General features: G+C 43.7%; 7 protein-coding genes across 17 annotated transcripts; 4 read left to right on the plus strand and 3 right to left on the minus strand.

Annotated features, from left to right (window-relative positions):
• The first annotated feature begins 40581 nt into the window (after positions 1–40581).
• LOC147249462 (regulator of G protein signaling 1-like) lies at positions 40582–52161 on the plus strand. Of its 6 annotated transcripts, none has more exons than XM_086225171.1 (5): positions 40582–40955; positions 44103–44164; positions 46341–46507; positions 48243–48274; positions 50843–52161. In XM_086225171.1, exons 1-5 carry the CDS (start codon positions 40951–40953, stop codon positions 50859–50861), a joined length of 285 nt encoding a protein of 94 aa, XP_086081297.1. In that variant the 5' UTR covers positions 40582–40950; the 3' UTR covers positions 50862–52161. The 6 variants fall into 6 exon arrangements, with proteins under 6 accessions (XP_086081297.1, XP_086081294.1, XP_086081299.1 ...); XM_086225168.1 differs by lacking the exon at positions 50843–52161 and adding an exon at positions 48625–49225; XM_086225173.1 differs by lacking the exon at positions 48243–48274.
• Positions 52162–59475: 7314 nt separating this feature from the next.
• Positions 59476–62956, plus strand: LOC147249463 (regulator of G protein signaling 21-like). 2 transcript variants are annotated; one of them, XM_086223785.1, is made up of 5 exons: positions 59476–59652; positions 59815–59869; positions 59965–60052; positions 60157–60323; positions 61278–62956. In XM_086223785.1, the coding sequence occupies exons 1-5, from the start codon at positions 59576–59578 to the stop codon at positions 61461–61463; spliced, it is 573 nt and encodes a 190-aa protein (XP_086079911.1). In that variant the 5' UTR covers positions 59476–59575; the 3' UTR covers positions 61464–62956. The 2 variants fall into 2 exon arrangements, with proteins under 2 accessions (XP_086079911.1, XP_086079910.1); XM_086223784.1 differs by having other exon boundaries at positions 59486–59652; positions 59815–59910; positions 59997–60052; positions 61278–62874.
• A 2285-nt stretch (positions 62957–65241) lies between these two features.
• Positions 65242–68975, plus strand: LOC147249464 (regulator of G protein signaling 21-like). 2 transcript variants are annotated; one of them, XM_086223611.1, is made up of 5 exons: positions 65242–65828; positions 66176–66235; positions 66529–66590; positions 66747–66913; positions 67649–68975. In XM_086223611.1, the coding sequence occupies exons 1-5, from the start codon at positions 65752–65754 to the stop codon at positions 67835–67837; spliced, it is 555 nt and encodes a 184-aa protein (XP_086079737.1). In that variant the 5' UTR covers positions 65242–65751; the 3' UTR covers positions 67838–68975. The 2 variants fall into 2 exon arrangements, with proteins under 2 accessions (XP_086079737.1, XP_086079736.1); XM_086223610.1 differs by having other exon boundaries at positions 65254–65828; positions 66526–66590; positions 67649–68973.
• Positions 68976–77905: 8930 nt separating this feature from the next.
• LOC147249465 (regulator of G protein signaling 2-like) lies at positions 77906–80784 on the plus strand. Its single transcript, XM_086223609.1, has 5 exons — positions 77906–78414; positions 78532–78621; positions 79254–79315; positions 79525–79691; positions 79938–80784. The coding sequence occupies exons 1-5, from the start codon at positions 78356–78358 to the stop codon at positions 80130–80132; spliced, it is 573 nt and encodes a 190-aa protein (XP_086079735.1). The 5' UTR covers positions 77906–78355; the 3' UTR covers positions 80133–80784.
• A 5297-nt stretch (positions 80785–86081) lies between these two features.
• uchl5 (ubiquitin carboxyl-terminal hydrolase L5) lies at positions 86082–92541 on the minus strand. 2 transcript variants are annotated; one of them, XM_086224467.1, is made up of 11 exons: positions 92349–92541; positions 91806–91869; positions 91621–91726; positions 90931–91056; positions 90088–90149; positions 89628–89758; positions 89083–89146; positions 88739–88841; positions 87890–88003; positions 87553–87651; positions 86082–87173 (listed from the first exon to the last, which is right to left on the minus strand). In XM_086224467.1, the coding sequence occupies exons 1-11, from the start codon at positions 92422–92424 to the stop codon at positions 87129–87131; spliced, it is 990 nt and encodes a 329-aa protein (XP_086080593.1). In that variant the 5' UTR covers positions 92425–92541; the 3' UTR covers positions 86082–87128. The 2 variants fall into 2 exon arrangements, with proteins under 2 accessions (XP_086080593.1, XP_086080594.1); XM_086224468.1 differs by lacking the exon at positions 92349–92541 and adding an exon at positions 91955–92195 and having other exon boundaries at positions 86083–87173.
• Positions 92542–92825: 284 nt separating this feature from the next.
• Positions 92826–96871, minus strand: glrx2 (glutaredoxin 2). 3 transcript variants are annotated; one of them, XM_086224470.1, is made up of 4 exons: positions 96749–96871; positions 95556–95622; positions 94785–94961; positions 92826–93765 (listed from the first exon to the last, which is right to left on the minus strand). In XM_086224470.1, the coding sequence occupies exons 2-4, from the start codon at positions 95619–95621 to the stop codon at positions 93607–93609; spliced, it is 402 nt and encodes a 133-aa protein (XP_086080596.1). In that variant the 5' UTR covers position 95622; positions 96749–96871; the 3' UTR covers positions 92826–93606. The 3 variants fall into 3 exon arrangements, with proteins under 3 accessions (XP_086080596.1, XP_086080595.1, XP_086080597.1); XM_086224469.1 differs by lacking the exon at positions 96749–96871 and adding an exon at positions 96540–96741; XM_086224471.1 differs by lacking the exon at positions 96749–96871 and adding an exon at positions 96473–96534.
• A 28991-nt stretch (positions 96872–125862) lies between these two features.
• On the minus strand, positions 125863–137779 carry b3galt2 (UDP-Gal:betaGlcNAc beta 1,3-galactosyltransferase, polypeptide 2). Its single transcript, XM_086224294.1, has 3 exons — positions 137622–137779; positions 137022–137490; positions 125863–128260 (listed from the first exon to the last, which is right to left on the minus strand). Exon 3 carries the CDS (start codon positions 127908–127910, stop codon positions 126585–126587), a length of 1326 nt encoding a protein of 441 aa, XP_086080420.1. The 5' UTR covers positions 127911–128260; positions 137022–137490; positions 137622–137779; the 3' UTR covers positions 125863–126584.
• Between the last annotated feature and the right edge of the window lie 4530 nt (positions 137780–142309).

The following is a 142309-nucleotide window of genomic DNA, read 5'->3' on the forward strand; positions in this document are numbered from 1 at the left end:
TGATGAGGCCCTCTCACTTCCTGATGTCATCCAGCCTCCCAATTGCTTTCATTTAACTTTCAGGATTGTTTTTTATGCATCAGTTCATTGCCCTCTTCAGTGGCAGAGCCATGACATGACAGCTGGTTGGTTGGGGGTGTGTGTGTGTGTGTGTGTGTGTGTGTGTGTGTGTGGGTGGGTGGGTGGGTGGTGGTGGTGGTGGTGGGGTGCATCATCAAACATCAAAACACAAACGTAAACTGTTCAGTCTTTTTTTCTTCACCCCACTGAAATGAAGTAAATGAACTGAATAACTTCGCTTTTCGTGAGTAAAAATACATACAAATATCCGTTAAAATTATAGTTGACAAACGTGCAGTCATCATAGAGCTTCTTGGCTGCCGCCCGCCGTATGTGTGCGAGTGCCTCCATCCTCATTATCCGCCTCCGTGTCTGCAGAGTTGTGAGCTGTAACCCCGACATCTTTGACTCACCCGTGAACTCCTCCACTGGTGTCAACTCCTCCACCACAGCAGGACCAGTCTGGGAGACAAGGACCACACACTTGTGACAGACTTCCTCCCCGCGCTCTGCCTCCATCTGGTTCGTACACTGACCGTGAGGACCGGGTGGCGCTCTTGCGCCACACTGCTCCATCCATCAGTCTGGAGGAGGAGGCGGGTGTGTCTGTCTGTCTGTCTGTCTGTCTGTGGGGGGGGTGTATTTTGGTTCCCTTCCCACTGTCTTTCTCCTTTGTCTGTTTCATCATCACACATGTAGCATGATAATGAACCAGGGGGCCTCCCGCCTTGAGAAGGGCAACAGTTAACACGGTCACAGGCTCGTGGCATTCGTTGACCCTCCGGCGGGGTAATGAAGTGTTGGGCGCCAGGGTGAAGGGTGCAACCGTCTGCTCTCGCTGTGACACTTGAACCGTTGCCCTGACTGTGTTGGGCTTGAACAGGTTGCAGGGTGATGACACATGGTCCTGCTCTCTGCTTTACCCTCAGCCTATCTCTAGCAAAATGTGCCACGGATCGATTTAATGATGTAATGCATTCGATACCCTTAAATTATCAGTTTACACCCGACAGTGTGACCACCTTTAGCCGTCATGGTCGACAGTTTTCCATCAGTTTATTTTGACGCACATTCTGAAATGTCACAATGGAAATGGTTCCTGTGGTAGGCAAAATTTTAAAAATGCTTTTATGTCTGCTGGGCCAAAAAGGTTGATGCTGAAAAACCTCTTAAACGAGCTGCGATGTAGCAAATCTGTTCCTCGAGTGAATGTGTTGGGCTGTTTTCTTGTCGTCTCTAGCCACAGACGGCAGCGACGTGTCAGCACCAGCTGGCCGCGGTCTGACTGTAGACCTCTCTCCACTGCTCCCTGATCAACGGCTCTGCTTCTTCTCCGACTCTGTTGTTACACCCGCGCATATCATTGCACACACATTTTTTTTATTGCAATTTATTGACAGCTTGCTTAAATTCCACTTAACAATTAAATGGAAACACAATTGCAGGAAACAGTGTGTTCATACTCTGGCCTGTTCTCTCGGAGGAGGAGGAGGAGGAGGATGATGATGATGATGATGATGATGATGATGATGATTGGACCGGCACCAGTCCAGCTGTGAAAAGCACAGCCAATCATTTGATGTGATCAGCACGCCACTTTCTCCTGTGTGTTGTCATGTCACTACTTCTTCCCTGACTGCATTTACGGGTGGGCACTCGTTCCTCGGTACTAAGACATCTTGTTTTAACTCTCTATTGCTTCAGTACACGCCTTAGCATGCTCCTTCGCTGCGTTGTGTCCAGACGCGCGTACGCTGGAGACTCAGCTGGAGTAGATTTCCTCCTTACTTACACAGTGACGCAGGGAAATATACTTACCATGAGTTTTGGGCTGCTACGTACTCCTGAAAATAACATCTGTTTGGTTTGAAAGTGCATGATAGGAGTGTTCGAACTGGAATTTTTAAAGATAACCCTAAATTATTAGTCCTGCAGTCTTTGCTTTAAGTAGCATCCTGTGGATTGCTTTGGTTATTCATAATCCACTGATGTCTTTCCATAGAAGTTTAGAATTTCCGATTAATACCAGTTGTTAATGTTACTCTGTCAACCCCTCGAGAGCTGGGTCTGAACACATTAATGACCATAACTGAACATTTTCATTTCTGTGCTGGACCTGTTTTCCAGGCTTGCCTGAGCAAAGACCTGTATAATTTTTCAAAATCAGTTAAACCATTTGGCAAAAAATGGAGTCGTTTATCAGAAAGAGGTGCAGATTTTTCCGAATACGGTTGAAAATGCTGCCGTCTGTGTACAACCATCTAGCAACCAGAATCCTATTTCCACATCACCCATCACTGTACAATGAAATTAGAATTTACAAGTTCTCTAAAACATTTCCTTCTGCTAGTTACAAATTAAAGTGTCTGCAATGACAAATCATGACAGCATAAACTAATGCAATGCAGCAGTTTGTCAGTGACATTCTGCTCCCGTAGATATGTTGACAAATAATCTAGATTAAAAGCTTGGCGTTATTGAAAAAGCGCATTGATGCGTAAACGCAAACCCTGTTAAAAGGGGAGGATTTTCCAAGTCAATGGATAGAGCCGCAAATTGACCAGAAGCGGAAGAAGAGGTTGATTGATTATTTCATTTAATCTGGCTGTAACACCTCCACTCTATACCAATCCCCCCTTTCTCCCAAGCCCACGGTCTTTACACTTTTGGATAGCTTTTATCATTACTATAAAAACACATCCACTCCCTCTTCATATCTGTGGCAAACAATTTCCATCTCGGCAGCTTTGGTCCCTCTAATAGGCAATAGAGTTGCACTAAACTCCTCAAGCTTCTCTATTCTGCTCCGAAGAGTCCATCCATTAAGCTTGCACCTCATTGCTCCCAGCATCTGACCCAGAAACCAGGGGAAAATCAGGGAGGGCCTCAGTAAATCCAGCTCTATTCATTCATACCTCGCGCTGGGCTTTGGCGTGTTGGCACCAGTTATTGGCTTTTAGGCAATGTGCCTGCAATTCTTTGTGTTATTGATGAGATTTAAATTATACCCAGGGACAATGTTTTATGCTTTAGTGCATCAGAAAAGTCAGCCGGCTGTGAGCGATGCTGAACCACTTTAAAGAGACCACACATGACATCATTCAACAAAAGTCAGAGTATTGAGCTCGTCTAACTAAGCTTTGATTTCCCATCCATTTTTTTAGCCAGCGGGTCAGGTTGCAGGACTGCAAAAATAAGAGCTCAGCGAATACTTGCTAACAGAGTTCAGCAGCTTTTGGAGGCGTACTTTATCCAGCCTTTGAAGAAAATACACCCCGGTGATGCTGGAGCTCGGTCGCCTCCCGTGGGGGGGGGGCAGCGTTTAATGTCACTTGGACGCTGATATGAAACTGTCATATTGCAACATTGGAACAATAAGAGAGACTTTGAAAACCGAGTCCAGGGCCAAGCATGTGGATATTTTACTCTGTAGAGACTGTTTTAATAAAGTGCTGCAAATGGTTCCTTCTACAAATTGTGTTTATTTTGGGAAAAGTAAATTGGCTCAATTAATTTTTTATGGCCCCACTGCAGCGAAGAGGCAGGCAGTAGAATGATTAAAAGTTTCCCCCTGCGATAGAAGACAAGCAAGGGGGAGATGACCACCTCCTTATCCGACACGCTGCGTATGGTTGCAGAAGGAACGTCAAAGCACTAGCCGCTGGATCCTGGGGACATCAACGCCGCGGTCTCCAGAGCTGGGCCACGTCCATGCTGCTCCCGCACTTTTAGGACCAGCAGGAGCTGCTATGGGGCTACCAGGGGGCTACCAGCAGTCTGCATCTCCTGTCATGAAACCATTTGATGTGATGCAACACACCAAAACAATAGAATCAGTACTGCAAACAATGGAGCACAATACGACTGAAGGAGGATTTTCTGAGTCTACATTTAGTGTCAAGAATAAAACCTGATGTACAAAATCCTGTAAAGAGAGGAGACCCAGAGTTTTAATGAGGAATCTCATTTGTAGTTTAATGGGATGCAGCAAACAATAATCTGGACATTAAAAACAGTTTGTTGTCACCTTGACAACTGTTTCACATCAAGTGAGTTGTGCTTTCGGTGACAGAATCTGACCATGCAGAGGAATATATTTGTCTCCCACAGTGACATCATGGCGGCTCTGGCTGTATGTCTGAAGATGAGTGACTCTGTATTTAGCTGCCTTTTGCCACATTTTGCAGCAACTTCTCTCGTCTTCCGTGGTGAACTTACTCCACGCTCAAGGCTTATTAACAATTAGAGGTGTCATGTCAAATATTTACTTCCTGCCAACTTTGGAAGAGATGAAACGAAGAAACACGAGAGGGTGGAGGCAGCGGCGGCGGGCGTCAGGTCACTCACAGAGAGCTGTGCAGGAAGGAGAAAACAGGGAAAAAGCAACAACTTTTTATGCAAGAAGGGAAGTATGCAGGTTAAATTGAGCTGTATCGATACAAGAAGTGCTTCGTTGATTTATCCATGATTGACATCCAACTGTTGATCACTACGGGCCACCTGAAAGTATCTAAAGCTTTGGACATAAAACGACATTCTCAATCCTGAGAGATTAGGAGGACACACTAATAGACTGGCAGACATTTGATGATGACTGGAAAACGGGAAAACACCTGATACAACACGTCCATGCCAAATATCAGGGGTGGAGGGGTAGACGCGGGCAGGACGGACTCTCCAGACCTGCTGAGGGAGTCGGAGGTGAGTGAATCAAACACCTGTAGGCTAGGTAGGCTAACGCTAGGTGCAACAGATATAGTCCATCCATGTAGAATCCGAACTAATTATTTTATTTTATATTTTACTGATTGTTATCCTGATAGATAGTAGATATACAGTATGTCGGTAGAGACAGTCTAGACCAATGACGTCCAGTCCTCCGGGATCTAGCCTAAACACTGCTCAACTCTGCATGAAAAATCCATCATGTATCATGTTTGGTTCGCTATGATTCTTGATGGAGAAGTCTGTTGACACACACTTGCTGATGTCAGTCTTTGCCGCTCACGTGCCTGCACAGATTTATGTGACAGTTGTGAATCTTGTTTAAACTCCTGGATGAAACTTGTGTAGTGAATCTTCAGCAGTAGCGGTTCAATTTGGCACATATCTGTGAATCTTTACATCCAAATGACCCTGATGACCCAGCACATCGGCAAGTGTAGGCGAAACCCAACACATAACCTGATCTACAAGCGTAGAATTACTCAATTAATCTGCAGCTCTGAAACCTTGAGTGGAGTCATGAGAGGTGCTTTAATTCTCGACACGGAACCAAAGGCGACATATTTTCATACTGCTGTTTGATCGCCTCCTTTCAGGTCTGAAGTCCTTTTCTAAAATTCTTCTTCACTCTTTTTGACTTGTATGCAGACTTGGAGATATAATAATGACCATGTGGAAGAGATATCATGGCCTGGTGGGACGAATGGACTTGTTTGCAGAACTCAACACAGTACAGTATTTGCGTTGTGTTGTCAACATTGTCCAGCGTGTGGTGGGTTTGACACTTCATTCTCCAGAGGTTAACAACAGCGAAGGAGAGCCGTATTGGATGGCAGCTTAGAAGGCATGCAATCTGGAATGGTATTTAAAAGATAATGGTGAGGCAAAAACCAATTAGCTCCGTGCTCTGTAGCTGTCCACCGCTCACAGCTGTTGTCAATGCAATTACAGGGTCAGTCCCGCTGTCAGGTATGAGCCTATATCTTCACATCATACAAGCTAATTTTGCTTCTAAGCTAATTACGGAGATGATTGCTGCTGAGGAGTGGATGGTGTTTCCTCCAGGCTCTGTGTTTGATTGCTGTTTTCTTTCTGATTCTCACTCTTGAGTGATAAACACCACTGCATCCTTCTGTCCAGGTTTAAGAATCCAGATTCAAACTTGATCTAATTCACAGAGGAGAACAGAAATCAGGATTAAAACTCACAAACTTATGTTGAGGGCATTTGAGGCTGTTAGTTAGATGACACATGAATGTGCTTATTAGCTCAATTTACTACAATTCTAAAAATTTCCATACCACAGCTTTCTACTTGCCTTTGAGAGGACTTATCATCTGATTCTGAAAAACTCCAAATTCGGTTCATTTACAAGCGTAATGAAATTCTTGCTTTGAAAATAGTGCTTTTCTGTCTACATCTGAAATGTCCTTCCCTGAGCAGCACGAAAGTGAGGGGCGCTGCATTAAGTTTATAGAATTTTCATACATTTTCAAAGTTGTATTGATCTCTAAAGCTGGGGGTTTATTCTTGTCCCTCTTCCTCGTACTGGTTTCCAGTGTCTAGTCACAGAGGCCGTCGATGGCGTGTGCTTCCTCTTAGAGTTCCCCAGCACACTGATGAGAAGCATGTTTGGAAGCATTGGCATGTTTGGTTTCAAGCTATTAAGGAGCATGGTAGTATTTTGGGAAATTTGTGTATCATCGTTATTTGTGCCCGACAAGCAGTTCGATACCCTCCTCTGCTCTCTGGTGTATTACAGAGCTGCTAGTTAGCTTAGCTTCCATTTTCCTCTAACCGATGCAGTCAGGTGCAGGTGAAGCCCTGTCAGCTGATTGAAGGAAGCGCCACTCAATTTACATGTCTGAGTTTCATCCAACATGTCCGATTTTTTTACGTAAGGCTGCTTGGACAGCTGTTGGTGGTAGTTTGCACCAAAATCCACTTGTCCAAAGTGTCACTCAAATAAACTGCCGATGAGCAATTACCTCCATCAAGTGTCACCACTTTGACATGCCTTTGAGGATGACAGGAATTTTCTTTTCTCCTTTTTTCTATTTTATACTTTTAATTCCAATATTTTCTTGGAGACAACACCAAAGGCTTGAGTGAGCCAGAGAGATTTCTCTTGATAGGATGATGAAACGGTTGCTTGCTGCTCTAATATCTTATAATATAATGCAGCACCAATCATGCAACGTGTCACTGAATAGAAATACGTCGTTTCTCAACACCAGAATTTAATTTTGGAAAGACATAAATTGTGTTTCTTTTCTGGAACACTTTTCGAGGATTAATGTTGATAACCGACTATTTTTCATGTAAAATTCTGGCCCTGAATGACTTCAGCTGTTCATCTTCAGTATGATTCAGCCGAGCGTTTCCATGGCCACCCGATGGTATTTATAAGTGCTAAGGAAGATAGACAGATCAAAAAGTGAACTTGGATGTGTCATGAATACTTCCTGACCTATCTGTGTGCATTTCTTTATTTCATTTCTCGTCTTGCCTTTGACAACTTCATCAACAATCATTCAGACTCATGCAAGTTCCACCTGCCCTGGAGGAACCACAGCCTTCCCCAATCAGCGGATTACGTCATGTGTAGTTCCTCAGCTGTTTCTCATCCTGGTCAGTCTGCGTGTGTTTATACCGGACCAGTTCAAATCTGATTGAATTTGCTTTCACCTCTGACTGTCCTTGTGTCTGGTTTAAGCGCAGCGTCGCCGCCCGCTTTTTGCTTGTATTTGGGTCGAACCTCCGTACCGAGCGGTTAACATTTCCCGTTTCACAATTTGATCCATTTGGTTGGTTAAGTTTTGGAAAGGCTCGAGGAACCACGTGAGTAAATAATTCATCCTTTACTAGACGGCTAACTGGATGTAGCTTAGTGTCACAGCACGTTTCACGATCAGAATCCATTTAATTTGGTCTGATAACATTTGTAGTCTGAAGGGGAGTCCAATTGATTCATTTATCTACATCTGTTAGTGGAGCGCTAACCAGAAGTAGCCAGCACTTTCGGCTGAAGTAAACACCAATCAATACCCGTGACAAGTCCCTCGCTTCATTATTTTATCAGAAATGTAGATACCACTCTGACGTGCTCCATGGGGTGCTTCAGTCCCTGCTGAACAGTCTGTCTTCCCCAGCAGGACACTTAATTGAAGGCATCTCAAGAGGAACTCTAAAATACAGTTTGACAATTTAACTGCTCTTAAAGTGTCTCCTTTGTCAGTGTGATTGCGGGTGAAAGTATTGTTACCACCAGGTCGTTGTAAAGGATACAATAGTAGGTGAAACGCTTCTGAGCTCAAACATCTCACCGCATCGCTAATGCATTCCTTCCCTGTGTGTACAGACGCAAATATATTCACCTCTGACTCTGAACAATCTCACTGCAATCAGTCTCATAGCAAGACACCAAGCTGTCTTGAGAAAGGTTTCATTTGTATCATTTCACTGGTATTTTTATGGCTCGATCTTATTACAGCTGTCTTTACAGCTCATCTGCCTCCACGCACATCACACTCAAGAGCTGTGTGTATGAATACAATCAGCGATACAAGGAAAAGAGAGAAGTTTGTTCAGTGGACTAGTAATTACAATTTAAATGACTTTGTTTGTAATAGACACGGAAACATGTGCTGCGTGATGTGACTGGCAGTATATATGACCTCACACCTGTTCGTCTCAACCTCTTCCTTCCTCACACAAACACCAGACCCCTCCTGTTGTAGCTGCCATTTAACAAGTCAAACTAAAAACCTCTCAGCTATATCTTGTCCTTTTTGTGTGTGTGTGTGTGTGTGTGTGTGCATATCTTTCCACATTTTTACATGTATTTCACATCATCCCTCACAGATGTGCACACACCCACACGTCAGGACCATCTGGCCATTAGCAGTAGCAGGACTCTGTCCATAATTTCACCTGTCAAAGCGTGATCCTACTGTGAGAAGCTGTACACAGCAGAGTGCAATGGCTACTGGGAGTTTGGAGTCGGCTCTGATAAATGGCCAAGGCTGGCAGTGGATCAGCAGACTCCAGGGCTGTCTGACTTATCACTCCACCAGCAGACACTATCACAGCCACTGGGTTTGTCTACAGGCTCCTACGGTCCTCTTCTCACTCTCTCATGCTGTATTTCTTCCACGTCAGCCTGTTTCTCTTTCTATCACTTGTAATTTGAAAGTGAAGCGGCGTATGCTTTATCTGCCCGGTTCTTCAGAAGTCGACAATACTGTGTATGAGATGTCAACTTTTTTAAAAAGGTACCCAGGGGAGAATTACTGAACATTCCTTTTTACCCCAGCCTTCCAATCTCCTGCTTCGCGTTTATGCAGTTACACATATATCACATACAACCTGAACCGAGCCTGACAGAACCCACTCCTATCAAAAGTTTTTGATGGATTTGGCTCCATTTTCTAATGAGGAACTTTGGCTTTGATCAAAACTGCATTTTTGACATTTTATTTTATTTGGTTGATTAGAAAACCTCTTTGACTGCTATTTGTCTCTGCATATTTACATTTTTTTTCCAGAAAACCACAAAGCTAGGGATTGACTTAACACCGATTCTGATTGGTGTTTACATTAGCCAGTACTGAAGAGCGTGCATAACGCTTTCAAGCAGGCACAATGGAGACATACGCTGGCTGAACCGGCTCCTTGCACTGAGCCCTCTGCTAACACATGTGCATAAATAATTCAATCATGAATCTCTTCTAGGCATTCCAAATGTTATCAGACCAAATAAATGAAATTCTGATGGTGAAACAAAACATTTAGTAATTTATCCACCGTTTTAAAGACACTTACTTTCACAATTAATGTGGAAAGTAGAAAAAGTCTTTTGGGGAGCAGCAGTGCAGTTATGTGATTCATGGAGGGAAAGCAACAATTAGCACAGGGACAAAGGATTAAAACTGTGAAAGTACATTTTTCATTTCATGGGACCTGAAGGCTGTATATTTTACATCTGACAATACAATATATATGTTCCCAGCCACATTTGCGGTCCATTTTGATGTATTCCTCTCTAATAGATTGTGTGGGAATTCATTCAGCCTTGTGTCATTTTGTTTTCACATGAATTAATCCTCTTTACATCATTTGCCAAAGCAGGTCCTCACAAGATAAACCATTATATGTATTTATTTATTTTTGGGAACAAGAATGATTCATGGTTTGGGGAAATGCTGTAAATCCCTACCATGGGTTAGATGAAAAGATTTATCCGACCTTCATGTTTTTATGGTGAATGTGAAGCAATCAGCAGCTGGAGGAACAGCAAGAAGCCAGAAAGTTGCTGTGCCTGCCAAGAAATAGTCCGCTACAAAACCACAATGTGTCATTTTCATACTTTGTGTTTTTTGAACAGATGAAACAAAGCAGACATGTCAATTTGCAAGTTGGTTGGCTGGAACACAAACACGCTTTGTGTGGTGGTTTCTCATAACTCTTGGCAAGGAAAAGAATAAGAATACTTCCCAGTATGACAATCTATTCTCTTAATTTAAGATTAAGCTGCGTGCTCTCGACAAAAGACTTGCTCTTCTCTCAGAGGTTGGGTGCAGAGGCAGGGCAGAACGGAACGTCATCAAAGCTGTGCAAGGGTTCCAAGAAAAAGATAGCTACATACTGTATTAAGTTACCATAAGCATTTGCCACACGCCTCAACTGATACGCAATCTTTTGGGCTGCTATTGTTGTTTAGTAAAACCGCAGCATCACACTTGAGTTCCTAAAGAAGGAGGCAAACATCTCAGAAAACAAGACAGCAAAGAAACACTGTAGAACAAAAGGAACGAGAGGCTAAAGGGAGCCAACAGATTTACAGGGAGGTTTTTTTTTTTTCAGTTGCTAGTTAACTGGGGGGAGATGCGCGTTGGCTTGACAGAGCAGAAAGTGTTTTTAGGAGGCCAAAAAAGTTAGCATGGTTTACGTTTCTTTTAAACCAACAGTTTGAGAAAAATTGTTCCCTTTGACCTCATTGGAAGATGTTAGGTTTCCTCTCCATCCTAATCAGTTCAGCAACCATCCATCCATCCATTCATTGTCTTCCGCTTATTCCTACACATTAAGGGTCGCGGGGGGGCTGGAGCCTATCCCAGCATCAACGGGCGAGAGGCGGGGTTCACCCTGGACAGGTCGCCAGTCCATCGCAGGGCCAACATAGAGAGACGAACAACCACTCACACTCACATTCAATTTAGAGAATCAATCAGCCTAGTCTCCAATTGCATGTCTTTGGACGGTTGGAGGAAGCTGGAGTACCAGAGAGAACCCACGCAGGCACAGGGAGAACATGGAGACTCCACACAGAAAGATACCGTGCCTGAGCTGGGACTCGAACCCGGAACCTTCTTGCTGTGAGGCCACAGTGCTGACCACTGCACCACCGTGCAGCCTCCCCCCCCCCCCCCCCCCCCAACCCTTAACAGGAATAAGCGGTCGAAAATGGATGGATGGAAAATTACCTTACAATAATCCAAAATCAAATGTAAAAATCGCATTGCCTTTCGTGCTTTTTCCATTCAAATATCAGCAGGACAAAATTTGTTCTTCTTTGAATCTCCTGCCGGTCCCTGAATGTAAAACAATGTAATGGAGTTACATGGAAAACACTATTGTGTCTTTACTCAGATTCGCTCTTGTTCACTGTGTGCCAGAGATTTCTTCTTATGCTTCAGGTGATGATAAATACAATGAGACCAGGCCAGGACTGCTAATGTCCTCAGCATAACTGAATATCATGAGAAGAAAGCCTCTTCCCAACAGTTAAATCATTTTCATGTGAGTAGTTTTTAAAGTTACACCTGCTTGGAAGCCACTCAGCAGCTACTAACTGTAGCTTCAGAGGGTTAGTTATGAGTCTGTTTTACAAATGTATGTGTATATATTTTTAAAACCACTGTTTGTCTTGCATTGAGTGTGTCAATGCCAGAAACATTTAGTGCTAAATGGAAGGCAGATGTTTCATCTTTGTTGTGGATTGCTTTAATAACAGACTATGTACAGCAACGTACGTCACACCCTACAAACTTATTTGTGATGAAATCGGATTTTTGCGATGAGAAATACAAGACGCTCTCAATCTCACCTGTGCTAAGAGCCTCTTTGTGCTGCCAACAATGTCTGCACCTCCCTGAGTTTTGTCTATTCTCCGTGTGTGTTCCCTCCCCTGCCTTCTCTCTCTTGTAGTCTCCCTTTTTGTCATTCTCAGTCTGCATCATCTGTTGCTCATGTGAATTTATCATCATAATACTTGTCGGGCTCCTCTTATGTACACACAGGAACAAGATGGCAGGCTTCTTTTCCATGATGGCTATTTGGAATATGTGCAAGATGCTTTGTTGTTGTTGCTGCTGCTGCTGTAAAGGACAAACTAAGAAGCAAAGGAGACACAATCCTTCACAGGGTAAAAGAGTCTCCGACTTTTCGTGCTGTAGGCCACATTACACAGACGATGAAGCCAAACGAGCATAAACAAAGAGGAGCACTGAATATGAGCTTTGAAGTTGCTCTTGAAATGTGTGGCTTGTCTGCTGAATTTAATCTTTTAGCCTGTTGTGATCAGCGGGGTGTCACAACTCTCAGGTCACTTGAAAAAAACAGTGAATATCTGGGGCGAATGCAGACTTCATTGGGACTGGAACAGAACCCTAAATGTCCCAGATTAGACCCCAAGGTGCTGCTGTCAGCAGGCCATTGCCGTAGTTCTATCAGCGTATATTGATAGGGCAGATATTTGAGAGTGGAGTTTGGGCCGGTCACTTATTAGTCAGGGACTCAGTGGGTAGCTGACCTGACGGTAGTGATTCCTGCCCCCCCGAGAGAAGCCCCCCACACATGCACTTCTGACAGCAGCCACTCTTATTTTCAAGCTGTGTTCTGGACGTAGAAATATGTTGTTTGTTCAGAGCAGATTATTTGGATCTGTCTGTTTAATCATTTCAAATATCAGAAGACATGAAACGTGTGTTCATCATCCTGCAAATCCAGGATCATGCGAGCCAGCTTAGGACCCAGTGGTCCCCCCCAGTAACTTCAACAGACTCCCTTCCTCTGGTCCTGCTTCCACACAGGTTGAAGTATTGCAGTGGTGAAGTCTGAGTAAAAACAGCAACATTTACACACTCTTGGTGTTTTGTTTTTTTTAAACCTTTTGGGAAAAGAAGCCTTGTTTGAATAAACTCTGACGGAGTGAGTCTTACGAGTCCTAACAGAAATCCGCAGGCTCTGTTCTTCTCTGGCCAGTGTGCAACATGACCAACTCTAGCTGGCCGGGGAGATCAATGACAGGAATTCTTCAAGACTCCTCCTCATGTTTTGCTGTGTACGGTATGTTCAAGATGACTCGCTTGGTGAGCTCCTTAATGTCCCCAGCTTGAGTTACGCTTTCATCCTCCAGGGCAAATGCGGGGCAAATGCATTTAATTTGGCTTATTTTATATCATATTATATTTTATATTCCACGAGTCATTTAAAATTCACCTGATAATGAAATGGAAACATGACCAATGGCAAATGTTGCTTCTTCCTGCTTCCTCTGCACAGTTCCAACTCCTCCTTGACTTGGTGTGTCTGATTTAACCAGTCCCACTGCTGCATCCCCTGATGCTGGAGGCTCTTTGGTCCTGCTGCTCTCACTTCCTTCATCTTCTCAGTACCTGGAAGTGCAGGGAGGCCCCAGACTGGAGCCATACCGCCGAGCATCACTACAATGCTCTCTTTTGTCAGCCTGATTAAAATAAGAATGTGTATTTACACCGTGTTTTTAAGAGTAAAATTGCATCAGGAAATATCCCAAAAAGCTTGTGTACAACCCTGAAAAATCTTCTAAGTTTTAAAATAACTTGGTGTCTCAACTGGAACAGCAAATCAATGGATGCAGGCACAGAGCAGCCTGCTGCTCGGTTCAAGTGTTGGGGTGAACTTTGACCTCTCCATGCTGTGACTCCTCCGTACAGTGTGTTAAACCCAGCAGTAAGCAGCGCTGCACAGCATCGTGGTTGGTTGTAGAACCTCAGCTTGTCTGGGAAAAAAGGAATCACAGCAGAGCGAACGAGTCAATAATATCATTTATGAGTCACGGTACTGGCATGCGTTTTGAAACTACATATTAGCAGTGTTGACCACCTTTCATATCTCCTTGAGTTGATTTGTATAATTCACTAAAGCCACCTGATTCCTGATCAGAACTTTGCAGTTACTACTACAAGCAGAAATTAGAAACCAAACGTGTTTAAACTTTTCGCGAGTCAAACTCAGTGCATTCTACCGCTCAGATGCAACCTACATTTTATATCGTTCTGCGTTTTTAATTCATTCCAGATTGTGTGACAACTCTTTTGTTTTCCTGAGCAAATTAGCATCATCATCAGCAAGCCATCTGTACCACCTACTACCTCTCAGGGTCATTGAGAGAAAGAGGCTCAGCTGTACTCCCAAAGGCAGTCAGAACACCCAGAAAGGTCACCGGTTGACTAGAAATGAATATTTATCGCCGTCCCCCCCCGTGGAGTACCTCTGACCCTGGAAACAGGAACACAGGTAGAACAGTAAAAGGCCACCCTAGTTAGAAACCCACAGCTCTCTGTAAACCACGTTGCCCATCAGTAAGCCATTACCTCGTCGATTTTGAGGCATTCTAGTCATTAACATTAACGAATGATCCTTTGTAGAGAAAATGAGCTTCTTCTCCCAGCTTGTAGCGGTGGTTCCGTGTGCAACCAGGTCAGGAATGGCAGGAAATCTTCTGGTTCGCTCAGTTCACACTCAAACAAGCCGAGGACGCTGTTCATCCAGCTGAGATGGAGCTCAGAGATCCTGGCGAGAGTGGCTGGTCTCCACCATGGTCGCCCCCTCAGTCACAGCAAGGACACAACAAAGGCATGTTGAGTGATGGCTGGCAGGGGAGGAGACACTGAGCAACACGAGTACGTCTCTGATAAATGCAGGAAGAATCATTGTTGCTGTGCTATTCCCAAAGTAGAAGGACTCTTAGGCTACCGCTTCTTTTACAGAGTCACATTTTAACAAGAGTCTTCTTTTGCCAAGAATATGGACTGTTCATGTTAAAGAAATACTTGACAAATTGCCCAGAGGATTTTTGACATACTTCTCCTTATTTTATAATATTATTCTGGCTTAATTCTAATTGTACTTCCAGTACTCACTGATAAGTCACTGATAAGTGAGTTCAAACCAAACAAACAGGATTTCACTCTCCCATGTGCTTAAGCGTTTGTTTATGGGCAGTTTTGCTGTTGTTAGCCTTCACTCCTCATTAGCTCGAAGCTAAATATACGTGGCTGGCTCTTTCTGCATTCTTAAGCAGAGAATTAATGCAGGAGTATTTCTGAGCACCTGAAAGGCAAACTACTCTTGTTGGGGTGAGTATCACTTGAAAAACCAAAACTATGTTTCATGCTCAACTTAATTAAGATGTCTTGGTGCATATTTGTGTCCAGCCACACTGTTTTGGTGACTTTACAATAAATGGGAAACTTTGTCTGGAAAGTTAAAGCCAGTTAGCTTCACTTGCCAACTGTAGCAACGACTCCCTAATATTCTCTCGTTCAACGCAGAGATGAGAGTCTGGAGTCTGAGGCTGTCTGATGTTGATAGCAAATCTTAAATCCTTTAAGGACATGAAAAGATTAAAAACCAAAGCACTGTGACCAACGGTCCTCATGAGTGAGACAAGGAGGTCAAAGTGGATCTGCTCAGAAGCGGAGGCTAGTCAAGGCCAGAACAGTTCTGATAGCGGCACCTGTGCGCTGATGGATGTGGCCATCAAAGCAGCAAAGAGCGTCAGGTCAGGGCGCTGAAGATTAAAGACAATCATACAGAGAAATCCTCGTTTGAACCAACTATTGCAGAAAACTGCATGGACCCTGAGTCTCTGATTTTTGGTTTCTCCCTTTTCTTGGACGAGTCTGTGGTTTGTGCGTTGAAAACATCCCTGTCACTCCTGCAGCTACATCAGCGTCAAGCCATGTGAAACTTTGGTGTAGTAAGCGAGTTGCACGTATGCACAGCCCGCAATACTGAGAGGATTTATTCGGTTGCATTCTTGATGTTGGCGTATCAGAGGGGAATAGTTGTGTAGCCCCTGATGCTGCTTGTTTTCTGCTGCTGATGTGGAGAGTTTCATTCAGCCTGCAGCTGCGGGGGACTCAGGAGAGGCTCTGATGGTCTTGTGGCTGCAGCCTTGGACGCTATGGTTGAAGGGTGGCATCATAATACACTACATGGACTCGAGTGTGAGCTAGACACCTCTGGCTAACCTGAAACCTCCAGGAGTTTCCTCCAGGGAGGAAAATGACCAGACAGTTGATGATGAATGCAGTGGTGAAAACTACCTGTGATGACTTCAATGGCTGATGCTATTTAGCAGATGCATTTGTGACCACGGGGCGTTGACGCTTGGATTTAAAAGAAAAAGATTGTTGCTAAGTAACCTCAAATTCAGTGCTTACTCAAAACCAATGCATTTTTTCTCAACCCTAACCAGACCTGCACTTGGCAGTGACACGGGATGATTTCATTACATGGAAAAATGCTCATGTGTCATATAATGGTGGGAATAAATGACTTATGTGGTTGTCTGGGTTGGAGGATCTCCTACTAGTATGTTCACATATTTAAAAAAAAAAATGCACTTCTAGATTAATCAAGGACCAATCGTGCTTCTGGTTGTTAACGGACATGCTCCAAAAACTACTACATCACCCAGCATTCATTTCAAAAACCTCAGTTCAGGCAGTTCAAGACTGATGAGTTGCAACTGGTGCAAATAACTGATTCTGTTTATCCACTTTGTTGTGAAATAATCTTCATTTGCTTCATTAATTCTTCACCTGACCTCCAATCAGATTGATAGCTCTCTCCCTCTTTTTTTTAAAGTGATGATATCTTTTAGACATGAAGGTCACATTTCCAAAACAACCCATTTTATAAATAGTTTATTTGATGTATTCCAGTGTGTCATCTGCAGTGCCTTCAGGCCACTGAATTCTCCTCACTTCTGTGCCCTTACGTATTTTTCATTATTTCACAGCTGTAGCATCAAAGGTAGTTTTTCAATGTCTGCAAAGCTTTTAATGCTGAGGAAACAATCCATTCTCTCACAGCAATGGCCCCTTCACTGTGCATTACATCTGACCCTTCTCTGCTGGACGGCTCTCCCACTGTTATTTTCAGAGTTGAAGTGCAGACTTAGCAGGCTCTTGGTGGAGTAAAAAAGGGGTTGTTGGACTTGACATCTCGGTCATAAAAGAAACTACTTCCCCTGGCAGTGAGCAGAATTAGATTTACAAAGAAAAAAAAAAGCAGCCCAGCATTGGATTAACTTGCTTTAATAGCATCAGGAGCAATTTGTTTGTTCTATTAAGAAAAGTAATAAGAGGAGGAAAGGAAAAGAAACGTAAAGCCGCTATTTAACCCTGCTCTGAGAGAAGGGCCTCTCCTGCTGGTCTCATTCATACACATACTCAGATACGTCAGTCAAGCCCGAGGCCGGATAGCTTCATTTCCATAAAGGTGAATTCACGTAGTCCCTCTTACTTTCATTACATTTTAAGGAAATGCTACTTCGACATGGGTTCGTGGGACAGTGGTTCTGGTGCTGGTGCCAGCCGTAGACCCGAGGTGGGGCATTTACGGGCTGTCCGTCCGCACGTCCACCTCGTTCTTCTTAACACGGCACGTCTGGAACAGCTGGAGGGACTTTTTTCCTGAATGTGTCTCAAGTGTCCACCGGGACTGTGGGATCCTGCGTAAAACGTGAATCGTGATTTTCAGGACTGTGACCTCACCCGAGGCAACAGAGCACAAGTCAACTGCTCGACCTAAACCTGCCATAAACGCACCTCACAAATATTGTTTAGCTATGTTAATGATGTGATTTGAAGTAAATTACTGCTATTTTATTGGGCAAGTTTCATTTTGCCATTGATGAAGTGTTTATTTCGGTTTTGATAGAGGCTGGCTTTACTAATCTCCTCGTGGCTGTTGGCCCATGAAGACGAGGATGATGAGTGTTTCTGGAGGGAGTTTTTGATCTACGTGCTGAGGCTCACCCTTCATCACTTGCTCATATTGTTGTAGAGACATTTCAGGTGGTTACAGAGTCTTTATGTGTTACCTTGCAGTGCTGCAGTGATTCTAAAGAACGGCACGAGAGTTACGACCGCTGCTCTTTTTTTTTCCTTTCCTATTTTTTTTTTTTGCTTAACTTTTTCAAGCAGGCTGTTTTGAATCGTTCCTGCCTGTTTTTTTTTCAAACTGTGGTTCGGGGTTACTACGGCAACAGGAACTGGCCGCAGCATCGCGAGCGTGGAAGAGAAATGAGAGAATTTCAGTTGAGTGTGAATGCACGAATGTCAACTAATTCCCTCTTTGACCTGACGTGACGCAGTTGTGATTGATGCAGCAGTTAGAATCTAGACGTGTGGATAATAATAGAGATTATGTTGATTAAAACCTCTTTATTTTCTTTTTCTCTTCAGTTAATCATGCAGGTTGAAGGTCCTCTGGGATGAACTGAAAACTTTTGATGTCAAAGGTCAAGTACCCGCTCATAGGCAGACATTGGCAGTGCTTACAACCCTGATACAGGATTTCTAGTTTCAGTAAAGACATCTCCAAACAGCCGGTTGTGCTCCGAGGTTTCTTCCTGTTCAAAGGGAGTTTGTTCTCGTCACTCTTGCCAAGTACACGCTCATGGGGGAACGTCTTGAGTCTCAGTAAATTTAGAAAACCTGCCCAATATGTTAAGTGCCCTGAGATAACTTCTCTTCTGATTTGGTGTTATTTAAATAAAAGGAATATTCAATGTATTCACAAAGACGTGGCAAATCCATTTCTCTAAATTCAGCTAAAACACAACGTTGCAGCAGGGTGAACACGCAGATCCTCAAGTGAAAGCATAATTACACCAAATAATGCACAATCATGCCAAGCTTTTCTCTGCCTCACACTCTCTCCCTCGCCCTTTAAAACCATCCCAAACCAGTTTTGTATGAATGTGTAATTATTTTTGCTTCACAGAGGGAAAAAAAACCCCAACAAAACAATTGGCATGCCTGCAATTTGCTTCCTCGTTGGAGGCAGTGTATGTCTGAAAGCAGGGTATGTTTCAGCAGCCAGCATTGTCGCCAAACATCCACAAAACATTGGCTCTTAGATTGTTTCTTCTCCCCTGACATCTGCGGGTCTCCAGTGCTTCAGTAACCAAGTCTATTTAGACACAATGTCAGTGCAAGATAACAAAATCAGCTCTTTGCTCGACATACGGTGGATGTGTGTTCTGCTATGAAATAATTAGTCTTTATTGAGCTTGGTCGACTGCGGCGTTTAATATTGTTCCTCCAGATTGTGGATAGAGAAAATACAATGTTAACTTGGAGTGTACGATGCGTCTCTGTGTGAGAGAGTAAATGTGCATTTTAGCCGATGACTAGGTGTGTATTTTACTATTGTGTTGCCTCGAGCGCCTCAACACACGCTGTCAAAACATCAGTTCACAGCAATTTTCGATAAAGTGCGCATCAAAGCTTTACTGATGAGATATGGGCACATGTCAGGAGAAAATCTCTGACAGCAGTGTCTTATCCAGACAGGATCTGCCTGAGCCTCCTGAAAAGATGTAACAGAGAAAAAAAGGAGCGCAGAACCAATATGAATCCAATTTAATCAAATTCAGTCCTATCACTGAAAGTGCAGATTCTCATCAATGTCCTAATGCAGACAATATAATAAAGTCAGTGATAACAAACGCAGGAGATCTCCTCACCAGTGTGGGGAATATAAAAGACATGTTCAGCAGTGATGCAGCGGTTGATTAGATCTGCCGGGTTGATTCAAGGCCACATCTCTCAGTCCAGGACCTGGGTAGGAATATAAACCTCTACAGGTGCTCGGTGTGCTGCGCCCTCCTGTCTTTACAGCAAGTCAACTTGAATTTTGCCAACTAAACAACTACAATTAGCAAAAAACGGTGGTCATCCTGAGCCAGGAGTGAAACGTCTGCACCTCTGCAGCGCTTTTACCGATTTACTGTATGTATTTGTATTTTGAGCCTCTTCGTTGGTCACCATGTTGACCACAGACCTTTCACAATTTTAATTTAGAAGATTGTAATTTCTTCTGAGAGGAAAAGGAATGTCCACCATTTTGTATGACGTCCTCACTGCAGGGGTTCACAAATGATTCTCTCATGTTGCTGGACACTGGTAGGATCATCCCCAAAAAATGTCTCAAAAGTATCATATGAATGGTTAATGATGTTGAGCGCCATCTGTCTTCTAGATCCTGTAATTATCAGGGACCCAGGGTCGTCCGTGTGAACTAAAGTAGTCTCAGTCTGGACTGTTAATTTGATCTTGGTATTCAGTTCTACTCTGTCTGTGTTTGCTTCCACTCATTCTGTTTGTCTGTTTTAGTTAGTTCCAGTTTTATTTTGAAATCTCCAGTGTCTTTCCTGTCTTTGTGAAGTTAATCAGTCCTCGTCAGCCACAGCTCTGTTCTTCGGGTTTCTCATCCACTCCCAGTCCTCGTGTTCTCCCACCAGTTTGTTCTTGATTGATTCGTTCCGTCTACGTTCGTTCGTTCCTCTGTCAGTCCTTGTGTCCTGTGATGTTTTCTTCCTGTTCACTATTGTTCTTTCTGCCTATTGTTTACCTGTCAGGTTGTAAGTTTAGACATTTTTTTTATTGTAATAAGTGAATCATCAAGTTCTGTAGTTCCTGCCCTCCTCACCTGCGCTCAGGTTCTGCCACCTTCACTGCATGGGACAAAAGCTAAATTAGGAAATAAAAGCTAGACTTTGAACAGCAGTGTGAGCAGTGATTTGCTGGTGTGTGTGTGTGTGTATGTGTGTGTGGGAGAGGGTTGTGGAGCTGATACACCATCTAGCACACATAGATACAAGCCATGCATGCACCGTGCTCTGCTGGATTAGCTTGTCTTCAAATAACAGATAATCACATGTCGAATGCCGATTCCACAGATGACATTCAACACATTCCAGGCATAATTGTCATGTTCCTTAATAATATGTTTTTAAAATGTGCATGCATGAGCACTGGTATAAAACCATTTCCACAAACGCATTGTGACACGTGCAGCCCATCTGGCACTGATGTCAGAGGTTTGTTCTGGAGCAGGTCACTGCAGATGATCTCTTGCCACAAGTTAAAAACGGGCAAATATTCCTAAAAACTCCATGGGATCAGTTTTTGTCAGACACTACTGCGAAATTGGATGTTTGAAAATGTGTTTTTACACCTTGAAAGGGGAGAGTTGGTTCAGTCCCGTCAGAGAGATCAGAATCCGAGCCGAGATGTTAGTGGGCCTGTAACCTTCCTCTGGTCCCTGGCTGACATTGAATCCTGATGGAGTTGATACATCCCTGCATATTATATGCTAAAATTGTATGGTAAAATGCTATTTTTCAATATGAAAATCCATCTTTTTCTCATCCTGTAAAACATTTAAAAGCATCTAGTTTATGACTCATCTGGGAGGAAATAAGCTCTCCATCCATCATATAATACCTCAATAGTTTTTGTGGGCTGCTGCAGCAAGAAGGGTAATATCACACAATGTGTGTTTAGCTGGCAAGACATTTCCATAGAACTCAGTCATGGTATTATTTATTCATTTCTCCCCGCTCCTCGTCATTATTATACATTTAGTTCAATAAATGCTTCCATAATTGCTAGACTTAAATGCACAAAGGAGCTATAGTGTTTCCTGGGGGGAAAAGAGGAACGGGAACAAAAATATTTTTCTATGAATATGGAAAATCATGCAGCAAAGCACCTTAACGCCCATGTATTCTATAGGATGTCTAAACATATAAATGCTTTTATTATGACTGCTCTATGACGATAATAAATGTCTAGACATTCACAAGTTGTGATGACAACATCATTTACAGTTTCCACGGTTCAGGGACGAAAGAATAAAAGCAAATATAAAGTTAGGTAAACCAGATTTAACTGTCGATCTTCCCTGAGGCAGACCGAGGTACTGACTTCCTTACTTGATGCCTTATATGCCGGCTGGCATGTAGGGCAGCAACAAAGGATCTCCACTCCTGTCTGTTCTGGCCCAGAGTCTTGATGGAACCCCAGGTATGATGCAGGGTCTTCAGTTCTCCCTCTGCAGTCCTCCGCCAGGTGTTCTTGGGTCGGCCTCTCTTGCGCTTGCCTTCTGGTGTCCAGTGAAGAGCAGTTTGGGTGATGTTGCCCTGCTCTCTGCGGATTACATGTCCAGTCCACTTCCACTGCCTTCTCATAAGGATGTTTGCCATGTTGTCTTGTTTGCACACACTAAGAAGGTGTCCAGGAGTAAAACCTCCATGATTATTAGCTCATGAAGCTGCTTCAGGTTAGTGTACTTACAGAAGAGTTTGGCGTGGTGAGACAGGAAATGGTCAGGGAGCCTCATTCCAGTTCCACTAACCCAACAAATATAGAGCAGGTGGACCGGTTCCAAATGTAAGAAACTTATACAACAAGTTTTAAACAATATAGTTCCTCTTTTGTCACATGATCGTATCCTGTTGTAATGTACTGTACATTTGACATTTGTGCATATTACTAAAGGTTACGCTAAATTATTCAAGCGTAATCCTTGGAATATCCAAGTCATCCTCCGTAAAGGTGGTGAGGTATCAGACACTGAAGACCTCCACGACTAGTACACGTCACTGTTGCCACAAAGAGAGAGGCTGCTGCTCTCCTGCAGAGTCACCAGTAAACATGCAAACTGTAACTTGTCATTACAATTAAACACATTAGAGTGTTTCACTCATGAGTTCCTGGCAATAGTGTGAAAATATCAGCAGGTGTAAATAGCAGACGCGTGTGCAATACTGATAAACCGACTTTGAAGAACCCTACATGTTGAGGGCCTATAAGAAGGATGCAGTTCTACTCATTATTTCAGGTTTTTGGATGTGAATGTTCTCATGATAAGTTGCCAAACATTCCCACATGAAGCTGAAGGATCCTGCTGAGGTAATACGATGATTTACAGCTGAGTATTGACACGGGTAGAAACGGATTTAAGAATCCATATAGAGCCTAAGAAAGACAGGATATCATCTGCCCTCCCCAGTGAGCCAAACATATTGAGTGTGTTTTTTTCCGCCTGTTGGCAGTCACTGTAATATAAAGCTCTAATACAAAATACAGCCAAAGGAGCAGCAGCAGGGAGTTTATGCATCACATGCAGTGGGATGATAGTTGATGGTTATCATTTTGAGAAGAACATATACAAAGAGTTACTGCTCAGTATGTGCTGGCCCACCACCACCACCGGAGTCATAATCAGAGGGGGGTTGTGTCAAGAAAAGAAGCATCCTGCATACAACAGCTTAGCGGAGACAATAGACAGCAGTGGATATTTTTTTTGGGGGGGGAGTGGTGTCAATATAACTTCAGATTACCAGCTGGTCGCCACTCAGACTTGAGGCAACTCTTCCAAATCCAAGCTAACGCCACCCTGCTTCCTCCATTCTGTCGGCTCACAGTTTGGGTGGAAAATAAATCGGCCTAAATCAAGCTAGCAGACATCCAAAACACAAGGAGGTCGTGGTGGTGGTGGTGTTCTCCCATCACAAAGAATGTAATATTGACTGTATTTTAACAAAATCAACCAAGTGTGATGACTGAGAAGTAAAGCTGCGTTATTCCAGTCAAACAGCAGACGGAGCGCATGGATAGCACCCAAAGATGATAAATTATAAGTATTTCTCTACGTAAATAAATGCTTTTCAGCCACATAGCCTCAATAAAGGTCTATCACAACACTCCAGATACATTATGAATTGAAGAGTCACTACATGATTCAATAAAAAGTCATTATAGTTCTGCTAATCTACTTTCTGATTTTCTTAGATTGTGATACAAAGCAAAAGGCATTTATATTCTCTTTCATGACTCTCGGAGCTGAACTATTCATTAATACCATCCTAATGTTCAGTTCGGAGATGTAGCCCACTGTTAAGATATCACAGTTCAGTTGAGCACATGATGACCTTTTACTTCTAAGCAGATTAAATTCCCAGCCGTCCCCCAGAAATTACATTTATATTCTATTAAATTATTTTCCCAATTACTTTGTGGAAGTAAACATTGCAGGATTATCTCCAGAGAAAGAAAGTTTTTGAAAGAATAAACTTCTACGTGACACTCTGACACATGCTGGTGTGTGTGTGTGTGTGTGTGTGTGTGTGTGTGTGTGTGTGTGTGTGTGTGTGTGTGTGTAGGGGGGTAGCGCTTTAGTTTTGCAAACCCCCTCCTTCATCCTGCTAGTCTGGCTCCCATTTTTCTTCAGAGTGGTCACATTTTCTCAAAGGTTTATTTGCTATCCCCGAAGTAAAAGTGTCCTTTTTTCAGCAGATTTATTTGTTAAAAACACTAAGTGTTTCTTCTGCTATCTTGAAGTGAGATTCTTTATTAAACTCCCAGGAAGTAGTTGACCATCTTAACTTATTCCTGAAGGCTCCTAAGTGGAGCAGTCAGTCCAGCAGCCTGCAATTCATTCCTGATTGATCCTCTCCAGGTCTGCTTTGACCCCCCCAAGCCTTTTCCTTCCCTGTGGGTGCTTGTCTGGTGACATTGTCAGCTCCACCGCCACTTTCACTTCTTCACGGCATGAGTGATGGAGGTCTGGTTGGTGGTTAGCAGTTCGTGTTACAGATCCTCTCAGGCCAGCTGATCCTCGTATATGAACATTCTTGCTAAGATATGTGTTTAAAAGGTCACGGTTCGTGAGGCTCGGTTAGTGCAGCAGCCTGCTCCTTCAACTAAATATACATTATTCCAAATCAATATTCTTTTATCAACTCTGTCTCGGGAGGTTGTAGTGCTGTGCCCCTGGGCAGAGCAGCGTCTAGAGAGAGGGAAGGTCAGGCTGGTTGATGGCCCAACACCGGTACAGGGTTACAACTCTAACACACACACTCACACTCTCTGAAACACACTGACTTATGTGTTTCTGACAACTGCAGTTTCAAATTGTCCACAAACTTTAAAAGTGTTCACGACTCACGCCGTGATCTTTGCTGGGAATCCAGCCGTGCTTCAACCGCAGCCAACTTAATGCAAGCATGTTATGTGAGGTTCTCATGATTGTTATAAGCTGGCAGCACAGACATGCCAACACACCAAGTGACCTCAGTGCCACAGCACTCTGATAGTTAATAACTCCGTATATGCCGAGCTGGAGAGAAGACTGCAACACAGCTGCATTGTTATTTTTCACTACAAATCAACAGTCTGAATTAGAAATAGATTTTGCTGGAGAGATATACGTGTGTTCCAGTGCTGTTATGGAACAGGCAGTTTAGAGCAGTAATCTTTAACCTGGCTCTCCTCCCACCAGAACCCATCACTGCTCTCATACACCGCCGATAACACACCCTATTAACCAGAATGACCCAGAACCCTGATGGTGGGCTGCTTATTCTTCTCTCTGTTTCTTATGCGGTGTGATGTAAACTTGGCAACAAAAAAACAAAAAACAAAACCCTGTTATTAAAACATCTCCCGGGGACATAATTTACAATAGGCCGCTGAGCATGGAGAAAGGCCAGCGCATTTAGAATCCATTTTTCTGCCCAAATGCTGAAAAAGCAACTGCAGGTCCCTGGTAATTGCTGAAACAACCTATGAACCTTTTTAATTTTCATACATCCTCCAGGGATAAAATGATTGCCCTAAGTACAGTGTCAGGTTATTTATGTGTGAAGTCGTTCAGCGTTGACATGCAGGCAAACCTGTGTTGTCCACGGCTCCTGATGAGTGCTGCTGCCATGCAAACGCCGGCCCCCGGGAGCCGGCCGGACGGGCCAGAATGCAGGAAGTGTCATGGATGAAATATGATTTGAATGCTTATGCTGGAATGGGAAATATCACATTAGAGGCGTACTGTATATGTCTCCATGCCCTACAGATACAGGGCTTCATTACGCACCAGCTTTGATGTATCTCTGAGAATTCCAATGTTTAGCGTCGTGGTCTCTCCGGTCGCGGTGACGTGTGCATTAATATCGCGCCGCCTCGATGTTCTTCGCCTCTGAGCTCAGCATGCAGAATGAATAACTGGCCTCATTTGTCTGTTCACCTGATTTTCGGGTCAGCAGGAAAACAGCGATTAAATTGTGTTTTATGTGATTTTGTAACAATTTGAAAGTCAGGAAATCAATGGCTTCTTTTATGTTGGCTGTCAGAGTGGAGCCGTAGCTGGAGCGTCGCCCTGTAGTTAAGAGAGTGGTGTCATTAAAAGGTAGTGACAAAGATTAGTATTATGGCTATCATCTCATGTATTTTGTGGAGCGTGAGAGGCCCAATCAGTGCAGCTTAAGGAGGCTTACGCTCAATCACGACTTCCTTACTGATGAGAAGATGAACATGCAGTTGACACAATAGCCTTTTAAATGCTTTAGAAGTCGCTCTTGTTCAGCATACTGAGCAGCTCCAGAACAAAGAGCAGTATTCATCCATTTAGCCCCTCAGTGAGTCAGGACCTGTGCTGCCGTTCCCCACTGACATCCAAATCAAAGACGTTCTGGCTTCCACCTTCTGGAACATGGCGAGAGCTCATTTATGCCACTGCTTCATACTGAAGATTTCCTGGATGGATTATGATCGGTGGATAAGTTTGTGCACCTGAGGTCAGTAGCACTGATTCAGGTGTGCTCGTTTGCCCCAGTGGTCACTCTGACAACAAGCTGACATGCTTCCAACTGTACAGCCAAGATGCTGACATATAAATATGGATGGGCACGATTTATCGTATTAGCATTAATAATATTGGGATTTCAACATTAGATCTCAGTTTATTGTTGGGTATCACCCCCCCCCCAAAAAAAAAAAAACTTTCCTTGTTGATCTGTGTCTCTTCTTTTGCTCTCTTTTCTTTTTCCCTCTGAATTCAGAGGTCAGGACTGGGAGTGAAGTCACTCCTGTGTTTAGAGGAGGAAAAGCACAAGAAAGGAGTCGTTCTTGTGTCAGCCCTCCACTGTAGCAGTTGAAAAAGAGACGGCACAGTCTTTTCAGCTCACGTCTCACAGCAACATGTCGACGTATGGAAGATAAACAGTTGTGTGAGTAGAACTGAATTAATTTAGTACAGTTAAAACATAAAAGTGCTAAAAACAGTGGATAATCAAAGTCTTCACACTATTGATGCGCAGAGCAGCCGTTTTGAATTTTGTGATCTCGCAGTTTGACGGACAACTCTCCGATTTCCAGTAAGGAATACGACCTTAAGAAGGTTCCAGTTGAAATTTCCAGCTGGGAACTTTGGAATTCTGACTTCCGAGCTCAACTGGAACGCACCCTTACACCCCTACTGGTCAAGGCAGATGGCCGCCCACATCCAGCCAAGATCTTCTCCAACATTTCTGTCTCTTGCAGTTTTCTGTCGCCGAGTCACAGAGTTCTTGCTGACGAGGACTCGTTGGGTCTCTTAAAACTAAACCACTCTGTAACGTATGACGGGAGTACCTGCTGGGATTTGGTGCCTTACGTACAAACACAACTGGTCTGACTCGCTGCACAACATAGAAAGCGCAGTGTCAGGATGAATAGCTTGTAATATCTGCCCAAGCACACCAGCTTTAATCCAGCATTTTCATGCATGTCATCAAGTTCTTGAATTGCAGTCAGATGGAACCCCAGCAGAGCAGGATCAGGAGCTAATCCTGGTCCAGCACGCACAAGGCTGATGGGGAAACCTGAAGCCTCCCTTGCACAAACAGTGAGGAGTGAGTAGATGCTGACGCAGGAGACATCTTTGTCCTCAGCTGAAACAAAATGAAAAATATTTGTACATTCATACGTCGTGGAATTGATTATAATGATCTCTGCAAATACCCCTTCCCACATCATGGTGTTTGTGTTCCTCAGTCTTCGTACACGTGTTGCCTTTCCTATATACTGTATGTCCTATTGGGTTTTTTTTTCTATCAAATCAGACATAAAAATATATGTTGAAAACTGTATAAAAGCTTCATGATACGGTAACATAACAATTACCGTTTCTTATTTGACAAGCGCTGACAGCAAGATCTTTTTTTTGGTTTTGTTTCCCACCGACAAACGCAGCAACAGTAATTGGTATTCACCCTAACGTGACCTCCCCGTGCCGTGTTGGTAAATATGATTAAGATAAACACCACTTTCTATACGGTGTTCATTATTTTCCTCCCTGCGGTAGCTCGTGTGATTTGCTGCACACAGACTGAGCGCTGCCGTATAGAAAAAAACAAAACGGTACAAGCATATTTGGGAACATTTGGGATATTTTCTTTAATGAAGACAGCAGGGCGAGCAGTGGCAAGCTTATAGCCAGCCTATCCGAGGGAGTTCAGCAATCATTCTCTTATCAGGGGGTGATCTAGCCACTGTGACCAGATTACATGGGGGGGGGGAGAGGCCCAAGAGGCTCACTTTATAATTACTTTGCTGATTGGAAAAATAAGAGCCCTCTAACAAGCTCTGTCAATCAAGCATGCACTGTTTTCCACAATGATTACGTGGAGAGAAATGTTGAAGCATTTCTGTGTTATTATGAAAATTGCAGATCTGGTTGAATGCAGAAAGGTTGGCCAATGCACCAATTTCACAAACAAAACAATGGGAGTACATAAAGCTCGCCTATTCATAAACATGAGATTCAGCTTCACCGGCCCATCAACCAGCACACGTGTCAGGAAGGGTCCATGTAATTGGGTTCCGCTGCTTATGTGTGCATATGCATGTGCGTTAATGTGGTGGAGCATGAATTAGAATTGGTGGTTTGTTGTTTTTTTGGGGGGTGGGGATGGGAGGGGGTGGGGTTGTGTCCACCAGTCTAAACTGAAAGTGTTTGTTTATTTGTGTTTCCCCTGTTGAGCTGTGCTCTCCTGCTAATCCTTGTCTGAGGACTTACTCCAGTTTGGTGTTTAGGGTGAGACTCAAACTCGATAGCAAAGCTTGGCAGGAAGGAATGAAGCCTTTTGCTCTCCTGCTGGCGTGTCATTGACGCTTGCCATTAGGCGCCATGTGTCACATTCTTCAACTGGCACATGCAGCTTTGAGAAAAGGCAATAAACAATACAGTGCAAATAAGGGTGACTCTGCAGGATGGCAGTCCGGGAGCATAAACTGGCGCTGGAGGTGTAAGAGACTTGAGCTGCATCTGCAATTCCCTGACTTTGATGGAAGCCTTAAATAGCTTCTGTACCGCATCCACCAAACCATCCACAGCTTGGCAACAATTTGTCAAACCAAACTGGTATTTATTCTAATAGCAAGGTGCAAGCTAGCTGACTGGCCATGCTGTATTTACCAGAACACAACTGGGTATTATGATAATGTGTATTTAGCACAGAAAATTACTGGCCTGCTCATGTCCCTCTTTTCTGTTTTGTTTTTTTCCCTTCATTAAATGACCCATCAATCCAACCAACAAAGCAAACCCTCATGCTCTAACACAAAGATGCGCTCTTCTTCTTCCTCTGGTGTGTGCAGTTTGGCTATAAATAGCAGCACAAGGATGTCGAAACCCTGAAAATGAGGGTCTTCAGGAGCAGGCCTGACAGAATCTGCTGTCTTCAACAGTTGGGGGAGCTTTGAGAGCAACAGAGAGCCTTTGCAAAATTCATACTGTTTGGAGTTTGACTCTGGCAAATAAACAAATCAGGAGATGACAAAACAAGCTGTTGTGATAGAAAAATGTCAAGTAATTTAGCCCCGCTGAGGGAGCGCAAGACTGTGAAGAATCATCGTCTGAGGGAACTGCTGCTGCTGGATAGTCTGGACCAAAGGAGAGAAACTTGTGTTCCTGAATTATTCAAGGACAGCTCTCAATTACTGTATGAGGGAGAACCAACAGAAGTCATTCAGTGCAGAAAGAGATACAGATATCTCTTCTGTGATTGTTGCCATGGTTACCTATTCAAGCCAGCGACAGAGGCTCGTGTTTGTTGATTGTGGGTTTTGCTTTTCATGTCTGGATGTGATGCGTGCAGGTGGCCAACATCTGGAACTGGTGTTAGGTTGCATGATGAGACTGAACATTAGTGAAGCAGAAGTAAAGCTACACAATGTGTTGACAGAGTGTGTGTGTGTGTGTGTGTGTGTGTGTGTGTGTGTTATCAGATTTGTGATGGCTGCAATGGTTAATGGAATCAAAAAGTACCGCAGTCACTACTGATCCCTCTTGAGAAGAATGAAGCTCCTGAAATAAGTTGTCAATGAAAACAAAACCATAAATCCAACGATATCGTCATACATCAGCGGTTACTTGGAATCCATGCAGGTGACTGAAACATGTCCCCCATTCAGAAGGACAAATCCAGTCTTTGAATTACAAATGTAACTCATGAATTCAGAAAAAAACAGGCTGTTTCTCTCAATAAGATGTATTTCTTGTTAATTCAGAAAATTTGACAGTTTTTCTTCCTAAATAACCAAAATGTCTCATTGATTGAGGAAAACGGGTTGATATATGGCGGCACGGTGGTGCAGTGGTCAGCACTGTCACCTCACAGCAAGAAGGTTCTGGTTCGAGCCCCGGCTCAGGCAGGGGGTCTTTCTGTGTGAGTCTCCATGTTCTCCCTGTTTCTGCTGGGTTCTCTCTGGTACTCCAGCTTCCTCCCACAGTCCAAAGACATCAAGAGGGGACCAGGTTAATCCAGACTCTAAATTGACCGTAGGCGTGGCTGGAAGAGCCAATGGTTGTCTGTCTGTAAGTGCTGGCCCTGGGATGAACTAGTGACTCATCCAGGGTGAACCCTGCCTCTCGTCTGAAGGCTGCTGGGATAGGCTCCACCCCCCACCACCCTTTACAGGATAAGAGGTAGAAGATGGATGACGGATGGATTGAAACATTTTTCTGGGCAGGTGAATAATTCTATACACTTCCATACATCAAGGCGGGCAGTACAGGATAAGAATCTTTCATTAACGCTCTTGTTGGCAACAGCGCTGTAAAAAAAATTTTTAAATAAAAGGATTCCTCATGAGCACCTGAGTGTAGTTTTAATGATTCCAGCTCAATGAATTTAAATGGCTTTTAGCTGTTTTGGGCCTGATTGAGTTCCCAAAGGTGGAATATTTATGCAACTCTTACGACCTCCATCTCCTTAAAAAAAAGTCAACACCAGATTTGCAGGAATGGATACTTTGGTGCGAATGGTGAAATGTCCATCCCTGTTTCTCCTCTTACACTGACCGCCATGTTAACATTGTGCAATGCTAGGACTACATGGCCGCACCTGTAGGATATCAAGTGACTCACAACAACCATTAGCAGTCGTCGTGTAGCTCAATAATGTGCTTTTTGGACTCTAAACCAACACAAGTGATTTACAATAACCTCAACATAAAACTATTTAAATGTATTGTTGGCCTGCATGATAGCGTTGCCTATTGTAAGCCTCTAAAGTCCAAAGTAAACTCCTCATTTGTTTGACAGGGTTTGGATATACATCAATGTATTTTTAATGAGCCGGTCTAGACTTCAACACAGTTAACGTTCTGAGCTGCTCATTATTCTGCGTGACCTCCATTATGTGGGAGGACTTCACTTTATTATAATGAATGCAAAATTAAATTGATTTTTATTTATTTATAAAATTCTTTTCTTTCTTTATGAGCATATGGGTTGAATCAGACAGTCAACATTTGAGTGTTTAATAAGGGCCCGTTGGTGAAAACGCAACATTTCCTCTGGCAACAGGAAGTTTATCACAAAGCAATTATGTGTGCTGCTACTTTAGAGGAGTTAAACAATAAAAAATCAACAATACAATCCCAGACTTTAATAAAAGGGGGTGGGAGGTGCTTGCGCTCCTCTTGTTTATTACATTCAACCTTTTCACTCAAACTCAATTAAGGAACAAACGAGATGAAACTAAAATCCTTTTGCTATAGAAAAGCTGAAAAGAAATGATTGATGAGTTTGCTGAACAAAACCCTTGTGGTCAAATCTTACTATTCAATTTAGGCAACAAGGCAAAAACGTCCTCCATGGCTGTTCATCCACTCAGAGGGATTTTCATGGTTTTCCAGCAGTCGGTGACTAAGTAAGAGCCCTGCCTCGTCCTCTCACCTGCACGCAGCTAATTTTCTCTTCGTGCACTCAAGGAAGTCATACGAGGGGAAAGTTGTCAGATACTAAGTAGCATGAAATTGTTAATGATAAAAGCGCCAGCAGAAAATTGCGACGGGATTCACTGGAGCCTGCGAGATGCTTTCTGACAGATCAGACAGTCATCAGGAGACTGACCGCGACGCGCAGGCGCCAGTCTGTAACCTGGCAGGGAGGAATTCAATGATGTTGGCCATTTCTTACCAAAAAACAAAGTCTGAAGCAACTTCATTTGCATCTTTTAAAGACGTATTTACCCAAAGGACGGGAGGTCGTGTCATAAATCTGGGCTTTCTATGCAGAACTTATTGCTTCCGAGGCTGCCGTCACGTTGTTGTGTTAGCATCAAAACTCTTATTGCCCGATGCTGATGTCTGCGTTTCCCCCTGTAGTCTGAACAAGCTTATGTTCGGAAACTTGTCTTTCAGTAAGTGTTTCGCTAGTTGTGTGTTCTTTATAGAGCACCAGAAGTTTTCTCCCGATGTATCGAGACTTTTGAGTGGGCGTGCATATTTTACAAAAAATAAAAACCACAACAAAACTCCAGACTTTTTCAAGTGTTTAATTTTTTTTATGTTGTTGTTGTTGTTATTTTGTTTGTTTGTTTGTTTTGATCAGAAACCAGACTTCTCTCTGGTATTTCGAGATTGTTCTCGAGTCACATTCCTAAGGACACACCAGACTTTTTCCACTGTTCAAGATTGTTATCGAGTCTGGATTCCTGACAGAAAAGACCATGAACAGGACGTCTCAAGTTTAACTTCCCAAGACCTTTTCATTATTGTAACCATGACAACGAAACTCTCGACCAAGCTGATGATTTTTTTTTTCTCTTCCTGGCTCCAGGCTGTCCTAACCCTTACTGAGTCTTGTCAAAGCTAAACTTTCCCACACTTCAACCGCTGTGTTTGCATCTATTTTTTTGGAGACGGATCTGTATCTCACACCAGGGGACGAAGTTCCAGACCAGCGAGGGATGAAGTCTACAGCTTCATATTTCAATGTGACCATGCGGATGCCAGTGCACAGGCCCTCAGAGCAGGCATCCATGTCTGTTGGCAATAATCATGTGTTGTGTCATGATACAAAGATGGTGGTAAATTTCCTGTTAAAGCTTCCAAAGAGAACCTGTTAACTTTTACAGGTCTTCACTTTCTGGTGGTGCAAAACCTCCGTAAGGACCTGAGCTCTCTATGCTCCTGTGTTACTGGGCCCAACTCGGCACAGTCAGCGTTTTCTCCACCACATCGATCAAACCGACGCGGATGATGAATTAGACAACTGGACGTGATCATTAGCCTACCTACACATGTATAACTAATATTTACGTCCAGCCATGTTAGATAAACTACTGTCTAATTACAGTATTCCACAGCCCATAGATACTCGCTGTGTCCATTAAAATAGAGTAATTAGTTGTAATTTGCATCATTAAAGGCAAAACAATAGCATAATTGCTTATGAATACTTAATCAGAGAGTAATTACCTAGGCTTGATCCGCGTCTTCAGGCTGGAAAGATGCAAGAAAATGGAAAAAGGGTGGATCTTTGTTGTCTGACTGAAGAATAAGGGCCTGCCCCCTTTTCCTCCACCGCTTTTCCTCAAACAAACCCTGAAATTTAATTGCTGCTGGACCATTTTTTTTCTGTCTTTCTTTTCTTGTGGAAAAAAAAAAGGAAAGTGCACAACAAAGTTGTCTGCAGAGTGCCGTTCTTCTTTGTTGGGTGTGGAAAGTAGAGATCATTAGCGGGTGGGAAGACATAATGAGGAGAGCACTGGAGAAAAGTATAGCATCGTGTGTGGGATGTGTGTATGTGTATATTTGTGTGTGTGTGCGCGCACTTTGAGAGAGTGTAATTTTGGTCCCATTAAAACTCAATGTATTTACAAGCGATAAGCCTATATCCAGTAATCCTGCCATCATCATTGTGATGTGTGTGTGAGTGAGGACTCTGGCTCCTTTACTGACCAAACAAACCAACTCTGAGGGTTTTGCCAGTAAGACTGTAAACCTTGGCTCCTGCCCCTAATTCTTGACAGCGTGTTTTCCTTGATGATATCAGTGATTTAGGAACCTGCAGGGATCTCTTAGGCTACGTGAGCCTCAGAACTTCACCAACGTGGTCGCCCTTATTTTCTATACTCTGTTATGGACCTAATTGTTTTTTTACATTCAGTTTCTATTTTCCTTCTCCTCCCCGCTCACAGCCTCTCTGCTGACACGCATCCACACACGTCACAGGTCCAGTCTTTAGCCACTTGTTTTCCAAAGATCCCAATTGCTTTCCCTCAGACCACCATTCCAACTCGGAGGAACGCCCACCAGCATGGAGTCAGCATGGGCATTTGAACCAGTGACCCCATGCTGGTTGGCAACAGAGTGGAGCGCTACACCACCCAGGAGCCCTGAGTTTAGTTTGCTGGACAATAAGAGAAGCAGGTTAAATCACACGTGACAAAAATGTCAAAGATGAGGCAGTAAAGTCCCGTTTCTCCTCTTAATGTTGTTAATCCAGAAGTTTCTCTGAAAATGAGATCCTCGAATTAGGACTGGTTTTCAGTCACCATCCTCATAAAGTAGAAAAAAATACTCCTCACCATAAACACTTCACTGTGCATTCGCTTATTTAGTTACACCTTCTTCACACTCACACACACACACACACACACACACCTCAGGTCCACACATCTGTACAAAAAAGACTTCACTCACTTTGATATTCAGCTCTTCATGATGTAAGTTGAAGAATTAAGGCATGAATACACAGACACAGATATGTACCCACCATCTATCACTCTCTCTCTCTCTCTCACACACACACACACACACCTCCTCCTCCTTTCCTTTTACATACACACGCATATTTCACCTCCCCCCATCCCACCCCAGATGGTCGGTCTGCAAAACAGAGCTGAGAAACTCAGGCCACAGAGCACAAGTGCAAGCTGAGCTTTTATCATGAGGAAAGGCAGCCCACAGCCCCTGCAAATGATGCTGTGCTCCAGAAAAGAAGGGAGACAGGGGGAAGGAAAGGAAGAAAGGAGGGGGAAAGGAGAGAAGGAAGGAAGAGAGTACGACAGAGAGAAAGAGATGGAGAGAGAGAGAGAGCGAAGACACAGAGACACAGCTCCCCACAGTGGAGTTGTATTGTACAGTCAACAGAATGCCAGACATTTTTTTTAAGCATCAACAGCAGCTTTATTTACAACACGGAGGGTTTCACAGAAGCAGCCGCCGTGTCTGATGGTCCACTGAGGTATGACGTGGGTTTTTATTACATTACAATTCCAAGAAAAACAACACGAGACGGATGCAGGCACGGGTCTACTCAAACTGAAACATGACATTATTTTTTTCTTCTCAGAAATATTTGTGTCTTGATTTTTTTTTTAAATTAAATATATATCCAGATGCAATGCCATGTGTATGGGGGTGGTATATTCGCAAACTGCAATTCAGCAGTGACTAGGGCACGCCCTGTGAGCGCTCCGTCAAGGCAAATGTAATTAGAGGATAGGGATGACACAGCCAAACAGAGGTGAGCGAGGCTAATCAAGTGTGGTCGTCACTCTTCATCACTAATCAGAGGGTCAGCGAGAGAGACTGAGCGATGGAGAGGTTAAACTGATTACAAATTCAAATCCCAGAGCACAAATGTTCGATTCAAGTTAATTACAATTACACTGCTCATTATAACCTCCTCAAACAAGGGGGTGGGATTGCTTCTGTTGTTTGTTCTTGTGTCCGCTGGCAGGATCCAGCATGAATGTCCTGGACAAAACATTTAGCCTCCAGACGAAACACTGGCCTGTCTCTAGTTTGCTAGTTCGAACTCCTCATTAGCCCGAGGAAGAGGGAGGTTCAGGAGAGTCATCCCAGATTACTTCTGAAGGATTTGGAAAAACAAAAAAATATATCGTAATTAATTTTGCAAAAATGTTAATTTGCCTCGATGAAAAAAAAAAATCAGTATCGAGATATCCATGATGTTGTCTTTGTGTGTGTGTGTGTGTGTGTGTGTGTGTGTGTGTGTGTGTGTGTGTTTTGTGCAACACTGCATATTTTGTAGGGATATTTCCTTACTTTTGTTTCCTTTGGACTACTTAACTTTAGCAAATCCACAGTGAGGAAGTGGAAAACGGAACATGAGACGGACAACAGCTTCCAGACGGAACTTGACTGAAGGATTTGCTCCCTTGTTTTCAGCTTTTGAATCAGATGAGAGGTGCGTCAACGATCGGTTATTATTTCTTGCTAATTCAATCCCAATCAAAACTTCAAAAGCCTGAATCGTCCCACTCTTACAGTTGCTGAAGGCGGCTTTGCAATATTTCCTATTGATCCGGGAGCAAACGAATATCCACACACTTCTCAGTATGCATAAAACTTAATTGTGAAAATTTTTAATTTTAACTTTTCACTGGGTCCATGTTTGTTGCATGTAATAGATTTAAATCAATATCCAGCCATCAAGTCCCTTTATTCAGTATTTTCAGTGAGCAGGCGCTTGCTGCTCTCATGTTCCTGCTACACGTGGAAGTTTGTTCTTAATCCCATGGAGGGGCGCAGCAAAGTCAGGCAAGTGCATGGAGATTAGTCAATCATCTGCTAAGTATGCATGAGCTGCATTGGCATTATTCAAATAAGAAGTACCCATGGTGCAGGAAGTTAGCTCGGTTCTAGGAATCTCTGTGCCGATTAAGATTCTAAATGGCTGTTTCGTGATTGCTAGCAGTGGATTCTGGTTTTCTGTGTGCTTGAGAGGAAGTGGACTCATCGGTGTCAATTTATCAGATGTAATTAACATTCCAACCATCAACCTCCCATACAGAGCACATCCTCACGCAGGCCTGCGACTGTTGGGAAAGTCCCCGGCGCTTAACCTGCACTGGGGTCGCGAACACCTTGAGAGTCCTCCGGGTCACACGTGAGCCGTTGACCCAGCAGCCGTCAGGTGAGAGTGTGGACGTGGCAGCATGTTATTAAGCTGCCCGGGAGGCTCTCAGGACTGCGCTAAAGTGGCTGATAAGTGGAATCGGGGACCACCTCCTCTGTTTAACGGTGTGGCGTCTTTCAAACCATCAGTCCGCTCTCAAGGTCACATGATACAGACGCTATTGAGGGGACAAAAAGAATCAATTGCGGAGTTTATGAAAAGACAAATTATGAACTAAAATATTCAAATGCAATCTGTCCTGTATTTGCAGTGTAGTACTAATATCTGGTGAGGATTTGGAGTCCCCATGGAGCATTTTTGGAGTAATTTTGAAGTATATGGCAAAACCAGTTATTTTAGCACCATGTAGAATACAGGAAGCAATAAATTTGATTTTGAATCTCAATATAGTTCAAGAACAAACATTTGAACTTGCTCCGCCTCCCTGTCCTGCATCCGAACCTTCTAACACAAGTCAGAGAACAAGCAGGCGTTCTCTGAGGAGGTACCGAGTCCAGGATGGGTTTCATGGCGTTTCTTGAAGGAAAGTTGTCATCATCGCTGTCTGTGGGTCCCCACGGCCTTCACCAGCCAAGCTACCGACATCCTCCAACGATAAATTTTGTAAAGTAATATCTGAAGCTGAATTATCAAGGTCTCATTAGCAAAGGTGAATTAGAAACCAGAGGTAGACTAGACAGATGTTTTCCCCAAACTCAACTCTTACACAACTGTCCTGTTGTACAGTACATTTCTCATATTAAGCAGTGTAAAGGGGAGTGTCCTTGAGTGCACACACACACACACACACACACACACACACACACACGCAAGGCACATGAATTACAAATTACAAAAGTCCTTGACTACACCTGAAATGTGCAATGCATTGCTAATGTCTGACAGACTTTTTGTTTGTTAAATATATGAGCATTGATTCCTTCATCGAACCCGAAACATAAAATGTCAAATTCATGCACGTGCTGTGGTTATGAACATGAACAATTAGCAACACGTAGATTCAGCTAATGTCAGGGTTATGTGAGCAGGAAATACCCAGTGAATATTCATCAGTTTATTAGAGTTCTCTCACTCCACACGGTTAGCAGCAATTCCACCCGAGTTATTTCAACTATTGGCACGTTACATTGCAAGCTTCCAGCTATCAGTATTACTGTCAAACGATAGAGGGTGCTATTGTGCAACTGAGTATCGCAAATCCAAAAACAAGCAAACAAGAAGCTCCAGAAGCCAGAAGAAGCTGCAGATAGATGAATGCAGTGTTTCTCCAGGGGGCGCTGTGGCGCCCGGCAGAGGAATGACTGGTTTGGAGGGGCTTTGTTCTTCCTTCTTAGAGGCTTTGTTCTTTGTTTTGCCATTCTGTTTTGCTTTGTTTTTTCCTCTTTTTTTCAAAATCATAGCACAAAAGATTCTGGGGTTACTTAGAAATTATTAAAAATGCACAAAAACACGGGGGTGGGGGGGGGGGGGTCATGTATGTAAGTTTAAGTTGAACCTGGAACCGTATTAGCACCATTGCTGGTGCGTAGGTGCAACATCGGTCACCGTCATGTGGTACGAAAGACTAACAGCCAGACAGAACCGGGAGGAATCAACCGCTCTGATCTCTCCCTGCAAACGTCTGGTCATAAATATGAAGCAAGTCCGATCGTATCAGAAGCTCAAGTGTGATCATCCCTGTGGGTGATTGAATCCATAAACCCCTCACGATCGGCCACGAGGAAGTTCCTTCCAACCCTCCAGTGTCCGCCGGCTGCAGTAGATAAAACCTTTGTTTCAGTCATCAAAAATCTATCTCTTGTTTTGGGGAAAAATTAGTAGAATCCTGGACGTTGAGGAAAGATAAGTAACTGTGTTGAGAGGACAAAAGAAGTCTGTTTTCCCTCAGTGTGACGACAGTGCAGCTGAGTTTCATGAGTACCACCAAGCCCGTGTCTGACAGGCCTGTTTTGTGAACATCATACGCTCAGCATCTCCAGCCGAGTCATTACAGATGCAAATCCCAGTCACAGCGGTGTTTTATGACACCTGTTCTTGTTTTCCGGGCAGCCCCAGCAAGTGTCCCGTTGAGAACTTGCAAATCAAGACGTAAAACGAGAGATGGGCGGACAGGTAGGCCCCCTCAGCTGTCAGCGCTGTCCCCCGTCTCCCTGCCCCCCCCCCCCCCCCCCCCCACGATCACAGCTTCGCCATTTGTGCTCCCATCAGTCATTTTCATCGCCCCATCTCTCTCCCCTCCTCTCTGTACGTTAGATGAGGACATTGTAGCCAACCCCTGCCTGATATATCTGCTTCTTTTCCGCCACCGATTGTCTCAAGAGAGTTTGATGCCGCAATTCTGGATGAAGTGGGTCAGAGAGCCTCATCATTCCCACACAAATGTCTGGCAGAAAAAAATAGGTCCCAATAATAAGTTGTAGGAAGACGGGCTGCTGTAACCACAGGTGAGGCGCAGCCACGACGCGTCTGCCAGTCATTGCATGTGCACTATATAAGAATAGATCCGTTCTATTATTTTCCAGTGGAATCGCATTGTGAGCTTATGAGAGAAGAGGGAGTCGGATCATCGTTGACACATTCAACTGTGGATGAACTCTCAGGTGAGCTGACAAGAACGTGTCACCCTGCCATGGCGCCCTTACTCACTGTTATGGTTTCTACAATCTAACGGCTTCACTGTGACATCATCGGCATGACACGGATAAGTTAGTGGTCACGTGGAGAGTGGATTTCTCCACCAAGGCCACCTCAATGGGTCTGACCCCCAAAACTGCATCCGGTCTTCCCGTCGCTTGCTCTGAAAGTCAGCGGCGTATTTGATGTCTGTTCCTGCTAACAGACAAAGCCCACCAGAGAGCTGCGTCCTGTAAAGGTATACAAGCTACATGAAGAGAGCAAGAGAGGAGCAGCTCCGCACTGTAAATTTGAGAATTTTTTTTACAGACACTCAGCATTTCCTCCTGAAGCGGCTCTCTGGGACGGCGGGAGGGAAAAACTCATTTTAAGATGAAGAAAACTCACCCAAGAACTGAGATTACGACGGAGAATTAATACACAGGGACTCGTACAAATCCATGCCAATCCATAGTAACAGCTGTGCAGATATTACTCATTTTTATATCATAGAAAAAATCTAGACCCACGAAATCAGCTTAAATCCCTGAGCAGTGACCATCACGCCCCCTGATGGTTTGCAGAGGTACTGCAGGTGGGCCACGACAGGTCATTTTCAACTTTCCAAGTTGTCTTTTTTGTTTTTAACTTGCAATTTCAGTATTTTTTTTTTTAAAGATTAAAAAAGTTGAAAAAGTTATGAAAGAATTTACATATGCTAAAATAAAATATGCTGTTATTGGATTGGATTTTGTGAATTTTTACGGAACCATTTTATTGTCCAGAGTCAAACAGCTTCACAAAACAACATTTCACTGTTGGAACTTTTATATTTGTTGCTTTATAAATTGTGATATGGATGCAACATTTATTTCCACTGCATTGCTGCAGGCCTACATTTACACGGAGTTGTTCTGTTTGGGAAATATAGGAAATCCTTAATCCCCCAATCTCTCTCTCTCTCTCTCTCTCTCTCTCTCTCTCTCTCTCTCTCTCTCCCTCTCTCAAATCTTCATCTAACAGCTAAACTGAGGTTATATCTCCAGGCCGGGTTCACGTCCAGGCCTGCAACGGTGCTATGAGCGCAGGGTTCCTCCCTGTTTGAGTGATACTGTATGACATCACCAGCTATAATTCACTAGATTTGGGGACGCCTGTGTGGTCACTGGCTTCAGGAAACAGTCCGAGGACTTAAGAACATACGAGTGAATTTGCAGCCAATTTGAGGCCGAAGCGCAAAGAGCGAAAGCTGATGTGTGTTGACTGTGGGCCTGCCTGCAGCTGAACATGCACGGACTCGTACCTGAAGGGCTTGTCAGGCAGAGAGGAAGATGTCTGAGCAGATGAGGATCGCAGTGTGTTGTTGAGAACCGATTCCCACGAGAAACTTCAACCGCTGAATATATTTTTGGGCTACGAAAACACATGTTGTGAGTATGAGCTGAAAGGCTGGTGTTACACTTTGAGTTTTGTGGGCAAGCCGGTCGCCTGGCTGTGAGATTTGGATTCCGTTGAACACGTTGAATGTTTTACTTCCCCTCCAGCCCGTCTTGTTCTTGGGTAATGACTGACTCCCTCTGATCTCGCCCAGCCAGAGAGCTTGTTGCTAAAATAAAACTGGGATGTGTTTTGTGGATGGTTCTGTCTTTGTTAGCAAGTGTTTCTGATGGGACCCCTGTGATCCGTGAGATTTTATTGGAAGTTTCTCCTTCTGTGTTGCTGTGTTTCTCAGTATGCCTCCAGCTCTCTCTCTCTCTCTCTCTCTCTCTCTTGCTTCCCCTCCGTACAAAAACATGAGGAAGATCCAAAGACTAGTGACAGTTCTTTGAGCTGGGTGTTCTCTCTGCTGTATATAATGCAATACAAAAAATGAGTTGCTACATTGGGGTAAAGCCTTTCTTCTGTCGCCTTGCCCCTCCATTCTGAGGGACTTTCTAAGGCTTAAAAGCACAGTTCAAAGCACGACTGTGAAAGCCGATGTAACTTTTAGGCATTTTCATCTTGAGATTAACTTCTTTCTTTCAATTCCATTTTTTTTTTTTAATGTTATGAAGCGAGACGTCAGACCTCTTAGGAAATTCATGAATTGTTTAATGACAATCCAAAAATCCTCGTTCAAACCCAGAGAACCGACAGACGTGTGACATCACAAACACATCTGGAGTATTTGTGGTTGCTTCATTGTTGGAGGACGTTTTTAGGCCGTGCAGACCTCCATCGTGGATCAGCAGCCGTGAATACTGAGCCCCAGTGGACGCCGTCCTCTTGACCTTTCCATGCGGTTCAGTCAGTTAGAGCTGGATTGGGTCACTTACCTGGACTGATGTCATCGCCCCAGGAAAGAATCTCTTGATCCACTGCAGTATGTCAGCCTCCATGCCACATTAATGTACCCACAGGTGGCAAATGCAGCATAATTTAATACAGAATTTGAAGGGTTGAAGGGTAAAAGGAGGAGAGAAATAGTATTTAAAAAATAACCTCAAGTTAGCGAAAAGTTTTTACCTTCTTGAGAAGTTTTTACATTTGCTTTGCTATTGTAAAAGAGTTAATGGGAGATGGAAACACCTTCTCTGGTTTAGTACGGACTCTCAGAAAGACATTTATTTCACAGAAATTAGCCTTTTTTTAACAGCAGGTTTGGTTGAGGTCACTGGAGGTCACTCTCGTTCCCGAGTGCCCTCTCGGTTCATTTGACGATTATTCAAATTATATTTCTCAGCTTTTGTAGCCCAGATAATTAGATAAACATCCTACAGGCTGGGTTTTTCCATTTCATTTGATTCATTTCTTTGGAAAAGTTCACCACATGAAGTACTTCATGACCAGTTCAGCTTTAGTTCAGTCTTCAGACCTCAGCCAAACTAACGTGGAAGAACACCTGACTCTGCTGTGCTAAGCAGACCTGCCCTGTGTTTGATGGGCTCTTGCTTCTGTCCTCCACAAGGTTTGGTGAACATTCCCCTCCTTCGTTGTAAAAAAAAACTAAACTCCCTGTAACACAGAGATGAGAAATTCATAAGGTTGAGGTTTTATTCTGAGCTGAGATTTAGTTAATGCTGCGAAAGATTTAAACATGAGGACAAAACCCTGCTGCTCACAGAAATGAGTGCTGCAGAAAAGCAGTACCTTTAGGTAATCCTCCATCCTGACAGTAAACCTCTGCTAATTAATAGCTTTTGATGTGAGTTTTGATAAGAGCTGAATGGAACAGCGTGTCTGGCTCTGTCCGAGGGAGGAGGCACAAACTCAGGGCTAATCTTCATCTCCCATATTCACACAACACGAGTCGATGGAAACATGAATAAATTAGCAAAAGGAGCTTTATCTTAAACTTCATTTATTATTTGTACTACATTTGGATAGAAGTTGAGAGTGATGCCGGAATTCCTCCTGAATATCAATTGTCAGATCATAATGTTGTACGTCCGTGTAACTACCCCCTGAAAACCAGACAAATCAGATTTTATGATTCTGTATCAGTGCAACGAAGCTGAAATTATGCATCAGTGTCTGACGCGGCGGAGAGGAGTCTAACGGGTAACTGTAGGTCACAGAGTGTCTCTGAGGAGCCGACGCTCAGCCTGCAAACCTCAGCACTACATCATGTGTACCTGCCTGTCAAGCTGCTGGATTGGTTAAATCATTTCCTGTCGGGAGGAGGAGATGAAAACTACATTCATTGCAACTTCAGTCCACAACAGTTCAGCTCGTTCTCCAAATGACTTCCCCGGCAGTTCACCTCCGTCTCCATCAACTCTGGATTGGGAATTATCCTTCTACATAACTGCTAAATGTTCACCCTGCAGGCGATAACGCCGTCTGCTATCAGCTGCTGGGCAAGTAATGCAACACTGGGTTTACTTAAGGATCTTTGGCAATTAAAAAAAAAACAAAAAAAACCCTCCCAGTGTTGCATGAAGTGAGTGAGACTGAAGAGACATGCAACCCTGGGGGAGGAGGTGGTGCTGTGCCCCTACGGCAGGTTGCAGGTCACCACGAGTCAACCAGCAGTAAGTCGCGTGTTTTTTGGACAGAGGCCTTAAATCCAAAGACTGAAGGAAAACCAGAGAACTCCTTAAACGGAGTCAGGGTGAAGTGTCCTGATGACCTCCCTCCACTGTTCTCCTCCACTTCACCTCAGAGGCTCCGGTGGAACACGAGCAGAACGACAGGCCGATGAGGGGCCAGTAGATGCACCTGAGTACTTTGACTCCCAACTGCATTACAAACGTATGTTAGCGGAACTTTTAAATGTACGAAAGGTCCTGCATCTTGATTGATCGTCTGGTGTTCTCTCTCTAATGAATAAATTTAAAAAAATCTATTTAGGTCTCTTTGTCGTCCTCCACTTTTTTTTTTTTTTTTTGAAACCAGCTCCGGCTGGACCAGGCATCACTCCACTCAGTAGCAGCTGTGGTCAGAAGGGAGCCTCCATCCAACACTCATCTCTCATCACCAGCTCGTCTCATTACCACTTTGATTTTTCTGATGAGTCACTGAAACGGATGCATGTTCTTCATTCTCAGGTCCTCTGTGTCATAAGATATCAACTTTGTGCCGTTTTTGGTCCGCAGGGCTCCTGCCGATGATGTTTTGGCGTGGGGAGAGTCGCTCGACCATCTTCTCTTGTGTCAAAGTAAGCGACTAATATTGGATTTCCTCTTTTCGCTCGCTGCCGTCTTCTCTCCTCTCACTTGTAGTCCTCTACAGTTCAGCCTGCATAGATTCTTAAACTTCCCTCAGGCTCCTTTAGGAGAATTGAGGATATATTCTTCCTCGAAGTTCATCAAATCCATCCAGAGATATATTTAAGGAGGACGACACTGGCAGAGATAAGAGGTAATCGAAGCTGCCAATGTAGATTCCAGCCAACTGGTATTCATTTATAAAGCTGGCGCCCACTGATGGCTTTCACCTGACCATATTCCAGGGCTCCATTTGAAAATGACTTAAGGGGCAGATGGGCTCTTCCTCCATTCATCTGCTGTCTTTCCTCTTTCTCATTACTCCGCTGAAGTGAATTCGGCAGATCTGTAATATTTCAGCCTGTTGTCTCGGCCATCAAGATTAACTGTCCCGTGAGAGATAAATTATGTCTTGCAGTTGCTTCGTCCCGGTGCGACAGCGATGTGACGGCGCTCATATACCTTTACATCTCTGGAGCTTCAAACAGGCAAATCTAATGATTGAGGGCTCAGACACGGACAGCAAGTGATCTGGAGACATCAACAAGCAGCCCCTGGACATATTTTGTTTTTCATCAATTACTGTCAGAAGAAGAGCTTTGATTCATGCCAGGCAATTTGTTTGAGTAACGCTGGCGCTCTCAGTTAGCTGTTTGTTTTGTGTTCCCTGGAGACGTGCTAAGTATTTTTCACCTGCGTGCGAATCACACTCCCGTGAATACCCTGGCAACAGAGGTAACGGGTGGGAGCAGAAGATAACAAGTACAGGTGTGTGCAATTATGTGATGCTGAGGCTGTGCGCATCCGATGCAGGGTGTTTTTTTGAAGTTAAAAGGGCCTCCAGGCATCATCACAATACCTGCCAGTTCGCTGTATCGTCTCTTTGTTCGCTGACTTCTTTGAGTTAACAAGGACTCTGTTGTGGAAGAAGAGAATTTGGGCTGGAAGATAACTGGCTTAACCTTTTGCTGAGGCTCATTGCTTTATGATCACCAAAAATGCCCAGGTTCAGGTTTTAATCCTGCGTGCGAGTTGAACCCGGCTTGCATCTGCATGGCCTGAAGCGTTTGTTCGATGCTGTGAGAAGCCGCCGATCATTGTTTTCCTCCACAAGGTCTCGATAAGGACGAGAACTGTATTTGTAATGGAAGGAATAAGAGGAAAAGACACACCATCGTTTCACCGACCTTTGTATTTCCTTAAAGGATCCATAGGTGTCTAGAATCATGTTGCACACTGCAAAGATGTGCACATCTGTGAATAAATCTGAGCGTTGGAATGAAGTCAGGATCAAAGTCATTTTATCATGTTGTCATATTAGAGTCAAAGGATTTTAAAGAGATTCTGGATATGTCTTCGTCATGCTTTTCACAATAAGACCTAGAAATCAAAGTCTTCCCATGAAACGTTCGTGTTAAAAGTTATGCTCAGCTATTTGTGTTCTTAGGTTTTATCCATATCGCATTTATCCTGTGCTTATATTTGTTTTGTCTCCTAATCTTCTCTGGGATGTTGAGTTCTTTCTTCCTGAGACATTCGTGCAGCTCCAGTTTTCCCTCGCAGCCACGTGAGTGTCGAGTGCCGAGTTTCAAGCTCCCACTCTGCTTGTGTTTGTTCCGCTAACCCGGCAGCGCAGAAGGAGCTCTAACTATGTACATTTAGTCATTTCAAATGCCAGGCCTGCCGTGAAACTAGACAACCAACACGTCTGAAACTGCTCCAGTTGATCACAGCGATTATCGACCGCAACAACTCTGACTGCGCCGGCCTGTCAGGCCTGACATGCAACTTTGATTTCTCTCATTTTAGTTTTTCCTTTGAAAACGTCTGCCAAGGGACAGCAGAAAACAAACCTTTAATGTTTAATCTGGCAAATTTACAATCTGACCGTCGATGGATGTGCATTATCACTGCAAAACAAACCAATAAAATCAAAATAAATAGTCGCCCGACAGAGAGAGCGGGCGAGAAGCTCCGGTCTGGCCTGTCAGGGTGGTATTTTTCATATTTTGTTGCAGGGGAGACACCCAGTAGGAAAGAAGAGAGAGTTATGAGAGATGAGACATGTCCTTAAAGACTCCAGTTAATTGATATCTGAGTTTGGTTCAACTTCTGTTTGAAATCCAGCAGGCCAGCTGGTGTTTAAGGACTTCCTGAGGACAGAGTACAGTGAGGAGAACCTTCTCTTTTGGCTGGCCTGTGAGGACTACATGAAAATCACCAGTGAGACGGACATGAAGGTCGCTGCCAACAGGATCTACACAGAGTTTGTCCAAGTTGATGCTCCTCGACAGGTACGGCTGTGTGACAACGTGCATCTTTAAATCAGCTCTAATTGGCAGCTTGTGCTCCTCGTCGCTGTCACTCCTGCTCACTCTCTCACTCACGCTATAAAACACACAGACGTTTTTATAATCGCTTTCTTCCTGGCATAGAACTGCACCTTCTCTTCTATTGTTGGATCATATATTTATTTCTGTACAAACAGACGTGATATAGTGAAAGAGTGAGTGAAATAAAAGTTGTTGTCTCAATACAGATAAACATTGACTGTGCGACAAGAAAAGAAATCCGTGAGAATCTCTCTCAGCCGGGGCCAAAGTGCTTCGTCAGAGCGCAGAGACTGATATACGGTCTGATGGAGAACGACTGTTATCCACGATTTCTGAAATCAGAAATCTACATAACTCTCCTGGGGAAGGCGTCAACGGCGATGAGAGCTACATAAAGCTCGTCCGGCGTCTCTCTGAATGATCGCTTCTGCGCTCTCCTTCCAGAGCCAGAGTAAAGCAGAGAGGCTTGTCTGTCAGAGGAAGCAGAGGTGAAGGGAGATGCGGAGCTGTACGTATGAGGGCTGACAGCAAGGATCTGAATGCCAAACTTGATTTCAGTAATGTAGTAAGCAGCTTTGTTTGGTTCTATTACACAAGATGGGCCTGTAATTCAGAGAAGTCTGCGGTGACAGCTGCATATGTGCTCCACTGATTTATAGACAAATATGAGTCATAATAAGAATGTTTGCATACAATTTGTACCCTTAAATAAGCTTCCAAGTGAAAACTTGCATGCTCACCGAGGGATTACACACAATTATGTACAATTATTTTTGCTGCCTGGTTCCGCCTGCTGATACGGAGTCTGTTATTATCCTGCTTGGATCTCAGCAGTGTCTGTATTCTCTCTTCAGTCTGTGTGGTAACTTCTTCTCTGTAAGATGTTCCTGCCAGTAAAGCTGTGTTACAGTTGAAATTGTGCTGTTTTGTTTGGACGTTAACTGCTGATGCTGATTGGTGTAACTGATGAACGATCGTACGCTCGTTCAAATGTGTGTGTAGGGGGACATAACAGATCTTTCAACTTTAGGTTTTCGCTGAGTGTGCGTGTCCTTATTTGGCCCTTTTGGGAGATGAAGGATGTCAGTTGTAACTGGCCTCTAACTACCAACCCCGCCACACACACCTCCAGCAGCTCGCTGCCTGCAGCTGAGGTTAGGATATAAATGTCATACTGCGCTCGTGTCTAAATCGATATTCTGATCAGCGTGTTCAGTGGGTGACCTTCTGACTGCAGGATCACGTTCACCCACATGCAGAAGGAGTCTGAACAACATTAAACCTCGAACAGCCCTCTCCACCACAGCCCCCCCCCCCCCCCCCCCCTCTCTCTCCCTGCCTTTGGATTTCCATGTTAGCTGCTAGAAGGGCAGGGGCGTCCTGGAGGAGAGCTACGCTGCCTAAGTCAGCTCAGCGCAATTGCAATTAAGTGTTCTTTTGAATGCTTTAATGTGTCTCCCCAGGCTGCAGCCATCCACCCAGATAGTTTTATATAATCCTGCTGACAACCTGACAACAATGCAAATGGATGAGTGACAGCAACTTTCTCTGCTTTTTAGTAAAATGAAAAAGGAACAAATTCCACAAGTACAAAATATTAACAACAAATGTAGCACTGTCATGGCAGCTATGACACCAGCACGGCACCTTTCCTCTCCTCGCTGCCAGCCAATAATCTCACTGTTATTCTCGACAGTGCCGGCCCCTCCCCGTCCAGCCGTGTCCCCGGTGAGTTCCTGCTGTTACCATAACTTCACACCTGCTTCCCTCTCCCTAATTGGCTCTTGTCAGAATATATGCATACAAAATATCACAGCAGACATTTTTGACTCGCCATAGTGCTGTCACATCTGACATTAACCACATCTTTGTTCGAGTGCTCCAGTAAGCCACAGCGGCGTGACAGTCAGCCAGCGTGCACAATATCAGGAGCCAGAAGCCAAAGCAGCTGCTAGGAATTCAGCCTCATTCATTTTGTTCACGTGTCTTCGTAAAGAAAAGAGACTTAATGTGTCTTCCTCTGATAACGTTCCAACTTCAGGCCGCTTCCAAAATCAACCCCTTATTCTCTCTCGTAGAATGCACCTTCAGAAGGTGTTGGCAGCAGATGGCCGATCACAAAGACGCAAAGGTCGAGAGCAGCACACGTCACTCAACAAGAGCTGTGGCCATGTTCCAACAATCTACAGTGTTTGGGCTGGAACCAGGACCTCTGGGGTTCTTCCAGTCCATTCAAGGAAGTTAAGTCATCTGAGCACAACGGCTGAGTGATATGTCTCTAAATCACGCCGCCACCAAAACACGCTTGTGTCGTCTACAAATGAAGTTGGCAAGTTGGGGAAACTGATGATTTGCTGTGGAGGAGACAACTTGTTTTTCACTTGTCTGTCTAAAAAATATTACTCTAATTATTTTCCCCCCAGCGAGCTTCACCAGTCCTGCCAAATTTATAACGACATTGTTGCTGCTTTGCTTTTGCTGCAGAGACGTCACCGCACGCATGAAAAGGTTCAAAGACGTAAAGTTAATAGATAAAGATGTAACGATACAACACCAAAATAAAGAAATCCCTGCGAACCAACCACTCGTGGATGAGAATGATATATATTCATCCTGTCTTCAGCTGAATGTTTAGAACGGGGAGGCTACGCACAGCAGCAAGCATGGCGACGGCGTAGGGATCCACCGCAGCCCCCGGAGGTGAGGCAGGTGTGACACTCACAATCAGGAGCTCCAGCGCCGTTTGTCCTAGTTGCATCTTTTCCATGATTGGGCTGCTGCTGTGTGTACCAAACAGAATGTGGGTGATGTGCGTCCACCTATAGGTGCATCTTAATATGCAATTATTTTGTGTTCCCCAGACTTCAGACCTGTGTAACCAGTTTCACCAACAGTGCACCCCCCGATCCAAACCTCAATATCACACTCAGGAGGTGGCCAGAGGACACCTGCACTGCGCTGTCATGGCATAACAAGGGGTTTCAAACCTTAATCCTTACGAACAGAGGGATATAGGTGTGTGTAGCTGATACTGAGGACTATGAAACCGCGTTGCAGACTAGAATCAACACACAAACACCAGGAACGAACCACAAGAAAACCTGCCAAGCATGAAGAACACAAGGAAACTGACTCTCCTGACAGAAGAAAAGATGAAAATACAGGATGTAAAAATCAGGCAATGACACACGAGGTGCAAATTCGAAATAATAAAGGGAACCACGGCGCAAAACAAACGTCAAAAAGTGAAAATGAGGTTCTGAAATCTGAACTAGGAGGCGAATCTGAGCACTTCATTGCTCACCGCTGTCCTGTTCTTGCCTTGAATGTTACGTTTTGCTTCTTCTTCCTGATTTGTGTGACGGTTTGGGAAGCCACACCTGACCGACCCCAGTCTTTAAGGACAAAAGAAAAAAAAAATCAAGACAAACGCAGCTGTCACTGCTTAATGGTGTAAATGGTTTTGGTTCTCAGACTGTGAAGTCAGGAGGTTGGAAAAATCAACATCAATGGAAGGCTGATAAACTGCAAATGTCCCACAGTGTCATCAAGGGCTTAATGCTAAAATATTAGTGTGTGTGTGTGTGTGTGTGTGTGTCTGGCTGTCTGTCTGTCTGTGTTTTTATAATAGAACACTCATTTATGTCAGCCTCCCCCTCATCTAACCCCATCTGTCATAAACCTACAGAGGTGCAATGCTAACAGAACGTAGCTTCATATCTGTTACTAAAGTTTTCCAGCTTGAAGTTCACACCACTTAGAGACGTGTTGAGATGAACCTTGAGTGCTGAGCCGGATTTGAAGCGAAGGTCCCGTCAGCGACCCAACAACACTGAACCCATTCATTTTAGTTGTTTCACAAAGTGAAAATGTTGCAGCATTCGTGGCGACGGGATGAGATCAACCACAAACAGCCTCCCTCCATCGTCTAATTTTAGCCACTTCATAACTTCCTGTTACTCAACATTTCCTGTCTGTGTGTTTCATTCAGTTCTCAAGTTTGATGCCAATTGTTTGAAGGTTCTTCTTTGTAAATCCCTTTTATCTTTGAGTTCAACCCAGAGGGGTAAATTCTCTTGATAATGCGGTTTTTATGAGTAATCAGAGAACTTTAACCCAGCCTCCTTCCTTTGTCCTCTTACAACAAGAGGCCAGCGACGGCTGAGTTGGGCGACACCTCACAAAGCAACCAGAAGACTTTTTCTTGTAACTGGTAATTTAAAGTTGTCATGTTGCACTTGAAGTAGTCAGTAGTAATAATGTAATGTACCTGCTGTGCTGTTTGTTTCCCTGCAGATGGAGAAGGAAGTCTTGACTTGCTGAAACTCTCTTTTCAAAGATCTGGACTTTTGTGTTTTTACATGTATCTGTACTTCTACTGAAGCAATGACTGGGGGCACTTGTTCTTTCCTGCACTAAGATCAGCGCGCATGTGCAGCTGAGACGGCGGCGAGGACCGCATTTACGTCATCGAAGTAATCGCATTATTTTGAACTTGTGTGTGATGGGGACGAGAACATCAGAGAGAAATACAAGCGGTGCTGGGGGGACGGCAGGTGTCCGTCCGCAGCAAAGAACCTCAAAGCTGAGAACCTGCAAGCTAAGCTGGAACACTGGCAGCGAGGCTAACGGAGGAGGAGAATGAAACCGTCGCCAAGGCCAAAGCTCTGCAACAGCAACTTTGAGGTTGGCTGAAGCTGTCGAACGGCTGATATGAGGCGCGTCCGGACCTTGGAGGAACATGAACTCAGAAAGTGATTCATTTCCTCTGAACATGAAATCTGCGACTTGCATCCACAGTCAGGATCGATCGGAGATATCGTCATATCTTGGAACATTCCAGGGAGGAAAATTTCTGACTTCTTGAGATTTTCATGCAGTGAACGTTTCCAAACACTGACTAAAGGTGTCTGCATCCTCAAAATGCAAAATACAGTAGAAGAGTGGCACGTTTAAATAAGAAAATATTCATAAATGTTCAAGAACAATTCAGATATTCTCACCACTTACATTATTTCTTCCACCCTTTACTGTCCCAGCAACATCTCAGCCATTAATTGATGACGGAAAGATGATTTCATCATCCAATATTATATGTGCCATAATTCTTGCTTGCTTACAGGCTGGAGACCCTGCTCATCGTTGGGTTCTGCAGAGTGCACTGACAAGACATTCTGCAGAGAAGCAACATCTGCCAGCCTGATTGGGGGTCCGGTATTATCTGATTGAATTTCTGGCCCTGCTGGAAGTCAGCGTGGGCTTAATGCTCAGGAGAGATGGGATAGGATGGTTTAGGCTCGGATAGGACGGGATAGCAGGGTTTACGGCGGCCAAGGTCACAAAGTGAGGAAACAGAGGGAAGAGGGTGTAATTAGAAAAAGGGATGCACAGGCTGGAGAGGAGGAGAGATGGAGGGAACCGACCAATGAGTGGAGAAAAAGAGAAAAGAAGTGAGTCGTGAGGTAAAAATGAGGATTTGAGCAAAGGGACAATGAGATGGAACAAGTAAGGGGTGAGTGAGGTGAAGGTATTAGGAGAGAGAGGCAGGAGAGGAGGGAAAGTGAGGAAATTAATTCAGAGCACAAACATTGGAGGAAAGGTGAGAAAGGACACAGAGGAAGAGGAAGAGGGAGGTGGGGAGGAGGGAAGTGATTGAAGGATGCAACAGAGGTGCGGCAGGGTGAAGGGAAGCGGGGAGGATGGATGGGCAGGGGAGACTAAAGGAGAGCTGGGAGGCGGCACGGCCCTGGCAGGTCATCGTAATGTGAGCAGCACAGACAGCGATAATGCCCCAGGACTCCGGGCTTGGCAAGTGGCACAGTTCGCAGTGGGTGGGAGATAAGACAAGCGAGTCTCTGCTGACTGCCACAAACTGTTCTGTCTTCCCGATGGGAAGGAGGAAACTTTACACTCTCTCAATACAGAAACAACTCCAGATTAACTCCTCCTGTGGCAGACTTCCAGTGCTTTAATACCAGACTTTAAAGATACGAGAAGAGTGATGAAAGAGTGTTTCTCTCTACTTCTCGTATCATTTAAGGACACTTCTCTTCCAGCTTCCTCTCAGCTTGTGTGCTTGTATGAGAACAAAGAGAAAGACCCCGCAGCATTGCTGCATCCCTTTGTAATACATATTTTAAATTGTTTTCATAATTTAAGTCAGACAATAGGCCTTACAATGCAATGGTTGCCTGGATCCAGACCTTTAAATCTCCGTCAAGTTGACTGGTATCCCGACATGAAACAGGGTTCTTGTGTGAGAACAACACGTCCCCCTGCGGCTCAAGCAGCCTCGTGAGTTCACCTGGTCTGGCCTTCTGGTACAACACAAAACCTGGTACAAATCAATCCGGGAAAAAAGTGATGAGTTCTGTAACGTGTTAAGTTCAACTTAATTTATTTACACCCCGACGCCGTTGCCTGACCTGCACCTCCGTGAAAGGTTCAGGCTCAAAACCGTGAGCTCCTCTTCAGCCGCCGCTAATCTCATCACAGCAGCACAGAAGCCCTGCAGCCTCGACTGCAGAGGTATAAACGCTTGTCTACCACGAAGGTCATGTGATCAGGTTACAGCGTTCAAGTACAAGTCAAGCTGTAGAGAAAGATCATGTCTTGGTGTTTTAGAATAAACTCTTGTTAATTTAAGATTAGACAGGAGTGTCGTGCCTTATTTGGATGTACGGACGTAATGTCAGTCGTCTTATATACAGAATTTGCCTCACAATCAATAAAAAGCCTGCTAATTATTCTGAGGCTAATGACATTCGGGCTGGAGTTTTAGTTCGGAACGTTGCAGTTTGGGTGATCGTGGACTCTTCAGTTCTGCAGCTCTGACTTCATCTGGGTGTCTTTGTGTGTTTGTAGTTTGGGACCCTTGTTCATAATTTAGATGAGTGTAGCCACTTCCTGTTTTATTTTGTATTCACTTCCTTCCTGTGTGTTTGTGTTCTTTACACTTCCTGTATTTGTGTGGTTCCTGCCTTTCCTGAATCTCACCTGCGTCCTCGTCGTTCTTGCCAGGCCCCTCAACCCTCGTCTTCCCGGGTTGCATCATTGGCAGACTTTGTGTGTCCTGTCTGTCTTGGGTCAGTTCATCTGTTTCGTCTCTTGTGCTCCCTGTTTGTTCGGAACAATTTCCCTTTTATTTGTTTTTGTATTAATAAATCTCATCATGTCCTCTCAGAGAAAGTAGAGCTTGTTGTTTTTTTGCTCACACGCCATCTGCAAATGATCTGACATCCCCCAACAAAGTTCCAAATATTCAGTGTAATGGCGGTCCTTCACCAGACGGAGGGAGGAGCTTTGCAGAGGCAGAGGTCTTTCCACGGGGAACGAGAGGGCTTCAGATGTGGCGTTCCAGACTCCAGACGTTGGTATACGGAAGCCAGGAGTTAGCACAGGTACTTTCATTATCATCAAGGTTTTGCTTTACTTGGTCCTCTTCCCATTCCATCTGTTCCTGCCGCATTCCATATTGTTTCATTGACTCTGATCAAACAGCAAAAAGAAATAACCCTTCTCTAAAGTTTTGTTGTTTCAGAGAAAACACAATTGATGTGTCATGGTGGCGTAGTAGGATTCTGGTGTGAGCAGGCTGCTGTCAATACTCTCATTTCACACAAGGTTGAAGAATATTTTTGAAACGGAAAGAAAACTCCCTTCATTTCTCCTCAAGAATTCTCCAGCATGTCTGAATAATAATGTCTAAACTTTATATTGGAGGCAGGGCTGCCTCAAACATGGCTGCCGATGTTTTAACACTAAAATGTGTGTAAATTGTAGACCCGACCATTGCTAACGTGATCTAACGATGGGTGGAAAACCAGCCAACCTGGCAACGCTGCAGCTTGTGGATTTAAAAATCAATAATTTGACTTTAATGAAAGTAAGAACTGCATCAGCAATGGCAAATGTTTTTTTTTTTTGGGGGGGGGGCGCAGATATCAGGGGTAGCAAGCCTCTTGGATGTCAGGATGTGTGTCAGCAAACTGAGGGATAACTTCCCAGAACAGTTAAATTAAAATTTTAATCATCAAACCAAACAGGCCTGTGGGGGTGCAGAGGTCAGCAGGTCGTGGCCCACTCCTCTCACTGCTCCTCCGTCAGTGGCCACCCATCTCCACTAGATGGAGACAAATGTCTGTATTATCAAATGTACATTCACAGCTTCCTGACATGTTAGTGCGGTACTGCAACTGTAAATACAATATCTCTCTGTTTTAGTTGTATCTTTTGTATTTTTTCCAAATTTCCAAAAGTGTATCTCACTCTGAAATGCAACAAGAAAAGCCAAATTAAATTACAGGTTTTTTCATGTAAAAGACTGACTTCTTTACATCAAAATATATTTCTGAGCTTCAGGCATTTTTTTTCTTCATGAATGAACCTGGGCACCTGGGTTTGTGTGCGTGCGCATGTGCGTGTGTGATGTCACCGTTGTTCTACCATCAACAGCAGACAGACGAAGGGAGCAGTTCCAAGTGTTTCCATGGTTCCTACCGGCCTAAGTCACAGTGATCAGTTGGTGAAGGGTGATGCCTGTGGTCGGGGATTCTCTCCGGCTACACCGGACGGCGAAATAGGAGCCTGCCAGTTTGGCTTTCCCCAAAATCTGTCTCGGCTGCTTGTCCCTCAGCCACCGAAGGCTGTTTCACTTCCACACAGTCTTCTGGAGAAACACTTGCAACACTGATTCCTCCATCCCGTCGCCTTGCGGGACACCAGCGGTGTGAATAAGAAATTCACAGGAATGGAAACAAATTAAGATCTACCTAGGCCCCGCAAAAATCTCTGGTACAGGTCAACTACAACAACAAAATCTGTCAGTATTCTGGTTGCCTGCTAAATTTCTATCATGTAACTACAATCCCTTCATAATCCAAGATATGTTCGTGAATATAATCCTTCTTGAGCAGTTATTCTACTGTGTGAAGACAAAACAGCACCATCAGACGTTTATGTCATCGGATCTACAGTGAGAAACAAAAACTAGGGACAAAAACTTCCTTTGGGGTTTGAGCCATTTCTCCAGCTGAGGTATTTAATACAAATATAAAAGGTTGTGATTCTAAAATGTTTTGTTTTGTTTTGTTTTTTTTTTACTGAAACTTTAAAACTGGATTCTCAAGTTTATAAAAATGCAGTCTAGATGACGTGTCTGACCACATGACGAAGCAGACTGAAATATATATAGTACAAGTACTCAAGCATCCTTGGTTTTTACTCAAAGGTACACAGCAGTTAAATACCTCTCCCAGTAAAAGTGTGCTTTCATCAACTAAAAACTGGGAAAGATGTATTAGGTTACTTCATCATATACTTCTATAAGTTTGCTTGTAGTACAGTTCACAGTATAGTAGCAGTAAAACATAAAATTCAAGATGCAAACTAAACAAATGAAACTTAGCAAAAAAAAAAACAGTTTAAAAAAAAAACCCTGTTTTAGCAGGGAAGGAGTAAGCAGTAAAGAGAAGAAGATCTCTGATGAAGGGAGAGAAGATTCAAGATTTGTGGACGAGTAAAAGAACTTCAAACACCAGCGGTTCCAGTTGCAGGGAGCCAGCATCAGGGGCAGTGAGTTAATGTCATCCAGCAAGGCAACAAAAGTGAAAGTGTGTCGTTTTGTTGCAGTGAGTTATCGCCGCCATCAGCTTTCATATCTCATGCTGCACACTTCCTGTCAATCATTAGGCCACAATCTGATGAAATGTTTCCTTATTTTCCATTATTATGTAACACTAATGTCACAATAGCGTTTTTGTGGAAACCCAAAAGACCCTTTGAGAAAGGATATTGCTGAGAAACAGGGGAAATTTCTTTTAATGACGCGCAACAATATCAGCCGAAACAAAATTTTAAGCTCTGACTTCAGTCAAGGAAGCGGAACATAGTACAGATAACACGGTATCACTGAAACACGTGGCTGGACGTTCAATCATCAGTGACTGCATTAAAATGCTATCAATAGTCCATCATGGAAATAACTATTATTCTGTTTTGTCACCGAAAATGACAGCATTGGGCTAAGTTGTTTACACGACTGAGAAAAATTACTGACCTTCACTGACCCAGGATGCATTCCTGGATATATAATATTCCATTCATGCCATCAATCTTACAAACACGAGTCTGGCAGGTATTTTGTTAAAAGATGTGTCACATGGAAGTTATGACTCCCGTCACGGTGCAACAACAAAGGAGTAGTTGTTCCCAACCCTGCATTGTTGGCGTCTTACAACTGCTGTCATAATTATGTGGTGTGTGGCTCGACATCAAGATCTTGGTGATGCTTCTTAGACCCGTCAAAGTTCATTCGAAGGCATCAGCTTGTGTGCTTTACAAAGGTAACAGTGGCAACCTGTAGTCAGGGGCACCGCCATGCTGCTGTCTCGTGACGTACGCGGGGGTCACATGGTCAACAAGCCACGACAAGAGCACCGGGATCCTCCCTGATCTGCCTCGTGTGTCAGACTGACGGCAGTTCGTGACCTCACGGTCAACTCGCCGGAGAGATCACGTGTTGTCAAGCAGGTGTAGACAAACGGTACAAGCTTAATCTCTCAAAACTTAGGGAAGGCTGCAACTTATTGCCCAAAATAGAAAATATATATATATATATATATATAAAAAAAAAAGATTTCAGTGTGAATCTCAATCACGATGTCACAGCAGCGTGAGACGGGAACGTAACAGACGCCGTGTTCAGAGGCTGTGGCCGCAATTAACAATCTCCACATATCTGAGATTAAGCAGGCAAATCTGTCTTTAACTCAATTATAACGTCTAAGCTACGCAACAGGAGGAACGTCCAAGTGCTCCAAAGACTCCATGTCAAGTGTGACGTCTCTATTATCGACATACGAATGTGAAGGTAGAGCTGAGTGTCATCAGCATAGCGGTGAGAGAAGAAGCTCCAGTTCGTCCAGAACTTCTTAAAGTTGTTTTTTTGTTGTTTGTTTGTTTTTTTGTGGGAATTAAAAGAGCACATCAACAGCCGCACCCTGATTTAGTTTAAGAGAAGCTCTTTCACCGTTTCTAGCCTTCATCATAAATTAAGCTCGCGAACAAAAGACGATAGCTTGATCCTGTATTTCTGTAACATATTAATGATCAGCAAGAAAGTGATTACAGTGATTGAGTTTCACATCGAGTAGAAAAACCCAGCCAGTGTACACTGACCGCTGCCTTAAGAGGTCATTCCTTCTTTTAGGTTGCATTTGTCTGTGTGTTCGTCTGAGTTTCACCAAACCTGGTGGAGGCGTGTGACGTTCCAGATCTGTTGAAGATTGGAGAAAAATCTTTGGGTTTGCCTGAGCTTGCTTTGGTGGAGTCATGAGCTCCAGAGGACCACAACTAAGTCCCAACAGGACTTTATGTGAACAAGCACTAACAACATTTTTTTGGAAAATGATGAAAAATTTAAAGAAATCTGTCCCTTCTGAGGCATAATGGCATCCTGTCACAAGGTTCATTTCAAAGCTGAGTTTCCCAAACCACTTTTTTGCATTTTCTGAACTTTCATTCGTCCCCGATGAGCGTACTGTTCAGTCAAGCATGCTATATGAAGGGTGTCAGCCACTTAGAAGACGCCAGCAAGGTCATCAGCTTGTAACCTCTGCAGATGTAGCGTGGAAAGTTTGAAACAAACCCACTTCTACATTCTCGTAACCGCAAAAAAAAACCCAAACCCTGCGGTACAGGTAAACCTCAGAAACACACCCTGACACATACACAAATCCTTTGTCATTTTTATTTTAAATTTGATCTCTGTCATCGAAGAGAATAAGGAATTACTGAATGTTACTTGTACAAAATTGAGTCATAGACGTGTGTGGGTGTATGTGCGTATGAATGTTTTCTTCTCTGTGGGAATGTCCTCTTTTGATGGATGTTGATTTCAGCGGTCAGTGAGTTTTTCTCATTCTGTTTTTGTTTTTTATGCTCAGGTCCTGTCGTCACATCTGGTTGTGTGTGTGTGTGTGTGTGAATGGATGAATGAGACGGCAGTCCGACTGCCATGAAGCTGAAAAGGTGCTATACGCGCAGCATACTGACCATGTTCCTCCCACCTCGGAGTGGCTTTTTTGAAGTGATGATCGATAAGTAACATGAAAGTTCGTTTTTTGTTTTTTTTTTCTGTCAAAATACTTCTGATTTTAATCCTGAGATGAGCGCCGCACACAAGTGAATGGTGGGTTCAGATTTTCTCTCATCAAACTGCTTCCTGCTGCTGCTGTGAGTGGAAAAAACAAACCAAAACAAAACAAAAACAACAACAACATTCAAAACTTGTAAATGCAATAACACAGAACCAAAAGAGTTGGGGGTGGGGGGGTAATTCTCTGCGGGTTCATCGTGCTTGTAATCCCTTCTCTAATCTTAAAGTAACGAGGCTCGTTTTCTCATCACAAGGTGTCATTTTATCCCTTTACTTCTGTAAAATGTTAATCTGCCTGTGATCGTGAGAAAACCGGCCTTGTTATTTCCAGCTGTTACAATCATGGAAATGGGATCTTGAGATGAGAGTCACTAACAGTTCTGGTATGATACATACAGTTGATATTTTGTATTCATACAATGAAATAGTGATGGTACCTGAGCTCAACCCTGACACGAGGGAACATAGAATATCACCAGTGTGCTCCTTTTAATCAATTATTTCCTTCTTTTGTGTGTGTTGAGTGTTAAGACCTCCCTGTCCACCTGACAACAGCATATCCTGTCAACATCCGACCCCAAACACAAGCAGAGATATTAAAATGTGACAGAATTACTTCCGGAAAGTCAATTAAAAAATAAACAAATAACTGATTCGGGAGTCAAAGAGATCGAATCCCCTTCAGTGGAAGTTTACAGCTGTGAGTCAGTCAGCTGCAGACAGTTATGTGAATGGCATTTGGAAATCTGCGCTAGCACGCCCTGAGCGTCACAGGTATTACACTTCCCTGGAAGGACACAGGCACGTAGAGGAGTGGCCCGCACCGTTGGAAGACACCGCAGCAGAACCAGCACACCACCAGGGATGTTACCATGCCAAAGCGTTTGTTTTCAAAGATGCGCTTCTGTGAAATCAAGGATTTGATGCAAAATGTGAAGCGGCCAAGAAGGTAAGTCAAGCAGCAAAATGAGATCCACAGTGACTTTGGTTCAGAATGTTTGTATGCAGCATTTTTCCCTCTGAATGTTGAGAGTACTTGGTAGTTTGTTATGGACTCATTTTCTCCCGCCATGGTGAAGCTGTCTGTGGTTTAATCACATTTGTTTTGCAGGATTGATATTGTTCTCAACCATAAGAGACGGAAGAAAGACGTCCAGCGTGTGACGGTGCATGAGACGAATGATGAGACATTTCCTGCCAAACTCAGGTACTTTAAGTAGAAGCGGTTCTGATCTCTCAAACTTCCACGTGTATCTTACAGTGGACACGTATTGAAATGGCTTTTTATCGCAGCTGGCAGCACGACCACAAGGTCAACCCCACCCTGGAGAAATCGCTACAGGATAAAAGTAAGAAACCTTGTGGAGCTGAATTTCAACAAGGCAACACAAACAATAAAACAATAACAACGTTATAAATCTTAGATTACTCGTATTTCAATTCTTTCCAACAGAGTATTTAGCAGCGTTCCACACCTTTCTGCAGTCAGAGTTCAGCGATGAAAACATCGAGTTCTGGCTCGCATGTGAAGATTTCAGGGCAACTTCTTCACCGGACGACCTTTGCTGGAAGGCGGAGGAGATCTACATCAAGTTCATCAAGCCGATGGCCTGCAAAGAGGTCAGTTGCTTCAGGGATGACGAGGAAGAGAAACCCATACATTTGTCATGGTTTATTTCCTCTTCAAAACACCCTTTTTTACACTAAAAATTAGAAACAGTTACTTTTGATACATTTTCTGCCCCTGTGTTTTCACTGTGGTCTTATCGTGGCACGTCTTAGCATCAGGATGCAGTCGTCTTTAGTCCAGATGGAATGAGCGCACATGAGGAGTATTCAGTACAAAAGATACCGCCGAAAACACTTTCTATTAGGGAACAGATAACAGGTTTATTACAAGAGCTTAGCAGCACCAAATCACAAAGTACAATAAGCAATAACTACCGCTAGCATATCCCATAACTGTCAGGAAGCCACATATATACAGACAACAGGAATCAGGCATGTTGTGTTTGTTTGTCAGCTTTACTGGCACGTCGCTAAAGCTCAAACGCTGAGCTAACCGTCTGCTCTGACTTCAAAATGTTGTCAGGTCATTAGTAACAGCGCCTCCCGGAATAAAACCGCTGGGAGACGCAGCAGAATTCTATCAATAACAGGTCCAAGCGGCCAAAGTAATAATCCGAAGCTGACGTGAGGTCACTGTCACCAGGGGAAGAGACAGTTACGAATCCTGACTCCAGGTTCTATGAGTACTTAGGCGCAGCTTCACACTGCTGTGACTCACTTCAGACGCTTGTGGAGCTCCAGCCAGACGCCGAGAAGACACATGTTTCCTTCACATCACAGTGACTCAGTTCTTAAAACACAATTTGGTATTGAGACAGCCAGTGCCAGCTTGTTCACCCACCCACTAATAATCCCTTAAACCTTCCCTATAAAGCTCATTAAACATGATCCAGCAGCTCAGACTGTGATTTAAAGGTTGCACTCTAGCTCTTTCATTACACCCTGATGCAGTTGTGTGCTCCTGAGAGTCTCCCTTCATAAATATTTGATGTGTTTCTCCCCTAGATCAATGTAGACCAGCGCATTCGAGAGACCATCAAGAAGTCCTTGGGTGAACCAACCCTCAGCTGCTTCGACGAGGCCCAGAGACACGTGTACCTGCTGATGGAGAGAGACTCCCGCCCAAGATTCCTGAACTCGGACGCTTACCTGAGTCTGAAGCACAAATCCAAGACTCTGTGGTACATTTAGACGAGCGACACCAATCAACACCTCAAGATAAAAATCCTGCTTTTGACGGTTTGGCTAAATGCAAACCTGTAGAAGAGGAAGTTTGAATCAGAACTCGAGCGTCATTTACACGCACATAACTGAAACGGGTTTTTTAGGGAAATGAAGCGATGAATAGTTGTGGATAATAATAAAGCAGGGCAAAGCAATGTGAGGCGGCGAAAAGACTTGAGCAGAGTGAAGAGGGACTTTGGTACGTGTCATTTAGGACTGTGCAGGGTTAAGTCGGATGAAAGCTCTACAAACGTGCGTAAAGTTCTGAATGGCTTCTCAACCACTTTGGATACATTAAAGGGTTGCTCTCAGTCCCTCTTGTCTATGAATATTCTTGATATCCCAACCAACTATTTCCATATCATCAACATTTTTGAGATGGTTTATATTTATCTGAGTGGCTGACTGACTAAGTGGAGGCGTGGTGTCAGGCGTTAGTCAAAAAAAGAAGAGTTTCCACAGCTCGCCCAGCATGGAGATTCTGCCTTTGGTCTTGGGTCACATGTCTGATACATCCTTTAATTAGGTGCAGAGATGACTCCACACACCAGCAACAGGGTTTACCAAACTGGAAAAAAGTAACCCCACAGTAACCCTTGATCCCACTCCATTCTGTAAATGGCCTTATTCCTAAAAATTGTGCCTTAAAAAGGAGTACTGAGGCAGCTAATAATAACTCCGGGGCTTAAACGACAACACTGGAGTCATCAGACAACCTGATGCGTAACAGATCGGCCTGGATGTGCTGCCTTGTTAAGGGAATAATCTCATCACCCCCTGACAATGACGAGAGAGACACGCAAGTGCTTCAGCTGTGAAAGGACCTGACCGCTGCACTTCAGCAGGAATCAACGATCTTTTCAAATAAACACACTGGAGAATATTTCACTATAAAGATTGTTGAACAGGCTGGTAGCTGGCTCATCCTGCCGAGGCATATTTTCTTTCTCCCAGGCAACTGCCCGGCTGCGAAGGGGGAAAGATGAAGTAACTTTTTCATATATGGGTACAGACATCTGCAGCTTTGAACTCCTCTGAAGTTCATGCAGTCTCCATCTACGCGGAGAATTCTCATCCCTCCACATTCTGACCTCAATGTAACCAACAGACCGTTAGAAATGCTTATTTGAACTGGACCTCATTCGCTAATGTCTTGTGTTTTCCTCCATTTCATTCTTGACAAAAGTCAATGTTACATTCTTGACCCATTCGGAGGCCGTAGTCTTGTTCACACCGGTGCTCTGAAGCTGTGAGCGTCATTTGCTCCTAATAAACTCAAGTAAAGGAACCATTTGATAGGGAACGTTAAACTCAGATGAAAGAAGAAGAGAAACATGAAATGAAAAGACACATAAAGGCAGAATATTCTGGCTTTAGAATTCTCTGCCTTGAGTCGCTTGTTTCCAACATTTATTCTGTAATCAACACTCAAAGTGTCAACTATGGCTAGACTTCGATGTTAGCATGTTTTAAAATCCACAACAAAACTTGCTGCAATGTGAAAATGTAAGTTAAGGTGACTTAAAAAAGATACTCAGATAAGGCTGGGGAAGGTTATAGAAAAACCCTGCTTATGAATAATAATAAAAAATATATATAAATGTTGGACTGTAAATTATAAGATGAAAAGCTGTAGCTCATGGAGTGTTTCATTTACTGTTTTTTCAGCATGATGTGGAGACATGTTGCCAAAGCACATTTGAAAAACAATACAATCAGTAGACCTTAAAAAGAAATGTAAAAAATGTCTCCACATTCCCAAAACAGCAAAAGATATCATTAAAACCAAGTTGATTATGAATAAATATGTTCAAGAAAGGGCAGGTGAAACAGCGACACACACACACAGCCCTCCTCCTCGTGCTGTAACGTCTCTCCCTGTATGCTGGTGTCATTTTATCCTCTCCTGTCCTCATAATTACAAGGAATGATAACTGTCGGGCTCGTTTCATCACTTAGATTAATGACTTATCGGTCATTTTCCCTACAACAGCATTGCGTCTGCATGTGAGTCTCAGCAAAGGCAGCTTTGTGTGACAACACGTATTCACACTGTAAATGCGCCCGTCTGCTTGGATTGCGCCGAGCAGCACATTTCTTTCCAGGCCAAACGTCAGTAGCTCCGAAGGTGTCGGGGGTTGTTCCCGATACGCGACAAAGGTCTCACATCTCCCGCGTCACATTGCACGACAGGCTTCACACACAATCTGTCCGTGTTTTTTTTTTTTTTTTCATAACCCAGCACAGTTGCCATGGATGCAAAAAGGAAGTGAGTACTGCCAGTGGCGCAGTCTCAGTCAAGATGGTCACACTTGAGGAACTTCACCTCCAGATGCGTAACGTGCTACATGAGTCGTGCTACTCCACGCGCTGCTTCCTCCATGTTGGGATTTTACACACAGAATTAAATGTAAAGGAAGCTTCTAGAAGGGACTGGTGCTGAAGGACAGCTTTCAGTTGAGGGCATTTAGCGATTCTTTGTTCCACTTCACTACTTCGAACCGTGTTTGGGCAAAAGAAGGAGAGACGCATGAGTGAAGCCGGGGCCAGGCTGAGCTGAGGAAGAGTCACTGACTGGCCTGCACAGAAGTCTGATCCACGTTCTCAGCCACCTTACTGATCACGTCTTACTTTCAGTTTCATATGAAAATCCTCAACTTCGTCTCCAGGCCAGTTAGTTCATGTATCGACCTACAAACATTTTCGCTCTACCACAGCTTCATTCACATCGATGAGGTTGCTGGTTCTCTATTGGTGCGCACCCAAAACCTGCCTGAGCTGTTGGACCGTCTCACATTTTTCACATTTATTCATCATCCATCCATCCCTTTTCTATACCACTAATCCTGTTAAGGGTCGCGGGAGGGTGGAGCCTACCCCAGCTGACATTGGATGAGAGGCGGGGTTCACCCTGCACGGGTCACCAGTCGGCTGCAGGGCCATCAGGAGCAATTATGGGCTCAGTATCTTGCTCAAGGATAATTAGACATGGTCACCGGGGAAGTGAGGATCAAACCAGCGACCCCCCTACACAGCCATGCTACCTCCAAGACATGCCACCCTCACATATTCATAATGCTACACTTTTTGTTGTTGTTGTTGTGTTCAGTTTCCCAACAAGAGCAGAATAAAGCGCAGTAGTATTTAATCAAAAAGTACCAAACCCATCCAGAGAAGGGGGAGGGGCTACAGGTGCATTATTTTGGCATCACGAATGTTGCATACAGCAGGTCTTTTGTTAGCTCTTTGCATGTTTATATGGATAAACGTTAGGAAAAAATGGCGTGCTGCCGCTGCCAGACGTGGTTTTGTTGCTGCAGTATCACTGCGGCCCATAGGGATAACGATGCATTACAGGAGGAATATTTCCAAAATATAAATGTTCCAAATAGAGATTGTTCACAAGTCCCAAAACCCAAGTCATCTCAAGTCCACTTCTCGTCTAAAGTCACGGCTGCGGCTTACGTCCAACTCTTAAACTCGAGTCTTCATCTCTGTCTGCGTTTGGCGGGTATTAATAACTGACTAATCATTTTGTGGTTTAAACGAATGTCATGACGCTGTTCTCACTTCCTGTGGTCTCTTTGGGTCCCAGTGTTGCAATCAGTTTGTTTCCTCTTTTCGCTCCTCACATTGCATTAATTTCCGCCACACTTCGATGAATTTCCCTCGGTGGGATTAAGTCTTTTTTTTGTGACGTTATAAAGACTGAAATCTAAAAGGAAGGAGAGGAAATGGAGGACCAATCCCTCCATTTGTGCTCCGCGGACCTCACTTTTAGACTACCAAAGAGCACAGCGTGCGAAGGTCACGATTTGCCTATCACAGTCTTTGTTACTGTCATTTGCATCTGTGCTGCCAGACTAAAAATAATGTCAACACAGCATGCTTTCAGCCACAGAGAGTGCTGTCCGCCTAGCTTCTCGGAAGGAGCGAGGACAAAAGAAGCAAGAGAGGAAAAGGAGCACAAAGGCATATTTGGGCAGTGAGAGGAGGGAGGAATACATGCAGTTCAGCGTGATTATGTGTTGTTTCTAACAGTGAGGTAGGAGGAGAGGAGAAAGAGCAGGAGGAGGAGGAAGGGGTGCTTCCTCTTCAGTCTGGGCAAAGCTGCTGATGTATCCCAGCAGCCCTTGTCTATAGCAACAGGAAACCTTGGTATAAAAAGCCGCGTCACTCGGGGAACCCTCCTAAGTGTCTCTCAGCTGCAGCATGACCAGGACCAAGAGCCTGAGAGTGTGGACTTGACAAAACAATGCCCAGCCTAATTGTCGAACCACTCACACAGCGCTTCATCATGGACAGAGATGACAGGAAGAGAAACAAGAACATGTGAGTGGAACGTCTACTTGCTGGGCTGCGATTCTGAGTAAATATGACTTTAAGCTTGAGGACATCTTAGTTAATAGGTGTTTAATTTTAGGAGTCAGTAATTGCTAAGCGGCACTTGGCTGAGTTTGTTCTCGAGACCTTTTACTTTCACAAGGGCGGAGGCATAAATGTCAAGGATGCTTTATTGTATCTCCTTAAAATACACTTTCGTCTAACTTTACTGTGCCGCATGTTTTCTTTTTATAATGACCAACATGCCCAACATTCTTTGACAGATTCACTCGAAACTAATTATATAACAGTAAATCCTGCAGGGATAAATCCATGTTTTTCTTATCTCTACACAGTGGAAAGAACTTCATGTGCCGACTCCAGTGTATGTTCTCACACTCGTCAAGCTCTGAGAGGTAAGGAGACTTATTGAGTGTTTTGCATACATTTCCGTTTTAAAATAGCCAGCTTGCTCAAATCATTTCCATCTATGGCATTATGAAAGGATTCAAATGAACTACCATGTTTGCTTTGGCACGGCATGCATGCACGCCAACATATCCCTTGGTCTGACATTTTTGTAAGAACTTGATAAGCACATCTGCTGTGCTTTCTTTGATTAGACTGTGCAGTAGTCAGTTCACCCCGGCTTTATTTTGCTCAAATTTGATTCTGCTTGAGTAATCAAACTTGCATTCTCTCCCAGCAGGCTAAGTTTAGAAGATACCCAACAATGGTCACAGTCACTGGAGAGACTTCTGGAGTCTAAATGTAGGTGCCTTTCCAACCCCACAGGAAAAGAATGCTGCTAGAATAGTAAATAATATTGGTCACAATAAGCTTTTACAAAGAATTACTGTTATTTCTGGGAAGGCTAAAGGGTTATCTGATCCTGATGCTTGCTATGTTTTCTGGACATAACCTCAGATGGGCTGGCCACGTTCCGCAACTTTCTAAAATCTGAATACAGCGATGAGAATATTGAGTTCTGGCTCACCTGTGAGGATTACAAGAAGATCAAGTCTTCATTTCGAATGTCATCAAGAGCCAAGAAGATTTATGAGCAGTTCATCAAAGCAGAATCTCCTAAAGAGGTAAATCCATCTAAAGAGCCTTTTTCCACTGGCCAAAAAATCCACTTGTTCTAGGCTTTTGTCTTCACCGTGAAATCATGTAATCAGCATTTAATTGTGGGTCAAATGACCTGCCAGTTTTTATCGGCTAAGGCTGTGATCAGCGCTGTTGTAAATCCTACCATGGTAATGTGGGCCCACTTCAGGTCTCAGACCTCCACCTGATGAGCGGTCGGGGCTCCGCCAGCGATAAAAGCTCAGTATGTTGATCCTGTCGGCCTCAAATTGAATACGCCTGCACTCAAGCATCGCGCCAACATCCTTCAGTCGGCGCAGAGTTTGATAACCAGACTAGAAAAGGGTAGAAAATAGAAACCAGCAAAACACCGTCACTGCCCGCCGTGTTTATGGTGCATTAAGAAATGGACTGAGACGCACCAGAAAAAAAAAAGAAAAAAAACAAGCAAACACAGAATTAAACTACTCACAACAGGAAAGCAGCCAAGTGGCTTTTATTAGCAGGTTGACCCAGGTCTGAAAAAGCCCCATGTCCACGGGTTTGAGCAGTGGGAAAAGGCTAACACACAAACACTCTCTTCTACATAAAGGGAAGTCTTCCTCTCCGGTTATATCAGATTAAAGAGGGCCGATACTGACAGTGCCGAACAGGAAAAGTGCCTCTGACGAAGTGTTGAATCTCAAATCTGCCTCTCCTGCTTCATATCCCCTCACGACTGTCTATCTGCCTCCTTCCAGATCAACATTGACTATCACACTCGAGAGCAGATCAAACGGAACGTCAAGTCTCCTACCCTGCACTGCTTCGACGACGCTCAGAAGATCGTTTACGGGCTGATGGAAAGAGACTCGTACCCCCGGTTCCTCCGCTCAGACATTTACAGAACTCTCCTAGAAAACCTCACCGCCGATGCTACGAAGGGATGAATACAAAGCAGAGAAAAATGACATAAAACTCATGACTGGAATGTTTGGGCTCCTTCGGGAGGAAGCACTGACAACAAAGAAGGAAGGAGGGTCACAGAGACAGAGGCCTCACACCTTGGTGTTGTCACTAGATCCAGACCACAACTGTGCCTTTGCCCCATGAAGGGAGGATCCCACTGCTGAGGACTGTGCAAGAAGAAAAATACCCATGCGCAGTGACCCAGCAGTGTGTGACTGCACTGGATGATACGCCTGTGTCCATGGAAGGTTTCGACAGTGAATGAATCAGGACTGACGCCCACTCTGATTGCAGAGCTGCGTAAGAAAACTGCCCAACGGACCTCCTGTGCCCTTTTTTGCAGATGTGTTTCCTGTGCAGAAAGAGGACGTAAAACAAAGTCACACTTGATAAGTCACGTGTTTGACGGAGAACGTGCGTAGTTAGTCGTAGGAGGAGCTCTAGAGTTGGTCAAATATCTGACAGCAACACCGAGGAAAAGAGCAAATCTGACACACAGAGAATCCTCGGTGAGGGGTTGCAGCAGACCACGAACTTCTGCCAGAGTCTTTTTGGGACACTTCAAATTTGTTTGTTTTGTTAGATGAGATGAAGTTTTGATATTTTTCTTAGTTTCTTCTGCCAATTTTCAACATCTGTAAGGTTTCAAACTACTTTCCACATTAAAATCCAGAATGATTGTATTTTCTATAACAACAGAACGTTACAAAGCGCATTTTTGTGTGGAAGCTCGAACTGAACATGACAGTATAGAACCTTCCCATTTACAGCCGGTGACTTATTTCATTCCTAAATGCTGTCATGTGATTTTATGTAATAAACCATTTTAGTGGAATTATTACAGATTATTATTGTTACAATAAATATTGTAGCTACAGACTCACATTGCGTGGTACACTGTTCAAACTCCGTGCTGTGTAAACCCTGAGAAGAGGCCTGACTGCTGCTTTCCCAAGCATGTTATTTAAATGTATTCTGAGGGAGTTCATTAATTAGGATAACTTATAAGTTAAACAGTGTATTATTTATTGTTAATTATCACCTTTTAACTTCAGACTTTGTTGCAGTGTTGAAGTGCTTGTTAAAATGTTAGTGATTTGAATGATATTAAATTATTTAAGCTGCCGACTTGGAACAAAGTGGGTTTTTTTTTTGTTTTGTTTTGTTTTTTTTGTCACGTTAGCCTGTGTGTTCATTCCTTTGGGCCGTTTGAAGATGACATCAACACATAAGAGAAGTAATGTGATGTTAGTGTGGTTGTCTGTGTTTGAAGTAATACTCCATCGTAAAAGCACGGAACATAAACGCAGCGCCAAGTTCTGGAGGGGCTTATTTCATTGTTATGGAGCAACTGCAGCGCTTTGCTGGCAAGACTTTACAATCCGTCATGTTTAGTGACAAAGTATATATACAGTACATTTTATAATAACGTCCTGGGATGAATTAGAATTTTTAACATTTTAACTGTTGCAGGTCATATTTTATGTATTTACGTGTTTTATCATTTGGGGAATGGAGCGCAGTGAACTGCAGGGGAGTGACACATTTTATGCCGAAAGACTTGCATCAGAATTTGTGGGGACTGAAAATTTGCTCAAAAGTTGTAGTTTGTTTTTTGTTTTTTTCATTTTATTTGGAAATACTTCACTACGATAGTAAAAATCAAAAATTCGGAAATAGATTTATAATAATTCACATCATCCTGACATGAATTTGCCTGTTGACTTGTTGGTGTTGAAACAGGAAGGACGGACGTCAGGCCTCTTGTGACATCAGTTCTTGTGAGAAAGTAGGGTTTTTTTAATGTGGTAAATTACATGTTGAAATATTCAACTTTTCAGCCGAAGTTATAATAACAATAACTGCTTTTAGGTTTTATCATTTTGCTGACAGTAACCTGAAGCGAAGCAGCGGCGTAGACGAGGTCAATGATTCCCATTCCGATTCTTTCTACCTACATTATGCTACAAAAAACTTTTGAAGGAATTGATTTAGGCCTCATGTTTAATCTAGTTCTTCCTCTCCCTCATCTGTCTCCCCAGGTTTTCATCACCAATTCACCCTACCAAGCTGTTCTGGCGGTTGCTCCGCCCCCCTCTGCTGCTCTGGGTAGCAGCACAGACCACAGCATGCTTCCTCCGTCAGAAGTGGAGCAGTTGGCTGCACCTTTTCATCCTCCAGCTTCAGTGACCAGGACACAGAACCTCACTCAGCTTCCCACCTGCAAACACAGCCAGGTGTGTGGGAGTGGAGGCCCAGCAAAGCCAGAAGACTGGGAGAAATGAAAGAAAACCCAGAGGAGGTGTATCTGTGGGAATTTGAGAGCCTCTTCTAAGACAGCAGTGGCACGAAAGATGTCAATTTAAGTCAAAGCTACACACATTTTTCTCTCTTATGAGTGACTATTTACTTATCTTTGCAAATTTCATACGAATGTTTCTCTTAAAACTTACAGTTTAACATCCATAAATGCTGCCGTAGGTGATAGGTACAGCAACATTTCTCTACCCAGAGTGAATTCTCCGTATACGAAGCAGATTAAAACAGCCAGACTGTATACTATATTTGGACAGTTCACCAGTTGCTCCCCGCGCTACAGAAATGAAGCCAAACTGTCCCGAGGACGCTGCCTTATCACGCTGCTGATGCCATTTGAAAGCAGAGTAAACAGAAGTCTTTGAATCCCTCGCTTGCGTTTAGCTCAGCAGCTGTCACTCACAACATCACACCCCTTTTAATAGACTAATCTAATTGAATTGAATCTATCTAGCAGACTTTCAGGAGCAGGGCCACACCTCGACACTTCCTGTTCCTATAAATACACTCCTAGCCCTCTCCTCCTCCTCCTCCTCCTCCTCCTCTTCTTCACTCACTTCCCACTCATGTCTTTTCCTGTTTCAGCGGCTTCCTCTTCTCAGCTGGTTCCTGTTCCAAAAGGTAACCTGCAAAAACAAGTAGTTGATCTTTGCCACTAAAACTAAATTTGTTAAAAAAAAATACTGCCACTAAAATGCATAGAAGTAATCTGGCAGAAATGTTTCAGTGCAACTCAATTTGGGGGGTTGGATTTACTGCGATCAACCACTGGAGAGCGATCAAGCTTTTTTGGCTTGACTCTGTGAGCGTGTTCTAAATGTAGTCCATCATGATAAACTGCCTTGCGTGAGGTTGTTACGGACCAAGTGAGCAGCAAACATGAAACCATTCACATCTCTTGTCTTGCCTGCATCAAATTCTTCAGAGCCAGTGAGATGAAGCACAGCGACAGTCGCGCTGGACGTCCGTTCAGTCCTGCAGCACATCCATGAGCTAAAAGTTACTTTTCAGCCTCTGATATTATTGAAGAACTGCATGATTGATTGCTTATTATACTGAATGTCAGGTTAAGGTGTGCACCACGCATCCAAGATGTTGTTGTGGTGTCACTGCACTGTGGGGGCTCACAGCATAGATGAGCTTCTCACATGCAAATAAAACTCACGTTAGGAGATGCAGTGCTGCACCTTGGAAAAACAAAGCAGAACATGTTTGACCGACCTTTCCATCACATTACTGTCAGGACCTTCGACTCCTGACTGAAAATAAACATGCAGGAACGTTAATTGCTCAATCACAGTTATGGGAAATACTTTTTCCTCATTTCAAAAACGTGTTCTTGTTTACTTGATCACATGTAGCATAACCTGTCCAGGGTGAACTCTGCCTCTCGCCCAAAGGCTGTTGGGACGCATGCAAAAGGTTTCACATAACTTAAAAAGAGAGTGAAATCTCGCTCTCTCTCTCTCACACACACACAAACACACACACACACACACACACACATGCGCGTGCACACACACCACAACAGACCTGTGCAAACATCCTGCTGTTTAATTGATCAGCTGGTAATGCTGTCTGTGGCACAGGTGGAGATCACTAACGTGACTTGAGCAGATGCTTGACTTTACCACAACGAGCTTCACACGTCTTCGTTTTCCACCTGATGACATTTGTAATCTTGCTCATCCATTTTTCAGGACTCATAAAAACTTTGAAGCTAACCAGTTTGAGGTACTCATCTGCTCATGTCTTTGATTTTGGATGGAACACACTGGTGGTTGGATCGAGACAGGAGCCGATTTAGCTGAAAATCCAGCTTCTCCCTCTCCTGCTGCTTTGCCCCAGAGGCCGAGCAACCATCAGCTACGCTCTTCACATTTATGTGCTTTTCGGAATAATGAAACATTGAAATACGCTCAGCTAATGTGACCCAATGTATTTAAGGCCTTTAACTGAAAACACATTTAAAAAAATTCTTACTTTGAGAATGCTGACTTGCTTCAAGGTTTCAGAGCTCATTCTTGCGGCGCTCAAAGCCAATGGCATATTTAGGTGAATTTTAGCCGTTTGCCAACAGATGGAGGGAGGTCTTGAGGAAGTGGCTGGACAAGTTGTCATTGTTGCCTGCTGGTATTGGACATGTTGCTGCTTCTTGAGGGACGAGGGCAAAGTTTGGGAATAACAGGGAAGACGAGGTGGTATTTGATGTGGTTTATTCACATGATGCTTTTTCCAAAAAACGAAGTGACGTGTGTGTTGCAGAGCCACGATCGAATTAACGTCACAAACAAAAACAAACCTGTCATTGTTTTTTTGTTTTTTTTTAAAGTTAAATGGCAAAAGCTGGGAAACGCAGCGAACTCTCATCTCACAATCTCCTGTTGCCAATCAGTGTGCCATCTCCCTTCCCGCCCCCCGCCCTAGTCTGAGTCATTCATCTGAGTGAACCAGATATTTGTCTTGGGTTGGATGGTGACACCGCCTCAACACTGATAAAGGACAATTTAGGCATTTACTGACGCATCGGTTCTTTCGTGCGAGTACATTTTGGCCTGAGAGAGGAGAGCAAGCAACCTTCAAGTGGACAAGAGACGCAATGCGATGATAAATCTCATCCTCCAGTCAGTTTCACCGTTGCACCTCAGGGCTGACCTGCGAGGAGGTCAGCTGATCATTGCTTCAGGGCTCGGCAGCAGGAGAGGAAGACCCAACCAAAGTGACTGCTTGCTCTGGGAGTGTTTCCAGCCGTATGAGCACCTGATAGGTAAAACGCTTTTGCGTTTGTGCAGTCAACGTTCCCTCCCTCCCTCCCTCCCATCTTGAACACCCGGTGCCCTCATTTCAGATTCAGTGTTTTGTTTTGGTTGGTTTTTAGTTTCTTTTAGGTCATCGGTGCACGCTACATTAAAATATTTCCATGCTTTGTCCTATGAAATAAATTATGTCAGTAAGCAGTAGCAGAGGAGGCAGCGGAAGTGTGAAGCCAGGAGTGGTGACGTCATCATGCCGCCACAGTTTAATACGCTGATTGTGAATGATAGATTTGTATTTTCAATGACTGAGTTCACGCTTCATTAATATTAAGTGTTAATGTGTAGAGGTTTTAATTTTGACTCAAGCTTTTTTATGCAATGGAAATCCAATGCATACATATGTTTGAGGGAATCAGCAGCGATGCTAATGTTCCTGCTGGCCTATAAAAAACCCTGCAGCTCTCATATTACTAATATTAATATTCCATATTAGTATAATCTAAACGAGCAATATATCTTAGTGTTGGCTGGATGACATCACTTCTACTGAAGCACTGATGGGGTGTATTAGGGCCGACTGCATGCGGTTGCTGTTCTTCCTGATAATCTTCTGATGCTTCAAGTGATCCAGAAACCCATGAAGCTTGTTCATTCTATCTTTCTGCTGCCGCTGCACGCGAGGGATTCAGCTGATTGTTGCTTCACCTTCACCTCTGACCCAAACCAGTCGGAGAGGAAGACCAGGCCAAAGCAGGCTGCGTGCTCTGGGAGGGTTTTCAGCCAAACTAGCACCTGCCCTGATCACATGATTTGTGTCTTGTGTTCACCAACTTCCTGCCTTGGTTTATTTTACCCACTTAATGTCACCCTGAAAATTTGCAATCACTGCAGCTTTGATGTGATGGTAACTGGGAAACTTGAAAGCCATTAACGATTGAACCAAAGCCTACTGCCTGAGAGAATTAAACCAAACCTTGTACAGACGTCCAGTCCTAGCAGGTACCGGCATTACAGTGGTCAACACGGTTTAAGAAGGCTGCATGCTGACTGCAGTAAAAGGACGGCTCAGGTCTGGGCAAAACCAGAAGAGGAAGAGAAGAGGATTATTTTGCAATTGTATTTAAAGGATTTCAGGTCAAAAAACCTAAAAGCTCAAGATATTTAGGAGAACCTGGGGGGTGGCAAGACAAGCAGCATTAGCGTCATTCTGGCTTATTCACTCGGCCCAAATCAGTCACTGACCTGGTTAACTTTTTCACACATTACACGATCCTTGCGCAACGTTGCTTAGCAGTGTCTGGAAGGAGCGGAGACACAGAAGCGCACTCATCTGCAAAAACTGCCAGTTTACAAGGCTGCGACTGCACGAGGCACTGTTGCACTGTACATCACTGGAAGCTTGACAAGCTGAGCGGGAGCCGATGCCCGAGCCGGTCCGAGGCGGCCACTGCAATTGGCTGTAAAACTGTTTCTGCATGCCATTTTCCTGTGGTCCACACTGGCCTTCAGATGAACATCCAGGCCTAGAAATTGAAATCAATACAGAACCCGCACTAAAGTTCAAGTCTTCATTACACCAAGATGTTCCGATTGTAAATTAGAAGAAAAGAATGCAAACTGTGTGCAGGCAGGAGACTCGCCAGACATGTGTCTGTCTGATGTGCCAGGAAATCAGTTGTCGTTCAAAGACTAACGTTCTCCCATTTTTCCTCTTTCATGCAAATCCATGTTCTCGTGCAAAATAAACCAAACTTTACAAGAGGGCTTGATAATCTTCCTCAACTGGCTTTGCAGGCCAGTCGTTCCAATGCCAGCTCCACAGTAACCATCTAAAGTTTCAAACATGGAAAATTATCAATGAAACAGCCACATGTGCCACGACTTTCACCAACAGGTTGCCCAGAGTGAGATGAACGTTTTGCGTGATTTGACCTGGATGACATGTTGAAGTCTGTCTTTCTGCTTTCCTCGGCATTTTTGCTTTATCAAAAAAAGCCGGGAGCCCACAGTGGATTAGGATGTTTCGGAGTGTACATATGTACATATTCTCCAAAAATGACAAAACATTCATTTCTCTGTAGAAGCATCATGGAAAATTTCAGAATCTTATCTGAGGTTTTTTTTCTGACGAACGTGTTGTAATCTGTGGCATTAAAAAGAAAGTAGAGCATCTTAAATCAGTTTGTTTCTAATGGAACAAAATTCTTATAATCACATAAACACAGACATCTCTTTTTTTCTAGATGATGTAGACACGTTCTCCAAATTTTCTCTTCTTGGTAGTAATTTGATATCGGCCGTTATATGCAACATATCAAAAGCTCAAGCTATAATATCCACAATGCCTCAGCATTATACAGCTAAACAATATTTTTCAGATTACACGGGGGAAATTCTCACATGCTCAGTTCTCTAAAAGGAGCAAAAGAGTGATAACTGAACTTTCTGTTGTGACATTAAAAAAACGCCCCCATGTATCTGTTGGCACCGCAACCACGACCAGTCCTGAGCCTCGCGTAGCCTCGGGCAGGGTGTTGTTCCTGTTTTAACCCGCCCAACATTGTAAAGCATGGAAAATCTAGGTCACCGTCACAACAGCGTAAGCCTTCACCTGTGCTGGTCTCAGTATACATGTACACAAACGTAGGTCACCAAGACTACCCTGATGTCCTTGCTGAGCGGACCGCCCTCTTTGGTTTAATGGGGATTTGCCTCCAAATTCCTCATTTCACTGCAGTGTTTCATATGTGCTGAGTCCAAAATATTAAAATACATTTAAGCAGAAGTCACCTCCCAGATAAAAACAGGCTTTGTAGGTAAGCCGCCCACCTCTGCTCTGGCCTCCAGGTGAGAACCTCCTGCAGAATGTGCACTTGGATGAACTGTCATTGGGAACCACAGAGATTTATCCAAAAGACATTTCCATGTCTGTGATTTACTGCTTTTCTATGTCCTTATTTCCTGCTCCTAATTATGTCTTGGGCACACATTTTTAGTGCATGTGCAGCCGGTTTCTGGCTATTTTTCTTTACCATGTTTTCCTGTTGTTAAACGAATCCTCGTGTTGGTTGTCAACTCAGCACAACCTGCGGTGACGCACTTTTTAATATCAGTTGTGTTTCTCGTCTGACTGCTTCCTTTAAATTCCTCACGCTGCAGAAATGACCTTTAAGAAAGAAAAAAACAAAAAAACTAAAGCACATAGACAAGTTGAAAGTGCAGTCAGGCTTTCAAATACCGCTTGTACCAAACACAAAGTGGACAAGTTGCAGCCGGTGCTGGGAATCACCTTCAGTGTGAGCCCATTTGGACAGACCTCGTGCCTTAGTGGAAACTTGGCTCTGCTCTTCCTCCGCTTTTAAACAAGACGGTGCTTACACACTCCGTCTGCACATCATAATAAATACACGAGGCGAACTTTGTGTTTTCACGCTGAGGAACACCACAACACAACACAAAAAGTGATGCAGATGTGTTATATCACAGATAACTAAAACAAAAGGGGTTCTTCTTTTGATGTGTTCCTGTCTTGTTCTTTAGTTTTATTGTATCTGCTGAGATAAACTATCATTTTTACTGGAATAAGGATTTCACGAGCTTAAATGGGAACTTTTCCAGCAGCAGGGACTGATGGGAAACGAATCCTGTTTTTGTAAAACTAAAACAGTGCATCATGCAGTACGACGCAAAAGGCTATAGTATATAGTATTTGTACAGCGTATGTTCCACCGGTCTGGCCCCACCAAGGGTGAGTTATTGTTATGTTAACCTAAACCATGATCTGTATTCTCTCACTGCATGTAAAGCTGACCAGACTACAGTGGTGTCAGAATGATTGTAATGTAGATACTCAAACCCGACCAACCAAAGGACACAGCAGCACCACTATGAGGGGCCTGATACGCCATCCCCTCACACTGCTGGTCTATGGGACATCAGTGGCATGCAGGAAAAATCATGAAATATTCTCAGAAGTGGCTTGTTATTTACACTCAGTCCCCCGAGATACAAAAAAAAAAAAAAAAAAGTGTCATTAGCGGTTATTATTAGTGGTATCAGCTGAGTAGCAGTTGTCAGATTTCACACAAATGCATAAGACGGCCATTAAAAACTGACATTTTGCACTGCTGCTCTGCCAAAACACTCATGCTAATTGCCTGGAGTGTTGAGGCTTTGACAAGCTGTTGTTGACTTAAATAGGAATGTGTGTGTATTTTTGTTGCGAGGGGTAAGTCGTCCGAGCAGCACCTTACTGCGGCTCAGAGCTCCCTGAAAGAGCAAAGCTGTCAAATTTAGGCGTATAACCCTTTGCTATAAATGGTCAACTCCTTGACAGAAGCCTCTCTGCCTGAACTACATTTCCATGTGAAGCAGTTTTTGAACTGCACTCTTCACAGGGGTCATTTCTGTGGCTGTACAGTTGGTTGACAAATCCCGACCGCATGTGACAAGAGACACTGTGACGCCATCAGCGTTCTTGAGAATGGAAGGAATTCATGATGATCGATTTAGCGTTGGCTGGGTTACGTTTTTAAATACCAGGATATTGCATCATATTTTTTGTGCCAACTTCTCCTAGTTTTACAGGCCAGCATGAGAAAATTCATGCCGCACAGAGCCCCACCCGTGTGTGACAAATTCATTAAATATTGACAGGGCAGGTAGTACTGCAGAGCCTCAAAGAAGCCAGTAATACGCCCTGGAAAAATGTCAGCCTGTCAGTCTGACCTTGACATTTGACCTCCGAGTGTTTCAGTGAGTTGTGGATGAAATATGAGAAATGTCCCTGAAGATGTTCCTGAGATATGACATTCATATGAGGGGACGGTGACCTTGACCTTTGACCACCAAGCAATTTTTTGGGTTCAAACACGAGTACCAGAGGATGTTTCTGCCAAATATGGAGACGTTCCCACGAGCTCAGGTTCTGCTGCTGGCGTGGAGTGGAGTGCTATTGTTGTGTTCTATTTTGATGAAGCAGAACATACTCTGTTTTAAATGAGTGGTCTACGTAAAGAGCCACAACAGTTCTGCAAAATGCTGTCAGGATGGAATAGGGAAGTCTAGAAAAGTGACAATAAAGTTCCATTCCTCCTGAACAGAGCTTCATTTGAGGGGGGAGGGCATTCAGTCTGCCACATACGTCACTTCTTGACCTTATGGATAATAATGGAAACCCACAGGATACTGCAGGGAGGGGATGTTTATGCAATGGGAGCCTATCATTGCCTTGGACCCTTCTAGTCATAGCAGGGCAGGTCACTGTTTACACAGGGACAGCCAATCATGTGAGAGACGTGTCATAGCAGGCCCACCTCCTGCTTGTCTAGGGAGAAACTATAAAGTTGCCCAGCAAGTCAAGAGGGAGAGAGCATTAAAGCATAAGAGAGAACCTTACCAGTGTGTCACCCTGAAGCACCCTGAAGCATGGCACTCACCGACTGTATGATACCCACTGACCTTTCCACTGAGAAGAAGGCGATTAAGTAAGTTAATGTTGTGTTTCATCAGCTTGTGTCTGGTTAAAGTGGCCTTGTAAAAGATAAATTCAGAATTTTACTGCCACATATTGGAATTATAAGTGAGACATGTTTTATTAACAGGAGGAAAAACTGGAGGAACAGAGTGGGATTGCGCTGGAAGATTATCTCTTCCAAGTCGATATTACATCTAATGAAGAACCGATCGTACAGGTAAGGCTCTGTCTTCTTCTGTTTTTTTTTTTCTTCCAATTTTGAGAATTAACGGTTAATTATTGTGCATTTAATCATCCCCCGACGCATGTTTAAGATAGGATCTCATCCAAGAAATGATTTTGCTGCGGATGATTTACTAATAACAAGGGAAGAAAAAAGAAAAAAACGCTTTTTTTTGGTTTGTCATAGATTAAAAAAATGATCATCAGTTCATTCTTTATGAGACTGAAAACATTCCCCTTCGTTTCAGGGGCGTTAAATGATTCCGCCTGTGAACGCAACAGGAGTTTTTTCTACTTTTTTACATCTACGACATTACAGACATACAAAGTGGTATAACTGAAAAATCATGATATAAATAATTTATGAATCTATGAAGTCACTGAGCATTAAATCTTCATAACACAGATCAGTGTGATCACATCACGTTTATGCTGACACGCTGCTGCATATGTCCAATTTAAATAAAACAAAAATGTGTTGTTTTTTCTTGTGTGTGTGTTTGTGGTGTAAAGATGAAGGTAGACTAATTGGGCAAACCAGCCAGTAGGGAGTCTCAAGGGTTAAAGTAGGAACAGTGGCACCAGTGTGGGATGATTCGGAAGTCATCTGTCTCTTTGTCCCTCCAGGCCAACCAGTGATGACGTGAACCAGTGGGCGCAGTCACTTGATAAACTCCTCAGTCATAAGTGTGAGTTACCATTCACCTCCCCATTGGGGCTTGATTGCATAAAAGAGTCTCAAAGGTCACACAATGACTGTGAGTTAAATGAAGGCGGTTTATTGGCGTCAATAAAACAACAGCTGTAACGGCTCCTCACTGAGATCACCTGACAGGACTGCTGCGAGTTGCCGGCCTGGTCTTTAACGCTCGTCCCTCTCTCGCTCCCTCTCCCACAGATGGTAAAGCAGCCTTTAGTGTCTTCCTGAAGTCTGAGTTCTGTGAGGAGAACATTGAGTTTTGGACAGCGTGTGAGGACCTCAGGACACTCACGTCGCACAAAGAGCTGACGTCCAAGGCCATCAGCATCTACGAGGAGTTCATTAAAAGTGAAGCGCCCAAGGAGGTAACAAACACTCTAAACTGTTTGCTCTAAATCCAGATGCATTACCTTCAACCCAGAGTCAGTCAGGATTGATGTACATTTAAGAGCAAGACAAGCAGATAGACAGGCCGCCCCTCTCTCCTCCGTGCTGCATTACAAGCTGGAGGCTTTAAAACAAGTGTTCTTCCCAAAAAGTTTGCCCCCTTAAAGTTTTATACCTGCACAAGATAATTTAACTCTGGGTTTCTGCACTGTCGTTGGTTCTAGATCAACCTGGATTTTCACACCAAAAACGCCATCATCCAGAGCCTCCACGAGCCAACTGTCGAGAGCTTCCTGGCAGCTCAGAGGAAAGTCTACAGCCTCATGGAGAACAACTCCTACCCCAGGTTCATCCTCTCGGACCTCTACAAGGAACTGTGTGCAGCCGCGAGGAGAGAGGACAAGCACATCAAGTCCTAGTCCAGCTGGACGCCGGCTTGTGATGTCACGTTTACTGCTGCTCAGACTAACAGACCCAAATGTAAAAATCCTGAGCGTGAACATTACTGGCGAGTGTGGAAAACACACACTGGAAGCCTTTTATTTTGACAGCTGAGGCCCTGGTGAGAGCAGGATGCTGAAGCGCACGGCACACAGACTGATCCTGCCAGATGGGACTGAGGATCCATCTTCTTCACCAGGCCACGACCTGCACTTACAGTTCTTCATCACAGCAGAACTCTGTATCATAAGCAACTGTAAGAAAGTTCTGTCGCGCACTGCATTCAGACGCTGGATGTCTCACCAAACACTTGATTTTGTATCTCTTGCCTCCTCGCGCTGACCTGACAGTGCTGCTAGAATGCTGTATGACAGCGATGAGATCCACTTGAAGACTTTGTGCATGTGTGACATTCACAGGAGTCATTTAGGTTTTGTCTTTGCTCTGCTGGATCAGTTTACACAAGACGTGCAATGTTTGAGTTATTATCTTCCACCTGGGACTGCCTTAGGTAGAACGATTACTTTACTTGGATGGCATCACGATGCATTGTAAATACTGATATTGCATTATGTATTTAATGTGACTGAGGGCAGCTGGACTGCCCGAGAAATAAAATTTGTTTTTCAGTGCGGCAATGTTTTATGCAATTTTCTTTATCTAGTTTATTCCAGATTCACTGCTGAGATATCTAAAATTCTGTTCAAGTCGACACTCATTTACTGCCTCGAGCGGCAGGAACGACCTCTGCGTGTTCCAAATCACTGTCGTCATTTCTTTTTTTTTTTTAAAGAAGGAATTCCTGTGCATAACATACAAGAAAGAGCAACAGCACCTCTCCAACAGTTTATACAGAATTATTTCTTGATGATGTAGTGCATTGACAGCAACTGTTTTAATAACAGTCGTTTTTCATGCAACATTGTTCAGTTGTAGCCTTTTTATGATGATATTTGTTTTATTTATGTACTTGTGTATTTTTTGACAAAACAACAGCTGGAAAAGGGATCTTGGGATCTTAGATACCATCATTACTACTGACTTTAACTCATCTTCAGCACAGTCTGAACTGGATTTTGCTGCTGTTGCGCTCTTCCTGTGGCAGCCATATTGGAATATAGATTTTTGATATCTCCTCTCTGACTTGATGGGTTTGAGTCAATTTTTCAACAAGATATGAAGCTTCATTATGAAATCTTTACACTTGATGTTTATCAGTTAATGTGGGCATCAGATCATGTTGAGGCCTTGGTGGGTTCATCACTCCACGCTGCCTCCTTTCACATATCAGATCTTTAGTTGGTATTCAAATATTGTTCATGGCTATTTGCTTTCAACGGGCAACAATAATCTGAATCCTAGCGATGCGCTAGAAACAAAAAAGTCAGCTCCATGTGTCACTTCCCATGTGACAATTGATTTAATAATAGGATGAGTGTTTCACCATGCTGTGTGTGTACGTGAGTGTGTGTGTGTGTACGTGAGTGTGTGTGTGTGCGCGCGTGTGTGGGGATCCTACCATTAGGTGGCAGGAGAAGGGCAGGCCACGGGTAACTAGAGGAGACAAGTCGACATATCAATGGAGGAATGATGTGCAAAGCAGCAGAAAAAGAGGTTGGTGCATAAATAACTAATTAACTTAAAACCAGGAATAAATGAAGAGCTGAGAGAGCCGAACCTCAATCCTGAGCTGAGCCAAATGAGCTAAATGTCATCCAATTTGAGTATAAACCGACACCAGTTCTCTACATAACATAACCATATTTTCGAGACAGGAAAAACAACATCCCTCATGTTTTTGGGAACATTTTGTCCCTCCGAGGGCAGCTCGTGACGCCCCGTCATCACAGCCGAGTTCCTGTACTTTAACATTTCACCTCGTGTTTAAATTTGTAAGAGCAGTGGGAGCGGGAGCACGGTGACTGACAGCAGAGGGGATCTTTCCGGGCCTGCTGTGCGTCTGCTCTCTGATACCAAGGTTGTTTCCACCCGTGAACTCATAGTAGAGGCTGACAGTGACCAGACACCCAGACGCTGCTCCTGTCAGGCTGAAAGCTCCAACTCATGTCAGTGTCCTAATGAAACCATCGCCAACACAGGGTTCCTCCAACTTCTCTCATGTCGAATTCAAGCAGCTTTCAAGCATTTTCAAGCTTTTGCTGCACCTTGTGGCTTTTGCTATGTTCCATAAAGTCTTGATGTTTTAATGTCTTGGAGAGATTTCTGACTACTTCGAATAACTTACATTTCAACAATGGTTACACTTTTGCACAGTCTGGAAAAATTATATAACACCCATAATTGCTGTAACCCCTGAGGGGACATGGCTCTGTCATTATTTATTTCCATCAAAATGTGCTAAGCACTTATCAGTTCTAAATGTTCTAAATTTGACCAGATGCCTCACTGGAACACAAAGTTTTTGAATGGTTGTTTTTCTAGATTTGTGACTATTTAAAAAGGTGACACGGAGCTGAGCTGCATCTCAAATCAATCCTCAGTTTCAAGCCTCCACACGCAGAGCACCTCCATGTGGTGCATCACCTCCATGTGGCGCATCACCTCCATGTGGCATATCACCTCCATGTGGCGCATCACCTCCATGTGGCGCATCACCTCCATGTGGCGCATCACCTCCATGTGGCGCATCACCTCCATGTGGCGCATCACCTCCATGTGGTGCATCACCTCCATGTGGCGCATCACCTCCATGTGGCGCATTGCTCACCTTTGAACAGCGAAGCCATCATCAAGTTTGTGCTCTGTTTTGATGGGACATTTGGACGCGTCCGGTCCCTGGCGTAGCTTACGTGGAGCTGCAGCCAGGGGTTGATTGCATGTCCACCAGTGATTAGCGTTAGCTTCCTCGTTTCTGTCAAAACAGTGCTCACTGGAACCAAACCCATGTGCCAAAGTTTGCCTAAACCTAACCAGGCCATGCGATTGCATGCATAGGCCTGAGGTCTTGTTGCCCCCTTTCTCCTGCCCCCTTCCCTAAATAAAGATGAATAAGCATCAGTGGAGGCCTTTGAGGGTAAAAGCAAACCACAAGCATGAATGTCACCAACTGAGAGCTTCATCATGACAATGATGCAATTACAATTTCAAGCCCTTCAGCTGAATTCCAAGCATTTTCCACATTTAAATTCAAGCATTTTAGGAATCCCAGCGCCTGTGGAAACCCTGCTTGCTTACACCAGGAGGCTGCCGAACAGCATGCTTTGGTGGTGGTGGTGGGGGGTCTGCATCACAAACAGCGAGGTCTGAAAACCACACCGCCCAAAGATTATAAACCCTCTTTGCTCTGATTTTCAATACGTTTTTCTCAGTCACTTCGCTACATTTCTCGAATCTTTAACATTTGCAGTGGATTGTAATTCGATATTAGATATTAATTATATATTTTTGTGAACGTGTCTCCTGTCAGTATTCGTTAACGAGAAAGTCAAAATGATGCGGCAGGTTGTCAGTATAATGGGGGGGGGGGGGGGATCTGAAGGCATCGTCAGTGTGTGACAACACAACCGCCACACATTCGTTAGCTGTATGTTAGCGAGTCTGCTAGTTGGTTTTGTTGCTTGTCACAATAATGGGTGGAGAGTTCTTGCCTCTAATCAGTAACAAAAAGTTCTCTGTACCCTTTGTAACAATATGAAATAGAAATACTCAATATAACAAGATAAAAATTGCAAACCACTAATGTCTTAATAATGTATTTCATGTATTAATTTGAATATTCATTACACATATTCATTGCTGTGTGACTACACAGGAAGAGGTGTCAGCCATGGCAACACCTTTAGTGGGGAGGGTGATGGGAGGCTGCCGCTTCACCGCAGCTCCTCTGGGGAGGAGAGGCTGGTCCTGCTGTGTGTGGGATGACCTCAGGGTTGAGGTGGAGCAGGGCATCTGGCATGGCCTCCACGATACAGGCCTGAAAAACAGGAGCTCTCTTTGATCATACATCTCCAGAGCCTTAAGGGCGGATGAGTAGAGCATGATTTAGTTCAACTTTTGTCCAGTGTATGATTTATGCTCGGCGCGCCTATCGTGACGGCCATCATCAAGGAAGTTGTCACAGTGATGAACATGTTCGGCTTCCTCCATATGTGCGTCTCCTCTCCATCAGTCCAGCACTGGCATAGAGACTGAATGTGGGGGTTGACACATGGAGTCAGAAAAGGGCAGTGCTTTAACTGCACTGCATAGCAGAGAGGAGGAAAAGGAAAAGGATTCCACCTCTCTTTCCTGACAGTGTTCATGGAATCAGTCCGCGATAATAATTTCCTTGTTCTTCAATTGACAGGAATTGCAGCACAATTGAAGGTTTATGAGGTTCAACGCATCTCGCATGTCACTGGTTAATGTCAAGATTTACCTGACAGCAGAATATTCAGGACGCATGAAGGCCTTATCGAAATGCCTAGAATATACAGTACGGTTATGACAACTGGCTCAGTCCTTCTGAACCTAACGGCCAGTGCAATGGGGTCATGTGATGTTGGGGGGGGGGGGGTAAGACTATCCACAGAGAACCAGTGGAACACATTTGATCAACATGACACCAGTAGGAAAGAGCAGTGCAGTCTAATACATCTGCAGTTTGTTCAACAGAAGGAGAAACTGCTTTTGTGACGAGCACATTTGACTTGAAGGTTGAACAAGTCTGATCTGAGAAATGCACAAAAGCAGCTTTCTGTTTATAAAAAGCTTTTTTTTTTTTTTTTGGTGAATATTTCTCAAATTTCTATTGACACTTTGTCCTCATCTGGAACTGTCGGAGCCTCCAGTAAACTTTCAGCCACTGTACGTGACAGTGAGACGTACAAATAAACTTTCCTTGTACTTCTAAGAAGGCGTACGCAGCGCACATTCCATTACGCAGCGACATGAGGCTAATTTTAGGACTTCTCTTTTTGGAGCATTTGCCTACTGTACCTCTGGTTGTTTCGTCTAGATCAGATACAAGCAGTACAAGAGTCACTCAAACAATGTAACAGTCAGGAAGCATGAATAGCTGTCAACGTATTCACAAATGCCCTGCAGAAACTCGCTAGACATTGAGACCGAGAACACTTTTGATTTGCTCATCCGTGCGTTGAGCATCATGGTTTATAGAAAAAAAAAAAAGCAGACACAGTGTTCCATCTCAGGACTTGTTGTAAAACCTGTAGGTTTTCATTTCTTCCCTGAGGGATCTTGGCAGCGGACCAGTGAATTCAAGCACTTAAGGTGTGTATGTAAACACAGAGAGCCAAAAATAGAACAGAGCTGCACTCCGCTTTGGTCGACACGTCACCAGGCAGGCCCATGGATGCACACAGTGTTCAAGTACAATCTGTAAGTCGGCAAAGTCTTGCTGTAAGATTTGCAGGACAAATCCCAGAAGTGTCAAAAACAGCAACATACCGCTGTGGGAACAGTCTACTCCTGCAAAGACGCACCAGCTTGTCTGAGCGTGCTATCAGGTAAAAAGCCCTAAAACATAAAATCTCATGATAGCTTCTAAAGGATGAGTGTGTAGGATTTAGCCGACATCCACTCTAGCTTGCTGGCGTGACCCTGCGTCTCTCCAAATTTAGCTTTTATACTGTAATTTCCAACAGAGTCCCAATTGTTACTGTTGACTCCCAGTTTTCTCTCAAGGTCATATTCCTCCCAATTTATGAACCTTTACTTTTTTTTTTTCCACAACCACTGTCTGGGATCGTTTTCACCGAGACAATAAGCAGCAACACTGATGGTTTTATGCACGAGTACACAACGTACAGCCAGAATAAAAAAAAAGTCCAAATTCAGGAGGTCTTGGAAGGATGACTTCCATTTTTTTTAACAGAAGAGTGATGAAGGAACAGGGTATGCTTTATGGCCAAGTATTAATAGTAACATGCCTCCAACCACTTCCAACAAAAAACTGATGCAGCGTCTAAAAAACATCATTGATCCCCACAGGAAAATGACTTGTCATCCTACATTTGCTCCATTAGGAAAGAGGAAATAACTTTTCAGTCCTGTGCAACTGGAATCCTCAGGGTTCATGAGGAACATGCGGGTAAGCAGTCTGGAGCTCACAGGCATGGCTACTGGTTAGTATTCAACCTGCAGGTATTCACCTTTATTGAGTGGAAAGTAGGAGAGCAGAAGGTGATTTCCCCCATGAAGATAAACCCTCAATAACCTCAGCAAACCACAGTCCTCCTGCTCTACTCCTGGAGGCAAACATAAGAGCAGTGACGGCAAATATATTTAAAACCTCATGCTTGATAGCACACTAACAGATGAAAGTACACTTTTTACTCAAGTTCTGTGCCTAAGAACAAGATGTTGAGGTATTGGTACTTCACTTGAATATCCATATATTTGGGAACTTCTACTTCAATACATTTGTCTGAGCCCATCAACACCTGGAGTACTGGCATTGTACCCCAGACAAGATGAGGAGATGGTTTCTGCTTCAGAAATCCACTCCTCGTTCCCCATCTTCATCAGCAGGTGGCAGCAAAGATCCACCGTTACATCTGACTGAGCACAAGCATTTTAGACTCACATTTTCAAAGAAAAATATGAACACAGTCACAAAAGTCAACAACTGACCACCGTGTTGTTTTGGAAGTTGAAGGAGAGCACTGGGTTCACTGGTCACATCACACATGAAAACAGATTCACAAACATCTAAACATTTTATTATGAAAATAAGACATATTTGGAGCACATCTTTCCTTCAATCATGCATTAGGTCTGATGGACACACAGAGTACGTTGCTGGTCAGTCTCTCTGCTACACCTGCAATGCAGTTCTTATGTCTGGATGCTTCACAGAAACCACAGTGAGGAAATGCAGCAGAACCTCCGTGGTCAATAATATGAATGTGACAGATGATGTACAGTATTTGTACGTGGCTCACTGATGAAATCGTGACTGTAGGCTTCTGGGTGTGTAGTTAGAGGCTGCTCTCTGAAGTGGGTGTTGTTGATCACTTGGCCTCTTGGGCTTTTTTGGCGCTCTGTTTCTCCTTCGCCTGATGGAGAAAACAAAACAACAACAAAAAAACCCCAGAGAGATTTCCATTAGTGCACTAGTGTTTGAATCACAACAGAATCTTTTCTATTTCTAACCAACTATTGCATCTGGGAGCACATGATGCAAACATTTTTGATGAGTGCAGGTCATAAGAACAAACAAAAAAAACCCCACAAAAAATCAGAGATGTGCTCTAGCACTCCAAGTCTTCCCTCTAGTGGAGACTGAAGCTCATTGCACTGCTCTGGCATCTTAAATTATTCCTTTTTCTTTGCAAACTTTTCAGCACTGACCAATATCTTTTAGCACTTTCCTTTGACAGCAATGAAAGCTGAATTTGCTTCTTTCAGTTAGAGTGAGAGAGCGAGAGAGATCACCTTCTCCACCAGAGGTATTAACTGCTGGTACTCTGCCAGCGTCTTCAACAGCTCCATGATGAAAGGAAGGTAGTTGTGCTTTCGTCGAATGTTTTCAATCTGAAGGAAGGCACAAAAGTCCAGCAGGTGACGGAAAGACAAGAAACCTGAGCTGATGTGTCCGAAACCTCCACTGCATTAACACCAACATCATGGAGATTCCATAGTATTTTTTTGACACAAGGAACCTTTATTCTACTCTTCAAGGTAGCTGATGTGCCAACGTCCCAAATCTGAATGCACACAAATGTCAAACGCGTGATTTCTATCCTATCACTGATGGTGTGCTGAGACAAACCTTATATCTTTTAAGTTTCTGGTTTTCCTCTTCAATGAGCAGCTGGTACTTGGCGATCTCCGACTGAATGGAGCTAAGAAATGTGCTGCTCTGATCTGTGTCCATTGGTTCGTCCTGGAAACAGAAGACAATATGAGTTGGCGTCCCTGCGTTCACACTTCCGGCACAGTTACAACATTACTGAAGTCCAGCGTCTGGACGGTATCCAAACATTTACGGGGCGTCAGGTACCTCAGGCCCCTCCTCAGATTGTAATGTGAACACAGTGATAACTCTATAAAGTCGGTCATTATTGTGGACAACGCTTCTCTATTTTTTCACAGTGATTTGTTTGTCCCAGACGTTTTACGTGACAGCATCGTCTCAGAACTGTCTTGGTGCTGCGGGACGGAGCAGTGGGGCAGCTAAGAACCTCGCTGTTACGGCGGACGTAACGCTTCCTGCACATCTGTGTATACCAGGGTCGCTCTGCACGTCTATATTTCCTCATGTGTACATTGTGAAGATTTTTGAACATTTCCTAAGCTTTATACTGATGGTCCATCTGTACCACCTGAAATGCACCTGTCTGTGGGACTCAAACAGGATTGTGTTATTTACGACCGTGCATGGAAGCGGCCAAAATCCCAAACAAAAAGATCAGGTTCCATGAGATTTATGATGTCCACATTGTTACGGAACAAAACGGTTCAGAGTCACATGAGGTAGAAGAAAAATCTGATTTGTGCCACTTGTGCCAGCTGTCTGAACAGAGAAGGAAAGCTAAGTAAAGCATTTGACAGAGGACGGAGAGCTACAGAATAAATTATTCTATTTCATGCCTTCATTCAGCGTTTTGCTGGCTCTCACCTCAGTAAGCTGGGTCTGGAGCTCTGCAATTTTCCTCTCGTATATCATCTTTCTGTCAGACACAATGGCCATTAGGTTGAATCGAATCTCTCCTTCGCTGTACCTGAGGAGGGAATCCATATCGCTTCAGTCAGGAGAACAGACAGCGTCACAGTAGACAAAAATGCTCTTCAGTAGACAGAACAACAAAACACGATGAGAATAAATCACGACTGAATGTGAACTGTTCAATATAAGTGTTGAATATTGATTATGCAATGACACAGCTTTCACTTAACGGGCTGAATGACGTGTAGAAATGATGATGCAGTTCTTAATTCTAATTTGTGCTCTCAGATATTTACTTCTGTATTCTCTTTTCAATGACTGGGCGAACTGCACTGATCCAGTCATCCTGGTTGCAGGCACCTGGGGAAAAAACACATACAGGAGGAAATAAAACTGCAGTTATACACAAATTAAACCAGGAGATGCACCAGCCTATCAGCTGATATTTACCTGGTTGATTACCACTGGCAAATAAGATTCACAGGAGGCCAAAGCCAACGTTTATCTTTTGTTGTGAAATATATTATACACACACACACACACACACACACACACCATTTTTTTTCAGTATACTGGGTTCAAAAGTTGGAATGAAAATGAAGAAAATGGAAAAAAAACAAAACAAAACAGCAGCTGAGTTTCATATCATTTCGAACATCGCATCGACAGCGACTCGGACGTTTGCCGTCAGTGCATGCACACACCATGCCTTAGAACACGGACGGTTCTAGGGGAACTGGCTGCAGCAAAGACAAAATTCAGCAGTGCACAGCAGAGTCTTACACCAAACAAATGTTTGAGTTCATAAAAGAATAGTAACCAATAGCACTTCTGTGCTTACCCAGGTCAATCGGTCCCTCTCGAAGTCCATCCAACTCATATAGTCTACCATTTACAGGAACATAGCTCACAAAGTGGAAGGCATCTTCATCCTTCGCAGACGACTTGGCATCAAATTCAAACATTTGCTGTCTGCAAAGTAAGAATGTATGATCATGCATCACACAAACATATCTATGATTTATTTTCTTGGTTCTGACCATTCTTAAGTGAGGAAACTTGCTCTGGAATCAAACACTTCTCAACAAATATATCCCCACAAATGGTAGGCAGCCATGTTGATTACACTTCCATTCACGCCATTTAGGCTGACCAACACATGAACCAGCTTATATCACTGGCTTGACAAAAGCAAAAGTGCTGCATTAGCAACTACTGGGCCAAGTTAAAATGTGGAGCTAATAATAACACGAAGCCAATCACACAGAGCCTTTCCAGTGATGATACGAGCAGGAGCTTACCTGGCAAAGCCGTTGTGAACTTGTCGGATCACTTCAGAATTGCTAAGAGCCAAACCTTTCATCTGAGGGGAGCAAAAGATGCAGGATTATAGTGCAGAGCGTTTCTGAAATGATGCAGCCGTGGCGTTACGAAGGGCTGTGCAGCACAAATTCTACATTCCATTTTCCGGTCACAAGCTGTGTATCCAATTAGTGTTTCAAGTTGGGGAACATTTGAGCCATTAATGAGAATTAATGACTAATTTCTTGCTCCTGAATGAGCCTGTGAATATCCAGACCGTTTAGTCCTTCGTAATTACGTCTTTGGGCTCTTTAACAGATGAGAACAACTAAGCAAAAGCCACATTTAACCTTGAATTTTGTAGAGGCAACTTCACCAAATCCAATTTCCCAAACTAAAAGGGATGAATTTAACATCATAGACTGAACAAAACTATAAATGCAAAACCTCTGTTTTACAGCTGCTTTGATTGGTTTAAAGTAATAAATCAGAGTTTTGGTCTGTGCCTCGATGAGTCTGGATCACTTTTAACATCACTTGAGGATCAGAAAAGGGAGCGCTTGTCTTTTCGAAGGGTGTCTGGGAGTGCAGTATTTAGAGAGCAGTGCTGAATCACTACTTAATACCAAACTAGAGCCGCTCATGACTTTGAATATTCAAATACTCGATATAGAGTTTGCTATGAGTGACTGTTTGTGGACAGGAGAAACGTGTAGAAGAAGCTGTCAAACATTTGAAGTATTGTCAAATAGTTCCCTGTGATTATCGTGCAGTAATTTCGCTTGAGACGCTCCTTCACACCAAACCCCAGTGACAGTTACTGAGAATGCTCATTAACTTACAGCAGCGTCAAAACTCTGTGAAAACTCTCGGAACTCTGTCAGCGTGTCGCCAAGCAACATGTCAGGATGGGAGCAGTTGAGCAGAACACTGACTATCGCCTGGGTGGCACAAGCGTTGTTAATGACCTGAAAACACAGATAAAATACGCCCACATTAAAAAGGATAATAAAAGACTGGTTAATTGATGCATAGTGTTAATTTATATGCAAATAAAATACAGGCATTGCAAAGTCAAAGACCAGATCACACCACACAACAAAGGTTTAGCTTCATAAAGTTTCTGCAAGTCAGATTAAATGTTACAAAATTAAGTTTTGAATCAGACAATAACATGTTACTAGCAATGTTCTTATGAAGCATAATGATGTAAACAATAATCCTTCCATTACAGAGGAGATGCAGCATGACAGATTGCTGTGGTCACAATTTATGTCACAGGTCAAATCAATGAAGATGCATGGCAACATCATCAAACTAAAACTCTAGAATAGGGATGCTGAGCTTAGTGATTAGACTTGTGACCATCATTTTCACCATCATAACCTTTAACTTGTATTTATACGTCACCAGGAAATTCTACGCGCATGCATTTTAGTCCCTGGAATATTTTACAGGTGCAATTAATGTGTTGATAATACTAAAAAAAAACTGTCAAATTTTCATTTGCTTCGTGACAAAACTTAACAAACCTGTTTTGCAAAGAAGATGTGGTCAAGTCTGGAATCCTGGACAATCGATCCTGCTGGCTCTTCACCAGGTTGCCACTTGAACAAGAAAATCAAGCCATGGACAGGTCTAGAACACAACAGACGACTTAGAACAGCTCTAGTTAGCTGGAGCACCCAGGATAATGAGGATGCATGAAGAAACATACTTCAAGTTGTCGAAGTTCTCTGGCTCCATGCTCCATATCTCCTCAACCTGGGCACCTTTGCAGCCTGACAATGACAAGAGCGGCAGTAAACAGTTCAATTATTCCACATTTGTTGAGCTATAATTTTAACATAACTGACACAAACTCACACTTGATAACGATGATAATCGTCTCTTAATTACTTGATAACAGAGCAACAATCTTCAACTGTCACCGCTCATGGGTAACGTTTTGTTTTCACCCGCCGTTGTTTTGAACGCTGAGTAATGCTAGCTAGTTAGCCTGCCTGTGTAAGTTAGCCTGGGCTGCTCAATTATACCCCATGTCCTCTTAGCTGAAAACACGGTTTGCACAGCCGCTGCGACCGTATTGTCTGTGGGTAGCATTCATATCGCCCTCGCTGCAGATGGAGATCATGCACGGCAAATTTGCAAGTTACAATTAGCTCAAGCGCAGCTGGCTAGCAGACGCTGTCGCACAGCTAGCCACGTCGCATTGATTGAATGGGCTGCTGACAGCTAGCGTCAGCGACAAGTCACTCACCGAAACCTTTTATCAGCTCTGTGAAGACCCCGGGATCGCTCTCCATCAGACACCACTCTCCTGCGCTGCCAGCCATTCTTCAAAATTCTGGTTTTCCAGTCTAGTGTGCACATAAACAAGATGCTAACCCCTTAGCTTAGCAGTGTAGGCGGTAGTCAAGCTAATTACTGCACCCGAGTGATGCGGGGCAATGTGGCTAGTTTGGGTGCACTCGTTTTATTCCACGGCGACCACAGACGGGACATCTACGACAATTTGGCAAAATTTTAAATTCTAGCCAGTAGAGGTTAAATGTTTTTAAGATATATCCCCATCTATCTCCCTTTTCATAGGCTCATTGTAGTGTAGAGCACATATTGTGATACTACAGTTACAATTTCTCTACTGATAACAAACACCCACCTTACTGAGATGAGAGGGGAGATAAATGAGGCGCTCCTCGGTACAGACACACGAATGGACGTAAGAAGGCGACAGTAGACTTTCATTCATATTTATTGATATAAATATACATTCAGTGCATTGAGAAACCGGAGTGGTTACGACTTCAAATACACATCCTATTATCTGTTGGTACATCAGTTATTTGCATAAATTGTTCATTTTCATACGTTTTGGTAAACCAAAACTTCTTGCCTTGAAGAGACCATGAGAGAAAAAACTACTGTTCAAATCTCAGGCACGTGTAAAATAAATAAAAAAAAAAAAAAATACAAAATGTCTGCATATTTCCACACACAGTCGATGCAACTAACGAAAGTTTGTTAAAAGATAATAAAGGAATATTGAGCACGGTGAAATGTGCCCATCATACCAAAAGCTGCAGTCTTCATTCATCAGAAACAATTTAAATTCCTTCAATTCCCAGAAAATATTCATAAAATGTATTGGACAACTCGTCATGACCCGGTGACAGCTGGAGTGAGACCCTGGATGTTTAGATGGATTGTGTTACTTTTTTACAATTCATGTAATGTTCCATATAACAGCCATGCAAAACAAGAAGTATGAAAAGCAGTATTCACAAGTTTTGTTTAAAAGATGGCAGCTTTAATAATAATAAAAATAATAATAATAATAATAATAACAATACTCCTGTACATCCCTGGATGGAAATGACTGCATCCTAGCATCAAGTATCCAAAGCACTTTGATAATTAAATAACATGGTTGTGCTCAAGTTATGTACCACTTGAAACACAAGATCCACCAAACACTTAATAAACACGGGATTGAATAAAACTACAAGAACGGTTAGTCATTTAGCCGCCTGGCCGCTGCCCGAGCCCTCCGAGCTGGCGGCCGCGCAGCAGGGGGCGCACTGTTCGATCAGGGGAACCAACTTGCCCTGCTGATGGAGCTGCTTGGTATCCGAGCCGCCACCGATGCAGTTCCCATTAACGAAGACTCTCGGCACCTGAACACACAAGTCACAACTTTAGCAAAGATCAAGTCGGGAGTCAGCGAAGTCTTTAATCAAGTTCTATCTTAAAAGGGGTCCGACAGGAGCATGCAGGATCTGGGAGGTCCGCTGATTTGCAGAGCCAGACAGCAAGATGGAAACCTTTCCCTCCTCTGCGCTGCATTAGGGAGCTGAGACCCACAGACCAGACTGCTAGTTAGCTAAGCACCATGAATAGCAATGGCTGGATGGATGATATGTACTCATTCATGTTTATCAGCCATGTGCTTCAATTGCTGATGAGATGCAGTTTCTTTTTCTTCCCTGCAAGGGCTGTCCACTAATATTTCGAGACCCCCAGGATATTTTGTGCTATGATTATGAAAAAAAACCAAACAAAAACACATCAGAAGAAAAGCAAAGCCTGGTATCGACCTCATTTCTTCAGAAAAAAAAACCCAAGTGCACATCAAACACAGGTGCATGAATGTAAAACCAGCGTGCAGAGCAGTGTCAGCAGGTGGGAACCCCCCCCAGCAGGGAGGACCTCTGCTCTGTGACAACACCCAGTGGAACCTTTCTTGCAAAGGTGCATTTCTTCTCCAGCTCCTTGGGCACGAATGTGAGCATGGAGCTGTGACGAGCACTCCCTTGCTCTTTGAGTTGACTTTGTAAAAAGACCCCCCACCCCCCTCCCAAATCAGCTGCCGCCACAAACAGAATCTAATTCTGTGGGAAACTCTTTTATCCTTCCTGTCAACGTCTTATTTCCATTTAAATTTGAAAGAGGAAAACTGCTCTGGTCTTCATCTTGAAACAAACTATTTGAAGTCAGATAAAGACGTAATTCTTGGCTGCAGCCCCAAACAAAAGCACATTTCAAGTCAAACTAGATTTAACTTAAATGAACGGCCAAAACACACAAGCTGTCGGCTGTTCATGTTTCATTCTTGTTTTAATAGAAGCTGAAATAACAGGCTTTGGAGTTGCTTAAAATTCCAATCCCCGGACGAGACGTGACCGGGGGCTCTTACCGTTCTGGCACCCGTCAGCTGAGCTAAGGCCTCTTGCAGCCTCCTTCCATCATTGTGCTCGTCCAGTTCAATCACTTTGTACGTCGCACCAATTTCGTTGAACACGTTTTTGGCCATTTTGCAGTAAGGACAGGTGGTCTTGGAAAATATCACGACGCAGTTCTGGGACACCACCTCCTGGAAGTTCAGGCAAAAATAACAGCAGAAGTAGAAGACAGAAATAGACACAAGGCTTCCAGGGTTATTAATGAGCCCGCGACACCTCATGCTGCACTTCAATTACTTTTCTTTTTGGCCACTGCAGATAAACTGTGGCAGCTGACATATAGAATAATGACAACCGCACCTATATTTAATGCTAGAGATCAAAAAGCGTGTTCATTTTAAATCAATATTCACAAAAGAACATTAGGTCACACAGGAAATCTGATATGACCTGAGAGAATAATGTGTGATGGAGGCCACGTGACCTCCCTGGAGCTTTCTTTCCTGGAGCTGCTTGTAGCAGGCAAGGAAGCAAATCCCAGCTCCATCTTAGTGTTCTCACCAAACGTGACGCCTCACGGGGAGTCAGGCACATACGGAGGAGAGGCAAGTGAGAAATACACAACCGGAAGAGGCGTCCCGAGTGTGAGAAGAAGGAAAGTACTACGACATGTGACTGAACACAGGGTGGTTATCTCGTATCACAGTCACTGTTTCCGGTTAAGTAGTACTGGGACTACAAAATTGTAGTATACTAGCAGCAACACCAGCATCTACTGTACTTACGTGTACATACTTGACACAGGCCGTGCTGGACAGACTCCCAGCAGTGGAGGACGTCAGGTTTCCCATCCTGAAACAGACATGTTAACAGATTTGGAGCAGTGGACTCAACACACGGCTGAACGTTAAAAAATACACCACCGAGAATGACAGAAAACTCAGATCACAATGAAACACATGCAGTTTCTTCCAATGACCTTAGAAATGGGAAGATACTGTCAGATAAGGCGCAAGAGAAACTCATAGTTAGCATTAAAATCAAATCTATGCAGAGGAGCTCTGTTCTGGCCATGGCCCTGCTTTCCTAGCCACGATTGTGAGTGTTTTACAGTCTGCCAATGCAATGCGGTTTACTTGCAAGGTAATCCAGGATTAAGGGTAAATGTGTCTGTCACTAGCACTGGTGATGCGTTTAAATTACAAGTGGACAGGAAACTTGCCGAACTCCATTAAGAATCTGGCAATGTCAACAAACTACGGTCCTGTCGGAACGAATGCTTGTTCGTGAAGCGTTCCTTTACGTGCTTCATGTCACATTTGAATGAGGAGATGTATTCGGCGTACATCTGGAACACGTCCCACCAGTCTTTTTAGATAAATCTGAATGTTTCCAACAGTTCTGCCACCGTGACACCCAGCGCATCAGCAGGCTAGGGCGGTTGACTGTTACAGGAAAAATCGAAAGTAATGTTTTGCAAATGAATTAGCCAATTTAATGGTTCGAGCTGGTTAAATTACACACCACGTGTGCTGTTCGTGAAGCTAATGACTTTTGAATGGATGAAACGTGTGTGTATGTGTGTGTGTGAGAGTGATTTTGTTGAACCGCAGCCCGGCGCCCAGCCTCTTGGACATTCGTACAGCAAGCATCGTGCCCCGCGGTGTTTTTTTTTCCTCCACATATTCTCCGTAACTCTCACAATTTAATCACGAAGCGCAGACTGGCGTCAGGTGACGTATTGGACGAGTCGAACTTGCGATAATGACCTTCGGCAGCCGGTCCACGCCGCTCGAGGAAGACGTCCTGCTCGAGAAAACATCGAGAAAAAGAGACAAACGACCCCAAAACACTCAAGAAGCCGGCCTCGATAAAACATGCGGTTGTGTCGTCGCACAGCAGCCCTGCCTGACAGCGTTCGCGTGGTTTTCCCCCTCCGTTACGCAAGTTACACGTTATTGTATGCTTGACAGCCTACCTTACGTGATTACCGGAAGTCGTTTTAAAACGTCACCGGAACGTAACCCAGTGGCGTCACATACGCACGTGTAGGAGGGGGGCTGACAGGCTGCACGGACTGGGTTGTCTCGTGAGGCAATGATGGCGCCAGGATTTCGTCAAGAGTGCAACAGGTTTTATTGAGCCGCTCATTGAAGGACTCGGGTACAACACATTTGTTTCACACCAAAGGGTTCCTAAACTGGTCAGAAGCCGAGGGTGACGTTCCTCTTTTCTGAATTTTAATTATAGGCTAATTAGGATACCAGCTGTCACAGTGAATTGCATCCACATGCACCCCCCCCCCAACAAGCCCCCACCCAACAAGCACGGCACGAATCAAACACACACAATCTCTGAAAAACCAAGGAATCTCGTCTGTACGATTCCACCACACGTCAGACTCGGCGTGCACATTGATTGTGAGTAGGATGAAATTCCCCTGTGGGAAAAACTAAAGTTTTTTTTATTATTATTTCTTCTGTTGTTGCTGGTTATGTCTTAAAACTTTATGTTGTGACAACAACAAAAAAACAACCACAAACAAAATACCGCATTGAGAAACTGTGTATCACTCATGAGTGACCCATGCATTTTGTAAGGGGGATACCTTGGGTGAGAGGCTGCAATCTCCAGTTTATCCACTAGATGTCACTACAACCGACTGGCCTTTTCCATCCATTCATCCATTTCATCCTGTTAAGGCTCGCGGGGGGTGGAGCCTATCCCAGCAGCCTTCAGGTGTGAGGCGGGGTTCACCCTGGACAGGTCACCAGTCCATGGCAGGGCCAACACATAGAGACAGACAACCAGTGGCTCTCCCAGCCACGCCTACGGTCAATTTAGAGTCTGGATTAACCTGGTCCCCTCTTGATGTCTTTGGACTGTGGAGGAAGCTGGAGTACCAGAGAGGGCCCAGCAGGAACAGGGAGAACATGGAGACTCACACAGAAAGACCCCACACTTTCCCCACATTACATCCCTTTATGGGCTACTGTTACTGTTACTGTTAATTAACATTTTCTCTCCTTTCCTGACTTTTTTTTTTTTTTTAAATATGTGTGTAATTTCACAGTAACCAGGAGGAAACAAACTGCAGCTTAGAGCCTGCTTGGCTTCAAGACCCTGTGTTAAATTTTAAAAACTTTCTCTTTTCTGTAAAATGACCAAATGACACATCATCAAAGTTGGACATTTGAATAGCAGTTGAAAACATTCCTCTAACATCACACAGGGCCTGGACAGCTCAGGAATCCAAGCCACAACAAATGATTCCCTCCTGCATCCTCTGAGGGTTTAATTTCTCCTCTCCCTCTTCAAATGCAGGAGGAAATGCATTTGTTCTGAATTACTGTTTCCCATTTACCACATTAGTGCAGAACAGGCACTCAGACTGGAGAATCAATCACTAACCTAAAGATATCTGATGAGGCAGCGCAGGAGTGCTTCACTTCAAATAACATTTTTTAAAGCCAAGGGGAAAATGCATAATTTCAGAATGAATTCACTCCATCAAGGAGAGGCGCAGTTCTGCCACGGAGCAGCAACAGTCAGAAATCAAGCCAGACGTGTGAAAAAGACAGACACAGACACAGACAGACGCAGTTAAGCTGATAGATCTTTGTCTCCCTCACTACATTTCTTGAAGGTTTGATATCATTTAGTTCACGTGAACACTGGAGTCCCTCTCTTTAGATGCGTTCTTCATCCACGGGAGCCTGCAGGTGGGGTGCCCTCTCCCATCCACACTCTCCAAATCGTTCCTGTTTGTCGAATCCAGGACGACGAAGATCCCGTTGGTCAAACAGCCGTTCACTTAAAGCTTTTAAAGCATGAAACTCAGACTGCTTTAAATGAGATAATAGCTATTCTTTATTATGTAGCAGTGACTACAGTGTGTGTTAGCCTGTGGAACACATTCAAATCATTATTGCTGTGTTATAATTCAACTTCCAACATAAAACTGGACAGTTTACTGCAGTCTTTGCTCTCTGTAACATTAAAAAAAAAGGGTTTAATCAGCCATTTAGGAATGTGAAATATTCCAGATCTCTGTTTCATAATTTGATGTACACACTTTTGATAAGAGGAATCTTAAATCTGGTCAAACTGAGAGAGCATATTTAAAGAATAATCAAATGGATAAGTATTAATTTCTTTGTCTCATTGTACTGTAGCTTGAATACAAATGATTGGGATACATTTCTAATCGCTGGACAGCATATTAAACCTAGACTACAAACTCAACCAAGAATTGAGATAATCAGCTTAAAGTCTTATATGTGACAAGAATTTAAAACAGCGCATTTAATCTTCCATGTCAGAGACGGTCAGGAGAAACTGGGCCACCCAGTCGTGTAAAACAGGTCGCTAATGAGGTGTGACATAAATGTTGCAGCCCTCAATGAAATTCTGACACCTGGAACTAATTTTATGACAAATTGTTGGTGCAGGTGTGTCCCCTCCACCAGCGCCTCGCAGCCTTCTAATTTGTGTTGCATGTGATGAAATGCTACGTTACAGCTGCACTCTCAGTCCCTTTGAACTGGGCTGCACGGCTGCCTCAGATTCAAAAGTGTAGAGAGCAAAAAGTTCTCAAGTCAGAGAAAATGACCAGCACCCATCAGCAGATATCTGATCAGCCTCCCTGGACACCCCAACAAATTCTAGCAACTATTGCTGATTCACTGTTACTTATCTTTTTTATGTGAAGCCTTTTAATGGATGCCTTTTTAAAACAACAACAACAACAAAAAATCTACCAGTCCCAGCGTTGTCATATTTAGAAAAGTAGCAGGTGTTTGGATTTAGTTACACGTGTTTATTTTACATTTGGGTGTTAAAGGAGATATTTTCCTGATTGCTGTTTAATCAGTTTTCTGGCAATATGGATTTTGACAAGCCCGGGACCACCGGGCCACCCTGGTCATTGCATCCATATGGAGATGACAAAGGAGTAGATGTGTGTCTGTAAATGTTATGCTTGTAATGGTAAACTGATGGGAATAACTAGATGGTAAAGACATAATGAAAACAAAGCTCAGACATTATTTATGATGTTTACATCTCCTAGGTAACCAGGAAGCAATGTGACTCTGCGTCTGCGAGGCCTCAGATCCTCCAACCGATGAACTCTCAACATGGAGAAGCAGCCACAGTTTGAGTACACACGTCAAACATAATACAAAGCCTACAAGCACGAGCAAAAATGAGGGTACAGGGTCAGAGGGGCAGAAGATGAAGGTTCGAAAGATTCTTTTAGAGAAACTGAAAAAAGTAGAAACTCCAACATTATTCAAGTGCTTGACTCAGCTTCATTTGCTGTGGAGACGTGAACGAGGAGCCATTAATGTGATCCATATCACATATTTTATTGACTTTTGGCCTCTGATGCTTCACTTTGACAAATTAGAGGCAGCGTGAGGAGAGCTGCTGACGTTGCTGCCTCTACTGGTTTACATTTAATTGTGATACCGATTTGGGTGAGACTTACTGTGTCTTTGAAGTCGTATTTAATTATTTTCCCTCAGTGTCATGTGATGCTGGAAAGCTTCCCGTGGTGCAGAAGCCTGTCTATTAGTGTTACTATAAATAGATTTATGCACATCAACAGTTTCAAAACCAAACAGAACTGGTGGTCTATAGCTACCAAGTACTAAATATTCCTAAAAAATATTACATGAATATATATATATATTTATTTCCTGTCAGCTCAAGAAGAAGAAGTCATTGTTCAACAGGTTTTTTCCTCCTCTTACAGATTGTCTGTACAAGACCATGTTTTTTAATGTGATTAACAGTTGTTTTTGTCCAAGCGTCCTGATAGCGAAGACAAATCTCGGCTGTAGCCTGCATTGATCGAAGCGTAGCTCTCGGCTGTAGTTTGATTGAGTGTTCTGGTGTTTATGCTTAACAGGCAATTGGCAAAGTGCATAATAACTCATTTTTAGTCACTTCATCAATAAGTTAACACTAAAATCTATAGAGCTTATCATGCGGATAAGTAAATTGTGTGTCATTGCAATTTTTCAACTTCAGTCAGGAATGTAAGAGCTGAGCTGCAACAAGGCTCCCAATGTTTGTGCCGGGAGTGACGGGCAGGTCTGGCTTCAAGCTAGATTAAAGTGATCATCACCTGCTGATCAACTCCTCACTGTTATTTGTCTTGAATTCACAAAGAAGTCTGACTGTTTGTTTATAATTCTCTGAGGTTCGTGGAGCTCAGCCACGCTGTTTCAGATTTTTGACAATCATTTTACAGCTATAATCAGAGATGGTTTTGAACTGCCCACTTACGGGTCATTTCCTGTATCTGTGGGTTTCATCACTGCCCTGCCCCTTAAGTTTAATGTTCAAAGTGACTATGAGCACAGATTCTGATCCTTTTTTTAATGCCTCATTTTCAGTACGTTCAGGACATTCCCAGGAGAGGCATTTTTACCAATCAAGACAAAAAAGTTTGAGGCTTGTCAGAGTCTCAGCAGCACTCTCTCCAAATCTGGCAACAGGTCTCTTCGCTCTCTCGCGCTGCTGGATAATTTGTCCGGTTTTACTGCAGAGCTGCTGACATTGTTTTCCAAGAAGAAAGCAGATAAGACAGACAGATAGAATAGAAAGGGATTTACAGCTGGACACTTGAATTCAAAGTTAAAACTGAAACAAAACTTACTTTTCGCAACAACCCCAAACAAGCTGGGGGGTATCGGCGTATACATGGAGCTCAACTTTATTGACAAATAAAAACAAGACTGTGACAATCAAAGATGTCATTAAGTTCTCCAGGGACTCAAGCACAGCAATGCAACTCAGACGCCTGCGTTCAGATGACAGCAACAACCGAGATAAAATACAACAGCGCTGCTCGATCTCGCTCTGAATTTGGAGGTGTGAGGTGGATTAATACGGCACGAAAGGGCTTACAAAGTATCTGCATCACAAATCAGTTTTGATAGCCTTGCTCCGCTGAAGGCTGGGCACACTTCCCCGGATCTTCCTACTGCTCTGCACCTCAAAGGTGTAAGGAGACTCCCAGTGAAAAACAACAGATACAATGGCAACGATATATTTCTTAGACAGAACAATTTATGGGACTATCACTATTAATCATTGCTGCGGAAAGCAAGACTGCCTTACTCGTGTGGAGCCCCCACAGAAATGTAATTCTCCTCCTGCCTCAAGTGCTTATAAAGGTGAGCTAAAGATGCGTTTTGTCCAGACTCAGTCCCACCCTGGCATGACAATAAGCTGTGTTGATTTAATATCTATTTGCTGCATGCATTTTCCTCGACATGTAATCAGTCAACAGGATTCTGCAAGAGGCTGTCATGAATCTCATCGCCTGCACTGTGTTAGCCAACCCCGCCCCGCCTCCTCCTGGACAATCACCAGCTCTCCAGCAGGACTCGCCATATCCAGCAGCCATCCCTGATTACATTCATGACTCAGGCTGCCGATTGGCTGTCAGGCTGCAATCTTTGCTTTCTTTTCCTTGGTTTTCTTTGGTGGAGCATTGTCTTTGAATATTTTTGTCTAAATGTTTGAGTGGGACATTTTGAAATGCAAATGCATGCATAAAATGTATTATGCACATAGTAAAAAGGATTAAGTGGGAAAAAACTCACTTGGGGACAGACAGGAGCTTGAAACTGAAAGACCTAAAAGTTGTCATGTGGTGATGCTTTAAGCTGCTTTTCTACCACCTGGTACTGACTCAACTCTGCTCATCTCTTCTTTACTGGTTTTCCATCAGGCAAACTGGGTAACTTTTTAGTATCACCTCCATCAAAGTACCAACAGAGTTCATCAAAAAGGTATAAAGTAGTGAAAACCCTCCATACCAGAGGGGATGGTCACCACAGAACCTTGGCTCTTCCCTGGACTGTGACTAAATTGCAACCTGCAAACCCACACTGTGGTCATTTGAGGTTCCTGTGTTTGGTTTCCGGCATTTGCCACATTAAAGATGATGCTGAAGGTGTTGCCATGACAACCAGCCAGACAAAAGGGGCAGCATTTGCCCTGGAAAATGAGATTCTGGTTCTGTGACGAGTCATGCTGGTAACCAAAAAGCAACCTTCAGGTATTTTTTTCACCCGCACCTGAGCACGCTTGCCAATCTATACACGCCAAACAATTGTGCAAGAAAACAGAAGAAAAAGAAGGAGGAGAGCGGCGCACTCCCTTGTTCTTATCCAGGTCAGTGCTCCCTCAGGGTTACGTGTTGCCCTCTCACGCCCAGGGCCCTGATTGGAGAGACCAGTTCAGTTCAGCTACATCGTTTTCCTTCTCATCAACCATTCAGTAGCTCCTCTAGTAGTCTGTATGAAACCATGTGTGCCATTATATTTCCTCATTTATCAGGTTTTTCTCTTAACGTGTCACCCATCTATCTCAGCAGCAACAGAAAATGGATTTGTGCAAAACTTTGTCCAAACATTTATGGTCCCCAGACAAATGACACAGATGGCCGAGGCGATACCACCGCCCACAAAGCTGATACTGGGGCTGCTGACTCTTGAAATTGTTCAGGAAATTCAGTATCTCAACTATTTCCACGATGGCAGTTACCCGTTCCCTCATGTGTTGTGGTGTTATATCGACCATGTTTGGATTTTGGAGCACTGATCAGACAAAAAGAAAAAAATATCCGAAGATGCCAACTGAGGGCCGTATGATGTTGTGACAGATATTCTATAGACTGATCATAGAGATCACAAAAGACAATTACAACGACCTGATGAGTAGATGATGAACAACTGGGCTCGTTTTAAAGACTAATTTATGCTCCGCCACACTTGTATTGTCTCAGGAGCAGGATGAAGCGGAGCTCATGCACTCAGGTGGATAGAATGAGTCAGATCACTTGACTGCTACTGGAGGAATCGGTTGTGGTTGTATATCTGCCGTGAGAATATGCATTAGAAGGCTGAGTCATTTATCAAGTAGCGCTTCTGTCCACTCATATGTGCCTGTTGGGATCAGCACCATGGACAGCGCCTGTCACACTTAATCCTGTTATCCAACTAATAAAGCAAGAGATGTCTGCCTGCATGTCTTTAGCTCAATTAACTTAACAATCATTAATTCAATCAAAATCAATCTTGCTGTTTGAAGTCACGGAGGAAGTGCATTGCTGAATACGGGGGTCTCGGGTCTGAGACGTCACCCTGGACACAGGTTTTTTTTATTTGACATGAGGGGAATATTATTGAATAAAGTGTATGGTAACGTACAATATAATGAATGTATATTACAGTGGAGAAGTGCTTGGCTTTCCCATGATGTGTGAGTGCGTAAGAAAGTCCACAGTTTCAGAGGTCTAATTTATTCAGCTACAAAGAGGTTGCAACCACTGATATTTCCTGCCGAGTGTGTCTCATTAATGTCAATGTTACAATCATGTAACGAGGTGAATTCAACAGATTTTCTCTGTGCGTTTTTATTTCTTCCTTTATGTGAAATAACATGCTGGGTTGAGCCGACTCTGTTTGTGTTATACATACATAAAAGTTCATGTTTATATCTGAAGAATTTCAAGTAAAGTACAAAGTTGAGTGGAGACATTTTTCATAGAAATTCACCAAGTTGTCATCTAGATGAGGGATTAGATGGACGAAAACCAGAAACTTGCCTTCACCATTCTATTTGTTGGCTTTAAGTGAATCCGGAGCTCCTGTCTCGGTCATGTGTCATCTTTATTTTTTAAATGTCTCTGTTGATAGATTGGACATGGCTTGTGTGAGTGGACCAGGGCTATGCTATTGACGGCGGTGACATTTGTTTTAGGGAAGGTTACGACAACGTGTCAAGTAAGAATTCGGCTGCCTACTGTCAACACCAATCGTTGTTTTAGTGGAGGATATGGGTGGAGGAACCGCAGTAAACACATATTGAATTGGTGGCATGTCAGGTTAGTGTTTAGAAGTCTAAAAAGGACAGGTCCCATTTATTTTGACTGCGTGTCTATGTGTGTGTGTGTGTGTGTGTGTGTGGGTGCTTGTGAAGGTGGTGATGGGCGGGGGGGTTGTCTCCTTGTTATTCAGGATGGACGCCGGCCAGTGTGTGTTTCTTTGATAGGAGAGGCGGACACCAGTTGTTTCTGAGGCTCAATGTGTCAGAAGAGATTTCACAGCTCCTTGAACACAGTAATCCTGGAGCTCTTGATACAAGATGGCAAATAAAACGGCCCCATGGAAGATGCTGAACACTTACTGAACTCTACTTCCACTGATCTGTATCGTCACTCCATGTGAGGCGCCCTCCAAATAAGGTCAACAGTACCTTGACATACACCCTGTTGTTTCAGCTGATTTGTTGTATTTTTAGCACGTGCAGAAAAGCATCAAAATGTTAATGCATTAATAAAAAAAAAAAAAATAGAATGTGGTTCAGGTGCTTGATGTGAATTTTCCCTTTTTGATTGACATTTAAATCAGAAGAAGAACTGAGCGTACAAAAATGTCATATTCATTGTTTTTATTTGACAGAGTCACATCGTAGCCACAGGGGCCCCTGAATACATAAAAAAAGGGTTTTAAAAAAAACAGCCTGCAATGATATTTGAATGACGCGATCCACAGCGACGTAGGGACGCCAAATCAACACAGGTCACGATCAGAAGACTGCAACAATGTGACAAACTTTGTTTATAGTACATGAACAACATTTTTATTGCATTTTACTACCTCTAATATTTCATATAAATATTCTGATGCATACTTTAGCTTCAGTGTCATGTGACCAAGGGACTCCAAATCAGTACCGGATGTTTGTGCTTGTCTGGGAAAATAATACTCCTCTTTTTATTACTGCTGCTTCTTCTATTTCATGTGAATATTTTTATGCAAAAGCCCCCCCCCCCGGGAAAAAATGGGACTCCGACTCACTACAGGTTACTCTTCCATGACTGGACACATAAAACACACCTCTCTCTTTATTTCACTTTACTGCCATTTTATTTTTACACCAACGTCATCTTCTTCAACAACTTTCATGGAAGCTTTGGGGACTCCAAATCAGAACCAGCTATTATCACTAGACTGTATTATACTGAGACATAACTTCCTATTGCCTCTTTTATTTTATATGAATATTTCTATGCAAAATTCACCATTTATTTCCCCAGTAGCTTCAAGGTCATGTGATTGAGGGACTCCAAATTAATAGACGTTATTATTACTAGATTGTGAAAATGGGACGCACCTCTTTTGATTTCATTTTACTGCCTCTTTTATTTTTTATGAATATTTTCACAAGGTATGAATGAATTATAAAAATTAAAATGGCTTGCAAACATGTTTGACAGATTCATTAATTTGAAATATCACCGACACTTCCATCCAGCATGAAAATATGTCGGCGGTGCTTGAGGACTGGCTGCATTTGCGCTTGCTGGAGCCATCTTCTGTACCTCAGCTCGGAGTCCGAGCTAAACAAGGTAGTGCAATTCCGCTGCTATACTGAAGAGGGCAGAGTTGCTTTGTTGTATCGCTCGCCAGCCAACGTGCAGTGACAAACCTCACACAGTGTCGTCAAATCTGCCAGATCTAATTGATTGGGAAGTGCAAACCTTGACGTAGAAACAGTCAGTTCTGACAAAGAAGGTGCATGAATGTTTTTTGCTTTCATTTATGATTTCTACTGTAAGCCAGGATTTGTAGGTACAAAGTAAACAATTACTAATGTGGTTGGTACTCAGTCACATCAGGAGGAAAAGAATTTATCTCTAATAATCCTCAGCCCCTGAGGCTCAGAAGGCCAAGGTAGATAAGACAACGGCCTGATGCTGCCACTGTTTCCACACAGAAGGCCCGCAGTTATCACAAATGACGTTCTGTTAGCTGTGGACGCCGGCAATCCATCTTCCCCTAACTCTCTTTTCCTCTCCTTTCCTTCTGTCTTATCGTCCGTAAGAATCCTTCTCCCCCAATGGTGCAGTTTTACCATCTGGCTTTAGAGCCCCCGAGCAGAACGCCGGGTCTCTATGTGTTGCTTTATCTACAGCAGAAATTGCATTGACCTTGCGGCAACCTAAACACTTTATCAGAAACCCGATAATCTTCGTGGGAAAGCGCATTAGCAGAAAAGAATAAGCAAGTTAGGCAGCAGCGGGTCTCCAGGTTGGAGGGTTACGGCCATGTTGCCCTGAAGACAGCACATCCTGGGCCTCATTGTTCTCAGAGGGGAAAGCAAAGAAGGAGAACAGGGAGCAACCGGATCCCTCCTCAGCTGAAAGTGAGGGGAGAGCACGCATCGCATCATCATTATGCATGTTGTTTATTCCTTTTGAAAAAGCAAGTGGATGACTGACAGCGAGTCCTTTCATGTTGCCACCTGTGTTATTTTTACACGTGGTGTTGAGACGGGCTGCTTTTCTTCAACTGGATTACAAGTGTTTGATCAGAATGAATGGTCGGCCGCGTCTGTTCCAATATAGACTGATGACTGACAGGGGTTTGTTTTTTTTTCCTGCCGCAAATTTCTACTAAATAATTTGCATTTGTTACAAGTCCTCTCTGACGCCGCCGTGCATCCTCAGAGGAATAACAGTCCACTTTTCACTTTCTTCTTCATGGACAATAGTTCTCTTATCTGCAGGCCTTGTTTTGTGTTGTTCTATCGCTTATATCTGAAAGTGTACCAGTTCTGCTTTTATCTTCACAGGTAGCACTGATCTGCTGCTGCTGATGGACAACAAGGATTCAGAATGAACCCCTGGATAAGTGAGTCTGGATGGGAAAGTGTTACGATGGAGAACAACTGCAGTAGAACGAAGAACTGAAAGACAAACATTCATCTTCATTTGACACTTTAAATTGATGCTGAGGTGAAATGATTAATGGATCAGATATCAGAATCAATAACTTTCCAAGCAATCATGGCCATCAGGACTCACTTGCTAAAAAGGATGCTTTGTAAAATAGAGAACGTTCATGTCACATGAGGAATTAAACTGCATTACAGGATGAGTGGAAGGACGTTTATTGTGAAACTGTTCCTCTATGTCACAGCTTTGGCTCCAAGATTCCAAAATAAAAGCAAAAAAAAAAAAAAAAAGACCACCCCAGAAGTCAGAAGCATGTAATTACGAGGATCTAATTCACAGATTATTTCCCTAAATATATAGATGACCTGCACCAGGCTCTTTTACCAACAGAGTAGAAGAGGCCATCTTGGCCGTCTACAGCCGTCTGCCAGCAAAAAAAAAGGAGAGGTTTTCGTGAATGACTTTAAGTTGGGCCGTTTGTAATTGTTCTTTCATGCCAGCTGTTATCGGCCATGTATGATGATGTCTGGATGCAAAGTTTGGGAATATTTGTGAAGGCACCGGGAGTGGAAACAGCTGATCAGCCACTGGTTTGTTACACAGGAGATTATTTGCTAAAAGTGTTTCCATCTCCCGTTCTGTAAAGACTCTGTCAAAAAAGGTAAAAAAAAAAAAAAAACAACACCTCAAGCAATGGCTTTTTGTACACCATATCTTCAAATGTGCGCCATAACGTGTTGATAAAAGGACGACTGATGCGTTTTCTTCCGGTAGCCTGATCTGAGAGCAGCGGTTTTAGACCACGCGTGAGATGATGCAGTGTGACAGTGTCACCTTGCACAAGTCGCCAAATACAAATCATTCAACATGCAGTTCCCTTTGATCCCTCCCTCCGCACATCAGGCAGAGCCTCTGCATGTGTGTTAGCTGTTTTCTCATTCACCGCGCAGTCACTTTCCATCCTCCACCGCTGCTTCTTCTGCGTACATTAATATTCTCACTCTCTCACTCTGGGGATCAATCACTGGTTGCCATGGAAATGAAACCACCCATGCAGGTGTATGCGTGAGCCTGCCTTTTCTAGTGTGTGTTGTGTGTGTTCTGCGTGTGCACGCGTGTGTTTGCTGTACACCGACTGTACCTGCTTCTCGCCAGTCGAAGCAGCGAGGCTTCCACGGTGATGCTCCTCTCCTGGACTGCCCTTGCATTCCGAGTGGCTTTGACAGCTGTCTAGTTGAGAAGCTCTCACCTGCCACACTCGGCTTCCTCTCAGCTCGGTGCAGAATAATGACCAAATTCAAAGGAGTAGAAAAAAAAAAACCGGGGCTGTCACACTTGTTTTGCTTCTTTCTAGTTTAAGGGATTCTTCATGTTAAGGCTATTAACTGAATTATTTCTAAAATGTTAGGAGGGCTTCAATAAAACAAGCAGTGAGGAGGCGCCTGCATCCTCCAACTGCTCCTCTAGGCAGAGATGAAATAACCTGGTGCCTTTGAGGGAGGGCAGACACATTCAGATAATACTCAGCAGGTGATTGGATGAACCATCCGTCTCTCATCATCAATGCTCTAACTTCAACCAATCAAGACTGATCCCAAAGAAGAAGCCAGTCGGTAGAAGAGGGAAAACACTGTAGTAGCCATTGTTGTTTGGAAGGAACAGTGTCACCGTCGTCACACCTAAACCTCGGCTGTTGAATGCTGATTGGTTGAACACAGACAAGACGGTTTCTTGCATGATCTCGTGAAACCAGCTGCCTCATAAACCCACCAGCATCAACACGGGTGGTGCTGTAAGCCCAGGATGCAGTGATGGGATGCAGTCCTTGCAGACACTTGTTTTGCACGTTCATATCTGTTGTTTATCTCAACAGCCGTTTGCCCAAAAAAAACAAGCAGATCTGCCTGATATTAAGATACAAGTCTTTGCCATCAACGTGTGGTCTGCTACTAGCTAGCAAGCTCTGAGTTTGTTGATTCACGTGACACGAGCGAAAATGACAACAACACACAGAAAGCAGTGGAGGAGGATAATGTCAAAAGAAATAATCCCCCAACGGCACACTCCTACCCGCAATGGTGTTCATTTTAAGTGGACTAATTAAACTAGAGTTTCAACTGACCGTTAAAACAAAACAAACTGACAAAAAAAAAAACCCACAAAACAGACACCATTATGAATTTCTCTCCCAGAGGAACACAGCTAATCTGAGTTTTGTGGCCCGATTAGAAAAGATGACTAGAGAATGTTCTATATTTGAGAGAGAAATTGGATTCTTTAAGTCTCCCGTCTCCTCTTGCGTGTCGTCCTCCAGATTTCACACCTAGACTTGTCTCTCTCTCGCCCCCCGTGTCTTTTTCCTGCCCCCCCAACACATCTTCCCCTGTCATTCTTTGCTTTCAACTTTGTCTGCTCCTCAGTGATGACTGATATGCTTAATTTATAGGAGGACAAATGGGACAATTAGAATACAGGAAGAAAAATTGCCTCCCTTTTTTTTTTTTTTTGCAAACAGCTGATTTAATTCCATCTCCAGAGTGGGAATGCTGAACTGTAGTTAATGTTGTACATCACACGAAAGGGCTGACCTTGTGAAAGTAAGGTTTGCTGTGCATGGTAATGAGAAAGGGTGTACAATGGGAGCAAAAAGGGCTGGCAGAGATGGACTGCATCATATTCATCAGGCCCCAGCATGTACTACACTAGCAGAGCAACAGAGTCCAAGCAAATTAATCATGTTTGTAATTGCAAAGAGCGCCAGAGGATGCGAGCGGTCACAGAGATATCAGGAGGATGATGAGGACAGCTACAGAGACGGATATATGAGAAGAGTCTGACACTGGCTGCACAACCTGATTTAATCTTTCTGAATCTTTGGGTCTATTAACTTAATTTGAGAAAATGAGGCATCATGTGGTTGGAGAAGTCAAATATTAAACCCACATCTCTCTCATCTCAATGCCTGTCGTTCGGTTATTCATCTGTCACTGAATTACTTAGAATTTGTGTCCAGCTGAGGATTGCTGGAGGAGAAATCAGCAACCCACAGCCCCTCACAAACTTGATGAAAGAATGATGTCAGAACAAAAACATACACATAAAATCCCTCTTCAAAGGGAATGTTCAGATTTTGTTTCACATTTTGTCCAAAGATTTTTTCTTTTTCTTATTCATTTTTTGATGCGTTTTGATGTGGTGTGGAAGTTTGGAGAACCCTACCTCGTCGGAGGAGGAGGCTTGCGGCGAGAAAAGAGGGAATATAAATAAATAAAAACATGAAACTCTCCGAGTGCAGAAACAGGCTTTTGTTCCTCCAGACACGCAAGATTGATGCCCCCTCCCTCCAGAGGCTAAGACCGGGAATCAGCCAACCTTGAATTCCTGCTTCACTTCTGAAAACTTGTGCCTTTGGTGTAGCAGCAGCAGCTGCAGATGAATTTCATAAAATGTTACAGTAGATGGGTAGCCAGTGGAGGATGTCCTGAATAAAGAGTCTTTAGAGGCTGAAAAGGCTGTTCTGCAGCACATCAAAATGTCTCAAAACTCTCAGCCAATAAACACAGCACAGAGAGTGGAGTCTATTTGTCTTTTATGTCTGCAAATCTAAACATGGCAGCTTTTCCACATCGTGGGGAGTTGCGCAAACAAAAACCACTCAAAGTTGTCCTCAAATGCATTCATGGAATGTGGTGTTTAGATGTGCATTTGTTTCTACTTCAAACGAATAAAAAGACATAAAGACAACTCCTGTTATGTTTCGTGTCATTTCGCTGATATTGGTCGATGACAGTTAATGCAGCTCTCTTCAGTGGTGTAAAGCTAACATGACCGGCTGGAGTCACAGCTGAAATAGAATAAATTACAGATCTGGATGACATTACATTCAGGGTGAAGGATCACCAATCTAGTAAGAAATAAGAGAAGTGCAATGTACCACAGTCAACTGAATTTTGTTGTGCAGTGTCATTTTTACTTTTCTACGATCACTCGCTGGCGTTGGGGCTTCAGTGCTGCTGTACTGAGTGTCCACCAGGACTCTGAACAACGGCAGCTGGAATAGAGGAACACTTTTTGGAGTTCGAGCTACTTCACTGAGGTGAATGCAACCCAGACAACAGGTCAGATGAGAGGAGGATGTGGTGAGGAATATGATGTCAATAGATGGCCACAGCTGTCACAGTCTGCGTTGAAGAGTAGTTGCACTTACAATGAAATGCATAGGAGGTTACGCTGTAGGTTTGATGCTTGGTTATATATCCAGCTTTAGGTTTTCGGCCATGTTGGCTGTCCCTTTCACTCACTCACGTCATGGTCTCGGGGGCTGCAGGGGGGCGTGATGGAAGTTTGGGAGGTCTGATCTCCACATCTCTGAGTCTCCTGCCGGAGAGCGACAGCACCAATGCCACATGTTCACCCCTTTATTCTTGCACGATCTAGGCAGACAGCAGCGTGATATTCCAGTCGGTGTAAAAGGGGCTATCGATTTAGCTGATTACAAAGTTATTCAAGACTAAGTGAAAAAGTTAGAAAAGGCTCATTCCATGGCCTGCGATGACTGATTGTGTCAGTATTGATTATTCTACAGATTACTTATTGATGGCAGTTGCCACTTTGGGCTCACTTCCTGTCTTCTCTCTTCAGTGACTGTTTCCAGAGGTGTGCTGATCAGGTTGATCTGGGCCACGTTGGCTCAACTACTGCTTGTCCTTCATCCAGTGCCAGTCATTGATCGCTAAGCCTCTTGTAAACCTCTATAGCGTTGTGTTTTTGAGAAGCTGGAACCAGAGACTTGTTAAGTTTCTTGGCTGAGAAAATTAAAAGTGCAATTCCTTCATATATCAACAGTAAGAAAATCAAAGGGTTGTAGCCAATAGCCTTGAGTACAGTTGGATTTGTAGTTACAGAGCAGCATCTCCTGCAGTTGTTTAACATGTAAACTTTCTGAGTTGATAGTGAGCCTGGCTGATGAAAGTGGAGATGTCGTCCTTTTAGAAATGCTCACATCTCTTCCTGCTGCCCAATATGTTTCCCACTCAAACCAGCAACTCAGCCGCAGATCAAACAGAATTTACCTGCATGTAACAAAAGAAAATTGCTAGTTGTTGCGCTACATATACAGAGAGAAAGAGGCCGCGCTGATGTTGTGACCAGGATGGAGGAGGAAATCTGACACTCAAGCTGAACTGCCGTTAACAAATTGAATCTCCAAACTGATAACAGATCAGACCTCCACCACGCGATTTGCATTGCAGAACGGCATCAAGAGGAGGCTGTTGAAATTTTCATCCTCATTAAACAGAAATAATGTGAGGTAATGTTAGTAAACTGCAGAAAGATAATTAGCCACGCAGCTTGTCAATGATGCTTGATGATAAAGCACCATCATGGAAAGATCCCATGTTTGGTGAAGCAGTCCATCACCAGTGTTGTGGAAACACTTGTTTAATTCCCTCATTTACTGTCAGATACGGATTTTCCTGCCATGACTGTCATGAGAAGTGGCTAATGTGCATCGTCTTAACTAGTTAAGATGGAACGGTTTTCCACCTCCGCAGCCTCACAGGACTGGAGTAGGAAGGTCACGGGACCGCTGAGAGGACAGGCAGAGGAGATCGGGAGCCTGGCTGGAGTGATGACCACCACAGGGAAGGAAGTGCTGCCAGTAATAGCACAAAGATGAGACTTATGTGCAGAGCTTGTCTACAAACCTGGACAATACAAGATTACACTTCCATCAGCACCAGGGGCTTGAATTTGATTAGAGCAGCTATGAAGAAATAAAGAGGGAGGGGAGGAGGAATCATCGCAGTAGAGAAACACAGAGGCCTGTTCTTGCTCAGGCAGGAGACCCTCGGTGGACAGGCGCACCAGAGCTCAGGCTGGGATCTGATGACGAAGATGAAGTTGCTCTGGAGAGCAGCCAGGAGGCAGGAACGTTTGGCCTCAACGCCGCTGCTGGTGCTGTGAATCTAGCGCAGACATTCCTCTTCCTCAGGTCTGTACCAAAAAAGAAAAGTCAGGGGTAAGAAGCAGCCAGGGAGCGAGACGAGGAGGCTGAGTCCCCGTGTTAATTGTTCCTTTATCTCTTCATAGATGGCAAAAGGGTCAAAAAAATATCAGTATAACAATAAAATACCTGTTCTTTCTCTTCTTGTAAAAAACTGAAACGTTTGAGGACTCCTCCTGCTCTCAGGGGTGTGTCCTAATTTCAAACCCTTTCTTGGCTTTTCTAGAACCCCCCTGGTGATGCAGTGCAGATACTTCTCCATTCCATGTTATCATTTTATTTATTTACATTCTGGTAATGTGTGGCTAACCTGTCTGCTTGCTTTGATCTTGCTCTTTAACAAGGTAGCCTACAGCTGTAAAACATGAGATGAATTGTTTTAAGAGTCACATAAGACACAATGACTTGTTTCACTATCAGAATTTGATTAATCTGGTCTGATAACGTTTGGAAAGCCTGAGGTTTGATCCACGTTCATCAGCTCACCAGAAGCAGCCTCTTATGTCTCTGAGGGGCATTACTCACACTGATCACTATTGGATAAGCCAAACACCAATCAATATCCAAGACAAGTCCCTCCCTCATTTCATGTATCACAGACACATAAACATTCTGAAACAAACAGCTCCCTGACTTGTGTTTCCTGGGGCCTTTAAACAGTTCATAAACCAGTAGTTCTGAAGAACAGTAGTCTCAAGGGGACGACAAAACCAACAACTGGTTCAAACGGGTTTATGTGCTCAATAAACAATAGTCCATCCAGTCAGATCACGACACTTTAATTGTCATGCCCCTTGATGTGTTTTCGTATGCATCAACAAATAGCTGCCGCTCCCATCGCGAGCGGCTTACAGCAGCCCGACAGTGGCCTTGCAAGGCAGTGAGCCCAGTGCATTCTGGTTACGATAAGTTTTCTACCTTTTGAACAAAAACAGCCACAGGACAACCTTTTTCTGACCTGATTTAAAAGAATGTGTGCCTTTTTAGAGGAAGTGCAGCCCAGATTTATGAAAATCTTTCCAACAGTAAAGTTTTGTAACTGAGACTTATTTCTGCTCCAATTTCAAGGCAGCTTTTTTAAAAAAAAATTTCAAGGCTCCCTATTCAGCTTCCTGAATTTGTTTTATGATGAATCTCTGATGTTAAAAGTTAGTGCAAAGCATCAATCATTTCAATTAGGCAAGAGGGAGCTTTGCTTACAGCCTGTGCATCCTTTATTCCTCTGTGTGAGTATGAGGGGGGTTGAAATTCAGTTTTTTTTAAAGTGTACTTTATAATGCACATCTTTCTGTCCCACATTCACTTCTTTTGCATATATTTGAAGCTGTGCAGTTGATACACCAATGACGGAGCTGCTGCACGAGTCTGTCTAGATGCTGTCAGTGTAATTTCTGTTAGAATGTTTCAGCCTGCTCTCCACACATCTCTTCCCTTTCTCTTTTGCTACTGTTAACCAAGGGTGTTCAGCAAGTAGGAGCACAATGTGAGATTGTCAGACCTGTCTGCCATCTTCAAACGGCCTTGTCACAATCACTTCTCTCGGGTATATATCTGGCGCTCCTGCAAATGGCCGTGCTCCATCCAGCCACCGCCGCCGCTCGCCAACAAGGTCTTATGAAGGTCTTATGAGAGGGAGACAGCAGCAATTCTACTGGTGAGTTCATGGATAAAGTATGACGGGAGGAAGGATTAAGGTCTGCCTGTGGTGTGTGTGTGTGTGTGTGTGTGTGTGTGTGTGCGCGTGTGTGTGTGTGTTAAAAGAGATGAAGGAATCGTTGCCAAGCTGATGTCAGCATTAGAAGTTAATCTGACAGCTATTGGCAGCGTTGGCTGCCAGCACTTCAGATCACTGAATCGTTTGAAACAAATAAGGTGTATTATATTATAAATGTTACAGGTGAGTCTTTATTCATCATGTTCATGGACGACATGCACATTTAAAGTTTTTAATTTTCAGTAAGAGTATACTTTTACTCCCATAATGAAGCTGTGACAGTTTTGTGTTTATTACGAGCAAGATACTGAACCTCCAACCGCTCCTGATGAGTTGGTTGGCAACTTCTGCAGCCTCCGGTGTGTGTGTGTGTGTGTGTGTGTGTGTGTGTGTGTGTGTGTGTGTGTGTGTGTGTGTGTGTGTGTGTGTCCGTAAACGGGTGAATGAGACAACATTGTAAAGTGCTTTAAGTGCTGTTAAGGTGGAAAAGTGCCCCATAGAGCCCATTTACAAGTTGATTGCAGACGATGAGAGAGAGTTGCCTGCTGGTTGAACGACACTGAGCAACAAAGCTTTTACATCCACTTGCAATTCCACTGTTATTCCGGTTCCCGGCCCATTCCAGTGTTACTGAACTTTGTCGCTGTCCTTGTTTCCATCCTGTCTGGTGAAACTAGACTTTTCGGTTTTGTCTCCTTTGTGTTCATGAAAGAAAATAAAGGGATATTAATCATTATTCCATTGTTTGATATGACGTTTTTTTTAGCCTGAATGTATTTTGGGAAGTGAAATGAATTCAATTGCATGTTAACACTCTACCAAGGAGTATGAAGCTTGCTTGTACACATTTGGCTGTAAACAAGGAAGGAGCTTTGTGCCACAAAGTTGTAAATTGCGATAAAAACCTCACACTTGTAGGGAATTCAGAATATGCTGTGTATAAATCCAGAGAATGCTCTTACAACTAATATACGTATGCACACTCCACATCTTCACTGAAAAACTCCCATTTCATGAGAAAGGCCGAAGTCCAAAACCCCAACTGGAGCATTCTGTTGACATGACCCATGTCAAATTTGCGTGACTGTCATTTTCAGATGACTAGACGAAGACTACAGCGTGAGAGAGCGTGTGGTGCAGAAATACTTCTGCAGCTATCATGAAGAACAGGAATGAGCGGGTCCAGGACCCTGCAAGGTCTTGACAAACCAAACCACCCAGGATATTTGATGCACTCCTTCTTCAGCTCATCTCTATGGGCATTTTGAAATCATCGCTCACCGCTATTTGTGTGTGAATCTACATATTTCTGCTAAGCCAAAGAACAGCAGCTGGTGTCCTTAAATGGGGGCCACGTCATGTTTGCTTTCTCACTGCCAGGAGGTGGTCTCAGTGAGTTGATATCAGCGCATCCTGAGTGTGTGTAACAAAAGCTGTCTACTCGTGACTGGAACCCTCGGGAAACATCTTAATGCCAGGTGTCAACAGGCCCTAAGAGTTCAGATTTTACTCCAGCTGTGTGCTGGCTCTCCATTTTCCACCCAAGATCTCGCACTGACTGTTTAGGGAAAAGCTTTTGGGAGCCACGCTGTTAGATTTCTCCCAATTTAAATGGGTACCACACCACAGTTCCCAAATGAGTATCACCAGACATTTGCCTGAAGCACTAAGAAGGATTGTTACATTGTAGGAGCTCTGTTTTCCACTTTGCCAGACGACACCTCTGAGATTCTCCAGGAAAAAGCAATTTGTCAAGCTTATATTTTACCGGTACATAACCCAATAACCCCACTAATGCACTCTTGGCCTACGATTTGTTCCTGTTTGTCATTGCAGAAAGTGTTAGTTACACTGTGCAGAAACATGAGCCCGGCAGAGGTGGAGGAGCTGCATTGACTGCTGCCCCCCACAACCTCCCATCAGGGAGAAGGCGGACAGGACTAAGGTGGGATAATTAGTACCTCCCTCCTTGACTGGTCTAAATAACTGTACTTTTTTCAGAGGGAGCAGTTGTTCTATTTTTGCTTCATGGCACTCGGTTCTCAACTGTTCAAACACAAACGTAAATGTTAATTTCATTTCTATTAGTGAATAAGGGTTTTGCCGTATTAAATAAAGTATAGCTATTCACTATTTCAGTTGCTTTGCAATGCAAATGGATGAGTTGAGGTCTGTATGGCCTTGCTACAGTAACACTTGAGCTTCTTTTCTATATTGTCACCATCTGTGGTGTGAAACAGTCATTGCTGGCAGGAAGAGATCACCTGTCAATCATTGTGGGCGCTACTGTGGTGTATCTATCCTTGGATTTTCTATGGATGAACGTCTTTTCTCTGCAGCACGGTGCTCTTTTCAGGTGTTCTGTTTATTCCACACTAAACGCGTTCATTTTCTTTCCCCAAAGGAAAAGAGCGATCAGGTCTATCAAACAGCTTCCTTTAAAGAGCTGCAAGATAAATCATTTCCATGTAGTTTAGTATGAAAAACACTTTTTTTCAAGCCTGGCTCGGCTCTTTTATAAACAGACAGGGTGTGTCTCAACTCTATTCTGTCAGACCAACTAAGCTCTGATGACGTGAGACGGTCTGGTCAACGGCAGATCTCCTACTTGCGTCACCAGATTTTTGCCGCCCCTTACCCTTCCATTGCGGAGCAACCCTGCTGTCGCCTGGCAACCTTGACAGCTGCCGCTGACAACCTGGATGCAGACGGTAAAAATTGAACCACAAATTTAAGTTTTATCACAGCAGCCAGTGCAGCAGAACAGAACCATCACCTGCCTTCCTTTGCTAAAACGAAATACGCACATTTTCTGAAGCATTGTGTGTAAAGTTTTGAAGCAAAATTATTTTGGAAATGTTGTGATACAGGTACATGCAGCAGGGTTAAAGCAGAAAAAAAGTAAAGCTTTTTCACTGAACCAAGGATGTACTTAAAAAGACATCATCGGTTATGAAATTAAAAACAAAAAAGGCTGACTAGTTTCACCCCTTGCTGATTTTTGGGACCAAAATCTGTTCTGCCACAATCAATAAAGGTTTTTACATGCTTGGCTCATTGTAAGTACCTGAGGTGCTTCCTTTCATCTATGATTTACTGAGTCAACTTTTAACTTCTGGAGCTCTCCAGCCACCAAACACAAGTACCTGTCATTTCTCTCTCCTAGTTAAATGGATAAACAATTTGTGGGTGTATATGAAACAGAATAACTTTTGGCTGTTTATTTTCCTGGGAAAAATATCCAGCGGTTTGTGTTCAGCCCTGGGTGTTTGGTCAAAGGTGGCGTCTGAGGTGCGCTGGTTTCACAGATTCACTGCTGAGAACTTCACCACACACCACAGACGGAGGCTTGTCCCTCAGTGCAGCTGGATCCAGGCTGCAGGTACCTTGAGTCATCCACACTCACTGTGCCGAGCTGTTTGTTGCTAACATCAGCAGGAGCAGGGGACGCTCTGTCGACAGGTGTGGTGAGAAGGAAGGTGACCACGCGGCCATCTTGACACAACAATGTTTACAGAGATAAAAATCTATTGTGAGTTAAAGTTGGGTTTCCTCATTTTCATTTGAAACTATTTACTATTTTGACAGCGTTTTATTTTGAACGCTTTGATTTGTTTCATTAGAAAAAAACAAAAAAACTATTTCTGGGACTCCTCCTCGTACAACGCGAAGGCACTCATGTGTGCCTTTGAGAATTACTTGCAAATCCCAAAGTTTCATAATCAAATTCATATTTTGACTTTTAGAAGGAAAAAAAAAAATCACAATTGGTGTCTTGAACTCTGAAGATGTTTTCCCTCCATTATTATGTGTCTGTGTCTCCAGAAGTCAGCGAAAGCCAGACACAGTAACCAGATATAAGCGTTGCTGTCCTGGACCTAATCGGAAACGTTTTAATACCTTGAACCCTGTGCAAGAAAGAGTCACATCTATACTCTTCTCTCTTTCCACACTGTAGAGATAATACCTCACCTACATCATTAAGTATTCTTCCCTGGTGACCACTACAGCCTGTTTTCGGGTTATCAATCATATCAGCAGCTTCCCCTGTAAGTTTCCTCGGTGTGGCTAATGGCCAGAGTTCCGTCTTTGGAGGGTTTTTCAAAGTGCTAACAGGGCTGGATTTGTTTATCTGGGCTCTGGCAGGCTTGATGTCCAGCAGTTTTCCTGCATGGAGGAGTGTCATTGTCAAATTACATTTATAAATAGATTTGGGCTCAATGCTGGCACCACCCCGTCACTGAATCCTCAAGTCCTGGCTGGAATCTTCCGTCTGTTTGAAAGCATTAGGGCGCTAAGCCTCGGCTGATAGGACACAGAAGATCTGCGTCCTCTGGAAATGACGAGATGTCTTTTTAAATAAAGCCCATTAAGTTGCTGATGAAAATGAAATGAGCATTACCTTTTTTTTTAATACAACTTTTCTCGTACTCATTTAGGTTCCACCGAGCTTGTGATCGTTGAAAGTGAATGGACTGGGAAAAGTGAGCGTTTCAACCTTAGCTTGAAGGGATTTGCTGGAAATTGCATCTTTACAGCAGGGGTCAGGCAATCTAACTTACAATTGATCAAATTCTGCCTGTAATTAAGATGGAAGACAACATCACGGCTTGGCCTAGTTAGCTTGTTTGGTCGAATGGGAATCAACTTGAGCCCTTCGATCCAATCTGAATTAAACAACGCCCTCTGTTGGAATCAAATTCAACAGCAGCACCGATTAATTGCATTGATTTGCTTTGTTAACATAACACTGCATTTACTGTGGGGTTTTGTTTTTTTTTTGGGATGCTTTATTGACCCTTTTAGGAAGTTGTGAGTGGGACTGAGATGGTCTGCGGGCTGGTTCTGCTCTTCATCTCCACAATGAACCCTGACTTGCTTCTGGTGGGTAACTCTGATATGCAAAAAGCAGGAAATGTTCAATAATCTGCAAGATAATCATACCTATTAACAAATTCTACTCATCATAAAAACAAATACTCGCTGTTACTGGAAACAGCTTCAGCCAGATTCTCCCCTACAGCATTTTGAGATGGAAGGCAGCATCCATATCCCACAAACATTTCCTGTGCTTTAAAGTATTTATTTCCCTTTTGTGGAAATAAGTTAATAGTTGTTCGGTTGCAGGGGGGAATATTTATCATTTCCTTTGTCACATTCAGTTATCCTTCACCTAAAACGTCCATTAAGATTCATCATTCATGCCCATGGAGAGATATTAGTCAGGTTCCAAGCCGGGCTGTTATGGAAAGGTCAGGAGATTTGTCTCTTCCTCAAGTGTATTTTCTCCTCTCTGATTTTTGAAGAACAAGCTGTGTTGCTAAAGCTGGGCCAGCGCTTCCACTTCATCACACCAGACATCTCAATCCATTTCCACTGTTAGCCCTTTATTCCACATTTACAGCAGCACGGGTCTTCAATACTCATCACTCACTGCTCCTTTCCCCTTCATTCATCACCAACTCCTTCCTGCTATTTTTCTCTCGTCCTTTCTCTCAAACTCAGCCCTCGCTCCTCTTCCTCCTCTTCCTCTCCACATACACCAAAAGCAGGCTACCTCTGCTTGCTCTCTCACCTCCGCTCGCCCTCACATTCATTCTTCTTCCCCGGGCTCCTGTCTCTTCCTCTCCCTCGTTTTAGTCATTTGTGGAGGGGATGAGTGTGGCCGGATGCAGGTAATCTGCTCTGATTGCATAGGACACGCATGAATGATATCCAACCTTGTTCCTAATATTCTTTCACTTTGAGTCATGACTTTAATCATTACTAATGGAGGACGAGAAATCCTGAGACCAGCTGACTATTGCCTGAATTGTACGGAGCAAAATTACACTCCGAGAAGGAAATGGAAATAACCTGTTTTCCTACCTGATGACCAGATTTGGTTTAGTGTACAATGTAAAAAATGTAAAACAGGTTCAGGCTGCCGTTTTCCTTTGATGTAATTCAATTTACTAGTCATTTGCTTCTTAGCCGAGGAAACAACAAGAAAATAAATAAATAAATAAAAAGGATCCGCCCTGCTGCAGATTAAACCAAAAACAATGGACGAAGAAAAAATACAAAACTTCAAATCACAAACTGACGGGTTTGGTCATGAGTTATTGTCAAATAATGAGAGTTATCAGAAAAAGATGAAGGGAAAATTAATAAATTAAAATAGAGAAAGAAATTATACAAAAAGAACAAACGTGAAATTAAAGGATGTGATGTAGCAGGACACGATTTTAAGATGCGACTTAAATAACCTGGAACAGCATTGACGGACAAAGGTTAAAATAAAAACAACTGTTTTTGCATGAATAGTTGATCAATTAAGATGAATGAACTGTGCAGTACAGTTCCAGTCAATGATGTTGGAACTGTGAATTTCACTGGGTCTTACTGAGGGAAATAGAAATCTGTAACATCCAGAGAAATGTGCATGGAGGGTATTGGAACAAGAACAGGAACTTTGCTAGAACGTTGTGTTCTTCTGCCTTGAAAGAGGTGAGGAGGCATGAAAAATATCCAGAATAGCAGACCGGGGAGCTGTGATTTTGCGGTTTAGAAACTTCTTGACAAACACCGAGGGTTCCGGCGAGTCAGACTTGAGGTGACCAAAGCACCTGGATGAGCTGGTGAACTGACACTCACGCGCTAACACAGCTGGACCTGCTGGTGACAGAACCGTCTGTCACGGCCTAACATTTGTCTTTGTAGATGGTTTTACCCATCCGCAGCAGAGACTGACTGTATGAAGTGCACCTCCACATTTAGTTCTGCTAAACTGAAGCAAGATCCCTTGATAATTGGAGCTGAAGTTGAAGAAAGCACCTTTGCTGTTCGCCTACAGTTCCTCACAGTTCACAGAAATAGTTGACAATTTCAGGAGAACATGCTAAGCAGTGCGAATGATGAAATGGAAAAAGTGTTGTGATGTTTCTCCGCTGACAACTGTTAAACTGTGGCTGATGTGAGGGCGTAAATTGTTACACAAATGTGTGCAAAATAACAAACAACGTCTCTTTGCCGATGCCTCCAGCATCAAATAATTCCCTCTTTATCTGAGATGAGCATCTTGATATTTCCATCCTCTGCTGTCTTCACCTCTCAGCTTGCTCCACCCTTAATACACTGCTGCCAAGTGATTAGTGGCTTGAAGTATGAGTGAACTTTACCCATTTCACTGCTCCCCTAACACAGTCACTCAAACATAGCGAGGATTAAACAGGGACTGGAAATGTGCGTCGCAGACCAAGCAGCAGGGCTGGGAGGCTGTTCTCATGCCTCCACGCTGGCAAGAGCCGTGGGCGGGAAGCGTGATGTTTCTGGTTCGTACATCCGTGAGTTCTTCCGTCCATCCCGAGCTCTTTGTCCTGACATCTCAGCAAACCCTTGAGAAATGTCTTCAAATTTTTCACAAATGTCCACTTGGACTCAAGGATAACTTGAGACGATTGTTGTGGTCAAAGGTTAAGGTCAACGTGACAGGCACAGATTGTGGAGTCAAACGGCTGCAGTGTGATATTTCTGGTCTAGTTCTTGTTCTTGCTCTTTCCTCTGTGTCTCTAGAAGCCTCTAGAACTGTAAAGTTGTGAAATTTTGTACACTGACTGGGAGTGTCTGCGTCCCCAGGAAAAGTGCCAGGCATTAACGCCAAATTTACATGAAAGGCAAACAATGGAGTCCCAAGCGTGGGGTCTACAATGTTTCCACACAGTCTTACTGCAACTGCGTTTCCGTTTAACTGCCAGGCAACTTTGAGGTGATCTGTGTGTGAATGAGATAAGTTTCCATCGGTTGGTTTGGAACAACTGAAGTCAGCTACATCATGCCACCCACGACGGCGGCGGAGTCACAGGGAAGATGGAGCGAGGTCTTAGGCTGGTTCTTGAGTACCGTAGGGGACATCCCGCTGCTGTCTGGAGACGGATATGCACGAAGACGAAGGTGGCGGAAACAGCTGATCAGTCCTGAGCTCAAGGTTCTGCTCAAAAGAGACCAGCTCACATATCAGTTACACCCAATCTGTGGTCTGTTGACATACATCTTACTATCAGCGACTACAGCCGCACTTTTAACATGATCAGATTAAGTTGCCATGGAGACTCTGCCCTGCCGGACTGCTTGGCCCCCTCATCACTGCTCTCAGCTATTTTTATTTATTGCCTCCCTCCGCCCCAACCTGCACAAACACACACACACACACACACACACACACACACACACACACACACACACACACACACACACACACACACACACACACACTCGCTTGGACTGAACGTTCAGTTCCACCTGGAGCAACACTGAAAGCCTTTCAAGTCGTTTAAATTGTAATCTAAATGTTTTGCTGTTAAATATTTCATATCCCCTGGGGACCATGAAGAGTTGTTCATCTTTAATTCATTTGTCAACACTTAACTTTGAGCGTCTTTATTTTCTGTCCATTAGATTTGAGTGTAAATGTATTCTATATAGAATTTAGCACATCTCCACAGTCCACAGGGTCAAATATCACCTTCATTAAAATGTTGTTTGTGGATTAAACACATTATTGACCTGATTTGATCATAATTGTGTTTTTAGATGTATGAATGCTGAGTAACAGCGCAGCTGACAGCCGTCATACCAGGAGAACCACAAATAGAATGATGAACGTCTCAGTGACGGGATGATGTGGAATTCTTTGGATCATACGTCCCCGAAACAAATGAAATTCAAATGACTCTGGACTGAGCTGCGTTCGCAAATCCATCAGTGACTTTATGTGTGGTTTCAACTCTGTGATTTACTCATAGTTAAATGGAATATAAGCAATGTGAGGCGCTCGGGAGCAGGTTAAATTCAAAACGCTTTTGAGCCTTTTCTTAAAGGCTTATTAAATTCATAACCCTCCGGAGTGCTTCACATTCCCCCAGTAGCATCCAACTAATAGGATCCACAAACTGTCACTTTGTAATACTGCTTTACTTGCACAGCACGGAAGTTATGTGCAAAGCGCTTTACGCAACTGGCGATCGACTGGCTGCATGTACACGCTCGCTAATATTCAACTATTATTCCAAAAATGACAGTATTCCGAATTTGACAAGGATAAGGATAAACAGCACATTTGAGTTGGATTTTTTTTTTACATTTGGCTTTTTTTTTCTCCAAATTTAGCATTTTTTGATTAAGATGCAGGATTAGGAGCATCCTTGTGCATGGATACAGCATATTCAGAATATGCATTAAGGTTTTGACATCACTTCCTTGCGTCATGCAGCCTCCTTCCTGTTTACGCTCAGATGTGAAAAGTGCTGGCTTAATGCTACAATGCAAAACATTCAAAATCATATTCATAATTAAATGAACATGGCATACCAAAGTAAAGAAGCAGGTGAATAGCAGTCAACATTAGCGTTCCTTTCATGAAGGCAAATTGGGAGAAATCCTAAGTGTAAAGTCTCACTGTGTTATCCTTGTGACAGGTGGAGCTCATTGGTATTGGCACAGCAACTTTACACACAAGTTTCTCTTCATTTTTTCCAGGCAAATATGTAAAGCTCTCGTTTACGCCATAGATACCTGTTCAGCCCGTCTCAGCTCATCTCAAGTCGCCTGCGACTCAGCTTCTCATTTCACCTGTGATGATTCAGTCTCATCAAGTTGCAGCGTGGAAACTAGAAGGTTCCAGATTGATGGTTTCAAAATGTAACGACTTTTGTGGTGACTTTCTGGTGTAAACTGGCCTTAAAAACAAACCATCTGCTCCTGCTCACCACCAAGCATAAAACTGGCGCATCTGGCAACGTGTCAGCGAGCATTTACCAAATAGAAAGCCAGATATCAGCTTTGAGAGTTTGAGGAGACTAAAAACCAAAGCAGGGGACTTTCCTTTTGCTGGCATGACCCCTGTAACATTTGTTGATCCAAGTCTGCTGGATGTATGCACCTACAGCTATGAAGGACTTCAGCATCCATTTTCTATACTGTTTCTCTGTCAAGGGTCACACGGGGGGGGGGGGGGGGGGGGGGCTGAAGCCTATCCCAGCGGACATAGGCTCAGTATCTTGCTCAAAGATACTTGGACATGGCCATCGGGAGAGAGGTGAGGATTGAACCAGCGACCCTGCGAGATGGCCTCTCTACCTCTGAGCCATGCTGCCCAGCATTTCAGCATTTGAACTTGATACAATACATTAATCCTGCCACCCAGGGGCCAACCCCCCCCCCCCCCAAAAAAAAAAACTTGACCAAAACAACCAAAAAATAGAACCCATTATTCCATGCCGGATTTGGTAAATCTCCAAAAGCAAGAGGGGGATTTTCCTGAATTTTGTTGTCACTAATATGTCAAAACACGAAACATTAGATGTTGATAGCGACATGACAATTGTGCCAAATGTCAAAAAAAGAGTAAAGCTCGAATTTGGATTCATTTTCAATGCAAAGCTGCTTTGGGTGGGGAAAAAAAGTGCTACCACTATTTGGTGAAGTATATTTTCAGGATGTGAAACTGTTGAGTGGGTGCAAATGCTGAAAACTACAACCCAAGACTTGTAATCTTTATCTCCCAGGCTATGTTTTGCACGTTCAGTGACAATAAAAGGTGCTCAGAGAAATCACACTCACAAACAGAAGACAAAATGACTTCATTACATTTAATTGTTAATTGACTCATTGCACATTTGCTCAAGTGCAGCGTTATAATCCATAAAGCTTTAAAAAATACAATCTCAGTCATCTCTGATGTGATTCTGAGTGCTTTCATGTTTATTTTTTTAAAATAAAATACAGAATATGACAGATAAACCTTCTCTGGTGTTATTTGATAAATCTGTAAAGTAAACACTGAGAAACAGGGTAACTGGTCGCCAAAGATACTTTCATTTAGGTAGTTAAATTTCAACATAATACATATACATTTCCCTTTGTCTGTGTAAACACATTTGTGTATTTTTTTTGTTTTGTTTTTTTGTTTTTTGATTATTCTTGCGTGTAATATACTGTACCCCCATTCGAGGAAACCCTCACACTAACTGAGGCATGAATTACCACCTTACTGTTGGCACCTGAATGATCACAATCGCCACATGTGAGCTGCGGCGTCTTTCTGCGCCTCCTCCTTGTCCCTGTGCCCTCCTCTGCCCTTTTAGGAATAGCGCAACATGTTTACAATACTTGACATTTTTTTTTCCTCAAAATAAAAAAATAGTTTGGATCATCAACTGTACACAATACCAAAAAACAATGTGCTTTTCCTATATAGTGTATAGTGCTGAGCTCAACATGCCCTCCCACCGGCTGTTACAGTGCGCCCGTCTCCCTTTGTTTGTTGAGGCAGGTGGTATTCACAGGATGCATCACGGAGGCCTCTCTCCATGAAACCGTCGGTGTCTGTACCTGCCGTTCTTTTCCTTGGCCACGTTGATGCAGGCGTTGTGCTTGTTGGTCTGCAAGTGGTTCCAGTACTTGATGAGTTCATTTGGATGGAACTGATGCGATGTGATGAGGTGGCTGTACTTGCAGCTGGAGTAAGACACTCGCCAGTGGTTGAAGAGGAATTCGTTGGGAGGTGGTGCCGGATCGATGCGCAGCTTTGCCAGACATATCCCCACGTAAACGTCCTCCAGGTGCAGCCTGCGTATGCTGAGAGAGGCCTGGTAGATTAGCTCAGCCATGTCCCCTGAGAACACGTACCCTGTGCCAGAGCAGAATATCGGGTAGCGCTCGCTCGGGTACAGCTCCGGCGGCATGTACCACTTACTGTCCTTGTTTCGGTTTGGTGCATAGCCTCTCATCAGGTAGCCAGTGAAGTACCTCTGCTTGGGAGGCAGCTCAGGCTTAAGCAGCTTCTGGATGAGATATTCGGTATTGACAAACATGTCGCTGTCCGTCTTCATCACATAGGAGGCATGTGGGCAGTAGGTAGCCACCCAGTTCATGCCCATTAGAGTCTTGATGGTGAGGTTGTAGTAAGTGTCCTGATAGTCCTGCTGGATAATGTCATGGTAAACACGGCTCTCCTCCTCAATGCTGCTCTGGAGGTATGTGTCTGAACTCTTTCCTGTGCCGAGCAGGAAGAGACGAACAAACCCCAGGCCCATTGCTACACTCTCATTCCCCCAAGTCTGCCGGATCGCGTTGCGGGCATCAGCCTGGCCGGGTTCCGCAGCAATGAGGAGGATGAGGAATGGTGTACCGTCCCTGCACTTGAAAGGCTCGTTCAGAATGTAGCGGTAGGGCTGAGCGCTGAGCCTCCCTCCCACACCCATCTCCTTCTGTAAACTGTTGTTAGTGCTCATGGAGTCCCCGAGTCCCATTACCCCCATCCTAACAGCCCCTCCTCCTCCCCCCCCACCTGCCTCCACCCCTCCGCCTTCTGTCTGCTGAGAGCTCAAGTTGAGCTGAGGCTTTGGTGCTACAATGCCTGCCTCTCTCCACAGGCTCCTCAGGGAGCTGCTCTGGTTGGCTTCTCCCCTGGGGCTGCGGAAACCCCTGACAGTGTAGGCCAGAGGGTTGTCCCGTGGCCCGCTACGTCCAGGCAGCCAGTCCTGGTGGCTGAAAAATAAGAAGAGGGTAAAAAGCAGAGCCAGTGAGAGGAGGCCCGCCACATGTGTCCGGAACAGTGAACGCTTGACGGTCCAGGTCATCTTGATGGGACAGCAGTGCCGCCGTCTCCACTGCATGGTGCAGGTCGGGGTCGTCGGAGGCTGCTGCGGCTGCTGCTCGAGAGTGGGCGGCGGCGGCAGTCACACACAGTCACCTGAAACATGTGGTTGCCAACAATCAGAAGGGATCTGAGCTGGCAGATGGGTGGAGGGTCCCAGTGGAGTTAGGGGAACGGTTCAGCCTCTCGCTGCAGTGTGGATCAGGGTTAAATGGGCTCCTGGTGGAGCAGGGAAGGCAATGATTTTCTTGCCATGGAGACTTCTCTGACACTTCTTTGGCAATGTAGACAAACAGAGGGTCATGCTCTGCGTCTTGTCTCCTTCAGGATATGATAAGGGTCACCTCCTCTGTGTTTTCTCTCTCTGGTCTGAAAAGAAAAACAGAGAAAACAGTCATGGCAGTAGGCCAAAAGCACTTCCTCTTCACTGGCACTGAGCCACATGTTAATTGTCTGAGTTGCAGATGTCTTTTTTTTATTCTACTTGTGGTGAGAATCAAACTTATTTATTAATCATTTTATTCATGGTTTGTTTTGACACTCAGAGTAACTCTAAATTAATTTCTTCCAGATGGAAAAGCCCCAATTAGAGCTTTCTTTGTCTGTCGCACCCGCTATTGTAAACAGCTCTCTTGGGAAGCTGATTTAAGATTTTGAAAAGGAGAAGTGGAGTCAGCGTGACAGCGTTGTAGCAGCTTTGATTGGACAGGAACGTAGAATGAGGCAGGCTCTGGGGATGGGGCTTTCTAAGGGGAGAAATTTGGAGAGCGTTGTGAGCATTTCAGAGGGGATGATTGCTTTGTAAAAAAAAAAAAAATCTCTGTGCTCAGTGGCATAGCACCAAGTCCTGGACCAGGGCTGTGCAATAAAGCTGCTACAGCAATAATCGTTTCTTCATGATACTAAACTGATATTCTAGACCCAAGTATGGATACTGTATCACAATGTATCAAAATAAAATCATATCCGGAGGACCTTGCCAACACCCAGCCCTCATCCTGGACCCTGTTCCCAGTCATTCTGTGGGATTTTCGAGGGCCCTCCTCCTTTGGGAGCATTGTCAGTCCCACTTTCCCTCCGACTACTGGCTGTGTGGTTGAAAAAAAGGCACATCCAGATGTGTGGATAATCCCTGAAGTACAGAAGACATTTAGAGAATAAATTAATCTTCCAGTAAACATAACGGACTAAATGAGTTCATTTTTCAATTGCTTTAGACAACAACAGCAGCTTACAGTATTTCTGAGATCAACATAAACTCACATTTAAGGCGGTCTAAAAATAGTGAAGAACAGAAAATAGCCTAAGAGTCTGTGTGTCGATGGGCACAGTGAGATGGCAGTTGCCTCTTGCATGTCATTACCCAGCTCTACGCCAGGGGCAGGAGTGTAAATTGCAGGTTCAACATGGTGCTGGCTACTCTGAGCCGCTCGGGCGAGCGAGTGTCATCAGCCCCCCGCTGTGCGTCGACAGCAAGGGAGGAGATGCATCTGTCAAAATGAGTTTTCAGGGTCCAGCAGGCAGTGGTGCTGAAGCCTGAGCCAGCCTCTGGCGATAACAGCCTTCACCCGCCATTCACCTCTGGCTTATCAATGCTGCCTACTGTCTAGCTGAGACCACCCAGGCTGCTCCGTCTTCAACCACAAGCAGGCTTAAAAACGGGACATAAGGAAACATGCACATGAATGCTCACATATGTAACGTGAATGACTGCATCTGTTGCCCACAGGGAGCTATGCATCAAGGGAGGGCAATCACGTATGTGCACATTGATTCACTAACTCGCAGAGGGAAAAAAAAGAAAAGCAGTGTGCACAAGCACAAAATTGTCTGAGCATCGTGTATAATCAGTCGCACACAAACACTGCTAATGGATGGACAGCAAACATACTGCAATCACCCATGTGTGTATCGACTCACACGAAGGATTCATGTGCACATCGCACATAATCACATCCACATGGTATTAACACACACACACACACACACACACAATCTCCAACAGAAGGTTACACTAGACGAGTGAATATTAATGTAGCAGCAGTGCAAGTTTACATCCTTCCTTCCTTCCTGCGTGTGTTCATTTACACTGTTCCCGTGGTGCCTTTTGTTTATTTGTTTTCATGTTTTTAATAATGTGCAGATACCAAACAACGGAGCATTATTTTTTGCAAAGGGAACATGTCGGCTTCGTGTGAGGCAGATATTCTTCCAATTTTAATTTCCTGCTGTGTTTGCTCATTCATCATGACAACTTGCGAGGAAAACGATAACCTTTCCAGGCAAGTGTGCTTACCCAGCGTAAGCAATTACAGGAGAATGAGAGGGGCCAGGACCGGCTTTGTTCCAAAGGTTAACAAACATTACATCCAAGCATATCCATTGCTTAGGAGATTTCTGCTGTCAGCTAAATGAACATCTAGGCACTGAGAGTTGATGAAGTCTGCACACACACAGGGAGGCACACACAGGACAAACCCACCCACTCGCACACAGACGTTTTCTTTTTCTTGAGGAGATCAACTTCATTTTCACGTTTTAGCAGCTGCATTTAATTTACCAATACCTCTCTATATTTATTCATTTCCTTGCCGCCATCAATGTCACTTCTATGCAAGCCAATTAGTTACACTTGTGCTAATTAAAACTAAAGCAATTCTGCAGCGGTCAATTATCTGAACGAAGGCTAGGAGTGACACAGTTACATTCAAGGCACATATTATATTGTTTTCCACCATATTAGCTTGACACTTAAAATGAAAAAGAGAGAAAAATGAGTATTTTTTCCTATATTGAAGTGTGCAATTCTACAGTCGGTTTCCTTTGTTTTCACGCCTCCTTCTGTCAACAGTAGCGGAAAGAACTTCGATGATGATGAGCATGCGGCCTTGAGTGATCAGAGCAGTGGTGCACTTTATGGTAGGTTCAGAGAGGCGGTTCCCTAAAGATAAACTGAGTTATACTGCAACAAGTGTGGCAGAATGAGGTTTCTTGTTTCATTGAGAAACACTGCCTTGAACCAACCGCTCTTACTTAACCACATTTATGACAATAGTGCTGAGTCATATGGCCTCAATCTGTGTGGAAAAAAGAAGCAGCAAAAACATGGTGCTTAAATATGTTCCCTGACAAAGGCAATCTAACACTTGTATAAGGGAATAAAAAAACGACAGCGAAATGTCTCCCCCCAGCGACTATTAACGTTCAGCTCAACACAACACTGAAACTGTTTGCGTCTGAGGACTCGTCGCTCCGACGGTCCGTGACCTGACCGGTGAGGTTCTGTGCTGTTGGGTGGCCCTTGGTTTTAGTTAAGGATATAAACGATGCAGGTTCAACAAGGTTGTAAGCAGTTATTACTCAGAACCAATAATCTTATTGATACTGCCGTTACCAGCGGGTCCTACATGCAGCAGCTGCAATGAGGCAGTAATGAAAAACTCCGGGAGACCAGAGGATTGACAAACATGAGGTTGGTACAAACAGGAGAAGGGCCAGTCAGGAGTGAAGAATCGCTTTCCCTCCCATCAGAATTTCAGACTACTACTTTCAAAGCCAGTTCAAACAAAACCACAGTAAAGCTTTTATGTCACTGCGCTGGAAGTGATTTTTAAAGGCAACTGATCCAGGATCATTCCTGACAAAGCAGACATAAAACCGAACAATTGCATCAAGTCCAAAAAATCTGTATAAAACCCCCGAGTACTGCAATCCAAAGAAGCTTCACTCACGTCAAATCTGTCATGAAGTTTGTGTGTTTGGTGCTTCATCACGGGAAGAATACAGTCGTTACAGCCAATCAATAGAGCCAGCAGGGAGCGAGGAGGATGGCCATTGTTGGAGCCTCTGCCCTGGCTCACCGCTCATTGTTGGCGGTTCAGTTGGAGCCAAACGCAGAACTGAAGTCGGGAGAAATATCTTTAGAAATGCTATTATCAAGTATACTCTCTCTTAGAGATCTGTCTCCCCATTGCTTCCTTATTGTGTTGCTTATATTAGCATGGAACATCTGAAGTAGTTTTGTCTCCATTGTGGCACAGCAGTGACAATGAATTTCATATGTGCTTCTGTTCTCTCCTGGTCATAGCGGGCTGATGGTTAAAAAAAAAAAAGAACGTTCCAGGGATTTTGTTCCTGGCCTTTGTTAAAGAGGAAATAAAGTCAACTTTTAGGAAGTTGGAGCCTCTCCCTGGAGTGCTGATGGAGTCACATCTTAAACACTCCCCCTTCTGGTCACTGTCCTCTCCCCTGTTCAGCCACACTTCAAAAGAACCTGTCATTTTCTGACCGTTGTTTAGCGTCTGATTGCAGTGAAGGGTTCACAAACCCTGCGACAACACAGGAAATGAAGGTGAGAGGTGGGGTTTCACTCCCCCTCTTTCTGTCTTTTCCTTTCCTTTTGATTTATTTGACCAGCTGGTACTGTAGCTCCCCCAGCAAAGTGAAGTGTGGCGTTTTACTCATTTTGTGCAAATCAAATGTTTCCTGAAAACAGGGAGAACTAAGACTGCAGTCCAGACCGCCGCCAAGGTCCATGTGAAAAAAAGGAGAAAACTTTTAGTTGTTTTCTCTTAATCCTGCTGGAAGACAAACAGAAACAAAAACTCGACCTCATTGATGGGAAGTAAAAACTAAAACCTGCATTTAATTTCCCAAACAAATGAGTAAGCAAACAGCTGCAACCGGAGTGTCAATCATAGGTCTTCCTGGTGTCTGCTAAGGGGGACGTGTTCCACACGTGCACAGCTTGCTCATAATAATGGTGTCTCATGCAAAGAGAGCAGGAGCTGCTTTGTCTTTTGTTTGCGAGCGCATGCAGAGTCGCAGCCAAGTTTCTGCTACGCGGACATTCACACGGAAGCACCGCACACGCGCCGACCCACAGGACCCTCGCAGACAGTAAAACAGAGGCTTCAGTTGAAGTGAATAAAAGTAAACCGTGTATCGAACGACTGAACAGAACAATAAAAGAGCATCTTCATTTACAGGTAATGGTCACTACTAATATCATGCACCCTGATTAATATGTCCACTGGTACAAGTTCATCAAATATACCAGATCTTATTAGATGTGATTTATACGAGTATGACCAAGAAAATATGGCATCTTTCATTTTACCCGTTTAGACTAAAAATGCCAAAGAAACAAAAGCAAAAGTTGTATAAATAATCTAAAACCTGAGAGTTTTCTTAAACCTGTATTTCTCTGCCTCCGTGTAGAATGACTTGTTTTTGTCCTGTAAAGTTATCAAATATCGTTTAATGTTCAGTGAACACCTCAAATGCCGGGAACGCCACATCAGGTCTTAGAGGGAGAAAGAAGCTTCTGGGGCAGTGTGTTCTGAATGACATTTCACCAAAGAAAAGTTTCAACAAATAAAAACAAAACAAATTCCCCTGAATGTTTCGAGGTTGAATTTCGATGTTAACGCTCCATTACAGTGTTTAGTCTCATAATAGCACTGGAGCAACTCAAGGTTCCACCACGTGCACTGACCAAAAACAAAAAGAGTAAGGATGGCTACATTATGATTGAGCTGCTCTTTTTTGTCCTAAAGAGTTCAACTCGGTTTTGAAGTAAAAGCAGCTGTGACTTTGCGAGGCTGACTCACTTCCATGTTATTTCCATGTCCTTTGCATGTTGAGGTGTCACTCTGGTACAGACTCTCTCCTCTGCTCCCACTAAACACTGAGCTCACACGCTCGTACAACTTCGTGGAACATATTTCACGAGATTAAAGTCTCCCCATTTTATCAGCTGCATCTGAATTGAATTTCTGGTGCTCAAAGGAGGAAGAAATTAACTTGAAAAAAAATATATAAATCATATGTTTACACAAGAGAGCAGCAGGATAATCCAGCCAGTGTCTTTTCTCTTGGCTCTCTGCTGTAAACCAGAGAGAGTGGCCGAGTGTGTCGCTGACCAGATGAGTGACACTAGATGCTTGCTCTGTTTTTGATCACCAGAGGCTGGTTCGATCTGGGCCAGGCCACTCGAAGCCCCCTGACATGACCGAAGCTGCTCCTTAAAAGGGTCATTTCACCCAAACTAACTGACGAAAGTAAACACACTTCACCTCTACACTTCTCTCTCCAGCGGAGCCAACGTTTTATTCGCCCCCATTTTTTGGGGGAAAGGTCTAACTTGAGTCACCAGAAGAGAGAGCTGGCAACATATAGTCTCAACATTTCTGCCGCAAATTATTCAGAAACAGTTCCAACATTCTATTTTATTCATTTTTCTACCGACTGTCTCCGGCTTCTGTGTGAGTTTGTTGATCTGCCGGATTAAAGTTAGCTCGTGATAGACAGATGGTTCATGAAATTGCCAAAAAAAAGGCTTTTTTGAAAGCGTCTGCCCTTTCCCAAACCGTTTCTACACTTTTATCTGGCAAATCAAATACATATACAAAATCAGAATCAGTTGAAGTATGGAAGCAAATATGATGTTCTTTCTGTTCAACAGTAGAACGTCATCCCCCAACACTGACAGTGCAGCAGGGCGTCCCACGTCACCACCAAGTGAACCGAGGCAAATCCGTCTCAGTTGTTTTCTTGATGAAATTTGTGTCTAATTTGTCATTTACTGCTGTTTTTCAATGCAAAACAACAACGAGCCAAGCCTGTGCTTCTCAACCTTCCTGAGAAAAATCAACCCTCCCACGTGTGTCATGCAGTTTGAAATTAAAAACAAAAAAAATCCATTCTGTCTTGAGTGTTTTAGATTGAAATATCTGCGCACAATATGTGTAGTTCTGGCTTAAAAGAGCAATAATGGAATGAATTAAACTGATGACCTGATAGAGTAGAATAAAAAAGAACAGCTTTACAGTTTTACTGGCTTTATTGAAGACCTGTTTTCATAGTTTACTAGTTTTAAAGAACAGGAACACTTTAATTCTAACTTACTCAATAAGCCAATATCCCTGTCACAGGTAGGAGAATGTAAAACAGTTCCCAGGCTATTCTTTTTTAACACACAACCATGTGGGGACCCCCAGAGATTGCTTTGCTACCCCCGTGGGGATCCTGTCCCCCAGGTCGTGAACCGCTGATCTCATCATTTGATTTGTTCTCCTCAGGGCCGGCATTTCATGTCCTGCTCCTGACGGGGATTCCCAGTGATTCCCTACTTTTTGTACAGTTTGGCTTCTATTCATCATCTATTAACATATTTATTTAAGTTCACTCATAGGAACATCATCTCTGGAGCCTCGTGTTGGGGCGTCTTCTTCGGATGAGGGTTCTGGGTTCATTTGTCTTTTCTTTCTGAGAAGCACTTTGTCTTGAATTTTATTTTATTTAAAGTACTACATAAATAATTGACTGATTGATTGTAGTTTGGAAAAAGAATCAGAGCAGATGAGTCCCAGGTAAGAGGGCACTGTTGTAACCAGTTACACTCCCAGTTACACCCCCATGTTGGCAGCAGTGAATACTGGGACGTGATTAAATGAGCCTTGGTGTTCCTGTCACACATTTCCTCAACGTGGCCGAGCAGTCGCCACAAGCAGGCAGGTCGGGACCTACGAATACATGACGCTGCAGAGGGCGGGTCCGATCTTGACCGAGTTAGAGCTCACGCCACGGTGCCTCCCTAACAAACTACTGACACGTCAAAAAAACACATGCAGCGTCTGATTTCGTTTCAGCAGGCGGTTAAACCATGTCTGATTGTATGTGTGACTGCGCAAACGTAAGAATGTAATGTTGAGGTCTGGCAGCTCTGTTGGTGTCTGAGACATCCACTCCAAAATAACAACGGAGAAGATGGTCGTAGCTACTAAACAGAAACATGTTTTATATTCAGCATTTTCCCGCCAATCAAGACCTGTTTTTTTATCTTTATTCTAAAGGCCGCTACTTCGGCCGTGCTGCAGCCCCCTCGGGAAGCTATTTCCTGCCTTTATCCAATCATGACTTTTTTACTGAACTTTCTAAGAAATGCTGCTGGGAGCTCTCTGCACTTTATTTTATGTTGAAAAGTTTTACGACAATTAGAAAATACACTTGAGAACATTTCAGCTAAGTTTCTTGGTTGTGTTTTGTTTTTTTATTTCAGTTTTGTCTCCACGATTTGATTCTTTAGCAGCAGATGTATGTTATACATATCATTCACGTGCCGACAAAGGGAAAATGTTATTTTATAACGCATGTAGAACGACCTTTCAAAACAAAAGTCCACATAATGCAGAGGTCCACACATCCAAAGATGATCAGCCGCTTCAAAGTGAACTCAGAACTAGCGGAGACCTGAGGGAAATAAAGCTTTGGCAGCACCGAGTTGCTGTAGGCTAGTGAATTTTACACGACAGTGATTTTCCTGCGCTCACTCAGAGTGATATCCACTTCTTCTCACCATGCTGCTGCCAACTTTTACCACTGAATTTAATTCTGGCTGTATTTCTGCTTTACTTTGTTAATAAAAACCCGCCTCTTAACTTCAATCATTTCAGGGTTGTCGGTTCAACCGCCACAGTAATAAATTATGAGGTGGTTTGAAAATTAGACCCTATTAAAGTTTCATGATCTAGCGAGGCAGAGTGAACGCCCAGATGGCGAGCCGGGCTGCTATTTTTTTTATTTATTTTTTATTGTCCATCTCAGCAGTTAGCATCGGCTTCACTGCCAAAAAGCTCAGGGAACTGGATGTGATGAACTGGATAAAAAGCCTTGTTAATTGAACTGGATCAATGGAAACTCCCGGGCCTGGCCAGCCTCCTGGCACATATAAGGAGGGGTTTCCTAAACTTGATATGATGTAAACTAACACAGAAGCCATTGATTTCATGACAGTGATTCACATCTAGAAGAAAAATGCCTCTGCTCTTGGCAAAGGTGAATGGAAGCTGCCTCTGATGGAAAGTGTGGTAAGAGGGAACTCAAACCATGTTTTGGCAGGGGTACACCTGCCTTCAACTACTGCCCCAGGTTTCCCTGCAACACTTCTGGGAGCCACTTGGGGTCCAAAAGGTGCCTGATGGGGGGATGTAGTTTATGGGACACACAGGAAGGGCAGATGGATTGATATTAGGAAGGGCGACTGGGAATGGTTGGGTGTAATGGTGGGGAAAGGAGGGTGGGGAAGGGTAAATGAATAATGAGGATGTGGAGGACTGATGCTGCGTACCTCCTCCTCCTCATGTTGCTGCTGCTGCGGCTTGCAGGGCTGCGGTCGGCTGACAGAATGTGTGCGCACCGGGGTCGTTACCCGCCATCCTTTGGGCTTTAACGCCTCTCCTGGTCCAGCTTCCTATCCTCTAATCACAGTGACACCTTGGCTGTGTCCCTGCTCATCCTCGTCCCCGCAGGCTCAGCCAACCCGCAGGTTTCTGCTTCTCCTGCTGCTGCTGCAACTCCTCCTCTCCTGCGCTCCCGTTACACCACAGCTGCCCTCTACCTCACTACTTGATTTTGCCTGTTGTTCTCCGGTCTTATCCAAGTTCGTCTCCCTTTCCAGAGGCGCTACTTAACGCACAAATGTAAGACAAAGCACCACAGCATCCACACTCGCAGTCCGGTCCCCGGGAAGGAGGCAGGGGGAGACGCGGCGATACAGCAGCAGGAGCGCGGCTGCTTCCTTCACAGTGCTCGGCTGGCTGGTGAACAGGGGGAGCGCAGCGGAGAAAAACACGATAAGAAATTCATATCCACTCCCTCCTCTGAGTCCAGTCACTGCCAAAACATGTTTTCCAAGTACCGCGGGACCAGAAACATCATCTACTCTCACCTCTCTGCCCTGGACTGACAGTCCGCTGCTTGTTTTTCTGCTCTTGGCTCTTTGCTCCGCTCCGCCTTGGACCGACCCCTGTCGAATCTCCCAGCCGGGCAAGGCAGCTGCTGGCCCGTGCAGGCTGGCTGTCAGACACCGCTACACTGACGGAACTCTCGCACGTCACTGCATTCTTAGCGGACCTTCTCACGTGACCCGACGTGGATGCTGCGTTTACTGAGTGTTGGTGAAAAAAAAAAAATCTATCACAGGCGCGCGCACACTCACACCAGCTCGTGGGTTCAAAGCACACAATTATAGTGGTGCTCTCTGCTGCCCACACCAGAGAAAATGCTGTGGCCTCGAGATCCAAGTTGTTCCATCAATTTTATTATCTTGAGATCACAAGATACAACTTATTTCCCAAATGCAATTATTTTCCAGCAACAAAACTTAACTGGTTCCCTCAGTTACATTATTTTGAGGCCACAAGGTATGTGTTCCCTCAATTTATGTGACTCGTGACCATATCTCGTTCCCTCAGTTTCGTTATTTTGAGGATGCAGGACAAGACTTCCCACATTCAGTCAAAGTGTAGACACAAGTTATCTACCTGGGCTACAAATAATGAAACCGAGGGAGTTATATCGGGACCTGAAATTATAATTCACAGAAATCATATCTTATTCACTCAATTTCAGCATTTTCATGCCACCAGTTGTTTATAGGAAATCACTGTGTTATGAATTTATATTGTGTTTTCTTTGTTTTCCTCATCCTGTGGGAGGCAATATAGAGGTGTTTTTATATATGCATGCTTAACTTTTCCACGTGTTCACGCACATGGTCAACACAAAGTAGACTTCAGCTTCTTGGTGGTGGGTTTAACGAGGCTCCTGGACTTAAACACAAAGCTCTGAGTGGCTAAATAACATTTAGGGACCACTGAGGATTTGCTGAGACTCGCTTACTGTATGTGTCCAGCAAAACTTCCCTTTCCCCTGATTTTTAGCTATAATGGAAAAAAGAGGGGGGGAAAAAACTGACCACACGCACACGGAAAGCTTGCAAGCCTGAAAAAACAAGATGTGTCTTGTCCTTCTCTCCTCTGCTCTGTCCAGGCACGAAGCAAACAGCCCACGGCCTCTCACGTGTGCCACAACAGGGGCATCGTTTCATCCCAGGAATGCTCTGAAACTGGATCACTCATATGAGGAAAGGAAGGTGTAACATTACTGCCGTCTCTATTTTTAACTATTTTTAATACTTTCCCATCAGGTAGACCTACAACAGAAAACACAACCTGTGTTTTGTTCCATTCAAGTGAAGCCACCATAAATTATGAATCTTCCTGCACGAATGTCATCTGACATCTGTCACCATCACACAACATTTAATGGACAAAATTGTGTTTTAAGGTTTGATTTCGTGAACTACACTTTGTGCCAGGAAGGCTTTTGATATTCTCATTGTATAAACGTGGTCACTCATGAGTTCCTGCTTGCCTGAATACGTCAAAGGGACCTCACCTTCATTCTTGAGGATGCAGAAGTTTGTCAACCCTGCATGACTGTGATTACGCAGCAGCCACATCTGGATGAATGCTACGCACGCACGCGTGCACGCACACACACACACTTGGCTAGAGTACACACTTTCTTAACCCTGATTATTACCTTATGATTCATGGATAGTTGTTTGACCATAAAAATCAAGAGGGCATTTTTATGCAGAGCAAGCACCGATCGGATGAATCTTTAAAATGCTGTGAATGTATAGTTGATTTACTTCCGTTTGTGAACCTTTACATCCTAATTTATTGTTAAATAACTGTTAATCTGTGTGGCACGTTTCTATTCTTTTATCTTTTATCCATAATGCAGTTCATAGGACTCATTTCGCATTTGAAGTTCTTCTATTTACATAAATGTATCAATATGAGGCTACTATTTCTGTTGCTTTTTCAAACTGTTTCAAAAAGAATGTTCCCATAAGGATTTTAACTTTTTCACAACAGGAGTGAAAATGTTTCTGGCTGTTTTTAACAAATGTTTTAGTGGCCTTCAGTCATACTAGTTTATCATGGCTGACCCAAATGTTTTGGATGATTAAGTCAGAAATCACGAGAGTGGTGGAAAATTGGGGTCTCCCATCTGGTGACCCAGGTTGATACTATTTTGAAAAAGGAAGTTAATTCCTCCCACATTCCCATGTTGACCTGAATGCAGCACATCTCCCTTTCCTCTCCCTCCTCCGAAGCCCATCACCCCTTAGTGGGCTTAAAAAAAAAGGGATTTAACTCCATAAGAGCATGGTGGCCAGCGGTTGTCTGGTAACAGCCGGATTTACCGCCATTGTGCTCTTTGTTCACTGTTGGCATTGGTCTATACTGGATTTAAAACCCTGTTTAAATCAAAAAGTATGATCATCTTTTGCCCTGTTTACTACATTAGTACTGCATCATTACGCACAAGATCACCTACTATATTTAGCATGCTTTCACGTCTACTGACAAATAAATCTTGTGGTCGTTGACAGCTCCTTCCACTCCAGCATGACGATGAAACCCTACCTGCCTCATTAGCGACTCAAGCCCAGTCCAAACTCTTTATCAGCCTGCGGTCATGTTTGCGTTCATGCATCTCTGGAGACTGCTGTCTTTCTTGATAAGTGATGAAAGCAGCTTGTCTCGTTCCTTCCCTCAGTAGAAGTAGAGCAAATGGAATTATGGCTCCTGCAGAAGCAGCTTGCCACTTGAGGGACAGTAACCCGGTGGGAGAAAGGCCTCTCACAGCGCTGAGAATATTCGAAGGTATCACTACAGCATAGAAGCATGGCTGACTGAATAATTAATAGGAGCCGTGTCGTTGACAGAAATACTTTGGAGGCCATTAGCTCGGCTACCTGGCCAGTGAGAGCATATTTGTCAAGCGAAAGCAATGCCGAGGTAGTGATTGATTTCCCGTGGCTGCCAGGTTAGCGGCAGCATGCCTCTGAACATTAATATCATGCTACTATTGGATAGGATAGGTGACTTCCTCAACTTGCCCGACCCGACCGCCTCAGCAAAGACCTGTGCATCAAACTTTAAATTGTCACCATTAATTGCTGTGGCTCAGGAAGTCCTGAGACTCAGATGGAATAGACACACATGCACACATTCTTCCTCGCACCTCCTGTAATGTGATATCCCTTTTTCACACCCATGCCTTAAAGTGTAAAATCAGTGAAAGCATGTGTGTGTTTTGGCACGCAGTGAAGCACTAACCACAAAATCTGACTGCTGTAGAAAATAAGGACGTGCGTGCAAATGGCGTCTTCTTTTTCTGGCTAAAACACAGTGGCAGGACGCTGGAGAGGCCACTCGCAGCTCCGGGAAAAGTACTGGGCATAGGTATCATGTTTCTATGACAGCAATATCTTAAAGCTACAGTGCATCATATTTTCAGAAATGAACATCTTTTACATTCAAGTCCTTGCCAAATGAGTTCACACAGCACTCATTAAGCTCATTGCAGCCGGATAAATCTCTCTGCATGTCACAGTAGATGGCGTTCATGCATGTGGCGACATTCCAGCTCTCTCTGCAGAGATAAATACTTCCAGTTAGCCCTCTGTTAGCTTGCATACAGATAAGTCATTTAATAATGAGGCTTTTATGTTACTGGACCAAACTGATCAAATATTCTAATCTAATTTAATTTTGAAGGGGGTACGTGACACTCAGAACAATAGTTTTAACAACCAAAGTAGTAACAGCAGACAAGGCCAGAGCAGCGATGGCCACTTCGGTTCCCACTCAGCTAAAGTGAATGTGGATGAATAATTGAATCATGCGGCTATTTATCTTTCCAAATGTTATCAGAGCAAATGGATCAAACCGTGGCAGTGACACGGGTCATTTTATTGGGGTTGTGCAATGCTCCAAACAATTTACCTCCCGTTTTACAGCCCAAACAGACGGACCACATAGCTCTGACACACGCACGCGGCTGAGTATGACGACAGGACTCCGGCTTCATCCGAGCAGATCAGATGAGCCCTCAATGAAAAGCACATTTCTAGTGTTCTATTTTTAGTTGTTTTAACACATTTAAGAAGTGAAACACTTCTGCCACTGCCACAAAAAGCAACACGTTCAAACACAAATGCTTCAACATTTGCATAGTAACCCAGAAAACCATTCGCATTTGAATAATTTCTCATTTCTATGCTTTCAGTCATGGTCAGTTTGCCCAATATTGGCAGGTTCTGAAAAATGCCAAATGAAATGGCAAATGAGGCATTTTATCTATCCCCATTGTGAGTTTTTATGAGTTCCTGTTTTTTTTTCCCTTTGTTCTAATTTTTTTCCAAAGCTAATTTTCTTCAGGTTGTTCTTCATTTCCCAGACATTGCTAAAGGAGTGGGGTGGATAACTCAAAGCGATGCCTTTTAGGAAATGCAGTCTCAGATCAAATGTGACCTGTTATTGCTTCTCTTAAAGAGTGCAGTTGCAATATCCTGTGGCAGAGCCTCCAGTTCAGGGAGGGATGTCTCGGTGAATCTCTTTGCCTTCACTCAGGCCCCTGTTCAGCATAAATTGGGGGGGAGGGTCAGCTTTGTTATGGTAGAGGCCATCTTATGAAGCCTCGATTTTACTTCACTCAGTTTAAAGGACACAGAATCCTAGGAGAGTCTGATTCATATGAGGAAAAAAATTGATT

This window comes from Aulostomus chinensis, chromosome 14, assembly GCF_037954235.1.
Source record: "Aulostomus chinensis isolate RoL2024-O1b breed Wild chromosome 14, RoL_Achi_v1.0, whole genome shotgun sequence".
In the NCBI taxonomy this organism is placed as follows: domain Eukaryota; kingdom Metazoa; phylum Chordata; class Actinopteri; order Syngnathiformes; family Aulostomidae; genus Aulostomus; species Aulostomus chinensis.

Excerpts from the sequence above, each read along its gene's own strand:
- LOC147249462 (XM_086225168.1), top strand. Across the intron at positions 44,165-46,340 it reads CCATCTTCTCTTGTGTCAAA|CAGGCCAGCTGGTGTTTAAG; the intron begins GTAAGCGACTAA and ends TTTGAAATCCAG. Across the intron at positions 48,275-48,624 it reads CCCGTCCAGCCGTGTCCCCG|AATGCACCTTCAGAAGGTGT; the intron begins GTGAGTTCCTGC and ends TCTCTCTCGTAG.
- LOC147249463 (XM_086223784.1), top strand. The coding sequence starts at position 59,576 with ATGCCAAAGCGTTTGTTTTCAAAGATGCGCTTCTGTGAAATCAAGGAT. Across the intron at positions 59,653-59,814 it reads AATGTGAAGCGGCCAAGAAG|GATTGATATTGTTCTCAACC; the intron begins GTAAGTCAAGCA and ends TTTGTTTTGCAG. Across the intron at positions 60,324-61,277 it reads AGCCGATGGCCTGCAAAGAG|ATCAATGTAGACCAGCGCAT; the intron begins GTCAGTTGCTTC and ends TTTCTCCCCTAG.
- LOC147249464 (XM_086223610.1), top strand. The coding sequence starts at position 65,752 with ATGCCCAGCCTAATTGTCGAACCACTCACACAGCGCTTCATCATGGAC. Across the intron at positions 66,236-66,525 it reads CACTCGTCAAGCTCTGAGAG|CAGGCTAAGTTTAGAAGATA; the intron begins GTAAGGAGACTT and ends ATTCTCTCCCAG. Across the intron at positions 66,914-67,648 it reads AAGCAGAATCTCCTAAAGAG|ATCAACATTGACTATCACAC; the intron begins GTAAATCCATCT and ends GCCTCCTTCCAG.
- LOC147249465 (XM_086223609.1), top strand. The coding sequence starts at position 78,356 with ATGGCACTCACCGACTGTATGATACCCACTGACCTTTCCACTGAGAAG. Across the intron at positions 78,415-78,531 it reads ACTGAGAAGAAGGCGATTAA|GAGGAAAAACTGGAGGAACA; the intron begins GTAAGTTAATGT and ends TTTTATTAACAG. Across the intron at positions 79,692-79,937 it reads AAAGTGAAGCGCCCAAGGAG|ATCAACCTGGATTTTCACAC; the intron begins GTAACAAACACT and ends CGTTGGTTCTAG.
- uchl5 (XM_086224467.1), bottom strand. The coding sequence starts at position 92,424 with ATGGCTGGCAGCGCAGGAGAGTGGTGTCTGATGGAGAGCGATCCCGGG. Across the intron at positions 91,870-92,348 it reads AGAGCTGATAAAAGGTTTCG|GCTGCAAAGGTGCCCAGGTT; the intron begins GTGAGTGACTTG and ends TGTCATTGTCAG. Across the intron at positions 89,147-89,627 it reads AGAGGGACCGATTGACCTGG|GTGCCTGCAACCAGGATGAC; the intron begins GTAAGCACAGAA and ends TTTTTTCCCCAG.
- glrx2 (XM_086224469.1), bottom strand. The coding sequence starts at position 96,649 with ATGTTTTATCGAGGCCGGCTTCTTGAGTGTTTTGGGGTCGTTTGTCTC. Across the intron at positions 94,962-95,555 it reads CCTGTGTCAAGTATGTACAC|GAGGTGGTGTCCCAGAACTG; the intron begins GTAAGTACAGTA and ends CTGAACTTCCAG. Across the intron at positions 93,766-94,784 it reads AGCTGACGGGTGCCAGAACG|GTGCCGAGAGTCTTCGTTAA; the intron begins GTAAGAGCCCCC and ends TTGTGTGTTCAG.
- b3galt2 (XM_086224294.1), bottom strand. The coding sequence starts at position 127,910 with ATGCAGTGGAGACGGCGGCACTGCTGTCCCATCAAGATGACCTGGACC.